The sequence below is a fragment of the Corvus kubaryi genome, unplaced genomic scaffold, assembly GCF_017639235.1.
Source record: "Corvus kubaryi isolate FWS band 111438036 unplaced genomic scaffold, C.kubaryi_AGA036_p1.0 37398, whole genome shotgun sequence".
NCBI classification, from domain to species: Eukaryota; Metazoa; Chordata; class Aves; order Passeriformes; family Corvidae; genus Corvus; species Corvus kubaryi.
Genome location: NW_024581137.1, coordinates 56,223,148 through 56,367,326, shown reverse-complemented (window position 1 = coordinate 56,367,326; position 144,179 = coordinate 56,223,148). Strand labels below are relative to the sequence as shown.

General features: G+C 45.8%; 1 protein-coding gene across 1 annotated transcript; it reads right to left on the bottom strand.

Annotated features, from left to right (window-relative positions):
- Positions 1 to 35,889: 35,889 nt before the first annotated feature.
- Positions 35,890 to 136,769, bottom strand: LOC121671641 (vasoactive intestinal polypeptide receptor). Its single transcript, XM_042043662.1, has 13 exons — positions 136,562 to 136,769; positions 100,353 to 100,449; positions 85,299 to 85,406; positions 77,513 to 77,616; positions 71,959 to 72,059; positions 69,836 to 69,968; positions 57,174 to 57,327; positions 54,780 to 54,840; positions 52,392 to 52,461; positions 49,430 to 49,521; positions 44,534 to 44,663; positions 43,840 to 43,881; positions 35,890 to 42,720 (listed from the first exon to the last, which is right to left on the bottom strand). Exons 1-13 carry the CDS (start codon positions 136,634 to 136,636, stop codon positions 42,529 to 42,531), a joined length of 1,359 nt encoding a protein of 452 aa, XP_041899596.1. The 5' UTR covers positions 136,637 to 136,769; the 3' UTR covers positions 35,890 to 42,528.
- Between the last annotated feature and the right edge of the window lie 7,410 nt (positions 136,770 to 144,179).

Here is a 144,179-nt window from a genome sequence, read left to right as displayed (position 1 = left end):
GTATTTTCAATATGTTTATGGGGCTGGCAGGATGTACAACCTGCTCAGCATCTACTGAAGTGGCAGCTGAGGATGCAGTGGAGTCCCATGGCTCTCAAATAACATTTGAAACCTGATTTTGGGCAAATAAATTATATCCCTGGGCTCTGATAATGGGTTTAGGGAAGAAGCTGGTACTTTTTGGGAGCAATATGTTTGACCTATTTATATGTCCTCTTAAAGATGAGGTGAATTGTCCCCTTGACCGATTTCATGTGGGCTGAGGAGCTCAGGGAGAGGCATCCAAACCCCCGGGAAAGCCTAAGGGAAGAGCTGGAATTAACCCCTGGATTTCAAGCCCATCTCCATTGCCTGTGTCGCAAGAGCAGCCAAAACAGAGCCACATTTTGCTTTTATCCTGCCTGAGAAGTCATGGTGACCTCGGTGCCTCAGCTCTGCCTCGGCCATTTGACACCTCCTGTGCAAACTGCCCCGACTCTGCAATCAGGGTAATTAGGGAAAGCAGTGTTTTGAGCTGCTGGCAACCCTCAGAATAAAACATTTCATTTGAATCAAAGTGTTCTGATCAAAGTTGGGGAATTAAGATAACAAAGGAGCAATTAGGGAAATTTTGCAAATGAACAATTTGTGTGGGTGGAAATAGATTCTTTTAAAAATGTCATCAAAACATCTGAACTCTTTAAGAATTCTCCTTTTCCTTTTGTTTGGAAATTGCTCATTTAGGAGAACAGCGCAGGAACACAGGTGTGTCATAGGCTGGTGTCACCTGTTCTTCTCCACTTTTCTTCTCCTGAGAAGGAGTGTCCCAAATCCCAGGGTGATGGGGACAGCTCTGTTTCCCAGCTGTGTGACCCAGATCAAGGCCTGACTGCTGAAATTTCCACAGAAATCCCCAGAGCACTTTTAGGGACAAAAGCAAACCAGCTGTTGTACAGCAAGGATTACTCTGTAGGCTCTCACTCCTTTCTGAAGATCAGGGGGTGCTGGAGATTGGGGGTGTCCATGGATGAGGAGCTAGACAAGCCCTGGCCGTGTGGATTTGCAGCCCTGGGCTGCACCAAAAACACGTGGGCAGAGTTTGAGAGGCAGAATTTGCCCCTTTGCTCTGCTCTGGTGAGATCCCACCTGCTCTGCTGTGTCCAGCTCTGGGGTCTCCAATATAGGACGGACCTGGAGTGAATCCAGAGGAGGCCATGGAGGTGTTCCAAGGGCTGCAGCCCTTCTGGAGCCAGGCTGGGAGAGCTGGGGGTGTTCACCTGGTGAAGAAAAGGCTCCAGGGAGACCTCAGAGCCCCTTCCAGGGCTTAAAGGGGCTCCAGGAGAGCTGGAGAGGGACTTGGGGCAGGGATGGAGGGACAGGACACAAGGAATGGCTCCCCACTGCCAGAGGGCAGGGATGGATGGGATATTGGGAAGGAATTGCTCCCTGTGAGCGTGGGGAGGCCCTGGCACAGGGTGTCCAGAGCAGCTGTGGCTGTCCCTGGATCCCTGGAAGTGTCCAAGGCCAGGTTGGATGGGGCTTGGAGCAGCCTGGGACAGTGGAAGGTGCCCCATGCTGCCCATGGCAGGGGGTGGCACTGGATGGGCTTTGCCGACCCTTCCAACCCAAACCATTCTGCGATTAAAAAATAAATAAATGTGGCCAGACTCCCAGGGGCTATAAAGTTCCCTGCTGGGCTCTGGCAGAGTGTGAACTGTCCCACTTTGCAGCTCTGCTTTGTGAAAAAAGAACCTGAGGGTGGAAAAGAAAGGAAACCAAGCCTGGCAAAGAGTGCAGGCTGCACCTTGCTGCGGGCAGAGGGGTTTGTCTGTGAGACACCCTGTCTCAGGCTGATCAAAAGCCTCTGTCTCACTGACAAGTGAAGTGATTTTCCTGGAACAGGGAAAAGAGATGAACTTTCAGTGAATGCCTCTGAGCACAAACGAGTGCGGAGTGCGGGAGTCGCTCTGACTTTAACGAGTCCAGCTCAGGCTGAAATCTTCCCCTGAAAGGAGAGGGACCCAGAGCTGCCGCTGCTGGGATGGTGCAGCAGGAAACAGCTCTTTGGATGGAATGTGATTCAGCCAAGATCATCTCCTTATGCAGCTGAGGTGATCTTACAAACCTGTTCCCAAGGTCAGGAAGGAAAAGCACACCTGAGGTCTGCAGGAAACACTGGATGACATCCTCTGTTCTGGAAGTGAGGGCTGTGGAGTGGCCGTGGGAAGCCCCAGTTGCTTCAGTGGGGTGATCAGGCTCAGATTTCCCAGGAAAATCATTTTCTCCTCCTTAACCTTCAATTTATGCTTTTCTTGCTGTAGCTGAGCACCCGTCCTCAGCACACAGATGTTGGTTTCTCCCTCAGCCCCAGGCAGTGGGAAAGGGCCTGATATTCCCTTTGGAGATGAAAAAGGAGGGCTCCTTTCCCCTCATCCCAGTCCTGCGGTGTGGGGACACAGCGATGTGGAAGAGGAGGGCCTGGTCCCTTCACGGGATGTGGTTGGGAGGGACAGGGACCTGGTTCAGAGTGAGGGTTTTATCTTCATTTTATGCATCTGAAAGTCAGGTGAGTTCCTGCACCTGGATTGCTCCTCCTGGGATCCCTTTCTAACCAACAGCTCTGACTAAGCTCTTCCAAAGGGTCTTGGTCAGACTGACCTGAGTTTCTTATTTTAGGGTGAGGTGAATTCCCCTCTGGACATGACCATTTCTCTCTCTTGACTACAGAAGGAGACCGTGGGGGGAGAATCTCAGGCTTAAATATCTGCATTTTGGGAAGGAGGTTCCCACGCTCACCTTCCCTGCTGCCATCAGAGCTGCACTTCCCCCAGGCTTTCAGGAGAGCAATAATTGCAGGGAATTTGGTCCACAGCACATTGCAGGATCCAAAATAGCCACTGCATCTTTAATCTTTTGTATGCTAATACACGTCTAGACAAACTGGGACAGCCTGTGCTGAGCTCAGCTCCCTGCTGCTCCTCTGGGATACTGAAAATTACATGAGCAGCAGTGAAGAGGATTTTATCTTATTTTATTTTATTTCGTGGTGGAAAGGTTCCTGAATTTTCAACACCAGGCTTTCAGCTTGGCAAATTAAAATATAGAATAGATGGAATAGGTGAGGGACTCCTCTGAGAGAGTCTGTCATGATTGACTATGTACAAACACATTCTACATCCACAAAAACGAAAAGTTAAGTAGCCCAAACCTAATGAATGCAGCAATGAAGGTTGCTCACCCATCCTGGGATGGAGGTACAAGGTTCATATTCTTTCTGCTCTGTCCTCCTTTTATCCTTGTTTTCCCATTAGTGGAAATAAAATGGGAAAAGGAAAAAGTGAGAGGAAACTAAACACCCAAACTGTTGAATAAGCTCCAAGCAGCTCCCCCCTGAGACCTGTAATCAGAAAAGGGCTTTAATGGTTCCCATCCAGTCCTTCCCTGCCTGCTGTTCAAAGTGCATTTGGAAATTGTGATTATACCTCGGCTCACAGTGATGCATATCAATCCCAAAATGCCCTCCTCTGCTGGGAATACAGGATGGGCTTCTCCATCTTAATCAAAATAAATCAAGAGCCTTTGGAAAGGAGATTTCCAGCCATAGGTCACAACGTCACCTGGAAGCTGCAATTTAGGAAGAAAAATGAGATTTAACTTCTCTCAGTTTCTGATCTGGGGGTATGAGGCAGAGTGTTTAAAGCTGTGGAGTTACACACGACCTCAGCATGCCTTGAGGGAATTTCGTGTGTTCCCAGAGGAGAGGCAATACAGCCAATTCAGTTACTCCCTGTTAATTGTGTTAGGATTCGGTGAATTTCGCTGAGCCAACGTCACTAACAGTGATCAGAGACTCCTCAGCAGTGGTACCCAGGAGCTGGGACAGCTGGGAAAGCCTCCTGGGCTGCTCCTTTGATTGCATCAGGATGAGATGTCAGGGCAAAAAGGGAGCTGGAGGGATGGAGACGTCACAGCTCTGATGCATTATTGAGATGTTACGATATTGGAGCTGAAATTACACAGAGGAAAGGAGACTTCCTTGCAGTAGGGCAGCTCTCTGGAGCTCTCTGGAGCTCCCTGGAGCTGCCTGGAGCAGCTGCTTGAGCACCACTAAGAGAAAAGTACCAAGCTCCTGTAGGGTACCGTGGAGGCTGAGACCCAGCAGGGAAAAGCTGTGATGTTCCTGCCAGGAAAAGGAGCATGAGTCTGGCTGCCAGCTCCTCACCCAGGAAACACCTGGCTCACACCAACCTGGTTGATTCCTAGAGGTATCCAGTGACGGAGAGATGCTGAAAAACTGATGGTTCTGGGGAGATTTCAGGAAGATTTTGGGGCTGAAGTTGAAAAGCACAAGGAACCAGGAAGGTTTGGGGGCGGGTGGGGAGAGGGGAGGACACCGGTGTTCAGTCAAAGAGGGAGGAAGAAGAGGAGCCACCCCTTTGGTGAGCATGAGACTACCTGGAAGGGGAAACTGTGACAGCAGGGCCTGGAGTTGCATAGGAATTATTTCAAAAACTGTTCAAAATTTTGGGGCCTTAGTGCTGAGGACTCTGGGTGCAATTCCAGAGCATCCTCTGGCAGGTGATTCCTGCCTTCCACTCATCTTCATGGCTGGAGAGCTCTGCTTCAGGCCTGTTTACACTTGGTAACACTCTAAAACCTTGTCCATCAGGGCTGGCTCAAGTCATTGTGCCAAACTTAAACAGGCAGTGGTACTCATCTTCTTCTTCCCAGCTTATCCCTGGGGAGCCAGGGGATGAATTCTCCTCCTCAGCTTGCTCAGAGTGGGAAAGAAAACCCAAACACCCCCTTCTCCAATAGCTCATCTAAACCTCCCCTCTTTTCATTTAAAACAATTCCTTGTCCTATCACTATCTGCACATCTAAGTTGCTCTCTCTCTCTTTTATAATCTCCCTTTGCATTTGGGATGGGTTCAACACATTTTATTGCTGATAGGAGTCAGATCAGCATCCTTTTGGCACAGCATTCACAGGGAGTTACGTGGTAGCTTCAGGAGGTGTCCATGTGTGTGTCCCCATGGCCAGGGATGAACTCCTTGCTGTGAGTGAAGCTGGTGGTGTCATCAGGAAAAGGACAAAGACCCTCTGAGGAGCATCCCATGGTGGAGAAAGGAGTGGTGCTGTTCTTCAGGGCATCACTTCTCCCTCCTGCTCATGGGCCTAGCACAGCAAGGTGCAGATGGATGATCTTCACCCTCTTGGACCAAAGCATTTGCATCTGTTTTAATGCAGGCCTGACCTGCTGTTTGCAGAGCTGTGTCCTGCCTCCCTCGCTGCCCAGCACTGCAGCTCCTTTTGAACAGGGCCTTTATCTCTGTTTCTCACCCAGGGGGTCGAGGGGAATGTGTAGACAGCAGGCTGAGCAGTGTTCTGCAGATTCTGGGGACAGTTACTGTGACAAATGCACGAAGTTTGTTCAGAGGGAAAGTGGTTCCTGTAGAGACGCTGTCACAACGATGGACGAGTGCATTGCCTTATCCTCTTTCCCACTTGTTTTGGAGTGCTAGGATGGTCAGCCTTCTAATCTCATGGTTTGGGCTTTTTTTCCATATCAGCCATCCCTTTTTGTTTAGGTTAGCAGCTCTGGAATTCCTCTGAATTTCCCCACATTTCCAGTAGTCGCTGAAATCAAAATCTCAGTGCAAGTTTTGGGATTTTGGGAGCACTGAAGAATGAAAGTAGTGATGAAAACTGAATGTGTGAAGTGGCACCAGAGAGCCAACATGGTGTCTTTTCCTCCTCCGTGGAAATTTGCTGTAGGGTAGATTTAGGTGGGATTTTGGGAAGGAATTGTTCCCTGTGAGGGTGCTGGGGCCCTAGCACAGGTTTCCCCATCCCTGGAAGTGTCCAAGGCTGGGTTGGATGGGGCTTGGAGCAGCCTGGGATAGTGGGAGGTGTCCCTGCCCATGGCAGGGCGTGGCACTGGATGATCTCTAAGGGGCCTTCCATCCCAAACTGTTTGATGGCTCTATGATTTCCCTGAATGGATCTGTGTGCAGACTGCACTGAAATGTGCTTGAAAACATTTTAAATTTGCAGGCCAAGTTCAGCTATTGCTGTGGAAAACACCAGGGAAGCAGCAGATGCAGCAGTGGATTTTTCAGGCTTCTGGGTCTTGCTGCACTCCCCAGACTTGATACAGCACCACAGAGAGTTCAAGCAATCCCCCAGAGAAAAAGAGTCTCTCAAACAAACAGGAAAGAAATGAATGTTTGCTTAAAATGCTAGACATACCCTACTTAGTAAATAAAGTGTAATTCAAATAAGGCTCAAGAATTCCTGCCTGACATCGTTATGCCACTGGTGATATTTCTGTGTATAGCAGGAGAGATGAAAAAACCCCACAAAATAGAGGGAAATCAATGCCAAAAGAAATAAAACTTTAGATTAAAAATGGAGATTCAGATTCAACTCTTTCTTTGAAGATCCTTTGGAATCAGCAGAAAATAAATCTCCCCAAACTTAATCAAATTCAGTTTCCCAAGAGCAGGGATTTTTACAGGTAGGAGCTTAAGCATGGACACAGCCACAACAAGAGCCCCTCTTTTATTATCCCAAATAGAAAATGGCATGAATCTATTGAAGACAATTGTAGGAGCACCACACAACCTTCACCTCTGGGCAGCAGATCCCCATAACTCTTTACAGCACCGAGTTATCTCGGTTTGTACAAGCCAGGCTGTTAATCATTTATTTGATTCTTTTTTCTGCTCTGTGACCGAGGAAAGCCTGTGGCTTCAGTTTTCACTCCTGAACCTTTTACCCCTTGCTGACCCTTTTCTGCTGACATTACTGAAGTCAGGTGGGGTGTTTATTTTCTCTTATTTATGCTCCACTCTCTGTGTTGCTCTCTGAAGCTCTGGTGCATTAATATATATGCTGCCAATCTTAATATACCCCATGGTGGTCATGGGGCAGAGCATGGCCTTGGTGAGAGCTTCTCCACAGACAACATGAAGTCAATGTATATTTCTCTAGGTAAATTTTTGCCCTTCATTGCTGGGAGGAAAATCAGAATCCTAATGGAGAAAAGGAGACTCAGGGGTGACCTTATCACTCTCTACAGCTCCCTGAAGGGTGGTTGTAGTCAGGTGGGCTTGGTCTCTTTCTCCAGGCAGCAACTGACAGAACAAGAGGACACAGTCCTAAACTGCAGCAGGGGAAATATAAGTTGGGTATTAGGAAAAAGTTTTTCGTGGAAAGAGTGGTGAAATACTGGAATTGTCTGCCCGGGGAGGTGGTGGAATCACCATCCCTGGATGTGTTTAAACAAGATTGGACGTGGCACTTGGTGCCATGGTTTAGTTGAGGTGTTAGGGCATGGGCTGGACTCAATGATCTTAGAGGTCTCTTCCAACCTGGTGATTCTGTGATTCTGTGGTTATTGGAAAGGGGCCATGCTGTGGTCTGGGACAGAGATTGGGTATGAACTGAAAGAGGGGAAATTTAGGTTAAATATTAGGAGGAAATTCTTCCCTGTGAGGGTGGTGAGACCCTGGACAGGTTGCCCAGAGAAGTTATGGCTGCTCCATCCCTGGAAGTGTCCAAGGCCAGGTTGGACGGGGCTCAGAGCAACCTGGGATAGTGGAAGGTGTCCCTGCAGGTTGGAACTGTATTATCTTTAAGGTCTCTTCCAACCCAAACTCTTCTATTCTGTAATTTTATGACTGAAGACCCCCAAGGGCTATGCAGTGCTCTTATCCATGGATTCCCAGGCGTGGAGGAGACTCCTGAAGGTTTCTCCCACACCTGCACTTTCCAGTCTGTGTACAACAAATCGCTCTGACACCACTCTAACCGTGTGGCATTTGTTCTGTGACACCACATGAGCCTGCACGGCCTCAGGGGGATATCTCAGGCTGTGCAAGACATCCACACCTGGCATTGTGTGGGTGTCATTTGGGCCATGTCTCCTTCCCCAGGGGTTCCTGCTGTCTCAGGTGATGCTTTGTGCTGCAGTGGGAAGGAAAGCGCTGAACGAACCACAGGGGCTCCTAAATTAACTTCTCCCACATCATTTTCAAGGGTTTTTCTCCTCCTGTTTCAGTCCACGTTGGACTCCACATCTTAGGATTTTTATTATTTATGAGTCTCTATCAGCTGAAGGGAAGCAGATCATGTTTTATTGATGTCCTTTCAGATTGAACACAGGCTGGATGGCTCTTGGAGCATTTCCAGTCCCACCACTTCATCAGGGATTGCAAGGCTTGTACCAGCCCTCTCCAGTGCAGAAAATCCTGCAGATTTCCAGAGTTTTAGCTGGAAGTTACTATGAAGACATTTTCTTTTTAAGAAAAAAAAAAAAAACCAAAGCCATTTTTCCCTCTTTTTTTTTTTTGTTTTTGATAGAAACTGATAAATGCACACACAAAAACAAAGGAAGATTAAAAAAAGACAAAAATAAGTGAACTCAATTTGCCACAGATCCCTTTTACTTCCCAGTTGTCATGGGTTAGCAAAGCATAGTCCCGGAAGTGATGTTCTTGCAAAGGGGTTCTTACAGCTCCTCTATGACCTGACAGAACCTATCAGCTGGCCAGTTTGAATATGGACAATTTTTTAAGCCACTTAAAATTGTGACCGCCTCTGTGGTCCACATTTAAGAATAGACAACCCCCCCCCCCCCAGCTCTGTCTCGTTTCCGGCGCTGGTACAGGTGGCTGCGGGCTCCGTGTGGGGGCCAGCGGGCCCGGCCCCTGCTCGGGCCAGGCCGGGCCGGCCACGGCCATCCTGGAGCCGATGGGCCCTGTTCCACCTGCGGAACCCCCCCACAGCCCGGCTATGTGCAGCCGGCTCCACTGCGGCCAAGATTCAGCCGAAAGCTGCCCACCGATGCCCAGCAAAGATCATGTGACCAACAGAGATAAGCGACATTCCAGCTGCAAGGCTTGGGTGAGATTAACCCTTTTAGTGCTGTGAAGAGCTGAAAACCTGAGGGAGGAGAAAGAGGAGATGCTTAAAGCTGAAATTCTGTTGTGAAGCTATGATATATCAGAGTACCGGCTGTAATTTCATGAAGGCATGGGGGGTGGAGCGTTCAACTTGTACTTGTGAGCAAAAGCACCTGCACTGAGATAGGCAAATGCTGAAGCAGCTGTAATTTCATGAGAAGTTTGGACAGGGAGAGATGGAAGAGATGAGGACTCTTACTCCACATGGAAAGGGGAAGACCTCAGTTCCTAGAGATGCTCCCAGAGATAGTCTTAGAGATGAAGATGAGGAGGACCCTTTGCTCCCAGAGAAGGAGGAGGGCCTCTGTTCTTAGAGATGAAATGCTCCCAGAGATGGGTGAAGAGAACTTTTGCTTCTGAACGGCTCAACCTTAAAATTGTACTCCAGTAATTCAAGAGTGGACCCTCAAAGCAGTTGTGGGAAAAGCTGCAAGTTGGGGGAAGGGACTCACATGATGCGAGCAGAGAACCAACCCGGGCGGCTGGCTCGTTGTGATAATGTTTTCATAGCATGGACAAGAGAGACTCCTCTTCCTAAATGGACTGAACAAGGTTATTATGGAAGTGATAAACAGACTGAACATCTCAAGGGTTGTCTTTTTACATTGTCAGTGGGAGAAGGGAGAAAGGTGGGGGGAGGAGAAATGTTCTGAAGGTGTGGTATAATTTTATTTTTTTTCTTTTCCCTCTTTTAGGTCTGTTAATAAACTTCTTTATATTCTTTCAAGTTTGGTGCCTGCTTTGCTTTTCTCCTAATTCTTATCTCACAGAAGGTAAACAGTAATGAGTATTAGACCAAACCACTACACTAAATTGGTATTTCTGCCTGGTTACAAACCGAACCCGCAACACCAATTTTTCTGTGTGTGCTGTTATACCACACCTGACCTTTGATTTTGCATATCTGATGGGTTATTCCCCTACCTTTAATCAAGGGAACAATTGACAAATCAGGGGGAAATGGCCCTGGGAGATGCTCTGGGGCATTTTGGGCTTTAAGAACATTTTGTAAAAGCAATTGTAAACTCAGGGACTTGCCTTGTACCTTGTCCTTATGAAAGTGGGGCTGCTGCTCTGGCAGTGTTAAGCAATAAATGGTGACGTGTGTAAGAAAACAGCTCCAAACCATTCCAAATGCTCCAGTTTGTTCGAGGCTGCTGCATGTCTGATACACAGAATTACGGGCATATGTTTTGTGCTCATTAACATGCAGAAAGCAGCAGCTTCTGCTCTTTTCCCTGGAGTCATGTTCTCCAAACCCAGCAAACTGCACATGACTGCAGTGGGAAGCTCCAGGCACCCGGATTTCACGGGCAGGAGCAGCAGGATCTGGTGGCACACCGGGAATTCCTGTGCTGCAGATGCTGCCGGGTACAGGCACTGCCTTCAAACCCAGAGTGGTAAGGGGGGGGGGGGGGGGTGATAATTCCATCTCCTTTTCCTGGGAAATTTGCAGCATCGGGAGCTGCCTTCCTGATATTTTTTGTGCAGACTGACAGCAGGAGTGATACATGCAGATGATGTGCCTGTCGTTGCCCTAGTTTTTGGCAGCTTCAGGAAAATCTGGACCAGAGAGGAGCAATGGTTTTGCTGTGCCTCATCCCAACCCTGCTTTCTATGGAGTCGAGGGTGGGATTGCTCAGCATCAGTTCAGCTCCGGGGAGGGTCCTCGCAGTCTTTGCAGGTGTGTGAATAAAAGGATAAGAGGTTTGGATAGCAGGTTTTTCTCAAGGTGACTCCCTGGGGAAGGTGCCAAATTCCTGGCAGGTCCCATCAGACTTGAGCAGCTGGAGGTCAGTGCTGGAAGGGGAGTGGAGAGGTGGTGGGAGCTGCAGTGGGTACAGCCAGACATCAGACCTTCCTCCTGAGGCTCTGCCTGACCCGATAGTATCAGCTCTGTGGGGCAAAGCAGATAGAAGAGGCGTCCATCCAGAGCCTGGCCTCATCCTGGGCACAGCTCCAGCAGGAGGAAGCTGGGAATGTCACTCAGAAGGGCTGGTGTATTCAATCCAAGCTTCCCCTCTTTTCTCCTGCAAGGACAAAGCTTTCTGGTCACTTCTGCTCTCAGGTCTGTCCAGTCTCACATGTGGAATGAGAACTGGCTCGACCCTGACCCTCAGGGAGGGTGGCACCTCAGCCTGGTCCCTGGGCCCTGAGAGCCACAGCTGAGCTGCCCCTGGTGCCAGCAGTGCTGGGAAGGGCACAGAGGAGCTTGAGAAAGTGGGACTAAATCATAGAATCATTGAATGATTTGGGATGGAAGGGGTCTTAAAGCTCATCCTGCCATGGCAGGGATACCTCCCACTATCCCAGGCTGCTCCAAGCCCCGTCCAACCTGGCCTTGAACACTTCTAGGAATCCAGGGGCAACCCCAGCTTCTCTGGGCACCCTGTGCCAGGGCCTCACCGCCCTCCCACAGAACAATTTCTCCCCCATATCCAATCTAAATCTACTTTCTTCAGCTTAAATTCGTTATGGTTAACACTGTGCACGGTACTTACAGCTCCAAGCTCTCTCTATGGCCACCTGTGCTTCATCCCAAAAACACCCCTTGAAAGACTCATCCTGTTAGAGCTGTGCTGTGGGGATCTTCTAATCTCAGGTCAGAAGGAACTGGGAGGAGTCAGGAGGGTTTCACACTCACTGCTGAGAAACCAGCTCTGTCTGAGCTCTTGTTGCTCTGGGATTAGAAAAATAACCGACCTGAGCAACTCCCAGACTCTTTCTGTGGTTCTTTAAGCTTTTTGTGCCTCTAGGAGGCCCCCTCTCAGAAGAACTTTGCAGTTCTAACCCAAGGCTCCTTTCCACTCTCCAGTGCAGGGAAGGTTTTGTCCTGGAGGGGAGCCTGCCTTTGTGCTGAGCTGTGGATAAAATCCCCCCGAATCCCCTGCTTTGTTAAAAGCTGGAGTTCGTATGAAGTGAGCCCAGCTCTGGGATTTTCCCAAACACACCCAGCACTCGCTCTGACTTTGATCAGCAAAGAGAAGTCATCTCAGCAGGGTGTTTATTTATCTTGGGTTAGGGCTTGAATGCCTTTGGTGGGCATCTTCAAAAGCTGCCCTGGCCCGAGCTGCTGTGCAGGTAACAACAAGCTGCTCTTTGAAGCTGGGATCTGTGTGCCTGGTGTGTCAGGCCTTTGTAGCACTGAGGATCCTTGCTTTGGGATCAATGAGCTCTCTGCCTCTGTTAAGTTACATGCCAGACACAAAGCTGTATCCCTCTGACTGGAAACAAGAGACACTGAAGAGGTTGGACAAGGAAAGTCCACAAAAATCAAGGGTAAAGTGGGGCTTGTTATTTTGTGTCCTGACTTTGGCTGGGGCAGAGTTAATTTTCTCCCTAGCAGCTGGTACAGTGCCGTGTTTTGGATTTAGAATGAGGATGATGTTGATACCACACTATTTCCTGGTTGTTGCTAAACTGTGCTCACCATAAGTCAAGGAGTTTTCAGCGTCTGCCAGTGAGGACAAGAAGCCATTAGAATGCATTTGTTATGAATATTCATTATATTAGTTTAAAAATTGCTGGTCCCAAAGTTTATTTATCCAGTCTCAAGAGGTGCTGTGCTGGATCTTAGAGCTGTGTTGTGTGACACCTGCAGGATTTGTTCCTCATTGTGCTGTTTGTCACCCATGGGATCTGGGGTGAGGTTATCCCGTTGTTGACTCTTTAACCCTGACGGGATGGAATTGCTGGTTGTGGAACTAATCTGGTGTCTGTACTCATTGTTCCCATCACCTCCAGACTTTGGAAGCCATCTATTGGAAATTATTAATAGTTATATCTTTTTCCTTTTCCCTTCAGAGACTCAATCCTTTGTACTCCCCTTCTCCTCCAGGCTACCTACAAGAGCTCTTGAGAATTCCGAATATTCTTGGGATGTTCAAACCATCACGTTCCCATTGCTGGAACTTCTCCATGGGATCCAGGCCTTCAGCTTGAACAACTGTTTCAGAACTCCATGCAGAGATCTGCCCCAGGGCTGGATAATTCCGAGTGGCAGGATGTATGGGATGGTTTAGGCCTAGGACAGCGGGCACCTCCAGTGTTATGGAATTTTGCCTCTGGACAAGTGCAGAATCTGACCAAAATTATTATCCTGGAAGAGTAAAAGGGGGAACCCCATTACTGGGCTTTTACATGAGGTATTTTGGTGTCTCCCTGGGGTGGGATAAATGGCCAAGCTTCCTGTTTGAGTAATTTTAAGGTTCTGCAGAGGTGTTACCAGGAATAGATGCCACCTGCTTCTCCACATCTCCTTTCAAACGATGTCTGGTTCTCTGGAGCCCTTTGTAGACTTGTTCTTGCTCCACGGATAGAGCTGGATTAGGAAAAAGCATCTCCTGGATGCCCTTTGCTCATTCCTGATGGTGCAGACCATCCCCTTCTCCTCCCAGAACTCATCCAGCCCATCCTGTAGGAGTTCTGTGGTACCAATGCCACCCCCGTAGTTGTGGGGCAGCACCATGTAGGATTTTTGATCCTTTGCATCTGGAAAGAAGGAGAAGCGTGAGCTTTGTGTGAAGAGCCACACGTTCAAGCATGGCCAACAGAAATGTCCATCATACCAATCTGAAAATGCTTCAGTTCTGAAAATCCAGGCCTAAACCCCTGAAGGCATCAACTAGCACAGCTCTGCAGCCTGTGAGGTTCCTAATGATGCCACCATATTTTCACTGAAGGAGATGCTCCAGTTTCAGTTTTGGAGAAGATGAAGGGTGTGAAGAGTGGACACCAGTGGCAGAGGAACATCACAGAATCATGGAATTGCAGGATGGTTTGGGTTGGAAGGGGCCTTTAAGATAATCTTGTTCCAAATCCCTGCAGAGACACCTTCCACTGTCCCAGAGTGCTCCAAGCCCTGTCCAACCTGGCCTTGGACACTTCCAGGATCCAGGGGCAGCCACAGCTTCTCTGGGCACCCTGTCCAGGGCCTCAGGGAAGAATTTCTTCCTAATATCTAATCCAAACCTGCCTTCCTTCAGCTTTAAGCCATTTCCCTTGTCCTGTCACTCCACGCCCTTGTGAAAAGTCCTTCTCGAACAGTGCTACCTTTATGAAGTTAATAACTTATATGTGATCCTTCAGCCTTGGAAAAAGGGCAAAATTATTTTTCTACCAGCCAGATATTGGAAGATTTTGTACAAATCCTCATAAATCTTTAATGCTGGTAAAGAGCTCTAGTCAAGCACCCTTAAAGCTGCGAGGAGCTGTGTTCGGTCCTCCTTTTCTGAGAGATTCCCTGCTCTTCCTCTGCCAGAGCTGCAGGCAAAGCACAATGCATTGGTTATTCTGAGCACCTGTGAGTGTGACCCAATTTCTGCACAGGATCTGTCAGTGGAGAGCAGCACAGAGCACAGACATGGCTGGTGCTGGAGCTAATTAGTATCTCCTTTGTAACTTCCTAAGGAGGGGTGAGAAGGAGGTGGGGAGAGGGGGATATATTGAAGAACATATTGAAGAAAGTATTTCAGGGACTTGCAGTAGTTTTAATTTCAAGCCTGGCCAGGGTCATTTCTGCCTGCGGTTTGGTGCTGAACTTGTAAAACCCAAAACATATCTGTCTCTATAACTATCCACACACGTGTGTGTGCATATGGAAAGACACAAATATATCTGGAAAATCTGTCAAGCTTGGATTGCCAGGATATAATTAACAAAACAATCAATCTGTAGCATATTAGACTGAGCTGCTTTTACTGTCAGTGAAGAGAGCTGTTTAACCTTTTCTGGGCCAGAAAAGTGACAGTGGTGGAAATACTCACTGTCAAGCTGATTTGTACTAAGGAGGGAATGAATTTTGACCCCAGGCTTGAGAAACCAGTTCTGGGAAGAGCCAACAGCTGTGAATTCCCATAATGTTGATGTCAATGCTGTGCCAGTAGGGCCAGGGCAGGGATTGTCCCTTTGTACTCGGCACTGGTGGGGCTTGGAGCTGGGATAGTGGAAGGTGTCCCTGCCCATGGCAGGAGGTGGGAATGAGGTGATTTTTAAGGTCCCTTCCCACCCAAACCATTCTGGGATTCTGTGATTAATCCAGGATTTCTGTCCAGCTTGGGTGACCCACAGTGGAGGAACTGGAAGTTCTGCATTTGCAGGGGTTGTGGTAGTTACTAGTGGCCTCCCTGGAGAGATCAAAAAAGACAGGCACAGAGCACAGAGCATAGACCAGCAGAAATTCTTCCTCTCAGAGCAGACACCACTACACATCTTTGATTTCTAACAGCCATTGCCACCAAAAAGCCACTTCTCAGAAGGAAAATGAACATTTGACTGAGTTCTCCCTCAAAAAAATTACACTAAGGACCACGAGAGCCTTGACACAGACTGGTGGCTGCTGCAACATTTGCTGCAGTTTGGAAATTCTCACTGCTAAATAGAGATAATAGTGAAAACACTTGTTCGTGGAAATGTCAAGATTTTGGTGATTTATTTCTGTGGAGTGCATTTGTGCTCTGTTTCCAGTTCTGAATCATCCAGTTTGCTCAGAAAAACTCTTCTCCTTCAGCTCTGGATGCTGGGTGCTTAGCAAAATGTGTCTGAGCAAATATTCCTAGGCAGTGAAGAGTGTAATGAAAAACTGGGCAACATTTTACAGCTAAAACTTCTTTTCTCCATGGGAGACATTCAGATTTAGAGGCCAGAAGGTTTATTCTTCTGGTTTAGTAAAAAACCAGAATGTTTATTACTGGTATTGTCAATTCATTTGTGTAGAAATGAGACAAACAAGCAATTTTGAAAAGCGCTTGTATTGCCCCTTTTCCTGCTTTTCAGAATTAAATCTTTCACCTCATGGATTTGAATGGAATTTTGAATTTCAATGGTGCCATTTGAGCAAAAAGCCCTTTACTAAAGAATCCCTTAAAGAAAACATTTGAAGCCAAGACTGAGAGTATTATTTACCTCCAAATGATGCTTTGCACCATCTATTACTTTGTGGTTTGTTTTTTTGTTAAAGAATGGGATTTGTTTTATCCTGAAATTATTTTTTTCTGTCTGAATTATGCACAAGCTGAGAAAGCAAAACTCTTGGAGCTCTATTAATAAGTGTTGTGAGAGGCCGTGGGCTGCAGCTGATGAAAAGCTACTGCATAAGTAGAACTCCAGATTATTCTATATATTTATTAAATGAAAGGGGTGTTTCTTCCCCTCCTTTCACATGTGCTGCTGCGTTTCTATGGGAAAGTGGCGTATCTTTCTTTAGGTGCTAGAAACTTCTATTTGAAGATGCAACTATAAACTTGCTTTTCCTTACTGAAAACTGAATTTCCTCCTGCTGAAATTAGGAGGAAAAACAAGTCTGGCAGGGGTTTTGCCTGCCAGAGATAGATGCAAACCTTTTTTAAGGCTCTGCATTCCCTGGAGTTTCCAGGGTGAAGGGACTTTAGACCTTAAAATGGAATTTTGCTGGTATCAGTGTGTTTTTAATTGGGTCTGGAATGTTGTTTGTTTTTTTTTTTAGCCATGATGCCAACATGGAGATAACCCTAATTTGGGCAGCTGGGGGTCTTAATTTTCCAGATGGGCAAAAGCGACATCCTTTAAGGGAACAGGAAATGGTCCCTGACCCATGGTGGCTTCTAAAGACACCTGGACAAGGACTGAGAAGATGCTGGTGGCAGATTGCTCTGGGCCAAAGCTGTAACAAAAGCCCTTCTGAGGGTTTAAAGAGTTTGGGTGAGCCTGTGACAATGTTTGGTTGCTGGTGAAGATGTTTCTGGAGAGTTTCCCCTGTTTTTTCTCAGGTCAGACTTCTCCAGTGCACCAACATGCTCTGGAGGGCTTTGTAGCTTGGAAGAGAAGGATTTGCTTCTAGTGACAGCACAGAACCCGTTTTGGAGACATCTGGTGTTGACCCCTTTTTCAGGGTGTACAGTTATTGTAATTACCAAATTAAATAACTAATCATTTCTTCTGTAAATTAAATATAATCAAACAAGAAGTTTTGTTTTCCCATCTTCTTTGAGACCTTCAGAACAATTATTTGGAGGCATCCAAAACACCCAAGAGAGGATGGAAGTTATGATGAAGATTCAGTGAGAGCCTGTGGGCTTCTGGAGCAATATTTGGAGCCTGGTGAGGCACCTGGGAGTCTCAAAGGACAACAGACACCTTCTGTGTGGTCACCTGAAATCAGTTGTTCCTCAAAAGTCTCTCCTTGTGGGGAACAAGGGACAGAGCAAGACAAAATGGCCTCAAGGTGTGCCTGGGAAGGTTTAGATTGGATATTAAAGAAAAATTCTTCATTGAAAGGGTTGCCAGGCTTTAGAAGAGGTTGCCCAGGGAACTCGTGGAGTCACCATCCCTGGAGGGATTTTGAAGATTCATAAATGTGGAACTTGGGGATGTGATTTAGGGGTGAACACGGTGATGGTTCTGGGCTGATTGTTGGACTTGATAAGGTCTTTTCCAGCCTTAAGGATTCCATGATTCTGAAGTGGTGGCCATGCCCATGAGGATGCTGCCTGCAGGCGAGAATCAGGCGTGAATTAAAATGCTTCCAGTTTTTCCAAGGCTTGGAAGGCTGGGCTGTCAAACCGTCAGTGGATTAGCTCAGAGGATTATTTCCAATTGCGCTGATTCCCTGAATCCAAGGAGCAAGAGTTTGTTCTACACCTTTTTCCCTAACAAAAAATCACTTGCAAAATTCAGCTCAATTCCAGAGCAGCTGGATTGGTTATTTCATCACAAAAGAGTCATGACAATGCATAATCATGGACAGCAGGATATTTACAAAGGCAAAAAAGATGAGACCTTTTCCAGGGAATAATAGAGGGCAGGGATACATTGGAAATTATTCTGCCTTTCTTTAGACATGTACTTAAAAGAATCAGCTTTGTCCCAGCTCCTTCAGCATTCTTTTTTTTTTTTTTTTTTTTTCTGGGGATAATCAGGGTTTTGCTCAGGTTTCTTGAATACAGAACCGTTCCTAGCACTTGCATATTGGTGCCTGCAGCATTGCAAATGTAATAGATGCACCTCATTTGCATAAATCATTTAAGAGCACAGCTCCACAGGGGAACAGAGGGAAATTAGCCTCTATATTTGATCCAAATCCTAATGAGGCAAATGGAGAGACTCATCAGGTCCTTCCCAGACCATTCCTGCCTTACAACTGGGAAGCCCAGTGGCTGCTGTGGTTGGACCAGGGTGGCAAAGGTGCAGATTTTATTCCCACCTTTGACATCTGCATAACCTTTAACTACTTGTGCTGTTTCTTTATGGCTCCAATTCCTCTGTCTGATAAAAAACTGCTGAGAGATTCTTGGGAAATGATTTGGGGTTGGTCCCCAACACACCAGATTTGTTAATTTATCCTGAAACAGGGGTCTTCAAAATTAATGCTTAACCCCTGCTGGCTACAGTCAGGTGCTGATCAAACCCCAGACTATTCCAGGCAGAGGTGGTTTAGCTGCCTCATTCCAAATTTACTTTGATGCCTGCAGGGCTCAGTAATTTGCCATAGAAACTTGCTCCAAATTGCATGGAGAAGGTCTTTGTAAAGTAATTTGTTCTGCTGATGGCAATGTGTTCAACCTACAAGACAAACACGGATCTTCTGGATTTGATCCTTGAGGTCTTTTCCGAAACTTTGTGATTCTATGAAGATTTCCAATTAGCTCCCATCCTTGCCCAGCCTGGTAAGTTTGCCATGCTGGGAAACTGTCTGCAGGCTTGGGGTTCTTGTGAAAATACAGCCAGGAAGGAATCTGGAAAGTGTTTCTGTGGGAAAAACCCTCATGAGGTTAAAATCTTGATCCCAGTCTAAAGCCTTGATCCCAGTTTAAAACATGCAGGCAGCAACCTGAAAGCCCTGGTGTGACTTAACTACCAGGCTTGGAGCTTGACAGTCCGATGGGAGTTGATTAATTATTATAAATATTGGAGAAAAAAAATATCAGGGGAGGTTTTAGACTTTGTTTTTTTTTTGAGCGAGCACTTTTCTGGGGTATCTCCTGCTGAGAACTCACTCAAAGAAAAGTGAATGTCCTTAATTCAATGAATGAAACCATGAATAGAGCAAGAAATGTCACTGCTAAATTTGATATCTGTATTATCTTCCAGAGAATGACAGCAAAAAGGAGAAAATTTTCTCCAGTGACTTTGGACTAGATCCTCACGCCTGAGAAGGAAAAGCTTCTTGTGCCTTAGAAATCATCCCCTTGGGACAGGCTGAAGGTCACTGTTAGAGAAGAGTCCAGAGCTGTGACTAGCACTGGTTTAGTGGGTTTTGGTTAAATCCATGGATTTCTGAAGTGCTCTGTCAGAGTAACAGGGGATTTTCCAGCACGGAAGGAACAGAGAGAGAGTTCATGAAGACCCTTCTCATTTCCTGTGCCACTGGTGTGAGTGTTGTCTCCATTTGTGCCAGGCTTCACCTCATCCAGCTTTCCCCACCTCCTCCTGAGCTCAAAACGAGTCTTTCCATTTATTTTCCTGACTGCTGGGTGAAGCCTTTGCTGTGCTGACACAACTTTTCGGGTGTATACAAGAGGGAAGTGTGGTTTCATGAAAACCACTTGCTGGAGTTACAAGTAACTGGATGAGGCTTCGTTATGGATTAATGCTGCTTCATTATTGATTAGCACTTAATCCACCTGAAAAATCTCATTTATAGATCCATTCACAGAACACAGAGGATTTATCTGGAGTAAAGACACTCAACTGACTGGTTTTAAAGCACAGGAGAAAATAAACCTTCCCAGTCTCTTTCCCCAAGCACCCAGTATTCCACTTTCACCATCACAGTGAAAATCCCATTTCTTCCCCTCTGCCAAAAATTGTTTTGGCCATGAAAGGCTGAGAACAGAAAAGGGGCAGTACCAGGAAGTGCTGTGGAAATCCCAAGTTATTCCTGTTCTGAACCACTGCCTGGGCATGGATCACTTTTTCTCCCCTGAGTGGAGGTAAGAAACTGGCCCCACAAAGCTGCCTTAAATGTAAGCCTACAAATATGCCCCAAATATTTTAATAAATATAAAAAAATATTGCTACTTACACTAGGCTCACCTCATTTTCCTGTTTTCCACACAAACTGAACAATTTGGGCTAGACATGCCTTACCATCCTATTTTTCCTCTTGGGACTGTTTTTATAGGGAATGCGTTTCTGGAATGGTTGAACAAATTCCAATGGCAGGGGCAGTTTTCCTTTCCTTAATCCTGCAATCTGTTTCTCGGAGGGATTCCAGCCCTGCTGCAGAAGAGGGATAAGAGCCTGAGGGGTGATTGATGCCACGGGATGGTATTTCTGCTTTTTCCATCCCCTCTTTACGGGATATTACCTACAGAAGCTGCATTTCAAAAGCACGTTTGAAAAACCACAAAGCCAAACCTGCAAAAGTTGGGCAGCACCAATGGGACTTGGGCAATCCTAAAGAGAAGGATAAGGGAAAAATACTCTCACATCTGCCTGCTCACGCTGCCCCCGAGGTGAAATCCCAATAAACAAGTTACAAACCAGACCAATTCATTTATGTGCCTTGCCTGCCTTGAGGAGAGGCTCACAGAAAAGAGGAATTACAGAGGACTGGAATGAGTCACTGCACTGCCTGCAAGGCTGAATGGAGCTGGGATCACTGGGCCTGTGAAATATTTGCTGCTAAAAGTAGATAATAGGAATATAAATATCTAAGCATCCATTTAAATATAAATATAAAATAAGCATAAATATAGATATATTTCTTATAAATAAAACATAGAAATAGAAATATCCTATAAATTCAAAGCTGTACCAGGAGGAGAACATCCATGGTCACCTCATCAATCCTACATGGAACAATGAATGCATTTTAATGCCCATTTCTGAAAAATTTGGGGAGAGGAAAAAGAATCATAATCCGTGGAGAGCAGGGGTTGCCCTGAGGTCAGGTTTCTTCCTCATGACTGATTTTGGTGGCACTGCAGGCACCCTAAAGCCAGCTCAGGGATGCTGTTCATGCCATCCCACTGCCCAAGCAATGTCCTTATGACCTGCAAGATCTGACACTGCAAAGGGACCCAGAAAAAATTTGGATTAAACACTAAGGATACAGCTATTGCAGTAGGTGAAATAGGTTTGGGATCCTTCTCTGGTACTGAGGCCTGCTGGAAAGGTCCACTGCTATTTGATTAAACTCTGAGTTTCAAAATATGATGTTCCATCCAAAATGTTCATCAGGAATGACCCACACTAAGTCGCCCCGGAGTCACTCCCAGAAATTCTTTGGGAAGGTGCTATTTATCCCTGGCACAAGGCACACCAAGGGGTATTGGAGCAATATCACTACAGGGATTATCAATTTGAGTGTCTGGAATTGTTCCTGGCATTTGTGGACATAATTTTAATTGTTAACAGGACTGTCTAGGGGGTTAAATCCAATCTGCAAACCTGAGTTTATGGTAGCAGGGTCATAGGGCAATGCACCAATGTCATTGGGGTCTTTCATGGAGTCACAGAATGGTTTGGGTTGGAAAAGATCTCAAAGATCATCCCATTCCACGCCTACCATGGGCAGGGACAACTTCCACTATCCCAGGTGGCTCCAAGCCCCATCCAACCTGGCCTTGGACACTTCCAGGGATCCAGGGACAGCCACAGCTGCTCTGGGCACCCTGTGCCAGGGCCTCCCCACCCTCACAGGGAGGAATTTCTTCCAAATATCTCATCTAAACCTGACCCCCTCAAATTAAAGCCATTTCCCCTTGTAAATGTGACAAAAGTCCAGAAAATTATCCTTGAACAAAAAGAGAATCTTTGCCAGAATAGCAGAAGACGTTTTGGAGAATGAGCTGCAGGACTTGGGTGAAAACCCTTGTTTTTCTATTTATTTCTTCTCTAGCAATGCTCAGCTGCTCCTCAGGTTTAGTGCAGGGGTGCAGCAGAGCTTCCAGACCAGAAATCACACAGGGAGGGCAGGAATGCAGCCCCTCCTCTTACACAGAGGGAAACAGGCTGGTGCAGAGACATGGAAAAAGTCATCTGAGCCACATCCAAACCTGCTCCTCGTACTGTGTGTCCATCATGGCAAAGCACAGAGAGAAAGAGCAACTCATAGAATTACAGAGTGGTTTGTCTTGGAAGGAACCTTAAGGATCATTCCTGCAGTGAGGAACAGCTGCTTGAGGTGTAGTTCACAGGGAAGAAAAAGAAAGTCTTTTCTTCGTGCTGTGGAAATAGGGAATGGGAGAAGGACAATGAGTTAATGTGCTTTGATCTCTTTTTCAAGGGCCTCCAACAGCTGCCAGGCCCTCCTCCCTCCTCCTCTTGGGCTCCCTGCCAGTGCACTGCACCTCTTGAGCAAGGAGAGAGCAGCTCCTCTGCATATTAATGTCTTACAGCTCCTACACGGCCAGGCTGGGCAAGGAGACACCTCTCACAGTGTGGTTTTAACTCCTAGGATGCAGAAAGGGCAACGTGCTGTGCAACCCCCAGGACATCCCCGTGGTGCATCCCCCGAGCACAAAGGCTCCAACACAGCCTGCAGGAGGGTGCAAAGCTGCAGCACACACAGCACACACCAGAGGATGTGTTTGCTGCTTCTCCCTGGCAAGAAAATCCTCCAGGTGCCACGTCTGCAGTGGAAAAATGGTCTATGAGGGGAATGAAAGCAGCTGGTTCTTACCTCTGTCTCACCAGTCATGGCTTCATCACAGATGTGGCACCTGAGCTGTCACTGCAGGAGTTCAGCTCATGCTGTTTGGTAAACAAGTACTTTTGGTAAAAGGCAAAAGTTGTCTGAGGTTATATATTAAATCAGAGGGAGATCTAGGGACTCCTGGCTTGATCCCACCACTTGGGATTTTGCTCCTTCTCTGATTCCGACTGAGGAGCTCACTCTGGAAAAGCCATGGGCAATTTGGCTGTGCAGCCTGTCCTTGTGCTAAGCAGGATTAAGATGAGCTTAACCAAGAAGCAAATAATCTGCTGTACCAGGGAATTTCATTTAGGAGAGGACAGAATTCTTCAGTCCCAAGGCACACACACAGAAGGACTGTGTTCAGTTATTCCAGCATCCCAAAATCCCACCTGACCATCCTAGAATCATAGATTCCTAGAATGGTTTGGGTTGGAAAAGACCTTAAGGGTCATTTAGTTCCAACCTCCTGCCCATGGAGGGGTTGGAATTAGTTGATCTTTATGGTCTTTTCCAAACTGAAACCATTCTGTGACTCTATGAAAAACCACAATGACTTTGGTGCACTGCCCTGTGACCCTGCTACCATATAATCAGGTTTGCAGATTGGATTTAACCCCGTACACAGCCCTGTGAAAGACTGAAATTATGTCCACAAAGTGCCAGGGAGCATTTCCAGACACTCAACTGATCACCTGTGTAGTGAAATTGTTGTAACTGGTGTTTCTTGGGTTTGTTTTTCTGCCGCTGCTGCTGCTGCCTGTATAAAAATGTGGTTACAAAAGTAAAATAAATGAGCCACAAACCTATCATCAGTTTAATGAATTTCTCTCACAGCTATGCCAAGTAAAACAAAGCTGTTTTAGGACAAGAAAAGTTCAGAAGGAGCAAGTTTGAGAGTCCTCACTCCTGAGGCCTTGCAAATTCCGGGCAAAACTTAAGGCCTTTTAGTAGCAGTGGCAGTACTGTCTTGCATGGTATGGACCAAGTATCTTTTTTCTTTAATTTCCCTGCTGGAAGCCTTCCAAATGGCTTATCATTGATGATTTTTAATCAAAACAGACAGTTCACTGAGGTCAGCTGCAGGGGTGGCACTAACTGGAGCTCTGGCTGAACTTGGCAGTGATGGCACTGGCAGCTCAAAGGAACATTTTGGCCAAGTGGAAGCTTGAAAGCTCTCAGCAGGCTCCTCATGCTTGGTTTTGATCCAAGAATGGTCACGACAGGGAAGCTTGTCACAAAGTATTAACCACAGACCTGTCTGGATGGAGAGGTGACAGCAGGCAGAGAGGTCTCCCTGGTGTGACCCACACAAGGAAATGTGGAGCTCTCAACCCAAGGCCAAATTCCTCCTCTCAAACATGCTGTTTTAACAGAGAACTTCCCATCCCTGGAAGTGTTCAAGGCCAGGCAGGGTTTGGAACAACCTGGGATAGTGGAAGGTGTCCTGCCCATGGCAGGGGGTGGAATAGATGATTTTTAAGGTCTCTTCCAACCCAAACCATTCTGGGATTCTGGGATTCTGAGAACGAGTCTGTGTGGCCAGCAGTGTAATTCAGCGCATTTTGGTCAGTCTTTGTGGTGCTGCAAAGTCCTCCTTGGGCATTTTGTCTTGGATGCACCCCTAATTCCAACTCTCATCTTGCTCAATTAGCACAAGTCATTCTCTGGAGGATAATTCTGTGATTCTATGGCAGGATTTCTTCAATACAGATCCTCCTCTGCTTGTCAAGCTCTTCTTTCTCCACCTTAATTCACCTTCTAGGCAGAGGAAAAGTTCACTATTGAATGCTTTTATTTCAACAAAACGTGTCAATTAAGCTCATTTCAGTGAACTGAAAAAGTGTGGCATTGCCTGTTTCCACGTGCTGAGATCATCCCAGTGTCCATGGATCAGAAGGCTTCATTATTAATAGATGTAAATTAATTCATAAAGAAGCCTTCAAATGCACCTTTGCGGCTGTTCCAGGGCTAAGAGCGCTGTGTTTCTCAGAGTAAACCAGCTATTCCCCAGACCTCAGGAAAACTAAAAAAAAAACATTCACAAAATCAAAGCCTGCCCAATAAAAAGCTGTCTGATATGTTTGCACATGAGATCATATTAACCAAGCTGCCATGACTTAGACAAATGGTCTCATTTGTTCAGATTTTACACAGAAAACTGGTCTGGCCAGCCAGCAGAAATGTTCCTCTATGATGGTGTCTGGAACAGGACAAATAAAAATAGCTTTTTGCCTCAAACACAGACCCACTCGTGGTTGTTTCAGGGGTGAATGGAGATCTGTGAATGCCTCTTCAACATCCTTGTTTTTCTGTGGTTTTAGCTTGGTAGACAAATATCAAACATTCCCAAAAGATGTTGTGAGAGGGTGCCCTGGGATAAAGGAGATAATTGCAGCAAGAGCCCAGAACAAGGTCAGGGAGATGAGTGAGAACAGGGACAAAAAGAGGTGAGACATGTTTGTCCTTTTTTAACTTTGATTGCAAATTTGCTCTGTACTTGGAATGCCCTGTAATTATTTTTTACACTGGATTTCCGGCTTAGCTCTACCAGCAGCCGTGAGTCAGCCACCGCTTCCTACCACTGGGTCAAGCCTTTGCCAACTCTCCTCGAATTTCCATGTGATCTAGAAGTTGCTCTAAATCCCACCAGTGACTGGGAAACTAAATCTCAGTTGTCTGACTTCCAGTTGGCTTTTTGGGAGGAAGTGTTTGTGGAAACGCTTTTGGAAGCCAATATGGAAAATTAACTTTTTCCTCCAGAACCAGAAAGTTTATCTGTAAGGACACAAGCTGTCCTAGGCCATTCCTATTAGGGGCAGAGAGAATGAGTCTTTCACCCTTCTATTTAGGGCACTGGTGAGGTTGCACAGTCAGCTTCTTCCACAGCAAGACCACCTTTCTGTGGTGGCCAGTTAGCCTGTGGTACAAGGGAGAAAGAGTTCTCTGGTAAGACAGTCCTTGGTACCAGACATTTATGCCTCGGTCACGGTGAGAAAAGAAGCCTCTTCCAGAATGCTTTGTTCTGTTATGGTAATTACCCCAGTTCTGTGTTCATGGCTGGCTGTTGGCTGCTCAGCCCCCTTGCTACCTTACATGTTTCATGTACTAGAAAGTTCTCCACTCCAGGTTGCCCCCATTGGCCTTTGCCCCTCGCCGCTCCCCCAGAGCTTCCCATTGGCTCCCATCCTCTGGTCCCGCCTGTGCACCGCCCCCGTGCCCTCAGATCGTTGCTCTCTGGCGCTCCTTCTGCTCCCGTACTTAAACCTGAACTCTCCATTGTTCTTGGTCTTCACCCCAGTCTCCTTCATGGTGTAGCTGCATTAAAGAGCTCCCGTGGAACTCCACGCTGTCAGAGACTGAAATATTGTAATTTATGACAAACATTTTCTTGAAGGACTTTTAAAACTGTATTACAAAAGCTGAAATAAAAGACTACCGCACCCTGAATGGGGCCCCGACTGAGGCCTTACACCGCTCGATGATGAAGATAAGATAAAGTAACAACTCAGGGCTGGGGACATTCACAAAGCACAGGCTTAACACCTCCAAGGTGGAGACCACATCCCCAGGCCTATCAGCTGCCAGGCTCGAACAGACCCTGGAACCAAAGGGCGGGGGGAGGAGAGGCTTTGGGTATCTTGGGAAGCCTCTGGTCAGAGGGGCAGTGACCGCCCATCCTCCACTGTGCAGAGGAGCCCAGCTGAGGGATCCTCACCAGGGGAGGGGAAAGCTTATCCACAGCAGGAGGGGGTGACATGGCCCATCGCAGGAGGGGGTGACATGGCCCATCACAGGGGCCCCCCTCAAAGGGGTCCCCAGACCCTGCACCAGAGCACCAGAGGTGATGCAGCAGACCCTCAGTGTTGCAAGGGACAGTGTCAAGCCAGCCCCTGCAAAGGAGGCACGTGGGCGTTCCCACCTGGCCCACACCGTATATTAATCCACGGGATTCTGTACTCTTTGGCGTGTGGCAGCGTGTGGTGGCGTGTGGCAGCACAGCCACAGCGGTGATGGGGGACCCTCACCACGAGCAGAGCAGATGGAGGGGAGCAACGAGACATCGTTGGGTCATCGGATGGGTGATGTGCTTCCACCTAACCCCTGTCACCTCTCCCTGTTTCCCCACACCCCCCCCCCACACTTCTATTTCTATTTCTTTCTTTCTTTTCTCTTTTCTTCTCTTTGCCTCTCTACTATTAAATAAAATACATCCATTTTTTGGCAACAATATTTAATCTCGTTTGGTTTTAATCTCGTTTCTGGGAATATTTAGAACCTTCTAAGTTCTTTCCAGTTTATGCTCAGAGACTTAGCTTGATTTGCTTTTCTGAGTTTAAACCGGATCGTAACACATGCGGGGACCCTTCCTGCCTCTTTGCCGTCGACCCCAATTACTGAAGCCATCCGTGTGTTTGTGCGAGCACACGTGTGTGACTGTGTGTGGCTGATCCTGCTGAGCGGCTTCGCTTTGGAGACGCTCTTGGAAGATCACAGCACCTCACACTCTGGCAGTGAGCACGGGTTAGCGATACCTTCCCCCATTTTTGCTTCCCTCTTTGACATCCTACAACTCTGTGGACAACTTGCAGTTACTGTGATGTATTTTTGGAGCCAATTTGGAGAAGCATCATCAGCACCAACACAGGCCGCTGTGAGGAGGAGGAGGAGCAGGGAAACGCAAAGGAGGATTCTGGCCATTTTTTTAAATCCAAAGACATTGGGGTGGATGACCTTTTTGCATACCATATTCCTAGACTGTGTGAGGAACTGAGCCAGGAGAAAAACTCCCAGGAACAAACCCTTCTTCTTGCATGAAGTTCTTGGTGTTTTATGACTCGTGTTTGCAAGGTCACCCTGTCTGGGACCAGTCGCTTCCATCCCCCTCGTACCGTCTCTCGCGGTCGTAGGCAGTGACATAACTGCACAAGTGTTTACATCCTCCTGGAGAGCAAGGAACTGGAAATAAAACATGGGAAAAATGTAATTCTTGCTCAGTCACTGAAGTGCTTTGGTAAAAATAAGCAAAGATATCAAATAAATACATTCCTAAGTTACCAGGGAGGGATGAGGCACTCTGAAAACCACATTGAAAATGCAATAACTTTAATAAACTTTCCCTGTGACAGTGGTTATCCATTCCATTGCTAGCAGTTGACTTTTCTGGACATTTAGAAAGGACAGGAAAATGGTTTTGAACCTTCTTGAGGAAGATGATAGCAGAACCTTCATTTCCAGGAATATGGAGGCAGTGGAGGAAAGCAGAAGCTGTGTGAACATCCTGAAAGCCACAGATCTTGGCTCTGTGTTCAGCTACATCCCTGTTTCTCTCACTTTATCCAGAGTTTGATATAAGTTTTTTTCTGTTTGGGATCTTGGAAACCATAGTGTTGCCCTTGGACTGTACTGGTTTGTCCAAAACTGTCCCAAACAATAAATTAAAATTCAGATCAATCTATTTTGTACCCTAAGAAAGAAACACTCCTTGTTTTGTAGCACTTACAGTCAAAATAAATCACAATATGCAACAGTGGGTGAATTGTCCTGGCTAGGCATCAGACACTGCCACTGCTGACATCTCCAGCTGAGACTGTCCCAGGGAGTCCTTTATGCAAGGAAAGAAATGGGTATTTTGGGTGAGGTTTTCAACTGCCTAAACTCAGGATTTAAGAGTCAAAGCAGATGCTGTGGGGCTTGAAAAGCCAGTAGGTTTAGATTGGATATCATGAAGAAATCCTGCCCTGTGAGGGTGGGCAGGCCCTGGCACAGGGTGCCCAGAGAAGCTGTGGCTGCCCCTGGATCCCTGGAAGTGTCCAAGGCCAAGTTGGACGGGACTTGGAGCAACCTGGGATAGTGGGAGGTGTCCCTGCCCATGGCAGGGGGTGGAATGAGATGAGCTTTGAGGTCCCTTCCAACTCAGACCATTCTATGATTCCATGGTACTGGCAAAGTCTTCTGTGATTATAAAGAGATTCACTATGAAAGTGCAACCCAGGAAATGAAAACATTATTTCAGCTTCAATAGACTCATGGCAAAGCTGAAAATTTGGCCTGACAAGTTTGTCTGAGCCGGTTTTGTGGACGCTGAGCTGCGTTTTTCCTGGCCACAAAATGAATCTGTGAAAAAACGCCCTGATATAATCGCGCATTTGAGAACAGCCAGAGTCAGCAGAGAGCAACACACACATCTCTTGTCACACGTGCAGCAGAATAAATGGAACAAGCAAAGGTCTGATTTGTTATTGCTCCCATCTGGAGGGTAAACCTGACATTTCTATCTGCCAATAGCAATTTATTGTGAAGCAGAGCCGCAGGGAAGGTTTCCTCATGCTAAATCAACCAGCAGAAGAAATGAACCTTGTGGTACAACCAAATAAGAAGCTTAATCACAGCCTACATGTCTGGCTGCATAAATAATTCAAATACATGCAGCTGCAATTTCAATATATTAAACCAAAACCTCCCAAACAGCCCCGTGAAAAACAAAAATTAATATTCCATTAGTAAAGAAATGGAATAAATTGAAGTTCAGGTTTGTTCTCATTTTGTCTTTGGGGAAGAAAGAACTTTTTACGACCCACAAGGAAAATACCTGTATTAATGATCATCTGGGGGTTATTCTATCCCAGTTAATCTCTCTTCGCTGGAGCCATGGCCAAATTCACTCTCTGCTGAACCCACACTTCCCCAAAAAATTATTACTGTCACTAAGCCAAGGTCATGAGTTTTAGGTGTATTACTGGAGGTAGAAAATGTTTTCTCTATTTTTCTTAAAAGCTCTGAATTTATATTTTTCTTACAAATGGGGACATTCACTAAGTGCTAATGTAGTAAAGATAATTATGTTCTTAACAACAGCAGTGTCCTTTTTGGTGACAAGTATTTTTTAATACTGTAATATTCAAGGTTTCCACGTGTGTTGCTCACAAAAAAACTCTTATGGTAAGAATTTGTATTTAATATTAACATAGGGAAGAAGCAAAACTCAATTAATTGTATAAGGAGAGAGTACTGGATGTCGAGGTGTGCAGATGTGTATTTCAAGCAAAACTATAATTGTTGCCACTTTCCTCCCCCAGCTTTGAATTGAAATGGGTTTGTGTAACATCTTCTTCATCACACCTTTTTAACTGGTTGTGTTTCCCATGATACACATCTTTCTTCACAAGAACTTGTCAATTTTTGTATTCACTAATCTGACAGGAACCAGAGTAGCTGTGTCTCAGAAGGCTGAGGACAGCTGTCGATGCTGGTGATCCATCCATATCCAGGTTCTCCTTGGCAGAACCTCTGTAGTCACCACCTTAGACCTTTGCAGAGGAGTTCACATCCATCAGAAATCTCTAAATCCCTCCTTTACAGTTTCCACATAATACATTCAGTGAGAGGAGGTCTTTGTGTGGTGCACATTTTGCCCCTTTCAAAGGGGAAAAATTGGGAATTTCAGTGTCTCTTCTGTCTTTTAGTTTCCAAAGTCCTAAGTCAGACAACCCGGGGTTGAGTACATTTGAATTGAGCCTCAGTTAATCTGCTGCTCCTGGACAGATGAATTTCCCCCTAAACTGAATTAACTACGTTGACAAGAACTCTCTAGAAGGGAGTTCCAATGAGTGGCTCTGGCATTAACAGCTGCTTAACAGACACCTCAAACCAGGTGAGAGGATTTTCCCCCAGAAAGTCAATACTACAATAACAATTCTCTTTGCTGTGTGTTTACAAAGCTGACAATAGTTTTTCACACCCTGTCCCACTCAGCAGAGGGAAACCAGCATTGCTCTAAGTGCCATGAAATGCAGTTTCTCAGCTTCTCTCTGTAGAGACACATTGTTTTTCTGGAGAGAAACATTGGGTAGAAGGTTTGCTCATGTTCTGTGTCTGAATTCAGCCTGAGGTTGAATGGGATCTATCAGCAATATGAGGAATTTGTACTCACTCTGTTAAGATTGTGTGAGGAAAGCAAACCTATTTAACTGAAGTGCTCACACCTGAGAAGATCAGAACAGCTTTAAATCGGGGTTCAGAATTAACAGGAATTCAGAAAAAAAGGAAATTTTCATTGTCCGCCTCACCAAGCTACACTGTTTTAATTTGTTTTTCTTTTGGTTCCTGAAAAGTAAAAACTTTCTTAATGAGCTTCTGCAGCCAGAAGACAACAGTGAGGGCTCGCATTTATCTTCATCGCTGAAGTGCTTCAAACCCGTGTGGCAGCCTGCACTTCTCCAACACTTTACCAGCCCTTGGCTTCTCAAGGACTTGTTTACCTCCTGACAAGAGATGTGTTGTAGCTGTGTGTGTGGGATCCCATCTCAAAAGCTCCCTGGAAGTTTCTCCCTTGTTGCTTTACACTTTGCCTTAATAACACCTAAAATGCTTTTTCCCTGTGAATAGACCACAGCACTTGATGTTGAATCTGAAGAATTTCGCTCTTGTTCAAGGCTTGGGCAACTTCCAGAGCTGGAATATTACTATGGATATGAGCAGCTCTTAAAATAATGTTGAGTTAATTTACATTTTGCACTGTAATTAGATTGGATTTGAGTGATGCGAGTTGCTGAATTCTGTATATCTTTTGTTGATGTTAGAAAAGGTGCTCATTGATTCTTGCCACTCCTTAGCTCCACAGGTGCAACCCTTGGGTTTCCAATCTGCCACGAGAATGATGTGTATTATAACTACAGACAAACAAATCATCATGGACATAGAAGTTGGTACATGATGCAGTTGGATACTAAATCCCAGAATCCCAGAATAGTTCGGGTTGGAAGGGGCCTTAAAGCCCACCTTGTTCCACCCCCCTGTCGTGGGCAGGGACACCTTCCACTAGAGCAGGTTGTCCAAAGCAAGGACTTAGTCTTGAAGATCTGAATTGTCACTCTCACTTTATTTAGTTATTCTGACTTAGATGAGTCAGTGGAAGGGAGGCAGTGCCGTCCTTTTTTGCAAGTCCTTTTGAGTTTACATTGACTTTTTCTCTTTTCTTTTATTTCCTTTTATTTTTAAGTATTTTCAAATTGCTGAAGTTAAATGTTCCATTTCATAGCACAACAAAATTCCTTTTCAAATGATAATTTTATGTTTCTCTTTTCAGGGGAAAAAAAACCCCCCATATTTTAACATTTTGTTCAAAATAAAGCACAGTTGGTTTTGTTTGGTTTTTTCCTTCCTTTTCCTTCCCTTTTTCCTTTTTTCTCCATTTTCTCCTTTTTCCCTTTTCCCTTCCTTTTCCCCTTCCCCTTCCCCTTCCCCTTCCCAGCAGCCAAACAAATGCATTCAGTTGTTCACACAAACCCTAATCACTGATCCAGCTGATGAATTCCAAAGCTTTCCTCAGAGGTGGGGGAGCTGGTGAGAGCCCAGAATTGAGTTGTACTCTATAATTTTGATTTCAAGCTTTATCCTTGCCCAGTTCTGGCCAAAATTACAGTAATTGTCTCAGAAACTGCTGGTTCCTGGCCAGTAATGGAAGCAGGGGTGGATAAAACCATCCAGTCTTCTTTTCCAGGTCAGGTAATTTGCAAAGAAATCCATGGAAATATGACCATCACAAACTGGGAAAGGGCTGAGTTCAGACTCAGCCAAGAGCGACCCTCTCCCATTGTGGACCAACATGTTTGGAATTTTCTCAAAAGCCAGAGACTTCCTGGAACCCTCTGTTTAGACTCATATCTGTGAACTAAACAGGGCTCAAAGAAGGATGGAATTTAGTGGCAAACTAGATTCCACTTGATGGGAAATACTTGATGGGATGGAGTGAAAACCTGCACGCATTCCGACCCAAAAATCACATTACACGCATAAATTTATGACACGTAATGAATCCATTCATCACTGCCAACTGAGGTCATATTTCTATCACATCCCCGTATTTTTTTAGCTGGGAGCAGATAGGACATAATGAAATATTATGGATTCTAGCGGCTTTATGCCAAAGAGCTCAGAGTTGAGTGGCTGATAAGAAACAGACATTGATTAGGTACCCCAGAGCAGTAAATCTGTAAGAGCTGGGGGAGGCAGATTCTTGGCAGCAGTGCCCAACTCAGTGTTGGGGTGTTGCTGCTGGTATTTTACTTCCTTTGTAAAATAAGTTTCACAAGTGGATTCAGGTAAAAAGTGGTGATAGGGTGCAGCCATTTTTCACAAGAGAAAAATATGTGGGTGCTGGTTCAACCCTACTTTATTCCACATCAAATATTGGCACCCCTGTGCTTTAAAAGCCACTTCCTTGATTTGGAGCTGATATTAAGGGACAGGACTCCTGTTTGTCACCCAGGACACTTAATTGTCAGTGCATTGAAGTTCTGAGTTGAATTAATTGTCCCATCCCTGCAAATGTTCAAGACCAGGTTGGATGGGGCTTGGAGCAACTTGGTCTATGGAAGGTGTCCCTGCCCATTGCAGGGGGTGGAACAAAATGAACTTTGGGGTCTCTTCCAACCCAAACCATTCTGTGATTTTATGATTCCTCTTAGTGCTTGGACAACAAAATGTGCTTTAGAGTGTCCTGTCTTCCCCAACAAGCACATCAAATCACAGGCTTACAAGTCAGGTGTTTTCCTTTCTTTTCCTCCCTCTGTCCCAGTCATAGTCCGATAATCATGTAGATTTGCTCTGAAAACCAAGGGCAGGGGTGATGTTGACTGGTTTCAGCATTCCAGGTTACCTCTGGTACCCTCAGACTGTGTGTGGGAAGGATTCGAGGTATTGATCTAGACTGGGAGGAGCGGAGAGGTTTCCAAGGAGAGAGGTTTGATCAGCAGTGATGGGTGGGGATGGACTCTCAGAGAAAGTTCCTCACTGAGCACCATGAAAAGGGATCTACTGCCATGTACATGAAACTTTTGTACCTCTGGTCTTTGGATGCAAGGCCAGTTTAGTTCTGAGCTTTCCACACCTGTACCAGTGCCTGACAGGAATATTGCTGTGGAGGTGGTGGAGTCCACACCCCTGGAGGTGTCCAAGGAAGGGCTGCGTGTGGCACTCAGTGCTCTGGGCTGGTGACAAGGTGGGGATCAATCACAGATTGGGCTCAATGGTCTTGGAGGGCTTTCCCAACCTCAGGGATTCTGTGACTCTGTCAGCTGGGAAATGGCTACTTTGAGATGATGTTGCCACTCACCTGCCTTTTTTCTTATGATCCAACAAAGGAGTAAATGCATAAGGAGTTCTACAGTAGGAATGATTTCTCTGTGAGCACTGTCAGTGTCAGAAGAGGTTTTTAGGCTTTCAGAAAGTATGGTGTTACAGCTGTGACGCCGTGCCTAGGCTCTTTGTGCCACACTTCCTTGGGATCCTTGGACAATCCAGCATCTTTCTGAGCTGAGGACAGCCACATTCCCTCTGTGGATTGTACTGAGTCACAGACTTGATATCCCCAGTGTGAGGGTGTAGATGCAAATGGTTTCTTGTGGAGTGAAGATGATTTAACCACTGGGATTGATTCATTACATGGGAAATTGCTTTAATGTCATGGAGATCACAAAATTCCTCATCCTGGAATTTCACCATGGAAACCACAGGGGACCAAAGGAAGGGGATGTTATTTGCCATCTTTGAGCATGACTTTTTCTAATAGAGGAAGATGCTTTTGCAGTCATGAAAACTGCACTTATACAGAGAAGTCCTAAAAGCCAAGCTCAAAACCTTCCAGAGATATGTGATGGCATGTTCCATCAAATTCAGAATAGTGGTGTGTGCCTAAGGAAAGCCATGCTCTGTTCTTTGCCAGTCAGGAAGGACACACAGCTGGGATCAAAGAGGGTTGGGCTGATTTTTCTTCCAGACTTCTCAGGCAATCCTCATCAAACCCACTTACATTCATTTCTGGGCAGTGATTGGAGTTCCTCATGTGGAAGGCGTTTTTTGGCACGATGGGATTATCCTTGCCTCTACAGACACAGAACAAATGTAATTGGCTGCTTCTCCCTTTCCCCAGCCCTCACAACCTGTTTTTCTGATTTCTGGTTTAACCCACAGAGAGATCCAGTGAAGTCAGTACAAACAGCTTTGCTTCTCAGAGTGGCCCAGAGCATCAGACCCTTTGCTTTTAAATGAAAACAGGTAATCCATGCAGAAAGAGGGACAAATATAGCCAAGACTCATCATTTCAAGTTGTAGATGTGACCTTTATCAGCAGTGTGAACACTGGGTGTAAATCAGTTTAAGGAGCGGGTGAGTGGCCAAACTGGCCCTATGGACATGGAAAAGCTCACTGTCTGTGGCGGCTGATTGACCAGTGGAACAAGAGACAGAGAGGGCTCTTGGTAAGACAGTCTTTGGTGCCAAAGGCCTATTGGTTATGGTGAGGGAAAGGAGCCTCTCCCAGGCTGCTGTGCTCGGTTATGGCAATGTTCCCCAGTTCTGATTCCCCAGTTGGCTCCTGGTGTTGGCCACACCCCTGTACTTAAGCACGAGCTGTCACTGTTTGGGGTCCTTTGCCTCTGGAAACCTTCACAAGTTGTAGCAATAAACTGCTTTCTGTGGAACTCTATGCAAGGACCCTTCTCAACTCCTTGCCATTGGCTAGATATTACTGGAGCCATCCTGTGTCTGTGTGCTCAGGCACGAGAGCCACGGAGCCGCTGAGGACTCAGTAATAACTGACCTCTTGTCGAGATCTATTTTCACTGCCTGATATTTGTGTGCATCAAATAATGTGTCTTTTATATGAACAATTCTTGTTCACTTGTGGTTGCCTGCCAGGCTTTTCTCCAGCACAGAGGAAGGCTCGTGCTTTGTTATGAGCAATAAAGACCTCTGTTGGAGGATATTCCAGCACCCAATCCTCCACTTGCAACACATCTGTATTTGTGTGGGGAGTTGTACCTTCCTATAAATGCAGGAATCATTTCAGACCTGTTGATTGTGCCAAGGCAATGGAATTTTTTGTAATTTGGAATTGTTTGTAATTTCATGGTTATCACCTCCATGCACAGTCCTGCCCCCAAAGGACCGTCCATGCACCCAGCTCGTGCAGTGGTGGAGGTTTTTGGGGTCATTCATGTTGGACTTGGTACTGGTTCTTCAGCTGGCACAGATATTCTGAAAGAAGGTCTCCTCAGAACCCCCGTCTGCTTGAAGATGTCCCTGCTCACTGCAAGGATTAAATGGCCTTTAAAGGTCACTTCCAAGCCAAATATTTCTATGATTCTCTGACTTTAAGAGTGATTTGGTCTATCTGGTTAACCTTTCAAAGTATGAGGTCATTATGTTGAGCTCTAAGCAAGAGCCTCCCCAGCTCACAACTTCCTTCTTAGTTTTCCTTCTCTGTGTCTCCTCCAGGTCTGTGAGGAATAAATTAAAATATCAGGTGGAACACCTCAGACACAATGTCTTCACGATGGTTTTATTGCTTGTTTTCAGCAGTGTCAACCACAGAGAAGAACCCCCTCTGAAGCAAGGAGGTGAACCAAATACAAAGGAAAAAAAAAGAAAAATAGCCACTTCATTGCATATGTACAGAGTCAGACCAAAAATAAATAACATCAGGCAAAAGGCCATGGAACAAGGCAGAGATTTCACCTGTGCTGAGCAAGCAGGCCCGTTCTCGCTGGCATGAAGGAGACATCACAAGCACCTGGTGCAGAAAAGTCCACAGAGACAGAGATTCTCTGCTCACAGCCAGTGTCCATCACCCTCTGCTGTCAAAGCCTATTTACAGGAGGGCAGAGCAGAGGTGTTTACAGCTTGAGTGCAAAGGGTCAGTTGGCACCAGCTGCTGACCCACAGCTGGAGGTGTTTGAAACACGCTCTGAAAAATGCACTTTTGAGTTCAAAAATGCAATTTCGAACTTGATTTATCATCATCATCATCATCTGAGTATCAAAAATGTGGGGGGGTATAGTGGTTTTTTGTAATTTTTATTTTTCATGTGCTCTTCAGATTTCCTCTGCGTACAAATGTACAATATCCACAAAACTTGGGTATAAAACACTGGTGCTCTGGTGCTGCCGACATGTGTGTCCTCAGGGTGTGGCCCTCAGAACACAAGTGGGCATTACTTTCCTTACAGACCCGTCGTCTCCAGTCCCAAAGTTTGTTTTCTCCCCTGGGATTTCACAGTATTCTAGAAATAACCGGAGTTTCGAACCCAGCGCTCTTCAGGATGTAGCACAACATCATGCAAGTTAGGACACTCAGGAAGAGGTGGAAAAGATTGTCTGTGGTCCCAAAAACCTCCTGATTAAAAGCCGTGGTTTACGGCTGCACAAGTCTCCAGGGGCAATAAGAAGGTCAGTCACTGCAACGCTACCTCATCAGACTGCTCTGCAAATACTGGGTTTGGAGAGAGGGTGAAAAGTTGACTGACTGAAAGGAAATGAGTTGAAATCCACGTTTTGGGACATCTGACTCCATGTGCCAATCTGGGACTTGAATCTTTCCCTTATTACAGCAGTTTAGTGCCTGAGTGATGCCAGCAGAGTCATTCTGGATGGATGTGGGTGTGTGTGACCCCTGCTCTTTGAAGTTCATCGCCAATGAAGCAGCTTTATGGTGCTGGCTCCTTCAGCATTGGGGTGGGAAAAGTGCAAAGTTGCATTGTGAGCCAAGGAATTCAGGATTGCAATCCCTGTCCCCAAGAGTTTGGCACATTCATGGGTGCAGAGATGCTGTGGAGGGAAGAACAAGGCTGTGAGGGAACCTGGGCTGTGCCAACACCCCAGACAAATACCCAACCCGAAAGCAGGAGCTGGGACACAGCAGGAATGTTTTATGTTTTCCTGTTACAGCTGGATTCACCTTCCAGGGAAGGGACATTGCTTCTGCTCCACCTGTATTTCCACGGGCTGTTTACCAAATCAAGAGATACCAGTGTGGTCAGAATAAAATAAGCTTCATGAAGACACACATTGGCATTTCCCAGTTTGAGAGATTCCCTTTTAGTCTGAAAAGATTTCATATTTCCTTTCCCCATATTTCCTTTCCCCTTGTTTAAACCCTGGGGTGAAGCTGGAAGGAACGAAGACAATCCCACCAAACCCCTTTAATCCCTGCTGTGGAGCCAAGTGATGCTCGTTCACTCCTGAGCTTTCTTTGGAACTTCATTTTGCTTTTGAAAAATTACTGACAATCCTTCATTAATCAGCAGGTGCATCTCTCTCTGAAAGCTTTTGCATCAGATTGGAGCAGAGAATTGGGTTTAATCCCTCAGCCCTGTGGCACAGACATGACCCTCACTGCTTTTGAGATGAGTGGGAACCCAGTGGGATATTGAGAAAGAAGGAAATCTGATGATTCGTTCATGTACAAAGCATCTTTTCTCCAGTGATACCTTCCTTGAGAAAAATATAACTTGTTTCCTAGCAAAAAACCCCAAACAAACCAAAAATAAAACAAAATGCTCAGGTGCTTCATCTCCTGGGCTTTTCCCTTTTTCATTCCACAACTGCAGCAATGCTGCTGCTGCTGCACACACAACTCTGATTTTAAAAACTTGGTTCATTTTAGTGCCCCTAAAATTCTGCAACTGAATTTCTTTTCTAAACCCTAAACCATGTCATATTCTCATTTCTTGCTGCTTGTGAGAGGGTCACTAAGCAACACAGGTCCCAGCTGAACAGAAATATCTACAGTCTAATGTTAGCATTGAACCTTGTGTCTTAGGCCTTGAGACAATAATTTGTTGTTTATAATGTAGTTGTTCCATATTTATTAATAATTTTTAATAATAAAATTACTGAAGCATTAAACAGGAGGGGCTTGCTCTCTCACTGATAGAAAAAGGGAGTAAACAGCTCCAGAATGAAGGAAAAGGAATTATTTTGAAGGCATATCCCAAATAAATGCTGGTGTAATTCAGGAGTCACTGCAGTGAACTGATTGGTGCAAGCAGGATCAGAATTTGGCTCTATTTCTATGCAGAGTCCAAATTCATGATCCTCAAACACATCTGTGCCTTTCAATAGAGGCAGAAGAAGTTTTAATACCTCCTAAGAGGTACACCTCGTATCTTATTTTGCAGCAAATGGATGCAGTTGCCCTACTGGAGTCAGTCTTGTGTTATGCTGGGGTCAGGGGGGTCAGGCTGGTGCTGGGGGAGCAGCAAAAGTGCTGAGCTCTGTTGTGTGCTCTGTGTGGGGCCAGGACATGGGGCCAGGCCACGGGGCCAGGACAGCTTGCTCCACGTTGTCATCTGCAGTGAAGTCATTGAACTCCATTTCATTGATGAGTTGGATGAAAAACAGAGTAGACAAGGCCAAGTTATGGAGCCAAGTTCCTGCACTAAGCCAGTTAAATAGGGCCTGATCCCAGGGTCATCATTCACTCAGTTGCTCACGCCCCCAGAGTGAAAAGCTCTGATTTCACCCCCCAGCTCCTCTGTTTTCCTGGAACATGAGGCCAAGGCAGCTGGGCTGGCAGCTCTGCATCACTGACATTGCCATGCCTGTCACAGCAGGTATATCCAGCACACTCATTTAATCTCTCAACCACCTCTGACAGCAGAAAGGGGACGTGGCTGGATGTTCAGTAATGAAATAATTGTGAGTGGGATGCCTGGGGGCACAGTTCTGGCATGCTGATGTACTCCACACTTCTTGAAGGATCCCCTCAGCTTAGGAAACATCCCATCTTCAGGCTTCCATGCAGAATAGCCTGGTGGTGAATCTGCCAGGCTGCAGAGGAGCCTGTGGTGAGGGTAAATAACCAGCTGGGGTTTTCCCTGTCACGTCTCCAAAAAGCAAACCTTTCCTGGCTGTCCTTGGCATATGGCTGGTGCTGGCACGGGTTAGCACAGGGCTGGAACACGAGAGAAGCTGCAAACACACAGCAGAGAGTCCTGCACGTGGGGAGGAAAAGGGAGTGCAGGGAGAGGGGAAGGAAGGTGAAGACCAGAGGGAAAATGCACAGTGTGACTCAGTGCTGATGGCTCGTGGGCCTTCCCCCAGCAAGGCTGCCCGGAACAGATGGGAAGGGATTCCCTCACATCCCACAAAGGAGGCTGCTGGCAGTGGTGCTTCACTTCTGCTCTACAGCTCTGTGCTCCAGCTTCTCTGCTGCTTGTCTGGGACCTGAAATTCCAGTTCACACCTGAGGCACCTCAGTGGATGCATTCCCAAGACTGGGCAGGTCTCCTCTGCAGCCCATCAGTTTTGCTGGGCATAAATAGTTACCCGATGAAGAGAGGGAGTGGCTTTGCAGCCTGATGAATCCAATCTTTCCCAGACTGACACTGCTTCAAACTCTGAACCAGTGAGACAAAGCATTTTACACCAAGTGGAACAACTTAGAAGCTGAGACAGAGTTTTCCCTTGCTGCTTCTGGGCTTCCTTGAAGTCAGCCATTCAGCTGGAAAAATCCAGGTCAAATCCTTGCTTTGAACCAGGCACAGGAGAAGAACTGGTGGTACTGGTGGGATTTCTCCAGTATTTCCTGGGTGAATCCCAATCCAGGTCTGAAAATTCTCAGCAGAGCAACACAAGCACCAAAGACAATCACAGAATATCTGGAGTTAGAAGGGACCCACAATGATCATTGAGTCCAACTCCTGGCCCAACACAGGACAACCCCAAAAATCACACCAAGTGCCTGAGAGCATTGTCCAAACTCTTCTTGGAACTCTGGCCATGACCACTTGAAAAAAAGGGTTTTTGCCTCTGAGAACCTCATGGATTTCAGTGGGATATTGTTTCAGGGGTGCCAAGGCATAAGGGATTCAATGCAAGGAAAGTAGGGAAATTTCAAACACCCTCTTGCTTTCTCTGCATTTTGGGCATCAGTGGGCCGCATTTTGATGATCTAATGGAATGTCAGAGTTGGATCCTCACTGCTGTTATGGGCTCAGTGTAAAGTAGCCATAACAAAGCTGGCTCACACCTGGCCAGCCTGGGGTCACCAGCACTGTAATTCCAAGAATTTTCACATCTTCCTATCCTCTTAGGGCCTACAGGCTGGGTAGCCACAGCTACACTGTGACAGGACCTGAGCAAGCTCCCTAAAAACTCACAACAGCAAGTTTGCCCTTGATGTATCACAGTTTCTCATGCCCCTTTCTGACTCCAGCCCCCCGCACTGTTCTCAGTCCCACACCCAGAGAAATCCTTTGGAAGCATCCAGCTCAACTGCTAACAGGCTCTGGGAATGGCTATGGCATGGAATACTGCCCTGTCAGGACTCAAAGGAACTGGATGTCCTGATCTGCAAGTCTCCTCCTGGGCTCAACGTGGTTTGTTGGCATCACAGGTGCTTAAGGCAAGCAAAGAAGTGAGAAAAACAACCCCCAGAATCCCACCAGGCTGCAGATGCTCCCCTCCAATGAGCTGCATTTCATTGTGGAGAAATAAAAGTGGGTAAGCTGAGATCTCTGAACTCTAAAAGTGGAGCCCACCTTCCTCTCCAGGTGCTGGTGCTGGTGACCCAGACCTCCTCCACAAGGACATGTTTTAGTAGGATGGCAGCAGCCCAGTTACTGAGGGTACATATGAGCTGGGCTGGGATTTCCCACCCTCAGCATTAAATGTTTTCAACCCCACTTGATGCAGTTGGGTGGGACACAAACATGAGCGTCTGTATCTGTGTGTTTTCTGTCTTCTGACTGAGTTTGGGACTGTGGGGTTGCCTCTAATGAGCAGGACTGGACTTAACATCTCTTCTTTGCCTCTCCACCATGAAAACAAGAATTAAAAAAACCCCTACTTCCTTGTTTTTAATGGGATCCATGTGCGTTCTTCAAGTAGGCTCCTAGAAGGAAACTAGCAGGCCTTCAGAAAAGAGGTAAAATGCACACATGTCCTAAAGATCTAACAATGCCTTCATGTAGGATGAAAGCTCCCCACAAAACCTGAAGGAGAAACCAATTTAATAGCTCCTTCACTCCTTCCTCCCTCCTGGAGTGCCAGTTGTGTGCTGAGACAACCTTGTTCCGATGAAAGAAATTTTACCCGCTGCTGTGACGCTAATTTTTTCATCTGGAGAGTAGCTCCTTATGGCAGCTCTGATTCAATTAGGGATTACAGGGCCCTATATCTCCCTTTCCTGGCAGTGTGTGCTAAGCGAGTGCAAATGAATTACAGCCCAATTATTTCCCCCTGGTCCCTGACGATCCTGGGTGCATCCATGCACTGAGATCTAAGGGAGAACTTAGGGAGAGAATGAAAAAACACAGCCGTGCTCCGCTTTTGGCATCTGGCCCTGGTTTTTATACATGCAAATCGAGTTTCCTGTTCATGGAACACAACCAAGCAAAACACCATGTCACAAACACAGTGCAGAGAAGGGCGTCCTCACGCCGGTCCTTCTCAGGGATCTGCTCTTCCTGAGGGCCCCCAAGGGTGTCTGGAAAGCTTCTGCTCCCCCAGGGATGGAGGGGAATTAGCAGAACACACCGGGGCATCCTCTGAGGGGCTTTCCTGGTCCTGCAGCTTCATCTCCACCTGTGTAAAATGCAGGGGCCATGCACTGGCCTCTCCCTTTGTGCTCACGTTCCTCCTGTCCCTTCTGCCCGTGTCCCCAACACCGTCTTTGGTGCTGTATCATCACCTCTTATCCACAGGAATTTTGGCACATCCATACGTTTGGCATTTTTTTTTTTCCCTGCTTCCTGTCTCTCCTTTACTGGCTCATTTTTGTTTTTTTTAAAAGTGCAATTTATCTTCTTCAGAGATGCCAGTTCTGGTAAAGCCACTGAGGACTGAGGCTCTCCCTCCCTTACCCCCTGTACTTCATTATTTATGACACATCAGCATCTCCCAGGCTGTCCTCAAGGAACTGGGACCATTCCTCAGAGTTATCAACCCCCAAGGGCTTGAAACTGAAGAGTGAAAGGCCTGAAAAGAGGCAGAGCAAAAGTGTTCCTCTGCCTCTTGGCTTGTCCGATCTTGTTCTGGATGCCAGCGGCTTTTCCAGTTGTGTGTCCTCTGTTGGCTCATGTGGAGCAGGTCATTTCACAGGGATTTGTCATGGGATCACTGATTCCCGGGGATCCTTGTGTCTCAGTTTTGGATGCTCAGTGCCTGGGGAGCCTCTCCCCATCACACCAGAGAGAACTCGGCCTGGAACCCAGAGCAGCGGCGCGTCTTTGGCGAGCACTTGGTCAGCATGGAGATCTGAGTGCTGAAGTTGGTGCCGTTGCTGCCCAGGGAAGGGTGGTGGTACTTCATGTCCGAGCCCAGGAACCGCTCCAGGTGCCACCTCCGCCACTTCCTCTTGAGCTCAGCCTGGACCTGGGCACGGGAAAGACACAAAAGGCAGCACAGAACATCACTTGGTGGTGTTTTGACCTGATGATGTGAGCAGCTGTGGGCAACCCACCCACCACGGGGCCAAGAATTACTTTATAAAGGCCACTAAACTCAGCCTGGCCAGAACTTTTAACCACATAGGACAAAAGGGGACACTTCAGTCAGTAAATTATTAGAGCAGAAATCCCTGAGCTTCATCAGAAAGGAATTTCTTATTGATACAGTCAAGGTGCCAGACTACTTAACTTCAATGACAACACTTTGTGAGTGTAATTAAGATGCTTTTTTTTTCACTGCCCTGTTTTTGGTCCAAATAGAAATGATTTACCTACAGCTTGTTTGTGAAGTTGTCAATACAGCTGTGCTTTTTTTGTTGGTTTTTTTGGACAGAAACTGCTTGTTCCTGCTGAAAGAGTTCACAGAAATAACCTGGTTTACGCTGTCCCAGTTCAAATCCTGAACAAACTTGGCTGCTGTCCTTGTCCCCTCCTGCAGCCCTCTTGTCCAAATTTTTAGATAACAGCATGAATTAGATAAAACAGCTGTGTCCGAGGGGCTCTGGGATGAGAAAGGGCACAATCCCAGGATGAGAATCCCAGGACTAGAAATGTGGGAAAGGCAAGATTAATGCCTTCCAGAAATACATTCACCTGCTGCTCTGTGCCTAACAAGTCACACCAATGCCTGTGCTGGTTTTGGCAGTGGGTGTGATCCTGGGGAGGATTCCTGGAGGCACTAAGTGTGAAACTAAGGGATTTATCCTGCCCTGCTGAAGGTGATCCTTTGGGATCAGGGTTTGTGCAAGTTCCCACAGGAGTTCTGCTGATGGTGTCTCGTGAGGAAAGGATGGGATTGGCAGCAATGCTACAGTGCACACACGAGTCCTGACGTGTTTAATAATTGTTTTTATTAACTGTGCTGAAAAGTGTCAGGTAAACAGTTGAATTGTTTTCCTGGAGTGAGAGATTTGATTTGGACGCTTCCCCCCAGTATTGTAACAACAGGATCAGGATCAGAACACTTCTCAATCCACTCTCCACACACACTCATTTTGTCCTAGCTGCAAACAGGACCCAAATGATACTGGTGGTGTGGTCTTACCTCTCCATTGAGAAAGCAGTACAGAACAGCCACCACAAATCCCTGGGGAAAGGAGAGAATAGGCTTTTAGCACTACAGAGAAGGAGAGAGTGTAGATCCATTCAGCTCTCAATGGAGAGCTCACACAATCACAGAATTGTTCAGGTTGGAAAGGACCTCTAAGATCATCAAGCCCAACCGTTCCCCCAGCACAGCCAGGCCCACCCCTAACCCATGTCCCCAAGTGCCACATCTGCACATTTTTTGAACACTTCCAGATGCCAGATGTGCAGTGATGATGATGTAGGCAGGGATGTTAATCATTCACCACTGAATGAAACTTGCTGCTCAAAACCCCATCCACCCTAGCCTTGGACATGCCAATAATATATAAACTCAACTGAGGTGCTCATTTTTCTCTCTTAAGTATGAAAAAACCAGAGAGACCAATGTACAGAGGAACATTTTCTTTTCATTTCCTAGAATGAGGAGAGAGAATCTCCTTCTGGGACTCCAGAGGGCAAAATATAAATTTATCTTCCATCCTGGCCAGGCTGGAGTGAGTGGCTTTTCCACAAAGGTACAGGAGCAGTATGAGGCATGTCCAGGAAAAACCGGCTCATTACCATGTTTGCTGATTGCCATGTCAAACTCATTGTGCTTCTCCCTCCTGACTGACCTGGTGACAGACCTGGTGGCCCAAAGGGTGGCTTACCTGGAACGACCCAACCACAAGCTCAAAGACCAGCTTCACTTCTGCTTTGAAATTGTCAGGGAAGAAAGCAAACATGATGTAGTGAATGCCAAAGAGAGGGATCAGCAGCAGAGTGGACTTGGCCAGCCTCCTGTAGGAAAGACAAACATGAGCCACGAGGGGAGAGGGAAGAGGGTAAGATGCTGAGGAATCTTGCAGCTGAGCCCTGTGCAACCCCAAACATTTATTATTTCTCCTTGTCCCACAGACTGCAGATAGCTGGTGATTTCAGATGTGGTGGCACCATAAAATATGATGTCTTTATTCCCAGTAGTTCCGCTGGAGGTATTTCTCTCTCCCTCCTCTCTTCTTCCCCTCCCACCAGAGATCTTTTTTTCATCTCCACAAGCTAAATCATCATCTAGCAATGTCTTTGTTTGCCTGGGATTTCTGAAAATTACAGCTTCTGGGAGAGAAATGGTATGTTTAGCTCAGAATAATGACAGGCTACTGTACAATGAATGTCTCCAAAGGAGGGGGATGAACGGTATTAGTGCTTAATGGCATCACGCTGGGTAATCAGGGGTCTAATTAGGAAGAGATGATAATGTATTAAATATAATCATTATTAAAAAATAGCTGGCAGAAAGAAAATGAAATCAAGGGTCTAAGGATGCTTGTGGGGGTTTTGTCTCCCTTGGTCACTCACATCCTGTGGCATCTCCCCCTCTCTCAGAGGCTTCTGGAGAAAATTAAGCTAAGGCTGGGATATTGGAAATATTCATTCTTCCACCTGCCATCCCTTCACCTCCAAAGCCTCATCAGGCTCAGTCCTCTCAGACCACCTTCATTTATTTGCCACCTGCACAAGCCCACGGGGGAGGCTGATGTTGCAGCTTTGTGCAGAGGCACATCCCTGTGTCTCCCAGCAGAGCTCTTCCAGCTTTTCCTGGGCCTGGCCCAAAGGCAGCTCGACATTAAAGCTGTGATTGGAGGCTGTGGCTCATCCTGGGCAAAATGAGAGCCTGCAGGAAGCTGAGGGACTTTACAGGAATTTGCCTTTCCCACATGCTTCACTAGCAGGCACATCCCTGCTCATGGGGATCCAAAATCTGAGTTCTCTTGGATGCCTTGCTCTGCCACGGGACTGTCACCGTCTCTGGTGATCATCCAAGTTCCCTGTTCCTCACTCTCAGAAGCAGCTCTGGCCAGTGGGAGCCACACTGGTGTGACCAAGCCCTAATTCCCCCAGCTCCTGACATATGAGAAAGTCACTCATTTTCCAAGCAGTTCAGTGAATATCAACGATGGCTTTGCTGAGATCTCTCCTCTCTCCCCAGTCTCTGAGGAACATCAGCCTAGAGGAGAAGATGTGATGCCACCTTTGTGTACCACGTTCACAGAAATGCTGTTTGCAACCTCCAATGGATTAGAAAAATTTTATCTTATCATTGCAGACAGCATTGGGGCCTTAATTACAATATTTTCCCTCCTGTGGTAATGAAAAGGACAAAAATGACAAACCTTGAGCCCTGTTCTCTGATTTGCACAGCTCCTCACACCAGTCCTTGGCTCCCAACACTGAGCTTAACCAGGTGTTGAGTTTTAGATTTTATTTTGGCATCAAGGCAAGGGCTCTGTGATATTTAAAGGACTCCACCCCACTGCAATCCTGCTAAAGGAAAATCATTTTCCCCAGTCACAGCGTAATTTCTTCCAGGAAGCTCAACCCTGGCTATGCAGGAGGCAGAACTGCCTGGGAGATTGTCTAAAGCTGGTTAAATCTGCTGGAAGCCATGGACTCTCAAAAACCCTCGTTACTCTCATTCCCAGCACATCCTAGACCTCCCCTCTCTGACAGATACACGTGGTGACAGGTAACTTAGGGAAAACACATGTCCAGTAACCTGCATGGAACCTGCTCCTGTCCTTGGGAAGGGGCAAGAGTGAACCAACATTTCCATCACTCTCCTTGAAATCATAGTGGGAAAATTACTCAGAGAACTTTGATGACAATACTGATCCACGGACAGGAACAGAATGGAGAGAGATGAATTTTTCTCAAGTTTTCTGTTGCAGAAGACAAATTCTATTTGCCTGGAATATTGGTGTCCTATTCTTGCACGTCCCCATCATTTCCAGAAAACTGTTTTGGGAGACTAATTTTTGCAGTTTCCAGTACTTGAAAGCCCAGTTCCCTGTGTGCAGCATTAATGAGGGAGTCAGCAGTGCACCTGAACTTCCAGCCTGCAGCTAAACTCAAACCTTTTGGAACTGAACAACGCTGTCAGCATGTCAGCAGGCCGTGTTTGTGGAAAATAAACAGTACAAAATACACATGAGAAACAGGGAGAAATGCAAGTGAGATATCCAGGATGCTGTTTGTTTAAAACAGCTTTGACTAAGATTTGGCAGGTGGAATCCACACAGAATCACAGAGTCATTTGGGTTGGGAAAGACCTCCAAGACCATCGAGTCCAAGCTGTGCCCGATCCCCACCTTGTCACCAGCCCAGAGCACCAAGTGCCACCTTCAGGCCTTCCTTGGACACCTCCATGGATGGAGGCTCCAAACCCCCGTGGACAGCCCATTCCAATGCTTCACAATCCTTTTAGTAAAGAAATTCCTCCCAAAGTCCAACCCGAACCTCTCCCATCACAACTTGAGGCCATTTCCTCTCATCCTGTCACTCGTTGCCTGGGAGTAGAGCCTGACCCCCACCTGGTTCCAACCTCCTTTCAGGGAGTTGTGGAGAGCAATAGAGTCACCCTGAGCCTCCTCTTCTCCAGGCTAAACACCCCCTGCTCCCTCAACATTTCATAAGCAGCAGTTTTTTGCTGAGAACGGTTGGGTCCTGCTGGCAAACCCCAGGCTCTGGACCCCAGAAGTCTCCACAGATTGCTGTCTAAAAGTAAAAATCTTAGGACCACACTGAGAACTCACCTTGGTGGGATTCAGCCTTCAGTTTCAGGCAATTGATATGTGTTTCCATAGGAAAGTGTGGTGTCTTGTACCTACTACAGTCAACGCAGTCAACAGAGATTTCCAGCCGCCCCAGGGAATATGGCTGGTGGCCAGGTGCCACTGTACAAGGGGACAAATCTCCCACAGGTCCTGGGTCCTCTGTGCCAGGTCCAAGCAAGTATTGGAGGTGTCCTAAAGCACCTCGTATGGCTTGGAAACCTAAAACTTTAAGGTCAGTTTGGAAGGAGCTCTGAGCAACCTGGGATAGTGGAAGGTGTCCCTGCCCACGGCAGGGGGTTGGAACCGGATGAGCTTTAAGGTCCCTCCCAACCCAAAACCTTGTGGGATTCCATGATTTCTGTGAAGTGAGCAACTGATTCATTCCCTAATGGAACTGAGCTGCCTTTCCAGGTGGTGAAGGAAGGTGAGGAGCTGTAGATGTGAGGATCAGTTGTCCTTCAGCAGAACCCCCTGTTGGGCAGGTCAGTGAGGGGAACTGTGTTTTACCAACTGCTGCACTACATTTGTTTACAAGGCAAAAAGAGCTTTCCTGGCAGCTCCCACCTCACAAGAAAATGTGTCCTGAACCCAAAGCCCAGCATGACCTCCAAGATAATCTGGGCATAACTCTTCTGATGCATGTTGGCAGCACTTTTGCTGAGGTGAACAGGAGCCAGCAGTGCCAGGACACTGCCCAATCTTAGAACATATCTAAATATGCTGATTTAATCTATGTACCTGCTGCAAACCTGGGGTCCAAAGATAAAATTCCCAGCTGGAAATCCAGAAGGGGAGGTGACAGAAAGCACAGGGTCTGGTAATGTTGGTGTGTTGTAATGACAGAAAAAGAGGTAAATTGGCTTTGGCTGCTGCCAGGAAAATTAAGGTCAAAAACTGGCATTTCCTTTCATAAATCTGAGAATCTTTTGAGGCAGATGAAATGAATAATTCACCATCACTAGAGAGAAAGGCTCAGTGCTGCAGCTGGGCAGGACTTAAGGAACATATTGTTACTGTTTTCCATCCTGCAGGAAGATGAACTGAGCTCAGATTTTTCAGGATACCCAAAAGCGCAACTCCCTCCGAAGACAAAGATTTGTGAACAGTGACCATGCAGACACTGGACTTTTGCACTCAATTATTTTCTAGGAAACATTTAATAACTATCCAGGATAGCTGAAAAGCGGAGCCAGAACAGTGGGAAGAGTCAAAAATAATCTGGTCTGGACTTTTATTTCATTTGCATTGGAGCCAGAATAAATCCTTTCACACAGACATTTCTTTCACTCTTAAAATACTGCAGCTGAGACCAGCCTAGGCCACTGAGAGAGATGTTGATCTCTCTTGCATGTTGTTCATTATATAAAGCCCCATTAAGGTCAACCTCACATCCCTGGAATAAAAGCATTAAGTCAAGCAAAACTTCTGAGACAGTGATCCTTCTCAACAAGGAAAAGAAATGTATTGAATTAATCCAATCTAGTTTAGAGATCTGCTTTAGGATAAGGAAAACTTGTCATAGATTCTATTGAGTGTGCTAATTTTCTAGATCTCTTCTTCTTTAAAACTGAGGGTCATGAAAGAAAAAGTCCATACACTGTGGACAGCAACTTTTTGTTTTCTATCAGGGTCCCTCTGCCTTCAGAACCCAATAAATATTAAATATTCAAAGAAAAAAGTATATTTTGCTTCATGATCATTATCGTTAGTCTTATTTCTTCATCGTTAATCCCAGGAGAAATCTTTCTCACCTGCCACAAACTGACATAAAACCTGCTCAGCTGTTCTAGCAAATGCTCCATTTCCTAAATTCTAATCTGTTTTAAGCAATTAAAATTAACTGATCCTGATCAGTGCAGACAGACATGAACTAAGAAGCAATAACGAACTATCAAGCAGCCAAGCAGGTTTGTCAAAAACCACAGGATAGGGCTGCAAAAGTCTGGGACTTACGAATATTGGCTGGTTTCATTGTGCCCAACATCTGGGGAATGCAGCTTCTGGACCAAGATACGGATGATGCAGATGAAGAGGATGAAGTTCACCTGTCGGGATGGGAAGAGAGGAGTAAACCATCAGCATTTTTCCCCAGGAAGAAGAGCCCGTCACTAGAGGGGAATTCCTTTCACTGGAATGTTTTGGCCATGGAACGAGCTGCAGTTTAACAAGCCATGAGCAGAGAGCCCCGCTCGGGGGGAGCACATAGAAAACCGACACAGGATGGCATCTTGGGCCTGACATCAGCCTGCTTGGGACTTCGTGTCATACATCCCAAGTATGATGATGTCAAGCCCATAGAGCACAGCTCCGCACGATGTCCTGCTGCGCGCGGGAGTGCCGACGGCGGGGCGGGGAAAGAGCCTTGGGACGCGGCGGGGCGGCGGAGGCAAAGTTGTAGGATATCCCAGGACATGGGACCGGCTGCTGAGCGTGGCAAACGCTGAGGTGCTGAGCCAGGGAAAGCAAACCAAAACACGAAGCAGAATCCACTCCAGCAGGCCTCTACTCAATCCTACTGGCCATGTCCTGTCTGGAGACCTTGTGCAGCAAGGGATAGACCTCACCAAGGTAGTGGGAAACATTCCCTCCTGGAGCAGTCTGGCTGATACCCAGATTTTAGGCGGTTCTTTTCAACCCTGAAATCTCACAGTGCTCCGCCAAAGTACTCAAGCAATTTAATAGCAAAGGTGTAGAGCTAGGAATGGGAATGTCCTGGTGGCATGAATTGAATGCAAATCTACTTCTTTCAAGGTCCTATCCATTGAGTCACCCTGTTACTCATGCAACACAGACAGCAGAAAAGCAGTGACATTTCTGGGGACTTAGTTCAGTTTTAGTTTGGCACACAACCCCTTTCTTTATCCTTTCATGGTCAGTGAATGTGCAAATGATTCTGATTTTTAGAGGCTCAGTGGCTGGAAGGGATTGTGTTAAACCAGCCAATCTGATTCCCTGAAAAAATAGATTTAAGATTTCTTCCAGCAATTCCTACATTTATCTCAACAAAAGGTGAATAAAACAGACTGAAGCCCATCTCTCAAATAGACACTCTTTTTTCAAAGCCTATGAGTGATTGGATATTAATTGCATTTCTTGATTGTGATGCATTGCTTAATCACTTTTTACCTATCCTGAGCCATTTATCACAGTTTCTGTTTGTACTTATTTCCTCATAAAAATGGTTTGTGTGTCTGATTTGGTGGCAAGTGAAATTTATTAGTTCAAACCAGTATTATCTAGATCAATTACACTAATGAGCATTGATAACACACAAGCTGCTGCAATGAAGGCAAGAATGGAGCAATTAAATACTGACTGTGTTGGCTTGGAGTGGTCAAGAGCAAACACGGAGTGGAATGTGACACATGGGCATAGTATAACCTTGGCATTCCATGGTAGAAGATACAGCAATCAGGATATTGGAGAAGTTGTTTAGATTATTTTTTCAACCCAGAGTATAATCAAAGGTACTCGATGTGTCCCAGTGCTTAACACCTTGAATGTACAATATATCTTGTGTATCTTAAAGATCTTACAGATCTTGTAGATGTATTTCTTCCTTACACTGAGATATCAGCTGTATCTCCGCAGATTTGGAGGAAATGCTGCATTACCCCCCAGAGAAACCTGCTGTTCATCAGCTGGTGGTTATCATGCCCTTCCTTTAGGACAGATTTATAGGGTATCTGCTGAAGGAAAATCAGGAACTGCTGGGTAAATTCTGCTGGGCAATGAGGAAAAGATTTATTGGTCAAAAGAAAATACAGACTCATTGATCTGAGGAGAATAATGGGGTGTATTTTTGACTGAAAGCTTATCTCAGGAAAGGGAAAGTACTATCTATAGCTTTCCAGGATGACATAAATATTTGGAGATATGTCATCTAAGTACTGTATTTCTTATCAGTGAAGTAAACAGAGCAAGATGTCATTATTAAAACTTTCAGTTTGGAATCCCTGCATGACAAATGCTACAGGAAAAAAAAAAAACAACTCTTCTTTTAAAGGTCACAATGTACAAGGAATAAGAAGAATGTCTAAGGAAAGATTTCTTTTAAAAATAGATATATTTGATTTGATTTCTGTTGCATTTTTTTTGCTTCCCTTCCCACATCCTTTCCTTCATTTAAGAAAAGTCAAAGCTAAGTTTAACTCCAGTTCATTTGGTTTTAAGGTTTGAATCCATGCCCAACAGAGCAATGTTTAACAAGGATGGAAGGACCCAGAGTTCCTCAGAAGTGTCCTGGTTTCTATGGTCAGGACTGATCATATCCAGAGAATTAAAATCAAACACTTACATTGATTTTTCTGGAAATTGGCCAAGCTCCTCTAGAATTTACACTAAAAATACACAGCTGGAATGCAGCTCTGTACTGGATGCAAGAAGCAGATTCCTGAGGGAATTCATCCACTCCCTTTTTATCTAAGCAGAAATTGGTGGTAGACTCATCTCATGTTACTTTGTAGTATTGACATCTACAACAGGACAAGTCTTCCTGGTCAGCTCAGAGAAACAAAACCACTCCTGGCACTGGTCACTGGATGGAATTCAGACATCCACTGATTCCTTAGGCAAAACAAGCCTTTCCTGGATCTCTCAGGAACATTCCTCAACCTCATCTGGCTGCACACTCCCATGGCCACTCCACCAAAGAGATGGAGGTGGCCAAAGCTACCTCAAAGGGAGCTCCACCTTGGTGGCCTGGTCACTCAAACTCCCATGGTGCTACAGGTGAAGGTGTTTTTCTGGAGGAGGAACTTCCTCATCCTAAGGCAAGTGTTCAGTATACAGTGGGATTTTACCTGGCAGTGCATTTTCCATAGACATTTACAGGACACTTCTCAACACCCCTTCACCCCTCCCCACTTAGGACTAAAGGTGGCTTTGCAGCCAGCAGAATGTGCTGATACTTTACCAAAATAGACACCAAAATAGGGGTTTTAATGATCCACCAGAATGGGGATTCCACTACTTCCTCCCAGCACCTGAAAAGAAACAAAGCCAGACTTAAAACATCAAGCACAGCAAGCAAGCAGGTCTGTAACCTTCTCAGCTCTCCCTAAAAGCTAAGTTTTGCTAGGCTGGGTTGTGCAAAGAGGACTAAACCTCGTGTGTATGGACTGGGAATGGCCAAAACTTGCTTTGCAGTGGCTGTGAGCGCTGGTAGGTACCAGATATCCCAGACGTAATGCCAAGATTATCCCCTTGGCCATGGAATGGGCTGGAGGATGTTAGGCAGCATGAATGTGGGCGAGGTGGTGATTTTCTTAATTTCTCCTACACTGAGCTCTGCTGCAGGGAAATTCTGTCAAAACCATGAAAATCAATCAAAATCTATGAAAAGATTCATCAGGGCTCCAGCACTCTCCACCATCCTGGGTGGAGGAGGTTTGGTAAGCACAGAGAAATTGGCACCATCAGAAAAAAAACAACCCATCGTGTCCTTCTGAAAAAGATAACAGCCTGTGGTGGGATTGGCCTCACTAAATCCAGAGAGCTGCACCTGAGCTATGGATTGAATTAGAAAAGTCCACAGGGTCCAGGGTGGGATTTATTTCCTCCTGAAGCCAGAACTGTCTGCACACACCACCACTCACCTGGGACTGCATTTTAAAGCCAACGAGGAAATGAGAGGAAAGGACTGATGTGGAAATGACTGATACTGCTCGGGACATGTTTATCTGCAGAGTCAGGTGAGAGAAGGTGCATTTTTAGGAAAACATTCATGGAAATTGGGCAGCTTTCATGTTAGGAATAGATTAGGGGAGCCTGCTGTAGACAATTTCACATGGATTCAGCTCCTCTAATTCCAAGTGTTGGCAGTGCAGGCAGCAGGAGATGAAGAGAGGCACTTTTAGGGCACAGGTCCTGAGACCTATTTTAAGCACCAACTTTAGGGTGATAAAAATTGCACTCCGTGGACTACACTGACTAAATCTCCACTAACTCTAAAGGGAGATGGAGCAAATTGCTCACATCCAGATGCTTCCAGTTAGGTGTATGCAGCCCTTTCATTTAGAATTAAAGTGGCCCTCATTATGTCTAGTGCACTTCATTTTTGAAATAAATTGAGACAGTCTGAATGAAGGTCACTTTCATTTGGAGTTAGAATGTTTAAATAGAGGCTTAGTGTTGTTTAACCAATCTTCCATAATTAGGGTTTATTTAATCTGGATTAATTTCCTGCTATTTTTTTCTCTGCAGGTAATGAAAAAAAAAAATCTATGTTAGGTATTAATATATTCTGTAAATTCAGGCTCTGTTTTACTCAGCACAAAAATGTAGGGCTTTAAAGCCCCCAGAAAATGCAAAGAAGTCTGTATTTTTATTAAGAATTGTTGGAGCTGAGTGGGAATATATAGTAAGGAATGCTGGTGTCCAGAATGGTTAAATCCTCCTGTCTCTGTCTCATTGTAGAGGCTATTTATTAACAGAGTAAATAAGGTCAGTTTTATGCAGATAGAGTGAAACCATAAAGGAAGTGAGTAGCCCTCAGGAAATGTGCAGGCGTGACTATAAATCAAAAATGCAATGAGAAATCTGAGCTGCTTCTTGTACTGAAAAAAGGGCAACTCAGGACACATTTGGAGAGGAAGAGCACACGGGAGAAAATGGAGTTAACTCCAGGATGCAAATGCAAGAAGTAAGGGAATGCACACTGAGGAGAGAATAAACACTTGATTCTGCATCTCTTTGGGGTGTTTTCTTTTAAAACCCATTCCAATTACTGCAGTCTGACTGCTTGAATAAAAGCAAGAATGAGGATTTCAGGATCAAATCCTCTTTGCTTGCACATATCCTTGGATAACTTTGGTATCTGCCTGATTTCTTAGCTGCATTCTGTCTGCTTCTCATACAAAATATCAAAGGCTGCTGCTAGGTTAAAGAGGATGAAGAATAGAGACTATAATCTGCCTGAGGAAAAAAAAACCCACAGAATTTTTAGCCTTTTTCTGTGAGAGAGAATTGGGTGTGTTTATCAATTCCTTGCTGCATGAGCATGTTTAGTGTAAATTCTGCAGGGTGCAAAGCTCTGCTCTGAGCAGGGGGTCAACTGCAACCATCAAGGTCTGCTCACAAATTCCCTGCAAATATCCTGACCAAGGCATTGGGAAGAAAACAGGGAAAGTGTCGCTGGCCTAAAGTGACATTTCAGGGAGATCTTGGAGCATTTCCTGGTTCCTGGTGACAGGGGAGAGGTTCCACTGCTGCTGGGTTGTGGGTTCCTAAGGCTGCAGGGCTTTCCTTGACCATAAAGGCGAGCAGAATTATAAAGGAAAGATAATTGAGGGCACAGGCTTACCCAACATCGAAAAAGTAAATCCTGACAATAGTCCAGGCAGTGATGAAAACGGAGGGGGCACCTGAGCAGAGAAGAGATGGTGTTGCTGTCAGAAATCATGATCAAACGGTTATCTGATTTCATTACCAGATTATTTAAATTCTGCCTAATTTCTCAGGGCTGTTCTCCCTCGCTCTCCATCTCTCCTGAGTGACTGAGGGGATGCCTTCCCTCAGGAGTGGGAAAATGCTTCACGTTGTCAACCCAAAGAGGTAACATTGCCTTTCCCTCCCTCTGGCCATGCAAGATCAGCTCCCTGTAACTGATCCCAGCACGTTGATATTCCTGTTGCAGTGCCTAGAAAAAACTTCCAGTGGTGAAATTCAGGGAATAGGGACCACTTGAGAGTCCTACAGTGCGGACACCTGTACCTGAGGAGGTCACCACAGGCTCTCTTTAGCATCAAGGGGCAGAATTATGTGCTTCTCACACACAGGTCATGCAGCTATGTTAAATGTTTGATTTAGGACAATAAATATGAAATATCCCTGGACTCTTTTGCCCTGTAAGGGAGCCTGGAGTGCCAAGTTCACACGCAGCTGTCTGTAGTTGGCCAGGTGAAGCTGCTTCTGCTCCTCACTCCATGATCTGCCAGACTAAGGTGGTCTTGTTCCATCCTTGCGCTGGCTCTTTTCTCTGTCTCTTGTCTTTGACTGGATTTAGGTTGGAAATACTCCAGGAAGGACACGTCTCTTTGCTCTGTGTTACTCACAGATTGTCTATAGTTTATTACCAGTCATTTCCAAGTGCAACCCTACTAAAGTCAGTAAGAACTGTAATTAGCACATCCAAATTATTAATTCATGCATAATCCATTCCAGATCCATCCCTGATGCCCTTGCAAATGATGGATGACTGGAAGGCCAAAAATTCCCTCAACCACCTGCCGTGTTCTGGAATTGCCCTTCTGCTCCCAAGCAACCTCAGGACATGTTAGGAGTGCAAGAAATTTCCTGTGATTTAAATTGTTACCTTCGTGCCTTTTTCTTTAAAACCTTCCAGCTCTCCAGTGCTGAAATAAAGAATATCTAGAGCACAAGGTGAGTTTAACGAAGGTCTGACCTGATTAACTGAACAAGACCTGCTCCCATCATCCCTCCTTCTGCTCAGAGCACGGAGAATCATCTCCCTTTTGCGGTGTGAACCCGAGTGCAGCTCCTGTCAGTTTTGATGGAAGTTACTCCATGGGTAACTGATCAAATCCCGAGCCCAGGTGGATCCCTGGACAAGGCACAATTTTATTTTATCTTTTCTTCTCAAGATTCTTCCCCACTCTAATTATTTCTCAGTTTCTGCTATCAGGAGCAGGCAGTAGAAAATTATCTTCTTAGTTAAATATTAATCTTCAACTAAATGGCATAAAAGGGAAAAAGATCTCTGTTCCCTTTTTGGAGAAATAAAAGAAGTTGATCTGGTAGGATTAATTTGCATAAGTCAGCAATTCAGTTGTGAGTTACTTTGTGAAGGGCTTAATTCTTTCTTCCTTGCCATTTTTCTTATTTTATTTTGTTCTGCACATTTTATATTATTTTATTTTATTTTATTTATGATTTTGTTTCTATTTTATTGGATGTGTTTGAGACCAGATTTGTGTTAAAGCTGGAAAAATCATCAAAGCAGTGAGCAGAAGGTTATCAGCATTAGCACACAGGTGATGGGATCTCAAGGCAGCTTGCTGGCCTGAATTCAGTGTCTGGTTCAGTCCAGGAGTTCTGCCTTGCTGGGATCCATCCTTACAATTAAAGGCCAATGCATGATATCAACTTCGGGATCCCAGTCAGGATCGAAGAATTCCTCCCCAATATCTAATCTAAATCTACTCGCTTTCAGTTCAAAGCCATTCCCTGTGTCCAGTCCTTCCATCCCTCGTCCTAAGTCCCTCTCCAGCTCTCCTGGAGCCCCTTTAGGCCCTGGAAGGGTCTCTGAGGCCCCCTGGAGCCTTCTCTTCTCCAGGTGAACACCCCCAGTTCTCCCAGCCTGGCTCCAGAGCAGAGGGGCTCCAGCCCTTGGAACAGCTCCGTGACCTCCTCTGGAGTTGCTCCAACAGCTCCACCTCCTTCCAATTTTGGGCACCCCAGAGCTGGATGCATCTCTCCAGGTGGGGTCTCAGATGAGGAGAGTAGAGGGACAGAATCACCTCCCTCAACCTGCTGGTCACATTTCTTTTGATGCAGCCCAGGACACAGCTGCCTCTCATCCAGCAACAACCCTCAAATCCTTCTCAGGATTTAGGGGGGCTGGGTGCTGTATTCTACATCTCTGCCCCACCTGAGCCTTCAGGTATCTGTGCTAAATTCCTGCTAAAAATGCCACTCAGGATCCCCTCCTGGCATCCGTCGGGGAGGAGATGCGTACCCCAGCCGATTAAGATGTACCACCAGAAGTACTTCCTCTCCGAGAAGAAAGAGATGACCAGCAGGGTGTGAAGGTACAACCCCTCCACCAGCAGCCAGAAGAAGTTGGCCATGACACAGTACTGGAAGAAAACCATCATGGCCTTGCAGCCTACCTGGAAGAGAAGAAATGAACAGTGGTGAAGTGCAGGAAAGACCAAATTACCAGGAAACCTTGCTCTGGGTGTATCTTTGGGATTGCTTTGTGCAGCACCTGAACTCCTTATGGAATCAACTCCATGGTGAAAAGCCAAGTCTAAAAAAAAGTTGCTCCTCTTTAGGAAAAGAAGGACTGGGATACGTATTTTTAAAATAAAGGATAGGCAGGAGAAGCAGGGTAAGCACACAAAAGCATGCACAGCTTTTATTGCACTGGAAGGGCAGAGATTTGAAAAGGGAAGGTGAATTGTTTACCTTCAGGGAATGAGTAATTAAACACAGTGACTTGCTGTGTGGAGATTTCACTGCAGCACAGGTAATGGCAACAGTTCCCTTAGCAAAGAAATAAATAAAAAATGGAAATTTCTGACACTTTGCACCCAGTGTGTCATTGCACATCCTTGAGATGTTGACTCAGAAACTGCCCTGTTGCCTTCAGTGAGTTTGCCTGGCTGATACCCTGCACGTTCTGGGGCAAGTGTTTGCTCTCACTCCCTGGTTAGTGGCCCTTCCCTGGTGTCCTGCACATGTAGAATGCTGAATTTAGAGCCATAATTTGCACCAGTGACAAGACCCCATTTCCCTCCATGCTCCTGCTGAAAACAGTTGCTATGAAACACTGGTTAAAAGAAGAAGTGTGGAAAGTGTTTTTTCAATGCCACATGTTTTGGGAGTGTCTTTCCCCACCCTCAGCCCTCCCCTAAACCCATCAGTGTGTGACACTGGGGATGCTCACGGACTCCTGACAAACAACTTCCATGCACCTCAGCTCCCTCCTGTGAGGCAGAGCATAAACACGGACTTGCTGAGGGGTGGTGATGGGGGAAAGTGGAGGCAGAGCAGGCAGTGAACTCCTTCCAACTCAGAATATTCTGTTTGTGACTTCAGGGACCGCTGGGGAGGGAAGGTGGCACAGGGCTGAGCTGGCAAAGGCTGGGGATGCAGCAGCCTCATCCCGATGGCATCATCACACATTTGGTCTCTCCCTGATTTTGTGTGCACATGGCTCTGTGACATTGCCACCGCTCCTTCCTTCCCCCCAAAGCCTGCGTGCCTGCTTGGTGTGTCTGCAGCCAGCTGGGATCTGTGTGTGTGTCCTCAGCCCTACTGGGGCTACTGAATTCTTTTATGGTTTCACTCTTGGCCCTAATTCAGCAGCTCCCAGGTGAGACACGAGGTTTAAGGGGGAAGATTTGATGCATCTCAACCACCTGCCTGTAAAACAAGGATTTCCTTGGAGATTGTACATCAGGGGATCCCTTCTGGGTGGCTGCACTGAACTTAGGGCAGAGGCAGGAGGCTGGAGCACAGCACAAGGGACTGCAAGGCTTCACAGGACAAGGGAAGGCTGCTCACAAACAGGGCACGTGCTTTCTGCCCAGCAGAGACTCTCAGGAAGGGACTTCCAGCCCGACTTTGCAGACTATTGCTGTACAGAGAGAAAGCTGTGCTGAACCCAGGCTGCGGCAGCAGAAACTGCAGATGCAAATCCATCCCTTCTTCTCCCAGTGCTGGCAAACATTGCTTTTGTGGCAGCCTCTGGCCCTAATTCCTCCCTTAAGGTGGTGGTGGCTTGTCACAAAGCTGAGGTGGATCAGGTTAGCAGTTGGATCCGATCATTTCTGAGGTCTTTCCAACATTAATGATTCTATAGTTTTATTACTCCACGCACATGGGCAGCAGCTGGGATTTGGCAACTTCTTCTCTGAGGGACCTGTAACAGATCAATTCTTTTCTCCCTGCTGAGGGATATTTGCTTATTTGAGCAGTTCCCCACCCCTGGAATTTTCGGTTTTACCTGGAGAAAGGACATTTTTGTGCACCATTTTGAGCACATGGCAGTAACATCTTGCTGCCAGGGATCTCCTGTGGCATGGGGATGTTCTGCACTGGAACAGAGTTGGATGCACTGTCCTGTCCTTAAAATTAAATAATGGCATTTTCCCACTGCCTGGGCTTGCTGCTATTGCCTAAGTGGGTAAGTTTAAAGCAGATATTTCTATGAGAGGTGCAGTTTGATTGTTGAGGATTCCACTGAATCCTCTTCAAAGACCAACTCAGCGGCACATTTGGAAAACAGCCCTTCCTGCCTTTTGGGATACCTTATTCCGTGCAGGACTTGGTAATGGGTCTCCACCTTCCTGATTGATTAAATTCAGCCTCAGAGTGGCTGTTACAATGCTGGGGAACAAAATCCTCATGTATGTAAGATATCTTATCCTTTAGATGACAGACACGGGGCAGAGATGAGCCATTGCATCTCTAGAATTTATTTTTTTCATAAAGAGCAGACCTCACAGTGTGTCACTGTTGAAAGACTAACACAGGCTATTTTTAGGACAGACATTTTAACCAGGAGAAGATGAATTACATCACTGCTTTTTCTACTCTCTCTTCTTCCACAGGCTCATTTACAGCTTATTTCCCTGTCTTTCCTCAGTGGTCTTGCCCTGCTCATGTCCACATGAGATGTGGCATGAGATGGTTTTTCCCTTGGCTTTGTGGATGGCACATCTACCCGAGGGGCTCCTCTCTTTGGAGCTGCATCAGACATTGGCCTTTTGCTTTTCCCACAAGGATCCCCTCTCTTTCCACATGTGCTTCCAATGGCTGAACACTGGGAAGGACTCTGCCTCCAGCCAACGAGGCATTGAACTCTTGACCCCTCTTGACAAACTCTTTGACCCAAGACATTTGTGCTTCTCTTTGAATTCCTCGTAGTCAATAAGAAAATTTAATCTTGATTATTGGAGAAGTTTGCTTGAGGATGGGGCATTCCTTAGCTCAAGGGCTTTCAAGAGAAAGAGGCAAAGAGAAGGGACACAAGGGTGGGAACAAGAGGACTGAGAAATAACCCTGCCAGGCTTTCTCCTTGTGCCCAGTAGCAGTTTGTACTTTCAAGTAACGTTAGCCCTGAGAAAAACATCTTCCTCTTCATTTTTTAGGTGGATCAGCTGGTTACTACATCAATTTTTTAACCCACCTAGAAAAACACAGTTCAGATGCTGGAGGCAGTAATTAGCTCAGAGCTGAACTGCACTAAATATAATTTATCATTCTCCTCCGTGGCAAGAACTCTGCTCATTCATAACTCCTAAAGTTTGGCAGTCTGGACCAGCTGATGAATTTCTTGAGCTCAGTATGAGCGGCTTAGTTGGACAGGAATTGGTCTGAGTTTTTGAGGTTTACACACACCCAACCATGATTTATTCCTGTGAATGGAATAAAACTCCACAAAAAAAGTCAGTCAGCTCCACAGAAATGCCAACACAAGTCTCCCTTGCCTTCTTTAGTAGGGATATGGTGTGTTACAGGTTTAGGACTTGGGTTCAGGAAGGATTTAGACAAAAGAAGTACAAAGGGGCCCTTGAGTGATTGATATCCCACCTGTCACAGCTGGACTGGGAATACTGGAGTCACAACAATCCCTACCACAAGACTTGGCCTATCCCTCCCCCTGTATAGAATCATGGAATAATTTGAGCTGGAAGGGACCTTTTAAAGGTCCTACCCCTGTATGACCTGTCCTGTGCATGGACATAACTCCTGTGCAGACCCCGTGTTCCTCCCTCGTACCCATGAGTTCTGCAGCTTCCTGTGGGGTGGAAGGTTTGGGGCAGGGCACCAAGACACACTTAAGTCAGCTTAAAGATATATTTAAGACATCCCATGCAATCCTGGGCAGTGATGCAGCTCCTGGCATTATTTATGAAGTTGGGACAGTGCCTCCAGCAAAAACGTGGGCTCAGATTTACCTCAATCAACCAGGCAGGAAACCTGGAGACCTCAAAATCCCCTTTAAGGTGGTGCTGTTACCTGGGCTACCACCAGCACTGCAGGAGGAAGAGATTTACACTGAGATTCCTGCAGAAGACTGATGGAAACTCATTTTCCCAGTGACAGATTTATCTGGCACTTTTGTTTTATGTTGCCCAGAAGACACGAGCTGTGGGAAGGGCTGCTGGCTGACTCGTGCTGCATTTGCCCACAGCAATAGCTGATCTTCTCCCAGGCCTGGTCAAAGAGGCTTCCTTGATCTTATTTAAAAGCTTTTCGTAGCTCCCACTCAGGACCTGGAGAATGGGATAGCACGGGGCAGGCATCCCCTACTGTGGAGATGCTGAAATTAAGGACTTCCAGCACAGGGACTGCCCCAACCCTACATCTCCATAACTATAGTTCCACTTTAGACACTCATAATCATAATTAAATTCAGGAATCCATCAGTTTTGAGCTGTTCCCCCCTCAGCCCTTCTGTTGAGACATCCACTTTAACCAAAGTATAATGAAATCTGTAATGATGATCCAATAACCTAGTAATTTCTCTGCTTGTAAGGTTACACAACATAATTATTTCCCCATCTCGCTATCATGGCACTGGAATTCAGGTAAGTGTCAAATTCCCAATAATTTTGTAATCTAACTGCTCTGGCCATGGCTAAACAAGGCCCGTTAATTTCTGTGCATGTGGCATGGAGATGTCAGGATGGACTCGGTTTCTAAACAGGTGTTTTCAGTTTTCACCAGGTGTTTCTCTCTGCTTTTAACTTTTATTTCACAGAATCACAGAATCATTTGGTTTGGAAAAGACTTTTATTGTCATTGAGTCCAACTGTAAATCCAGCACTGTCAAGGCCACCACTAAACCACATCCCCAAGTGCCACATCTGCATCTCTTTCAAATCCCTCCAGGGATGGGGACTCCACCATCTCTCTGGGCAGCCTGTTCCAATGCTTGAGAACCCTTTTGGAGAAGAGCTTTTTTCCTTATATCCAATCTAAACCTCTTCTGGTGCAACTTGAGGCCGTTCCCTCTCCTCCTGTCCCTGTTCCCTGGCAGCAGAGCCCGACCCCCCCCGGCTGCCCCCTCCTGTCAGGGACTTGTGCAGAGCCACAAGGTTCCCCCTGAGCCTCCTTTGCTCCAGGCTGAGCCCCTTTCCCAGCTCCCTCAGCCACTCCTGGGGCTCCAGTCCCTTCCTCAGCTCCGTTCCCTTTCCTGGACACGCTCCAGCCCCTCAATGTCCTTCTTGTCCTCTCAAGTAGGGATTTTTATTGTCCTGAGCAAACTTTCACCCTACACAAGCCGAGGACAAAGCCCCTGCTGACTTCAAGTTTCATTCTGGAGGCTGAATTTGTAGTAATTTGCCATGATAGCAAAGGAAATTGTTGGCAGAAATAGAAGAGTTCCCTAGTGGGTGACTCTGTTCCTCCCAAAATGAGCTCTTGGGTCAAACCAACTTGCTGAGCCAGGAAAAAAAAGAAAGGAGAAAAGACAGTAGGAAGGGAAAGAATAAAAAAATAATTTAAAAAAGGGAAAAAAAAGAAAAAAGAAGGGGAAAAAAGAAGAAAAAGAAGAAAAGACAGAGAGGGAAAAGGGAAAAAAAGAAAAAAAAAAGAAAAAGGAAAAAGAAAAAGAAAGGGAAAAAGAGAAAGAGAAAGAGAAAGAGAAAGAGAAAGAGAAAGAGAAAGAGAAAAAGAAAGAGAAAGAGAAAAAAGAAAAAGAAAAAAGAAAAAGAAATAAAAGGAAAAAGAAAAGAAAAAGTGCTACCTTAGGCTTAGCACACTCAACCTTTTCTGTAACAACAGCAAAAAAGCAAATTAAAAACAAACAAGCCAGACTGCCTGGCAAAAAGCCATGGCTTTCCTTTCTTCTCTCAGTTTAATTGCAGTTGCACAGATTCAAACAGGTGGGCAATAAAAAAGCCCCACAAAGTTTATGTGCTATCATGAAAATGAATTGTCTTCAAATACTCAAACGAGACAACTCCTCCTAAACCACTTGGGTGCCTTTGACTCCTTTCCTCCCTCCCTCCCTATTGTGGAGTGTGAGAAGCAGGAAATTTCAAACAATAAATTGCTGCACTAGTGGGTGGCTCTGCTGGTTTTCCTGGAAGATGCACAGAAATTTAGGATGTTAAGGACTTAACAATATCTATGAATATTCAAGAAATTCTTAAAAGGCCATCCTGACAGAAGCGAAGTGGCTCATGATGGAAGCACGTAGACTTCAGTTTGAAAGTCTCTGTTAAAGCAATTTCTCATCTATCAGGACTTAGGACAAATAAAACCTTCATGGGAATAATAATTTTATGTCTTGATGATGGACCCTTCAGAGGCTTCAGCTCTAAGAATATACTTTTAAAAGTACAGACAGATCAGTTTAACTGGATTTATGGCCATTGTCTGTCTCAGGCACAGGGAGAAGAGGTCCCAAACCCACATTTTCCCTGTTAACTTCCTGCTCTGCACCAATAGCAGCCCAGAAACATTATGCAAGTGCATTCTTAACCCTTGGCAGTGGCAAATTAATTCAATTTATCTTAACCTGCTTTCCTCCAGGTCCCAATCCATTACATTTTCATGCACCCCTCATTGCCCCAAGAGCATGCCCTGGAATACTTGCTCCATGCTAGCTGTCACTGGGCAGTTTATGAAGCCACTATAACCTGGATTTGTGTCTGGGCTCGTGGATTTGTTACCACTTCATAAAACAGAAATGCCATTCCCAGATGGATGAGCTGGGCTGTGCAGCCTGACCCAGGTACACACACTGTGCCTCAGCCAGGTAAGGCTTTCCTGCTGCCATCAATACTGTGGAACAATGGACACATCAGGAAGAAGCTTTTGGATCAATTTCTATCTCTTTCCTGTGCCTCTTCCACCTGCAACAAGGCTGGGCCATTAACAAACCTGGATGGAATATTATTTCCCTGGTTAGAGAATTATTTCTGCAGAAACAGCTCAATCCATATGAAATCCAAAGTCCCAAGAGATAAACTTGGCTTTTCTCTGTGCTTTCACCTCCTCAGCGCCAGCTGAAAGCCAGCTGAAAATGACAAGGCACTTATTGAAACAGAATCCCAGAATGGTTTGGGTTGGAAAGGACCTTAGAGCTCACCCAGTTCCACCCCCTGCCATGGGCAGGGACACCTGCCACTATCCCAGGTAGCTCCAAGCCCCATCCAACCTGGCCTTGGACACTTCCAGGGATGAGGTGAGGATTTGCAAGGAGGTTATATGAGACAGCCTCTATTTCATGTGCAAAGCACGGCAGGGGCAGATCCTGCACTAATTAAAATAAATGGAGTTGCAGCAGTGAATTTGGTATGAAAATAAATGGAGCTGCACCATTAAATTCTGCATTAAAATAAATGGAGCTGCACCAATTTACACCAACAAAAAATGGGGTGCACATAACTGCACTTCATGCCTTGCCCACTTCCCATGCAGGCTTCCTCAAATCCAGCACTGTCCTGTTGGATTCAGGAAGAAACTCTTAGGTCTGCTTTCCCTCACTCGAGAAGCAACTTTAAGCCCCATGACTGTGATCCTCAAGGCTATTTAAGAATTTCTCTTTGCTGGTTTTAACAGGGGTTATGTACGTGTCAGTCTTTGAAGGACTCAGCCTTTCTATTTTGTCTCTTAGGAATTCTTGTTTGACTTTTGGGACCCATCCTGTGAGTATTTCTGAGGTGCTGATTAGCTCTGGCTGGTCTAACCTGGGTGTCAGATGACTCAGAGTTGAGTTTAGACTTAAAAATAGAATTATCTTGGTAAATGGGTTAAACTGTGCCTATTTTGTGCTCATCAATCACAGGATAATGGCACTTCTGAGCACATCTTCAGTGATAAGCCAAGCCAACCACAAGGCAGAAACTAAAAAGAGAAGGTGATTGGAGTTTTAATAAAGCCCATCCTCACACTTTTCCCATTTTCCCTCTTTTTTGGCAACTGCTGTGTGTTAAGGTGCCAGCCCATGATGGTGGCACTGCTCTGTCCAGGATTCTGGAGTCACTCAAGTAAAGAAAATTCCTGCTCCAGAGCTCTGCCAGAGTCTGACTTTCTGCCTTCATTCCTGGGTTATTTCCAGGATGCCTCCATTCCTTCCCCCTGCTTTCTTCCTGTTGTTTTGTGTGATTTACAGGAGCTTTCTCTAGGGCTTGTTTTGTGGTTTTTTTCCCTTTTTTTTTCCTTTGCTTTTTTCCCTTTCCTTCTGTTTTGCTGTAAACTTTAGATTGTAGCAGTGATCATCAGATATCACCCAAGGAAACAACTGACTCCCTAATATTTGTTTTGCTTTAACACAAGTGCATAAAAAGGCTTCTACTCTTTCATTTCTCCATCATCCTGTGTATCGTGGTGCTCCCACACGGATCTGAGCAGCCTCACTGCTGGAAATGAAAATGTATCTGTCATTAACTTCCATAAATAAAGTTTTTTAGGGGGCTGTCGCCTGTTATCAGTTTGTCCTGAGGGAATTAATGTGAAAAAACCATAATTTTCCACTCTGAAAATATGAGGTATGTGTGTAAATTCTCAACTGCTGAACTCCCACTCTCCTTTGGAAAGAATAAATTTTTTGTTGGAATTTTTTGTCTTACTGGAATAATACAAAAGGAAAAAGATAAATGTGATCTCCCTTGGCTGAATCTTCAGCAAGGGCAAATTTGAAGAGCTCAGAAAAAAAGCCAGCCTGAATTTAATCTGTAGAACCTGATCTTTGTTTACAGCAAACTGTTGGCTTTGTCTTCAGCGAGGCTGGAAATGTAAGTGGTTCATCATTATTATGCCATCCAGATATGGCAGTAATGAAACTATATCAAAACCTATCCATAAACCCACAAAAAATTAATTGAAATGACAACTGAAGTGTTCAGTTCAATCCTTCTACCACATTTGTTGTTTTGACTTGTTGTTTTTTACAGGGTGTTCCCCAGGGAGAGAAGGAAAGGGGAAGAAAAAATTGTGGGAATGCCAAGAGGGAAGGGCACTAAATCTATGGAAACCAGTGTGAAAAACTAAAACTCCTACGGAGGCCTCTTGAGTCTGGAAGTGAAAAAAAACCAAAAACAAACCAGGAAAAATGAAGGCAAATCCAGGCTGGAAAATGGTGCGATTTTTCACACACCACGAACAATTTGCAGAGGTAACAAAGGCACGTGCAGAGAGTTTTCTGTCAGAAGTGATCGATTACTGAGGCAGAACACAACCTGAATGAGTCAAACCCAATAGATATTGAAGGAGTCTGAGTGGGTGGTTCCACAGAGCCCTCTGAGCCTGATCATCTCGACACCCAAGTGCTTAAAGCCCCGACTGACAAACACACTCGAGCAGGTGCCTGTTTTTAATCAATATAAGCCAATAGGATGATTCAGTTACACATAATTACAACAAAAAAGCTACATAAATACTTTATGAGAGAGAGGGAGAAAGTGGATTTGGCCTACTCATGGTACCTTGAGCAATAGGCTGCGTCTGTGCGTGGCCATCCCACCCTCTGCTGTTCGTATCCCTCTAGAAAATTCAAGGTCCCTGCGGTGTTTTGTTTCTTTACTGGAAAATCCCACCAAAAATCCACTTTTGGAAGAGGTCAGTCTAAGGATTGTCCATGAGCCAAGTGACCAACATTGTGCCCAGAAACCAGTCTGATAGATTTGGACACCTGGGAAGAGGAGAGGGAGTGAGGGACATTTGCAAAGCCACCGGTGCTGAGTTTCCTTGGTGTGGGACAAGGGGCCTTGTGCAGGTCCTGGGTTTAAAGATCATTTAAACCTGGTGCATTTAGCCATAAAAACAAGCCCTGCTTGTCAGCTCGGGGTTTCTGCCCAATGAAAACAGGCTGATTTTTTCCCCCAAGCAACAAGACTTTTCTTTTCCCCCAGGAATGAGTTTATCCATAAAGTAGGACCAAGGAACTCAAGGAGGCTACGGATGTCACACATCACTCTGCAAACATCCCCAGTGCTGGCTCACACCATGACTCAGCGATGCTCATCACATATATTTTAGCTGCACTGGCCCTGAAATGCTTACAGCCACATTCTCAGGCACTGTGGCCCATAGAAATAATCAATAAATTAATTTTTCTGGGTGTTTGTTCAAGTTGAACTCAATGGCAATCCAAAACTATAAAATGCTGCAGAGTTAACACCACACCTGAAGTGTCCCAAACTAGGTAAAATGAAGTAAAAATGCAGTAAAGCGCATTAAAAAGTGTTTTTTTTTTTTTTTTTTTAATTACATATACATCTTCATGTCTTGGAGTTCCTACTTGATTGAAGCATTGACACATTTGTTGGTGGAGAGCTTAACGTATTTTTGTGTGGCTGGAGCACAAAACATAACTTAAAGTCTTCTTACTGCAGCAGGTAATATCAAATTGGGGAGTTTGGTGCCTTCATCAGAAATGCTGGGAGAGGTTTCTATTCATTTGGATTTTACAGCCCTAAATGTGTTCTGGAAGGGGGGTGTCTTTATCCTTTCATTCCCTAAAGGAACTAAGTGTGGTACTTTTTCTTCTAATGAAACACTTTTATTGCTTTGGGTTTGCCCTGATCTAAACCAGCCCAGCAGTGAGAGCATTGAACAAATTGTTTGTTCAAATCTCTCCTCAGACGGAATGAGCTCAAGGCCACATCCAGCCATTACACACAGAACCCTCAGTGAATTGTGTATAAAATCCTCAGTATATGAATTAGTACCAGGTCTCCCAAGTCAAGCTTTATCCTGCAAGTTCAAAGCACAATCTTAACTTAAGCCAAGCTCACCCAACCCAATCAATGCCACAGGAACACAACGGATTTTACAACAATTTCTCCTAATGGATGAATGTTAGGAGAGGCATTTCTGTCATTATTTATAGACTGTGACCTGAAAGGTTGTCCAAAATGCTGGCTCAAAACTGGTGCAGATTTTGCAAAGGGTATGCTCAGTGTAATGTGCTGGAGACAGATTTGTTCCACATAATTTTATAGCCATTATGTATCATCCAGCCATTCACCCTCAGCTGGCAATTAACTCAAAAATCTTCTGATGGGGAGAAGCTGTTTTAAATGTTTCAGCCATGTAGCGTGATGGCTTCTGGGAGCTGTGGCTTCTGCAGGAAAACTCCTGTATTTACACCCAGAAGTGTTTCTGGATGGATGAGAAGCAAACACTTCTCACTCAGCTCTCTGCAACTGTGCCTCAGTCCTGACCCACTGCAAACTCCCACAGGGATGAGAGGCTGGTTCAAACTCCACAGCCTGTCCTGTCGTGGCTCATCTGCCAACTGGCATTGACAATTATCGCTGGCAATTTTTCATTCCAGTTTCCATGGCTTTCTACCCATTCATGGACCTTCACAAGAAAATCCCATTCCAAGAATACCGATCCTGGTAAATCAGGGAGAGGAAGAAACACACAGGGACATTCCAAAGGGAACGGATCATGCTGCACACAGTTCTTGGGAAAAGCTGAGAGTAGGCTGCTCTGTGTTTCAACTGGGAAATGCTCAAGCAGAAAGGTCCTTTTAACAGCAGGGACAGAACTCAGGATACAAGAAAGCCAGCAAGCAAGGAAGAAATTGGGTGGATGGAAAAGGGAATCTTTTTTCTGGTGCTGTATGACATAAAAAACAGGTCCAGAGGGATCTGCTGGAGTGCTGTGCCCAGTCCCCTGCTATTATCAACAAGCAGCTCATCTGATGTTCTGAATTTACTATGGAGGGTTCCTGTTTTTCTTTTTTTTTTCCTGGATAACTTCTGATCACATCTCTTCATTCTGGTGATTTCAATTTCCTGCCTAAATTTATTAATGACTGGTGTCCTCTTACGTCAATGTGGCCTTTAGATAAACAGCCCTTCTCCCTCCTTAATGTTTGCTCCAGCTGATAACACTGAGTTTGAAAGGGAAAAAAATAACCCAACTCCTTTATTCCCTTTATTTATCATCCCAGTAGGGAAATCTCACAGTTGCAGACAGTGAGCGTGGGATACTGATTCAGATGAAAAATGGATGATGATGTCTGCACATGGCTTTGCTGCCTGAACTCCTGCAGGGATCTGGTCACTGGAGCCCAGAGAGTCACCCACATGCAGGTGCCTTCTCCCAAAGGATTGAACAGCCCTCCAGACTCCAGGGAACAGATTCATCAGAGCCCCACTGACTATGGACACACTTTACACACATAACTCTTGGGGGTATTCACCCCATAGATAATGAAAATTAGTTATGTGAATTTGGGTCTGACTCCCGTCCTCACTGAAGGAAAAGGTTTTATTGAATCCCTAAACACAAGTCTCCTTTGACCAGGATATCCAAGAAACTAGCACATGGCTGGGAGATGGACACGGGACTGAGAGGAACCCCAAAATCATGTAGAATTGTGAGTTTCACCTGATAAAACCCTTAAGGTTTAAAAAGACCTGTATGACCATCAAGTCCAACCCCAGAAGGGACCAGATATAAAATATAACTATAAATATAAATATAAATATACACATTTTGTACTCTGATAATCAAATTATTCCTTCTCCATATAAATCAAATGGCAGCAATCATGGATTTTTTTTCCTTCCAAACTAGAAAAAGATTTGAAATCCTCCCAAAGTACTGCCTCACATGCACTTGCAAGGTAATTTTTGGTGCATTGCTTAAGAGGTGCCACAAAATGAGGTGGAAATTTCAGTGTGCAAGGCTACTTACTGAACTCACAAAGCAGTGCTCGGACTCCCCACTTTCAAACAGGATGACATCCTTTATGAAGACTGCGATGGCTCTCATGATGAAGGACATGAAGAGATGCATGTGAATGTAATTTCGAGTACAGTGTAGTTTTCTGTTGGGAAGAAATGAAACACTTCTGAATAGAAAATCTTCTCAAAAGCATTTTTATATTTACGCGTTTCTTCTGCCACGATATAGAGTAACAATTAAACATTAGAACTCCTGAGACAGGCTCTGGTCCGGTGAACATCGCCACAAATCCACTTAAGCCTCTTTAAATCCACATAACGTGGCAATCCACATATCTGCAGCAGTGCTGCTGCTTTTTCAATCCTCAGAAAAACAGGGCAAAATACAGAATGACAGAAAACAAGTCCATCCTGCTGCTCTCCACTGGAAAAGAAAGGTTTTTGACTGAGCAGACTGTGCTCGTGATAAAGGGCTGTTTTCTACAGAATGTTTCTGCTGCAATAATTCTTTTCAAAGTGAAACGTCTCTTCAAGGAGGCAAAAAAATTCTTAGCACCTGTTGCCAGAATTAACACATATTACAGGATTTCTGGAGCAATATGAACTATATTTTCACTTAAAAATTACTGGTTGTTAATGATACTGAGAACTACCACCAGGGTTTTTCTATCCCTTGCCTGCTCATATTTTAAAGACGAGTTCTCATCAAGTAGGAGATTTTTTTTCCAAGTGAAACTTTACATCAGCTAAAGTGAAAGGCTTAATAGTCTGGAAATGGGTACTTTGTACAGACACCAGAACCACGCCAGACCTCACTCAGCAACGTAATCAAATTACCACCTCTTAACGAGCCAGTGTGCACTGGCAGAGGTTGCGCTCCTAATCTCCGATGATGGCAAGATAATGGGGCTGAGCCGAGTCCTCTGTGCTTGCAGGCAAAGGCAAGTCAAGTTAAGCTGTTTCCCATGAAGGAAGAGCAGGATCCTCAAGGGTTTCACCAGCTTGGCTGGCACCTTGTACCTTGTGGACGTCACTTGCATGTGTGTCTGATTGATTCCTCCCTTGTGAGAGGAGTGGAGAGAGCACGTGGGAGGAGAAGTGCAAAGTTCCTGAAGGGTGAGGCCAGTCTTGGTGTGAGAGTTACCCTAGAAAATGTGCTCTGTCCCTACACGAGGAGATGGAACCACATCCAAAGGATTTTTCCGTCTCACAGAGGTCTGCTTTTTGCTGTTCTCCCTTTACATATATGAATTTATAATACGAGATTGCACATATGCAGACTTCTTCATGGGAGGCACCCAAATTTAGATGCCTGAATCTATTACAAACAATAGAGAGCAAAAATTAATCCATTTGCTGCAATCTGGGATTCTAATGCCATTTGATGAGCTGTAGAGCATCTGCCCACCCATCCATGAGGGCCTAGGTCTCCTGAAGGCTCTGCATCATATCTGCCACCCTTGTGCTCATCTCAAGGACACCAGCAAGTCTCAAATGGCTCTGGGTGTCTCTGTCTTGCCATAGAGCAGCAGCAGGAAGTGTTTTTGGAAAGGACTTTGGGAGGAAACAGGTTGCCCAGAGAAACTGGGGATGTCCCATCCCTGGAAGTGTCCAAATCCAGGTTGGATGGGTTTTGGAGCAACCTGGGATAGCGGAAGGTGTCCCTGCCCAAGGCAAGGGGTGGAACTGGATGGACTTTAAGGTCCCTTCCAAACCAAACCATTCTGGGATTTTGTGATCCTGGATATTTTTGGATGCAATTTTGGGTACCATTTTGAATGCCTACTTTAAGTAGAAGTTCCATGGCATCCATACACACCAATCTGACTAGGACTGTCTGGACTGTAACAGGTTTATGGGGTAAATGGCCTTTAACAGAGATCCATCATGCAACAATCTACCTTTAGTGAGATGAATCCACCTAAATAATTGCATTTGGGTTACAATTCTCACACAAAGGCCACAAATCACACACCAAAGCACAGTGAGACTGAAAGATGGAGGAACTTCCCTATCCAACGCAGATTGACAGAAATCTTGGGCACTCATGGCCTGTAACACTCATGGCCTGTACAGGCTGTAAGTTACCAGCCTTTGAGTCATCCCTGTGCCTTTTTCTGCTTGTGGTCTTACCTGAAGAGACACAGAATGATCATGGCAGCCGTGAGGGCAATGAGGGATAAGGTGTGTCCGATGGTGTAGCCGGTCTTGACTGTTCCGTAGAACGCCGTTTGCTGGTGTGAAAGAAAGAAAACAGGGCTTTCAAAGAGGTCTAAAATGCACTCCTAAACACAGCATCACTGACTGCTGGCACAAGGAAATCATCCTTCTCTGTTCTCTTAAAACACCTCCAACTCCTTCACCCTTTAAAATCCCATCCAGTAGCGCACGTGACTCAGACACCGCCGGTGTGAGTGAGGAGGACGCGTCTGGATGCAGCAGAGCTTGGACCACTCCAGACCCAGGTTAGAGCTACTCGGGGGAAAGAGTCCTGCTGGAAGGAGGCTGATTTGACACCTGCAGAGACAGCTACAGCCCAAAGCCTCGTGGAACAGGAGTGACTGGTGTTCAGCTTAAGAGGGCATGACACTGCGTCTGACGTGGTGAATACTGTGAGACTCATTTTATTGAGGAGGTGTGAGGGCAGAACTGTCTGGGAAATTGTTTTGCTTTTGTGGAATTTACACTGTGTTTAGGCATGTAAAAACTTGAGACCTTCTCACTGTTAACTCAGAAATATGTGTTGAGTTGGATATCGGTTCATGGTTTTTCTCTTTGACAGCACACAGAGGGAATCTGAGCGTGGGGCACCACAGGGCTTGGATTCAACTTGGAATCCTAGTCTAAATAAAACAGGCAAAGAAGCTCTCCAAGGCTCTCTAGCAACACTCTAAATCTATAGATTTTGATTTTCAGCTTTAAAAAAAAAGGACAAAAAAACCAAAAGGTAAAAGTATTTAGAAATTTATCTAATCAATTAAAAAAACCCTAAGTTTTTATGAGAATCTAACTCAGTTTATGGAATTTTTTTTTTCCAGCTCTTGATTGGCCCTCCTCTGCCCTCCTTGTCACCATCTTCTATAAACAACCCAAACAACCAAAACCACAAAGAGCAGGCTAGACAGAAAATCTAAACCAAACCTTGTTTGGAGAAATACTTTTCCATAACATTGAGAGTTGACATTTTAATGTGCTATTTTCACAGGCTTTGGCAAGTATTTGGTGCTTTACAGAACAAGTGAGGCTGGGATGAGCTGCAATCCTTTAGCATTTGCACAAGGCAGGTTGGAGGGGTGTTAAAACAAGAGAGTTTTCAGAGATAACACTGATCATATCTTCAACCACACATCTCAGAGGTGTTTAAAGCACCATATCTTTAAAGCCCCACTCAGTGAACCCACATGACTGAGAGCTTTGGGTCACTCTGAATAGATAATTCAAGGGTTTCAGGACATTTTATCTGCCTGGTCTTGCCCAGATAAAGCCAGGAGGCTGCTGTGGTGATGAACTCACCCTGTTTGATGTGGTCACAGCTGAGCCTTGCTCACCTGCACGGCAGGGAGGGACTTGCACTGCAGTAGGGAACAGGAGAGGTTGCTCCTTTCCACCCCACCGGCTTGCAGATTCCACCCAAAACTACCAAATATAGAATCCTAGAATGGTTTGGGTTGGAAGGGACCCTCTGCCATGGACAGGGACACCTGCCACTATCCCAGGCTGCTCCAAGTCCCATCCAACCTGGCCTTGGACACTTCCAGGGATCCAGGGGCAGCCACAGCTTCTCTGGGCACTCTGTGCCAGGGCCTCCCCATCCTCACAGCAAAAAACTTCCTCCTAATATCCCATCTAAATCTACTCTCTGTCAGTTTGAAGCTATTTCCCCTTGTCCTGTCAACTCCAGACCCTTGTAAAAAGCCCCTCCCTGTCTCCCTTGTCAGCTCCCTTCAGGTCCTGCAAGGCCACAATGAGGTCACCCCTAAGCCTTCTCTTCTTCAAGCTGAACATTCCCAGCTCTCTCAGCCTTTCCTCCCAGCAGAGCTGCTCCATCTCTCAGATCATCCTGATGCCTCCTCTGGGCTCTCTCCAGCAGCTCCAGGTCCTCCCATGCTGGGCCCCAGGGCTGGGGCAGCTCTGCAGGTGGGGCCTCACCTGAGGGGTGCAGAGGGGCAGAATCCCCCCTTTCCCTGCTGCTCAGGCCATGGGATCAGCCCAAGATACAATTGGATTTCTGGGCTGCACGTGCACATGGTCAGTGCATGTCCAGCCTCTAATCCACCAGCACCCCCAAGATGAAGTCTTCTTTCCGGCTTTCCTGGAGTTTGGGATCCCAAAGGCAGCTCTGACTTTTCTAACAAGAGCAGTCAACCTCGCTCATGTTGATTTCATCTTTCTCTATTATCTCTATTTTTGATGGCACCAGAGCAGGAATGTTCCAGGAAAGACCTGGCCAGCAGAAGGAGGGAGCTCGTGATAGGGGACTGTGGGAGGAAGAGGTTGTCCCACACTTTATTTAGGAGAGCAGAGAAAAGCAGGTCTTCTGCTTCTTTGAGTTATTCCCAGGAGCAAGTTATGCACAGAAAGTTCCTGGTGTTATTCAACAACCAATTCCCCCCATATTTTGTGGTGACTAATCCTTCTTGTGTAGACAGAGAGAGGGTTCTGCATTCAGCTTTAATGCAGGATGTGGGGTCACCTCTGTTCTGGAAACAGCACATAATGACTTCTCACTCTTCATTGCACTTGCTAATGACAATTGGTTCCTATTTTAGAGATATCAAAGCAGAGAATTTGACCCAAGATCATAAATGGAATTGAAATTTCACTCAGGGTCCAGATTATAAAATATTCTTATTAGAAAAGAGAGGGGTGTAGATAAGTGAAGGCAATGCATGCCAGCATGCCTGGACTCTAACTGCAGACCCTGACTGATTTACAGGATGAAATCAGGCAACTTCATCATTGTCTCTCTGACTTCTTAAAGCTTCTGCTTAATTTCACAGGAGTGTGATAATAACAATTATTTGAGGTAGGTGCTAAACCAAGATTAACTGAGTTTTATTTTCCCTGGTTTCTCTTCAGTAACCTCAGCATTTGTCCCTTGGTGTCTTGGTTGACAGTGGGAAACATTTACATTTTTGAGAGAAAAAGAAGAGAAATACTGATATAAAGTCTTTCAGAAACCAAATGTGTTTGGGGTTCATGTCATCCAGCCCAAAGTCATTGGGGTTCGCTCGAGAGTAAATGAAAAGAGATCCCTTTGGAGAGAAGACTGGGCTGAACTGACCTCTGGAGGTGTCTCTTTATTTCACCATTTCAGGCAGAACCTACAGAGACACTGGGGTGGCTCCTCTGAGCAGGTGGAAGCACACCAGGGAGAAGAGCGTCACATCTGATGGGGGACCAGCAAAATAACCCCACTCCCCATTTGCTGATGCACCACTTGTAAAGGTCAGCTTGGAGAAGGGATCATTATCACTGCATGGATCCCAAGAGCAGCACTTTGGTGCCTGCATCATCAGCTGCTTAGGGACTGCCAGAATTCACAGCTAAAACCTTACACACTGCCTTTATTTATTTTTCATATTTTTCTTCTTGTTCCTGACTTGAGACCAAAAGTTCATGAAGTGTTTTGCTCCTGGAAGCTTATCAGTCTTTCCTGGACCTCATGTCCTCTACAGCCAGCTGGTTTTTTTCTATTCCCTTTACTTCTTGCTCCCCAAACTCACAGCCAATTCAACAACAAAAAACCAAAAATCTTTTCTTTTTCACGGGCGACTACTGCATGTTCACCCCCCTCAGCCACCTTTCACACAAATTGGACTTTAACAGCAGGACAAAACTGTGGAAATCAGGGGAAAATAATTAAGAAAGAATTAAAAGAACACAATACAGGTTCTCCTGGTAACGCGGCACTCTGGCAACGCTGCAATCCATTGGGTGGCCAGAACAAGTCCCAGGAATTCCCAAATCCCCTGTGCAGCAGGAACACAAACCAGAGCTCTGGATGGGGGTACTTCCATAGCAGAGCTGGAACAATGGCTTTTGCAACCCCACAGCTCAGCCTGAGGAATGGACACTTGAGGATGTGAAGTGCTGGCTGACCTTGAAGGCAGACTAGAGCTCTCTTCAGCAGAGCCCTGAAATTCTTTGTGCCCCTCTCCCTTTGCTATTTTCTGTTTTCTTTCACACTTAGAGCTGGCTCAGTTCTGCTCTGATCCCCTGTTAACTCTCTGAGTGCCTTGGCAGTGCGTGACCATGCACAGAAACCTCTCAGCATACAAGTCACAGAATCCCAGAATGGATTGAGTTGGAAGGGACCCAAAAGATCACCTCATTCCAACCCCTGCCATGGGCAGGGACACCTTCCACCCAGGTTGCTCCAAGCCCCATCCAGCCTGGCCTGGACACTGCCAGGGATCCAGGGCAGCCACAGCTTCTCTGGGCACCCTGTGCCAGGGCTTCCCCATCCTCACAGGAGGAATTTCTTTCCAATATCCCATCTAACCCTGCCCTTCTTCAGCTTAACACCATTCCCTTGTCCCATCACTCCATGCCCATGTGAAAAATCCCTCTCCAGCCTTTTTGTAAGCCCCCTCTAAATACTGGAAATAAATATTGATTCATTATTTAGATTCCAATGTCCAACTTTCAGTAACACTGATGTATGTCTTAAACAACAGCAACAACAAAAAGCACGGGCAGAGGTTTAATATAAACACAGTAACCTATTATATAAAAATATAAGCACTGCAACATGTGACTGTAGTGAAATAAAATTCTTTTCTAGCATAAGCTTTTTCTTGTTGACTGTGGGACTGCTGCAGGTGATTAGTTTAGATTAGATGCTGAACTTTGACTTACGTGAGGTGAATCTTGCTTTTAACATTTGTCATCCTCTTTAGACTTTACCCTTCATATCTCAGCATGCAGCAAACCAGTAACAGATTCCTTCCTGTGTAATGACAACACTCTGTAAAGCTAATTAGCTAATTATACATTGCTCAGCGATTGCTAATTTATACACAAACAAAATCCCAGAGAGCTTGCGGATTTCCTTCCAAAATTTAGCAAAATTTCACGAAAATGTGTGTTCCCTACAGTGGTCTAGATATTTAGCTGGTTGGGATCTGCAGAGCAGCACTGATGGCAAGTAGGTCATATAATTTTTATGCCTTTAGAGCTTTTGATGCTTATGTTGCCATAGAAAGACTGGAATCACCATATCTACTTAAGGACAAATATAAATCTGGAGGGCTTGTTTCAAAGTGTACTGTGGAAAATCAAACACCTGAAGTTATGTGTGGGCATCACACAGGCAATGGTCTGATCTTCTCAGTTCCTGACATCCTGGAAATTTTGCATGTCCCATCCCTGGAAGTGTTCAAGGCCAGGTTTGGAACAACCTGGTCTAGTGGAAGGTGTCCCTGCCCATGGCAGGAGGTGGAATGAGATGATCCTTAAGGTCCCCTCCATCCCAAGTCATTCCATAATTCTATGATCTGTGACACCAAAGGGAAGATTGTTTCCTTGACCAAACATTTGAACTCTGCTTCCAAGGATCCCCAGGAGGACTTTTCCCTCTTGAGGAATCAGAGTGGAAATGGAAAAAATTGGGCATGGGGAGATGCTATGATTCTGGTGTTGATCCCTGTTAAATCTTGATGTTCACCCATGCAGGTTTACAAACCTCCTCCCCTGGAGTGCTGTTGGAATCGTATCCACAAGCTACGGTGTAGGGTGCAGGGTACACATCCGACCAGCCCTGGCTTGTACAATTCCTGGTCACATTCCCTGCAGGAAAAGAGAAAACAATGACTTAAAAAGAAACCTGCAGCTTGCTGTTAAACCAACTTCTGCCTTTTGGGGTACAAATGCCAGAGCACAATTCTTGTAACATTTAGAATAAAACTCTCAGACTTTTCCCCTGTTATTAATTTTTCATATTACACGCAACTCATAAATGGGAGGCACCCATTGTGTTTTAAAGTCCAGGCTTCAATAAAAAAGTACATTTTAATACAGAGGTGCACACAAAACATCTCTTCTAGTGGTACCATAACACCAGTTGCATGCAGACTTTTGGTTGCTAGCACTGCACCAATATAGTTTGAGTGTTTTGTTGCCACATTGCCTTTGGTTCTGGAAAATTTTTGCCTGACCAGAGCAGTGAAGTATTTATGCTTTTCACTCTGCCTGTGAGCAGCCAGGACAGGGATAGATAAAATGCTCCTTTCACAGTATGCAGATAAGGTTGGAGGTCTGGGAACTAAATCCAGTTCTCCACACCCAGACCTTGCCCACAACTGAGCCCTGATCAGATGTGATTCCTGGGAAATGTACTGCTCTTGTTTGAGAATAAAGCACTTCAACATTTGGCTGTGAAGGGAGAAAAACCACACACTGACAACCGGTATTGCCTGTTTTAACTTGTATACTCCAGGGCAAGAAGATTTCCTGGACTGTCCAGCTTGCTGAGTGCCTGGGGCCTCTGACCAGCTAAAAAGAGCTTTAATTAACCCAAGGACATCTCCCTCCTTCAGCCAAAGCTGTCAAAACTGAAGTGCATGTGGCTCTTTGGTACTCAGAACTGCCTGATCCATCCAGGATTGTAAGTGCAAAGCACTTCTCACTTGGTAAAATACCTCTGCTTCCTGTCCCAGCTGGACCTCAAACCCACATTGGCTTAATCCAACAAAAGGAGGAGACACCAGCACTCAGGATAAGCCTTACCCCAAGAGGTTTGTGGCCTAAAAGACCAAGAAATGGGTTTTTCAAGGCATAACGAAGCAGAAATACACCCAACAGCACACTGTGAATTCCCCCAGCACCTTCTGTGACCACAAATCCCTGCCATGCCCACCTCACACAGATCCCATTACTGGGGCATTCCACTGGTGCCATTCATTGCACGAAACTGGAAAACTGCTCAATACACCTGAATGAACAAACAGCAGCCAAACCTCGCTTCTTATGGTGAAAAATGACACCAGTGAAACTCAAAGAGCTTTGCAAACCGTTCCAACAATGGAGTTCTTTGCACACAAGAGCACGAAAACTCTGGCAAACCGGAGCAAATCAGTTACGCAGCTGTGAGTCACGAAAATATTCGAGTATCACCTCCAGCAATTTCTGACACCTGAGTCACCTGAACGCCTTCCCAGCCACGGGCCTGCTCTGCACTGGAATCAGCAGCACACAATCCCCTGCCTGAAGGCACTTCTTGAATCCCTGTGACAGATGGCTTTCGACCCTAAAGCTTGCTCCTTTAATCTGTCTTTGCAACAGATCTGAATCCGGGAGGGCTCTCGAAGGTGCCTTTGTTCAGCACAGCTCCGTGGGCTGCTGCTCCCAGGCTTTCCCTGCATGGCCACTGTTTGCAGTTCTGTTCACCAGGGTTCATATTGGGATCATAAGGGGTCTTGTGCAAACAAATCAAGGACATGACTGCTCAGCGCTTTCAGGTTTTTGGAGGTGTTATGCAATTTCTGTTAGTTCTTCTTCGTTACAATGGATCCCATTATCTGGACTTCATTGCTTCCCATTTCCTGCTCAAAACTCCTCCTCTCTCTTTGGGCCTGGCTTTAGATTTCATTGCGGTTTTGATTCTTTGTTTCTTATTCTCAGTGAGCTAAGGCGTGCTTCTTGCAGCTTAATTTTCTCCTATTTCTTCTTTTTAATTGCACTTCCTCCCAATTTTATGATTATTTTATAATTCTCACCACTCTCAATACTTTCAAAAATTTTCCCAATGCTTTAGCAGATGTGGGGACCAAGGTAGAGGGAAGAACAATGACAAAGCATCAGTGGGATTAAAAAATAATAATGAAAATTACTCTGATTTTAGGGAAACTCTCTTCCCAGAGAAGTTTTTCTACGGTTCTTTGCTCCTCGTGTCCAAATTCACACACATGGTGTAATACAAGACATTTTTCTAACAACTCACATATTCACCTGATGTCTAAGAGGTACAAAAAGTGCAAGGTTAGACAACAAAGATTTTATCACACCACAATTTTGACTCGAGCGATGGATGATGTCTCTCCTGAGACCATACAACATTTCTATTTTCTACTATTTAAAATATTAATTTCTGTACTGAAAATGAGCATAAAATTTGGGAAAGTGCCCCACAAGCTTAGTTCTTCCTCTGAGGTTTACGGGCTCAGGTTAGACCGAAGCATTACACAGATTTTTATGTTCCAAGGTCAAATCCCAGCTCTGCCACAAGCCCGTGTGAAAATGAGCCAAGCCCGTGGTCTTCCTGACTCTCAGTTTTTCCACAGACTTTGGTAATAAAGTCTGATCATTTGTCAATGGAAAGGCAAATTTTTCAAAGCACCAGAAGTTGCATTTGCCATTTCCCAGAGCTGTTTCTCACTTTTTTGTGTAACACAAGTTTTCCCTAAAATGAGCACCAATGGAGTACATTGAAAATCTAAGTGACAGTATCAGAAAACACAAAATTTCTGCACTTGGAAATTGTCTCCAGCCTTTCAAAGTTCACTAGGTTTCCCAAACTTTCCCATTTCCTATCAGACTGGAGCTAAAACTTTTCAAGCTGTACTCCTGGAGATTTAATGAGATAGGAGACCAGGAGTTTATTACTCAGTTACACGTAATTAGCAATGTAGAGTGGAGGAGATTCACTGAGAGGTGGAAGCATCCCAGTGCCAGTAGGTTTGTGCTCCAGGCTCTCCTCTATGTTGTGGAAGAAGCTGAGGTGAGGACAGAGTGCCCTCCTTCACATGGTATTAGTTAGAGCCAGGAATTAATCTAGGTTTTTTTTGTGGGGTTTGTATTTAATTTTGATCGATGTTACCACTGTCAAACTGGTGTGCCTGTTCCTGAAAGCAACGAGATGAGGTTTCCCTTAAAAAAAAACCCAAATATTTTCACTTGAAAAAGCCACAACTAACTCTCATTTATTATAACAATAACCTCATAATGTCTTGCAAGAGCTCAGTGTTCTGCTTTCACAGAGTCCCAGAATGGTTCAGGTTGGAAGGGACCTCTGGAGGTCATCGGGACCAAAACCCCTGCTCAGGTAGGGTCACCTAAAATGGAAACATGACCAGATGCCTTTTGGGTATTCTTGGAATCCTTCAAGGATGGAGACTGAGCACGCAAAACTTGTCTCAGAATTTAGAATCACAGAATCATCATAGAATGGTTTGGGTTGGAAGGGACTTTAAATTCCAGTTCTAACCTCCCTGCCATGGGCAGGGAACTTTCCACGAGACCTCCTTGTTGTCACTGAGAGGAATTTCCTTCCCTTTGACATGATTTATTCATGACACAGCAGAAGAGGAGGGAGGAGTTTGTGGAACAAAGATAAAACCAGAACATTTTCTTTATCAGAGGTGTTTCATCTGGGTAGGAGTTGAACACTGAACAAATGAACTGAATAAATGCACAAAGCTGTTGTCTATGCCTCGTTCTTCAGGTTTTTTTCTCTTAATTTCTTTCTGCCTCTCATCGGTTTCAAACACACCCTTCAAACTCAGAGACATGTCTGAAAGTTCCTGTTACAGGTAGGGTTTTACATCTTTGATCTTCTTGGAAAAAACCCTCTTCCTGGCTTTTAATGGGAGTTTGAATTCATACGAAGAGATTTGAGGTCAACCATGGCTCAGGGGTGTCGGCTTTTGCCCCCTCTTGCTTCCCTTGCCCTTTTCTGCAATAGCTTCTAAAGCAGAGGGAAGGTGTGCTCTGCCCAGCAATCAGTCCTGCTTCTCTAGCATCATATTCCACAGACATAAATCGATTTTTTCAAACAGAAGTTATTAAAACAGTAGCACTTCTATTATTTACCCTTCTTGAGATGCTGCTGAGCCCACTGGCACCTCTCTACTTTCATTTTTATTATTGATCTGCCCCACTGTTCCTGGGAAACACCTGAAACTTGCAGACAGCTTGCACTAGGCTGGGCGCTGAAGTGCTTAGGCCTGGGAAAAACTTGTGGGCAAGATATTTTCCCAATTTGCTTTCTCTGCCTCAGTCATGATCTCACAAGAGTGCAACTTCTGCTCAGAGTTTCATGTTGTTTCACAGTTTTGTATCTCATAACTTCGTGTCATAGTAGAACCTGTGGCATTGGGTCAGCACCTCAAGCAAGACGCACTTAATTTTCCTCCTTTCTTGTTTTTCACATCACTTGGCCTGCAGTTATTACTGCCATGTGTCCAGTGCCCTGAAACTTCCTGCACCCCATTTGTGGGGCAATACTCAATTTTCCCTTATTTTCCTTTTCCCTTCCTGCACATTTCATTTCTAAGTGTGAAGATCCTGATCCTTAATAAATACAGATAATTCCCCCCTTCTTAACAACTACAGTGTTCCCCTTGATTAAGCACCTTTTGTAAACCGCTTGTTTTCTCATCCTAAAAGCAGAGCTGTCAAACTTTAGGATAAATTTCTCACTAGATCTTTTGATCCTGCAATCATAGGATTCCAGGCAACATTTACAAGAAAAAGATGCACATTTCTGGGTAGAGGTGGAGGTGTAACTCCAGTCCTTCAGAGGAGTGGGGCACAAGCATTGTGACACCTCAGGTGCAAATAAATCACGGAATCATAGAATGGTTTGGGTTGGAAAAACCCTCTAAGATCATCGAGTTCAACCATTAACCCTGCACTGCCAAGGCCACCATCAAACCATGACCCCAAGTGCCACATCCACATGTTTTTGAGCACTTCCAGGGATGGTGATGCCCTCTATGAGCCTCCTTTTTTCCAGGTAATTCTGCCTTTTTGATGTGAAGGTTACACTTGGACAACAGAGCACCTGAGCAGGTCAAGGGCTCTCAGTGAAGAGACCTCCATAAAAAACACACCCAACTTCTTGGGATTTTTTAATGACCATTGTAGAAAAAACCAATGGGTATGGTTCATTTTGGGGTTCTTTAGAGAAGTGGTGATACCTTCTCCTTATCTGCTGCTGTCTGCTCATCCCTATCCTCGTTTTATTCAGTTTTTGTTCCAGTTTCAGAAGCAATGAAGAATAAAAAGTGTTCATCAAGGAGGGGAAAGGAGAGGGGAAATAAATTTAGAGCAGCTGAGGAAAAAAAGGAGTTTGGCAAGCCCAAAACTCACATGGATCTCAAATCACTGAGTGGGATTCCAGAGCTTGGTTATGCCCACCCCCTTAGGTCAATTAATCTCACAGCTGAAGTTTAAAAACTGTCAGTGCTAATTTAACTTGTGCATGGTGGACAATTTGCTTTTAGAGAAACTGTGAGACATAAATCCCTATTACAAATGTCATCCTCCACGTATCGAAAGAGAGCTGGAACACTGGTCAAGGGGTGGAAAGCAATGCACTTTCATAATGAAAGGTGCCAAAAATATTTTCATCCATCTCCCTCACATGGCACTGACGAACATCATGAAATAATGAAAATTTTCTGGATCTGTGAATGCCATAAAAATTAATGTCAAATGACATCAGGACGGTGTTAGGCATTTTAAGGTTTTTAAATGCCATGAGATATTTTATCCGTTATTAACCATGAGATGGGATATTAGTCATTTGAAGAGCTTATTCTCCATGAGGCATAGAAATCACATTAACTCTTTTTCTCCTGGTACTTCACCCTTTTCCTGCTGTAAATACATAAAAAGATTTTCTCTGGCTGACAACTTGATAAAAACTTTCATGCTCCTGCAAAGGGATCAAAGATTACGACACAAACATTAACCAGATGATTGAGTTCCTTGAAAGCTGTTCAATGACACTCACTGCTACAAAGGAGGAGCTGCTTCACAACCTCAATTTTGCAACAAATCCTATAAAACAGGAGGCAATTTTCCCCTGCCTTAATTTAAGACCATCTCTGCTTTCCCTGCTTGGTAATGGTGGTACGAAGTGGCTGTCTCAGAGAAAATCAAAGCTGCAGCTTCTGCTTTGGGAATGGCATCAGTTGTTCTGTTTGTGCTCTGCTGGGGTGGGATTCACCCCTATTGGAAGACATTCCTGTCTGCCAGTGCCACTCCACAATCTTTTGATTGCAAATGGGGAGAAATATGTGATTTATAGATGCTATTAAACTCATCCTGGAGTGGGAATCTAAAAACCAGCTGAACTGAACCTCTAAGGAACCTGCTTCTCATCTCTGACTGTAAAACCAACTCAGAGAGAGATTTACTTAGGGAAAACTCTAAAATCAGTTGATACAAATGCCATTTCAGATTGGAAATTTGGTTTCCTGAATACAGGTATCTTAACACCAGCTGAGGAATCCTCAGGGATTTCAGATCGCCCAGAATTTATCAAATCCTACCAGATGTTTATGGTTAAAAATATGAATGGAGCTCTCAGTGTCTGTGCTGTGGGCGCCTTGCTGTGAGCTCAGCTCTGGTGGGATGATGCATTAGAACGAGTTTTTGAGAGATTTTTCCTGCCTGTTTCACTAACTCTGCTGGTATATAAACCCCAGTGAGCGAATGCTGTGCTGGGGAGAGGGCACAGAGCAGGAACAGCAGGTAATTATTCCACATGGCTGATCCAATGCACAGGGGTCTTGTCCTGCAAGATGTGATATCACAGCAGCTTCTGCCTCTTTTCCCTGGGTGTTGACACAGGAGTGATGAGCTACCAGGGAATTTTGGAAATGGGGAAGTCAGCACTAGGATGGGACTCCAGGGATTTTGAATTTCCCTTCTGTGTCTGCAAAGAATTTTGGTGTGGCCTTGGCCAAGTTGTGTAATCAGCGTGTGCTAGTTAATGAGTGCAGTGCTCTGGCCTGTTGAACCGGGATGATATTGTGTCCCTACCCCCTCATTCCTAATCTGTTCTGTGTGTTTGCACTGCAAGGCTCTAACAATGGGGGATCAGCTCGATGCAAGATCTGCAGTGCAAAAAACCTTAATTCTCTGTGAAGGCCTGCAGGGCTTCTATAATAAAAATGGTGAAAAATGACTACAAACTACCAGGAGACACCATCAGCCCTGTTGCTGCATGGCCCCTTGAGACCTGAGTTTTAAACTAAAGCTTCTCAAAACACCCCGACCAGTGAGTTAAGCTACTTCCTCCATTAACCTCTCCTGCCCATTCTTTGTCAGGTTAATTCTTTAGCCCGTGGCCAAATTTGTCATTCCAGCAGAAAAAAAAATTACTTTATTACGTACAGTTCCAGCTTGTTTCTTTTCTGTCAGAGACTTAATTAATGATTGTGCTAAGCTGCTCGTTTTGCACAACAAACACAACTATTGCACAGGTTGATTCAATTTTCACTGCGCAACATCCATATTATTGGATTTCCCCAGGAGCTATTTTTGCATCCCTGTGATCCACAGTAGTGGTGCTGCAAGTGCAGGGAGGATGTTTTAATGTTTGGGAATTAATAGATGGCTTGGAAACCTCCTTTACCTTGGGCTAAGAGCTGGTTTCTCCCTCTTTATTGAGATGTTCCCCCTGTGGAATGATGAGAAACCCCTGGGAGTGAAGCCATGGAGCTGTTTTGGGATTTGCTTACCCAGGAAGGAGGTCAGGAACCTGAAGTACTTGGGACATGGCCGTACCACGACTTCTCCCACCTCTGCTTCAGGCCAGCACGTGATGTTGTCCCACTGCCTCCTGCAGCCTGGGGAAGAGAGAAAAGCAGATAGTGGAACCCTCATGAGTGGGACCTGCTAGGTGCAGCAGAGCAGCTCTGCAAAGGTTTGTGGAGCCCCTCACCCCGGCCCAGGCACGTTTTGGAATGAAACCCACAGAAATATTCTCTTTAAACATGCAGTTTTCAGCTCCACCAGTCCCTGAAATTCAGCACTGTAATTTTCCAGAAATCAGTATGGAAAGAATGGCAGATAAGTGCAAGAACCAGGCAAATCAGGCTTGATAAAGAACAGTGCCTTCTCCTGGATTAAAAAGGCAGAAATGCCTAATTAAATATCTCTCTTGCTTGCCCTTGTCACTCACTGTTGCACTAAAACACCTGATCTGAACCTGTGAGACACTCTCCCCTTCCTCCTCTGCTTCCCTCAAATGTCATCACCTTTTTCTTCCCATTGCAATGGTTGTGCAGCTCTCACAGCAGGAAGGGGACATGGATGACAATCAAGGGATCAGGGCCCAAATCCCTTCACCGGAAGCTGACTTTGCTTCTTAAAAAGGGAGAAGTCACAAAACACTGCCGGAGGCTGAGCAGGGACAGTGCTGTGGCCAGGATCCCCATGGAAGGGTGGGGAAAGGTGGCACATCCTCAGCTATCCAAGCTAGGAATGAAGGAATAACCAACACAGGCAGAAAACACAAGGTTTTGTCAAAATGAGACGTTGCTGGAGTTTTTCTGGGTAGAATTAAGGCTTTCTTGGAAAGAAAAAGTGGCACGTCCTTTCCACAGAGTTGTAATGTTCTGATTTTGCCCTTTTATTTCTCAAAAGGCATTAATAATACCCCTGCATGCTGCACTGTTGGATCATGTAACATTAACCCTGAAGCCAGAAGGAGTTGGCGGATCTGAATTTAAAAAAAAAAAAAAAAAAAAAAAAAAACAACAAAAAAAAAAACCAAACACATTTCTACATCGATGTGTTACAATTTTAGAGTTCTGAGAAGAATTTTGACAACCTTTCCCCCCCTGCTTTATATTTCCAACAGACAGGCATTTCAGTTGCTGCCTGGGTGAGATGGATGGGTTGTCAGCTGAGCTCCCTTTTCCCAGCACCTGTGCTCTCCGTTATTTTTCACACCCCATTAGATGGCAACACTCCCCCAAATGTGACTCACGCGCTGTTAAGGTCAACAGCCCCACACGAGAGAGACTGGGATGTGAAGAACAGAGTGGTGAGGAAATGTGGAGGAAATATTTCTCACGTGCCAGCAAAGGGAGCTGTGAAACCCCTGTCAGGCTGCACTTGTTGGTAATCACACCCTGCTCTGAAATTCCTCCTTTAAATCATCTTTTACTACTTGAGCTAAGGAGAGGGCTGGTGCCATCACCAGCCCGTGCAGAGCGAGGCAGAGCTGTCTCAGATCAATAGAGAGCACGCAGAAAGGCTTTGAAGCTGAGAAAGAACCCTTAGCTCGCTTTCAAAGTGATTGTACAGGCTTTTTCCCCCCTCTCCTTTCATGAACAAACTCAAATGAAGTCCTGAGCTGAGTTTATCGGAGCCTGCAAAATGGAATAACTGATGGTATCTCCTTCGTGCATCTCTCCTGCAGAGTTCATTAACATTCAGGTTTCAGGGTCCTTATATCAGGTGCCCAGCTCAGTTCCCACAGCCTCTTACTTATCTCCCAGCAAACAGCCAGCAGCTCCAAAAGTATCAGGATATTAAAGATTCCATGGAAAATGATTCCATGGTGGGATTTTTCACGTCCTACAATCATTTCCTCCACTGACTGCAATAATTTAGAGTGCACCCACTACCTCAGGATAGGTTATAATGGAAACTAAAATACAAGGTGATAGCAGCAGATGGCTTTTTAAATGCCCTGAATTATGCACTCGGAGAGTTTTGGTGATCTGTATCTTTGTTGATATTTTTCAGCACCAGCTGTGATGCATATAGAAAGCTTTTAGGTGTTCACTTTTGAAAGTAAAAGCTTTTTTTTCCGATTAAAAGAAAGTGAAACTGGCTTTGCAAGACACATAAAGTGTATTTTTACAAATTATTGCCTCTGTAAACACACCTTGTACTTGCCCATTAGTTCTTATGACAACAATCTTCCTCATTGCTTCCCCAGACATGCTGAAAATATTTCTGCAATAAATAAAGAAGGCAATGGAAAGCAGAACTCTGGATGGTAGTGCCTGTCACCACAGGATCAGAGAATCTTGGAATGGTTTGGGTTGGGATGGTCCCTAAAGATCCTCTCATTCCATCTCCCTGCCACTATCCCAGGTTGCTCCAAGCCCCGTCCAACCTGGCCTTGGACAATTCCAGGGATGGGGCAGCCACAGCTCCTCTAACAGGTCTGTGTCTTTCTTGTGCTAATTATCTACAGTTCCGGAAAATGAATAATTTTAGTGGAGAGAATAACTGGAGTTTAAAGAATTGGAACAACTGAAGATTGATACCTGCAGGGTGCTGCACATGCACAGTCCAATGCTGCAGTCATCCCATCACAACATCAGGTAAAAATCTGTGCCCTTTCATCTGACCCAGCACACAGACAATCTTTATCAAGGAACCTTCCAGAAAATGCTTTTTTTTTCTCCCAAGCTGATAGACTTTACCCTGGAAAACTGCTGGGATCAGGGGGCTGGCAGGCAAAAAACTATTTGAGGGCAGGAACAGCTGCAATGTGCCTTGGAAGAAGGAAATCGGTCTCTTCCCTGTGGTGTCACTTGGATATAGCAAAGATGACAATTTTGGCCTGATCACGTCATGTTTGGGAATTGATAAGTGCTTCTTCATTAATTAATTATAAATGTTGTCTTCCACCTTGCCCTCAGTCTCTGCAGGAAGGATGCAAAGGTATTTATCAACCCTCACCCAGTGCAGCAAACGAGTCAAAAATACACCTACTCTTCGTTTCCATCAAAAGAACTGCTCTGCTCGTGTGCTTGTCACCAAAACGCCACGGGATGCACACTGCCAGGGGCGGTGCTTTGCCTTGGCAAGGATCACAGGTGAATCTGGAGAAGCTGTATAAAAGTAAGTGTGAGGCCTTTCCTAGTCAGCAGCACTTACCACATCTCTGGGTATCCAGATACACTCTTTAAACTCTGATCATTATAAATAATAAATAAATAAATAGAATTCTTTTTTAAAAAAGAGAAGGTTTTTTTTCCATTTTAATTGTTTTAACTGTGACTTCCACACACTCAGCTTTGCCCTGCCCTTCCTTGCCAGACCATGAAGTGCTCTCTGGAGCTGAATATCTTCTTCCAGAGGGCTGCAGGGAGAAATCCTTCATGCCTCTAAAGAAGCTGGAGCTCAGATCCCGATATCCAGCAGCTCAGCCTTCCTCTTTGCAAGTCAAATGCCCCACAAACAAGCCAAGGGCTGCATCAGCCTCACTTAGAGCCCTCCTCTAAGAGGTTCTGGCTCAGAAGAAGCTGAAGACCAGTGACACAGTGCTGGCTGCAGGGAGTTAGGAGGCCCCAGCACAGCTGCAGGATGTTCACCTTTCCCACTGCCTCTGCTGAAAGTTCACCAGAGCTCAGGCCCTCATTTCCTCTCCCTTTAAAAGGTTAATAAACAGAAAACAGGTCAATTCTCATGAGGCACAGTGGTTTGCAGAACTGGCAGACTGGAGTGTAAAAACCCATTTATTGGAGTCATATCTACACTTACAGCAAATCACGGTCAAAGCTTATCTAGGAAGCAGCAGAGAATAACTTTCTCTCATGAATAAACATGAATTCCAGGGCTTTGGCACAGCCCTGAGATGGGACTCAGTTTGGCTGAGGAAAGAAATGAATGGCAGCAGGCTGGTGTCAGGCACTCTCTGACCACAGGTGAACTCCCACTTCAGGAAAAAAAAACCCTTTCAGCACATCAGTCTTTCACTGAATCATGGAATTATTAAGGTTGGAAAAGATCTCCAAGAACATCAAGTCCAACCTTTGACCGCACACCACCCACCAAACCCTCACACCAAATTCTCCCTCAGGCATGGGGTGACTCCAGGTCTCTTCTGAATGACATTCCCACACATTTTGCTCTTGGAATCCCTGTTCAGATGCAGAGATGCCCATTTGATGCCTGGGGTGTCTCGGGAGCTCTCAGTACCCACAGGGATAACAGCGAGGCAAAGGCGCAGCTTAGTTAAGCCGGGCTGAGCTATCCCAGGGCACCATCACAGCCTGGTGTGCTGCAATAAAATCTCATTTTCTCTCCCATTCCATATCAGCGGTCAGTTTGCAAGCTCCCAGGAGTCAGGACTGTAAACAGCCATGGGGTGACATTTATTGTCCCCCTGAGGAGCCCAACCTTGGTGCTCACCCGTGGCTTGCCCGGCTTGGTCTTGTTACAACCATCTCATTACAGCCAATTATCACTGCATCAATCTCCCTGTCCCAGCTGAGCACTGATCTCCGGCCTGACTGAAGGAAACAGGCTCCAAAAGTTGGTGCCTGCAACTCTCCATAACTCAGTTCCACCCAGGCAGCTTGGATTTAATCACAGTGGAGGAAAACCCATCTTCAGCCTTGGGTCACTACTGCCAGCACAGACTCTGATGAGCAGAGACCTCCCAAACGAGGGACAATTTTCTATTTAAAAGTTGTATGAAATAATAAAAAGTTCCATATGTAGATTCTTTTTCTCCCATAAATCTCTTAAATGCAATTTGATTTTGCTTCTGAACCCAGGGAAAATTTTTAGAACTCACAACCTCCTGCACCAAGGCATTGCACGGTTTAAGTGCCCACTGACAGAAAAATTATATCCCTTTCTGAACTCACTTTGAACCTGCTCATTGCTGGTTTCACTAGGAATTGCTCAGTTCTTTTACAAAGAAGAAATATTCACAGCCTAACCACAATATCCCTTTTCCTGGTGAGAAAAACCATAAAATCCTCTTTAATGTCCCTTCTTGGGCATCTCTTTTTCAAGCTGAAGTGTCCCAGCCTATTTAGTAGCTCCCAGGATGGAAACAGCTCCCTATCATTTCTCCCTTGTATCTTTGGTGGGTTTAATTCTACCCCATCGTGCCCTGGGCTTGCAGAATAGGGGTTTGTCTTGGGGGTGACTTTATGATTTGTATTCCCTATCATTGCTCTATGCACAGAAATTAATTTTGTGCCTGTTTTTCCACAACAGATTGGATTTGGCTGGGGTTAGCTTGGCTCTGAGGTTTCACTAAATGCATCCTCCCTCTCTTCCCTGAAAGAGTCACTTCTGTGCCCTCCTGTCCTCAGTGCCACTCACACTCCAGCATCCCTTGGGCATCTCTCCTCCTCCAGCTCCATCTCCATTTGTATCACCACTGACAGCCTGCTCTGCAGCAAACCCATCCCCTCAGAGCTCCCCTTTCAGCTTCCCACAGCTTTGTGCTGAATTTGGATATTTTTTGCCCGTTGTGCTGCCTGCTCTCCCTGCAGCACTGCAGGCAGGATGTGACAGAGGAACCAGCCAGCTGAAGGAAAGCCACAATCCTGCCAGGGCATGTGACCCCTGACACGGTGGCATTTCCTTCCCACCACTGATGAGCTCTGCTGGTGCTCTGGTGCTCCTTTGCTCATCGCTCACTGAGGGACTTGCAGCTCCAGTTCAGCAGAGAAGGGACCTGGGCCATCACAGAAAGCCAAAAGGATCCCAAAATTCAGGATAAGTGAAAAGAGTTTGTTTTGGACTTTGCCTCAATAACTGTGTCAAGAGAGAGACTGTGATTTCATTTTTCCCACTCAGTCCAAGCTGGACTTGATGATCTTAAAGGTCTTTTCCAACCTTAACAGCTCCATGATTCTATCACAAGAGCACCATTAGTTACTGTAAAACCTGGTTTGCACTTCTGCAGTGACTGCCAGTAGAAGCTGTTCAAGCACTCAATGGGAATATATTAAAAAATAACTTTCTTCCTAAATATTTGCAGGAATTCGACTCAAAGATGTATGAAGGAAATCTCACCTTAAAACCCCCAAACTGAGTCATTCTAATCAGTGTGAAAAAATATCACCAGTGTCTGCTGCTGGAGGATGATTTTTAAGCATGAAAATCCTACAATATTTTCCACCATCAACATCTATTAGGAAACAATTTTTTAAAAACAAAAGTTTGTAGTCTTTCAGCCTTTTTTAACCAACAAACTAAACAAACGCTTGACCTTTTTCTTCCCTCCAGAACACCCTTTTCATAAATCAAACCAGTGAGCTGAGCTCTTCTGCCTAACTACAGAACATGTGAACTGAAAGATCCAAGATTTAAGACAAAGATTTACAAAGGCCGTTGCCAAAAACATGACTTATCTCCTGAGCAGCCTCTAAACAAGATCTCCAGTGCTCTGACACTGAGCATGCTTAAAGGATTATTCCAGGGTTTCCTCATTCAAATCAACTCTCTTCCAGGAGATGTAGACAACTGGATTTACAGAGAATCAGACTTTGAATTTAGGTACCTTCTTAGATGGTTTTTCCCATACTGGCATCTCCAGAAAGAAATTCATAGTGGCTTGATCTCTAGGACCGCTCTTCCCAACATAACTTACAGTGTATGCAATATTCCCCAGAGTACTTATCCCAGGTAAAAAGGGTGGATACCATCATGAGGGTGCCCTGATACAGTCAATAACAACAGAAAAACAAAAAGAAAAGATGAGGAAGGAGAGATTTTTTAACCAGAAATCTCACGGGATGTGAGAGGGACAAACACAAGCTGCTGTCAGAAGCAAAACCTTTGCATAGATGGATTTAATCTGAGATGTTATCCAGAGCTTTCAAAATACTTTGAATTTATTTTCGACTGCATCAATGTCACTTTTCCCTTATTTCTGTAACCTTTGCACATCTAAGGCTGTGTGCATTTATCTATTATCTCATGTTTAAAAAAAAAGGAACCAAAACTCCTGCTGGCATTTAAAAGTGTGACACATTCTCCAAACTAAAATGCCTTTTCCAACACAAATTTGTGTTCACTAAGTGGCTGCTAATCCCGACAAGCCCCAGGACAGCTGTTCCTGAGTCAAACAAACACTGCTGCTTGTTAGAGAGCTTCCAGCCAGGACGAGTCAGCAACGGGCAAAACCAAAGCAAAGCCTCCACCCCTGTTGTGTTTTAAGGCAGAAAACAGATGTTGGAATGTCTAAATGTCTGCGGAGAGGTGAGGTCAAGGCACAGATCAGCTCTCAGCTCCACAGGGAGGAGTGCTGAGGTGCTGTGTGGGCCTGTGTTGGAATTTCATCCTGTTGCTGGTCGGTGTCTGCACTTCAGGGGGTTGGATGGGCTCAGACAAGCAACTGAGGGACCACTGTTAGAAACATGGAATTGGTAAGGTTGGAAAAACATTTTAAGGCCATTGAGGCCAAGAGTTAACCCAGCATCACCATGTTCTTGGCTAAACCGTGTCCCCGAAACCCAAATGGGAATCAGCAGTGCTCACTGGAGAGGTGGGCAGTGGGTCACAGGGCAAGGATGGACAGAAAAGAACCATCTTTAGGGAAAACTTTGCTGATTATTGTGTCCTCAGAAAGAGACTCCTGGTCTGGAAGAACAGCATCAACTTCAGGCTGGATCAAAGCAGCCAACACCAAAGCCTGGGGGTGGTTCTCAGGGTTCAGGTTGGGTTTACCACTGTGACAAGACTGTTCCCTCTTCCTCTTTCAGGGGCCAGATTTTGTGGCAGAGTCCACAAAGGTTCTCCTCTGAGAAATTCATGGCAGATTTCTTCATTTTGAACTTCCAGCAAGTGGGTTCCACCTCTGTAAGAGCTGCAGCGTGGAAGTGTTTGGGAAGAGTCCCAGAGGGATGAGGGAAAGGTGAAGGAAGACCATTTGGAAGTACCTGTCCTACTGTGTATCGTGGCCATTGCCAAAGAACTGGGAGAAAAATTTCTGTTAAATAAAAGGAAGCTTGAATTTGGTACTGATCCTAAAAGAGAGTCTGGGGTTTAAGGTCCTAATGTCCCATGGCTGAACCTTCTGCTGTTGTAGGAGAGACCACCCTGTCAAGGAATGGCAGGGACTGATGTCATATGTGGGAGTTCCCCAGTGCTGCTGCTCAGAGCAAGAATGAAATTAAGGGGCTCTTTGTATCACCTGGGTCAGAGTAATAGGAAAAAAGTAAATTAAAAATTAATAAAAGAGAACATGGCAAAAAGTCCAGCAGGTCCTTTTGCCTTTAGAGAGACCATCAAGATCAAACATATTTTAGACTGAGCTAAACTGTTCTCCAGGTTTCTTTGAGTGTGTTTTCTGGATCCTCAGGGTTTGATTTAGCTGGACAGGAGTTGTCATTTAATGCCATTCTTGATGCCCCAGGATTTTTTAAGAGGTTGATGAAGGTGGTAGAAGACCTCTGAGAGTTCTACACTGCTCTGAAATAACAGAATCACAGAATCTTTGGTGACCCCTAAGGTCACCAAATCCAACCACCAACCCAACACCACCACGTTCCCCACTGATCCACATCCTCAGGTGCCACATCCACAGTTTTTCCCTGCCCTACTTTGGGCACTCTCTTGACCTTATCACTCTCTACAGCTCCCTGAAGGGTGGTTGTAGTCAGGTGGGCTTGGTCTCTTTCTCCAGGCAGCAACTGACAGAACAAGAGGACACAGTCCTAAACTGCAGCAGGGGAAATATAGGTTGGGTATCAGGAGAAATTTTTTCGTGGAAAGAGTGGTGAAATACTGGAATTGTCTGCCCGGGGAGGTGGTGGAATCACCATTCCTGGATGTGTTTAAACAAGATTGGACGTGGCACTCGGTGCCATGGTTTAGTTGAGGTGTTAGGGCATGGGTTGGACTTGATGATCTTGGAGGTCTCGTCCAACCTGGTGATTCTGTGATTCTGTGAGTTCTTGAGCTGGATCAGCTATGTGGTGCCTGCTCCAGCACCTGGAGAGCTGCTGATAACAGGATTGTCCCACAGATCCCACTGACACCTCGTCTGCCCCAGCAGGGCTTATGCAACTGGGAGGTGAGAATTCACTTGAACTTTCCCAAGCAAGGAGCTATTAATTATTTCTTATCTTGCTGCACTATAAACAGATGGTGATGAATAAACAGGCTCCTAATTTAAACTTCATCAATGTTTTTTTCCAGCTTGATTTTTAATTTCCATATGTTCACTGCTTCTCCTCCCACCAAACTTGTTTTGACTTCTTCAGGGGGGACTGATAGAGACCCCCCCAGGCTCCAAATTTGGCTTTTCAAGCCAGCCTCCACTCTAAGCCTATGGAACAGAAAAATATTCAGAGTTTAAACAGCATGAGCCATTTCCCACCTGGATTTTTTTCCATGGTGATGATGAGGTTGTAAGACTCACCTCTATTGCCCACAACAAGTGTGAGGCATGTGCAAGTTAAGCAGATGTGGACAGGCAGTGGGAGAGGGAATGACACTATTTTTTTCCATGTTTTCCACTTTTCAGACTTTGTAATTGGGTTTTATTCTGCTTCCAAGACAGACAGGGCTAGAGAGCAAATAAAAAGTGCAGTGCTGAAGGACTGGATGTATCAGGACAGGTTGGACAGGGCTTGAAGCAGCCTGGGATAGTAGAAGGTATCCCTGCCCATGGCAGGGACTGGAATGAGATGACCTTTAAGGTCTCTTCCAACCCAAACCATTCCATGACTCACCCCACCCAGACACGAGTCACAGCTCCTTATTCAGCTACCATCCCTAAATGACTCTCCTGCTTCTGAAAGAGTATCTGATTGCAGAGCAAATTAATTAGCAATAATAGTATAAACAGATAATGAGCTGAGCCAGCCAACCTAGACCTGATTGATTTTCCTGCCTTTTAAACAAAGAGAGGGCTACTTTTTAAATTTATTATAATTTTATTTCTGTGCTTCAGTTTAAGCTGAAGTGTTTGTAAATTACAGCCATGGAGAAGAGAAGCTTTCCTGAAAACAAACCCAAAAATACTCCTCTGTGCTCTGGGACCATTACATAAAAGATGCAAGAGGAAATCAGCAGGAAGCAGTGCAGTGGTGATTCCTGCCTTGCAGCCTTCAGGAGCTCAGTCACACTTCATAGAGAGGGATTTGCCTCCATCTGTGAGTCTGGGAAGCAAAACCCCCATATCCCAACCCTTGGGAGAGCTTCCCTACTGCTGCTCCGTGTGTTATCAGCTGAGCAGCCACCATGTTGCATACAGATGTCCTGACTGGAAAAGCATCTGGAGCTAAATCCTGATTTTTGGTGGGGCTGGGATTGCATTCCTCACTTCTGAAATACAGAATCATGGAATAGTCTGGTTGAAAGGGACCTTTAATGATCATCTTGTCCAACCCCCCTGCCATGATTTCACCTCATCTGGCCAAGTCCCCTCTGGCTAGTGAACACCAGGACAGAGATCATCTGTGAAATGTGGTTTTTCCTACGCACCTGAGCTGCTCACTAAGATTCCCCTAATTTTAAGTATTTTGACATCAGGTAAGACAATCTGAACGGGATTCATCATATCCTGAAAGAGATGCCTACACCTGGCCAGAACACACCAGAGATACCCAAAACCAAGTGAAAATCCCTCACCAAAAGTCATTCCCATGCCATGGCTATTTGCTCATGTAAAACTGGTCTCAGCCTACCTATCCTTGATTTTAATGGCAAAGAATCCACTCCTGTGTTGAATCACATATGTCATTTAATGTCTTTGCAAGTTATTCCAGCATGGAGTTAAAAAACACCAGGGCAGAGGAGTGCAAGGTGTGAGAAATGAGGCAACTCTTAAAAAGATTAATTTATTGAAAACAGAAAAAGTGAAAAATTACAGAAATCAGAAAAATATAAAAATTTGGGATCCTATGGCTCGGTAGATGGTATGCCCAAGGAGCGCAGGGATTTGAGATCTTCTGGCTGAGACAGCACTAGACCTCAGGTAGAGAAAAAGAACTTGCAGTGCTGGGCTGACTTTAAAAAATTACTAAAAGCCCCTTAAAAGGGGTAAGGCCTTTAATGCCCAGCACCGATGTCTCCCACAGCTAGTCTGGAGGGAGCAAGAGGGGAAAAGAGAAGAGGGCCGGCCTCTCGGCTTCATTCTTTTTATAGTTTTTGCTCCGCCCCCAGTCCGCCCACAGCCCGCCCACAGCCCGCCCCTTCGGTCCAAAGCGATTGGTGCTTTCCCTTTGATGGATCATCTCCGTCCACCAATGGCTCATCGTTGTCAAGGGGGGGTGGTATCAGTTTGAGATAAGGGGAATACAATGCCTTCCTTAAAATTCAGGTATTCAGGTTGCCATGGAACTTGCCTGCAGAGTAATGGTCGTGGCTAAAAATAGCTGCTGGCTATTAAGACTGGGTGGGGGTTTTGGCCTTGGAATCAAAATGCAAGTGAAACACCTACAAAAAGTATTAAAATACTTCCAACACACCTCAAAACACTTGGAAAAGTACACAGTAAACACAGGAAAGGTAACTCTTATGGTGTACCAGTGGTTTGAAGTTTGAGAAGGGGCAAGTTTGTGATTTTTAACTGGAAAAATTTTAACTGGGAAGGGTGCAACTCTATTAATAAACTTTAAACAAATGGAAACACTGATAATGGAACTGGATTTTTGTACCTGGGCTGATGGGTTAATTGTAACATTCAATTTAAAAATAATTAACTCAAAATTAATTAATTAAAGCACTTAATATGCAAAGACCAAGCACAAATAGGGATTTCATGTATGACAAAGGCCAGTCCTGCTCATGAAATCCAGCCCTGTGCTGCAACACACCTGCATCCCACACACCCTTCCAGAAACTGGGCAAGCTCTGACACGAAGTCCATAAAATTCCCCTTCCTGCAGACCTGCAGAGAGGCTGTTGGGTGTCCTCTGATGGTTATAAACTTCCTGAAAAGCCCAGACTTTGCTCTCACAGCTGTTTGGTTCTCCTCTGTACACACTGCCAGCTTAAACGGCTTTCCTTGTGGGTTTCTCCCTCACTGCATCCTCTGCAGTATTTCCTGTGCTGGAAAACGAACTTCTCCTCATCAGAGGTCGGCAATATTTAGTGACCCCTTGGCTGTAGAATCACAGAATCACCAGGGTTGGAAGAAACCTTTAAAATTGTCAAATCCCACTGTCAAATTTCCTCAAATATGCGTAACTCCACAGGTACTGAATCACACTCCTAACAGGGAATAGAGGGATTCACATGGATCATCTCCTTCAAACCCCCTGCCATGGGCAAGGACACCTCCCACTATCCCAGGTTGCTCCATGCTGTGCCCAACCTGGCCTTGGACACTTCCAGGGATGGAAGATCTGAAAAGAAAACTTGGATTTCATGCATGTACAGCCCCTGTGAGGAAGGGGGGGTGTTTGAGGACAAAAGAGGATTAAGAAGGACTTCATTGTTTATCAGTGCAAATCTACGGGCTTATCCTGAGCCAGTGATCAACCTCAGCACCACCAAGTGCTCTTAACAAGTGACTAATCTGTCTGACACATCAAATTACAGCTGTGATGAAGCCCCTATGATCAATACAATTGATAATGGCTCCCAAACAAAAGCTTTCTTTCCAGAATGTACCGAAACACTGTGTTTATTTCCACTCATTTAATAAGAAAGGATAATGAATCACTCGTTAAACCTCAAGTGATTTTCTTTTTGCTGAAAAGGCGTGGAAAGTGCAGAAGGCAGCACAAGTACCTGGCCATAAATCAAAGTTTTACACTGCAGATCTCAAGGAGACTCAATTTCTTTTCACCCTCCTGTTGGGGGGATGGAACTGGGTTAAGATTACATTTTTCCTAAGAGTTTTACTAGGCTTTTTCTTTCCAGCAACACTCAGATGAAACGGTCATCACCTTCATATCATCACCTTCATGAGATTTCTCCACAAACTTCCCCCTCACCCCCAACCGTCAAAGTTCAAAGTTTGTTTTTACAGCTCAGCTTTATTTACTGAATTACGGAGCCCCACTCCAGAAAAACATCTTCTTTGACCTCCTTGTGCTCACATGCTGTGAACACTCCCCTAAATGGGAAGCACACTCTGTGTAGGCACTTGGAAATTACCTGTCCACACCAATTTCAAAACAGAGTTCTCCATACACTGATCCACCCACAGCCACCCATTTAAGAGATTCACAGATTTGGGTTTTTTATGTTGGTTCCGGGGGGGGGGCAGTGAGTGTCTGGATAATAAAATCAGGTATTGAGCTCCTAAAAACCTGCTGATGTTTTGGGGTAAATGGATGCCAACTGCTTTCCACAAAGGAAGGGACCTTAAAATCATCTCCTTCCAACTCCTGCCATAGGCAGGGACACCTTCCACTATCCCAGGTTTCTCCAAGCCCCATCCAACCTGGCCTTGGACACTTCCAGGGATCCAGGGGCAGCCACAGCTTCTCTGGGCACCCTGTGCCAGGGCCTCACCACCCTCACAGGGAAGGATTTCTTCCCCATATCCAATCTAAACCACTCTCTTTCAGTTCGAAGCCATTCCCCCTTGTCCTATCACTCCAGTTCCTCTACTGTCTCCATGGACAAAACCATTTTCCTGTGCTCAAAACTACAATTTCTGAATCAGTCCAATTTGTGAGTAGTGACTGGTGAAAATGTAGATTTATCCCAGCCCAATATTTCAGCATTCCATCAGGGAAAAAACCCTCCGAAGGATTTCTATATACTTGCTAATGCTTGGGTGTTAATGACTTGCAACATGGCTGCGTGTCTTTATTTCAGAATTGGGAAAAATACTTTCATTGGTTTAATTCTGCTGTTAGAGAGAAGAAAAAGCTGTTCTCAATTAAACTTCCCAATGAGAAAAATAATTTTGGAAAAGCAGGAAAACTATTTTCGCTTCAACTATTTCTTCTTCTCCTTGTAATGTACTGTATTTAATTGAATTTCTTTAAATATCCATGAAAACAAAATGAAGCATTTAGCTGGCTTTCAGATGAATGTTTTTATCAACCCTGAGTTCTCCCCTTGCTGGATTGCAGAAGAACATTTCTTCAAACGTCTCCATTTAACTGTACAGGGGCACTTGAAACAGCATCCAAATCAAGGAAAACCATCCCTTAGTAGATAAAAGCAGGGGCCAAAAGCCTTCCTGGCATCCAGTGAAGCTCCTCCTGGGATCAGCTTGTCCCAGGATTCTGTTCCAATATTGCCAATGGAGACTTTTCTCTTCCACTTCTCCCTCTTTAAGGAGGAGGGGTGCAAATCTCAAGCAGGATATGCATTTTCCCATCCCTTTCCTCAGCAAAATGGTCCCTTCTTTTTGGGTCCTGGCAGTCTAACGTGGGTCCCTACACACCTTTTACTTTCAGAGATGGGACTGGTAACTGGAGAGAGGCATTTGGAGGGCGAGAGATCCAACTGGATGCTTTTACTTGGGGTTTTGCAGCTCTGCTGCAGGACAGGGTGAGATGGGATGGGATGGGATGGGGCAGCACCAAAATCTTATTCCTTTCCTGATTATTGAAGGAGGGAGTGGCTTAAGGCCACTTCCTTCCAGGGGGATTTCTCAGTGTGGTGAGCGCTCCATGAACAAGGAGAGGATCTCGGCTGCCTGTCCCAGCTCCAGAGATACTTCACAGCCTTGGAGCACCCTCTGCTTCACCACCAGGACAGGAGCAATTTTGGCATAGGGAAGGGAGGGCAGTTCAGTCAAAGGAGATGGTCACAATGACTTCCCTTGGAGCGATCCAAGCCCTGGGAGAACTTCAGGCTTTGAGTTCCCAGGGAAAAATTGGAAAAATGCCACTTCAGAGAGGTGGACAACTGAGTTTAAACCCACTGAGACACCTCAGTTAGGCTTTCCCAGCTGGGAGGCTGCAAGGGAACCCCGGAGAGCTGCTGGAACTCTTGGTTGACTGGACTGTACTCTGGAAGCACCTATTCCTCTCCCTTGTGAAGAGCGTCAGCTGGAGGAGGCCCTGGCCAGCAGCAGAAGGGCTGGGAAATGGCCAGGACAAGGCAGATGTGGCTGGGAGTTGTGGGTTTGCTGGCCAGGGAGGGACTGAGAGTTGCCATACCTGAGGTCTGGTTGTCCCAGGTCAGCTCTGCCAAGCACTGGCTGCGCTCCTCCTCGATCTCCTGCATGATGCTGCACTCCGGCCGGGTGCTGGATGCCTGCAGGGAGGGCACAGAAGGAGACAGTGAGCAAAGGCCACCCTCAGAGAGGCATTCCTGTGGCTTCATGGCCTCGTGGAGTGAGATGGAGCTCTCCAGGACCGCTGCACAGATGTGCACTCAGCCTTGTTTTATGTTCCCTCAAGAGAAAGGAGAGAAACCCAGAGCCTGCTGAAAAATCAGCATTTCCCTCCATTTCCTTAGGAAAAAAACCCCACAACCTATTTTTTTTTCTGATGATCAGGAGCGATTCTGCTGCTTGATGCTCCTGAAACCCTGCCTGGCTAACCAACAGCACCAGCTATGTAGGGCAGGAAGACGGCAGCTTTAATATTCATGCCAGGAGCTGTGGGATCTGTGCTTCATGGTTTATTCCCCATCTCCTGGCTCTCATGCTAATTTAAAGCACAACAAAACCCCAAATCAAATAAGAACAGAATCTCTGATGAAGATTAGGAGATCAAGGAGCTAAAAAGCAGGAAATTCCCAGTGACAAGACTTTCTCCTCAAGTGGCTTCTCCTCAGTCAGCCCTAATCGAATTGTGTTTGTAATACAACAGTGGCCACAAAATGTTCAGGTAATTAATCATGGACTCCTCATAATGTGGAATTCATGAATTGCATCAATCATAAAATGTGCAAATAGTGATTTTTACTCCAAAAAAAGGAACTGGGAGCTCACAGTTATCTCAGTGTCCCCTTGTCACCAACATGCTCTCAGCTTGGAGGTGACACCTTGACCATTGCTATGACCAGAAACTGAGGCTGCTCCAAGCCCCATCTCTTTTAAAGGGTTTGGAAAGGGCATTCAACAGGGAGAAAACTTCTCAGAAACCCAACATCAAAGAGGTGGAGAGAGGAGAAAGAGAGCAGAAGTCTTTGGCTTGAGTTTATACTGTCACTGTCAAATGTGATGAGGGAGAGAACATCGGCAGGGTGAACTTCAGGAACAGATCATGAGCACACAGGAGAAACCTCTGCCTGTAAGAAGGGACTGATTCACTGTTCGCTCCTGAGTTTTGGGATAGTCATCTACATTCATCAGAAATAGGCAGAGAAAATAATTTTTTTAAAAAAAAGATCATTTCCTGTCTCGTTTCAAAATGTGTGAGTTATTGCTCTGTTCATATATTTGCCAGTCAAGGTTTTAAGACAAAAAATCCAGAAATCCTCTGAAGGAACAATTGTTTGACGTAAATTTGGGTTAAAATTATAAAATAACTTAGCACACTAAATTTATCTCATCATTTCCTATTAACCTACCCTGCTCTCTTCCCTGTTTCATGCCATGCCTGGTTCAGATTTTAATTTCCTTTAGGTTGGGAATGGGCCTTGACTAGCAGTGTATAAACAATTAATTGTGTGGTTTTCTTGTCAAATTAAAAATAAATAAAAAAACAAACACAAGAAGAAGGGGATTCATTTGGAGTTGTCTTCGTTCTCAAATATTTCTTTTTCCCAAAGGGAAACAGATCTTTGGAAATTTCATCTTGGCTCATCTGAAATACCACAGATTCATTTTGTTTTGATTTACAGTGCTTCTTGCCATTTTATTTTAACCTTAAAAAAGCATGAGGGGAAGCATGAGAGATTTGCAGAACACTTGCTGGAAAAATAAAGACTGAAATGTTTTCAAAACATTCTGACTTTTTCAAAGGGGAGTTTTAACTCTCTGGACTTAAACCATTGCCAAATTCATCTCACATCTATAAATACCCCTGGTTTTCACTTTATAAATTAATTCCTATGACTTTAACTTTGATCAGGGCTGGCAAAGTACTCTGTATTCTACAATATTAATTTATTTTTTTTTTACTATTAATCTTAATTTTTTTTAGGCAGCAGATTTTATACCAAGCCCATTAGGAAGTACTTCACTGCCACTTCTTCCCTTCACTAATATCTCATGCCTCAATTGGTTGATTGCATATTCACCTCAATGGCCCAATATTTACTTTTGAGTAACTGGTTTTCTCATCTTAACAAAACAAATGAGGCTCTGTTTCGAAAAGTGGGCTTGTGACAGGCTCAGGTAAACTTGATTATACATATAATTTTTTAAAATCTCATCTTTTTTTTTCCCCCATACAGTCTAGGGGGAAATATATCTATGTTAGGCAGAACACTGAAAAAAGAGTGTCCAGTCGCTAAAATAACAAAATCCAGGTGATCTTGGATTTTGTAGTGCTGGTGCTGACTTCTTGTGAGCTTTTAGGGTAGGTGGGTGCTCACAACAACCCCAAGCAGGGTTCCAGGCTGGGGGCACAGAGGTTGGAAAAGGACTTGAGGGTGCTGGTGAGGGAAGCTGAACATGAGCCCAGATATGCCCAGGTGGGCAGGAACCTGGACCAGGAACAGCGTGTCCAGCAGGACCAGGGTGGGGATTGTCCCCTGTGCTGGGCACTGGTGAAGCCACACCTCGAATCCTGGTGTCAGTTTTGGGGTCCTCACTACAAGAAGGACATTGAGGAGCTGGAGTGTGTCCAGAGAAGGGAACGGAGCTGGGAAGGGTCTGGAGCCCCAGGAGCAGCTGAGGGAGCTGGGAAAGGGGCTGAGCCTGGAGCAAAGGAGGCTCAGGGGGGACCTTGTGGCTCTGCACAAGTCCCTGACAGGAGGGGGCCACCAGGTGTGGCTCTGCTCCCAGGGAACAGGGACAGGAGGAGAGGAAATTGCCTCAAGGTGCACCGATGAAGGTTTAGTTTGGATATTAAGGAAAGGGTTAACACTGGCACAGGCTGCCCAGGGCCGTGGTTGAGTCACCTTCCTCTGGAGGCTCTTAGCAGCCATGTAGATGTGGCACTTGGGGACATGGGTTAGTGGTGGCCTTGGCAGTGCTGGATTAATGACTCCTCTTGATGACCTTGGAGATCTTTTCCAACCTTAATGATTTTATGATTCCATAAACAAGGAGTGGGATGTATCTCAGCTCCTCTGTCAGTGGGACACATCATCCTCAATTTTAGCTGAGTCAGAGCTCTGTGTTTAGTCTGACCTGATTTTTTGCCATTCCTGCCAGTCCACAGGGAGCAAGCAAACACCAGCTCTGAAGGTTTTCATCCCACTTCACTGCCTGTAGTTGGATGGGTTCAAACCTGAATATCCAGCATTTAGCTGGAGAAGGTCAGTGATGTATGGATTTAACATCCACAGACCTTTCACTCAATCAAGGTCAACAAACAAATTCACACTGAAGGACTTTGAGTTTGTGGCTCATTTTGCACATTAACTAAAGAAGTAAATAAACAACTCGATGACAGCAGCCCTCCTTCAGCCTCCTCAGTGATAACAGCAATAATCCTCACATGTCGCAGCTGTCACTGATACAGGTTAAACAAGGCAGGTGGAATGCAAATAATCCAAAAATACCACAGTTTTGGGCATCACCAGGAAACAGAAAGTGTGTCTTTCTTGTGTTGGGGGCTCAACAGGGTATCTGGTGAGCAAGGGAACAAGTTCAGCTGCCTTAATTCACCTCCCAGGTGACAAAATGTTCATGGCTGGAAAGAGCCCTCAAGAGCTGCAAGTCCTGCCTGCCAAAGGGGAGATTCCCTGGATGAGGGGCTAAATAATTATCTTTCCTTGGTCTATTCCTGCTAGAAAAGTTGAATGAGATTTTATTGACAGCTGTGTACAAACTCACTTTATTGCTTCTCCATTCTAGGGGTTTTTTTGCTATGTTCTGTTGTTTTGGTCGGGTTTTTTTCGATGGAAAAGGCAGAGATTTGGGGCTTTGGCCTCTTCCACTGCAGTGGGCAACTGGCCACGCAGACAAAGGGCTGAGGAGCACTTGAATTCCCATTTCCCATCCAAAAAGTAAATATAAAGCAAAAAGCATGACAAGCTCTGGTTAGCTCATGGTAACATCAGACAACAAACTATAACCCAATTTCTTAGGAATATCCATTATGGGTGAAGCTGAAACGTGATAACCACCCCTCACTAATCCCTCCTGGCATGCCCAAAACACCATGTAGAGGTGTGGTGAGTTTGTCACGGGTTTTCCCGCTCACACTCTGATCCCTGAGCAGAAAGATGAAGGGAATGTTTTGCTGGATGTGATTTCTTGCAGCTCTGAGTTCTGCAGCTACTCTCACATAACAAGGAGTTGTAACCAAAGTCTTTGTTAACGAGACTTTTCCTTCCTGACTGATCCCAGGAATTGTTAGGGGATTACTGTGCAGTCTGCTGCTGCAAATAAAGCCTTTGTGTACACTCTTTAATTAAATACAATTCCAAGAGTTGTCACGGACTGAAGGAGCTGCAGAAATGTTTAGTCTCATCTCTGCTGTCTGCCATCAGCAGGGCCAGAATATCCATGGGACACGTGGCAGCTCATCAGAGACAGGTGGGATTCACAGCAGGGCACAAAAGGAGGGATGTGAGCCTCGAAACATCCCTTTGTCCTGATCCCAGAGTGTTCCTGCCTCACCTGGAGCTCACTGCATGGAGACTCCAGAGATGGGGACAGGGGTGACTACAGTGATAACAGGATTTGGAGTCAAAGGAGGAGTAGAACTGCAAAGTCTTCAGATGATGAAATCCCATCCCTCACCCATTTCTGGTCAGCTCAGTGCAAGTGGACATGGGTTCACTTGTGGTTCTCTGAGTGACCATTTCTCACCATCCCCACCTTCGCACAGCTTCTGTGAAAATAGGGATGCAATAAGACAAGAGCAAGGTGCCTTCCTAGAGCTTCTGTAACTTGACTTTAGCCACTGCTCAAGGTGGAGATGAAGTTTCTCAACCCTTTCTTACGTGAACCACAGAGGAAATGAAAGGTTTTAGCAGTCAGGTCTTATTTCAAGCATCAGAAATACGACATCCCTCTGGCTCTCAGTAATATTTATTATTTGTAGGAACACAGGACTGAAGGAACTTCTCGCACAACAACCCTGGCTTTGATTTCTTCCACAACTTCATTCAGCTCTGTCTTAAAACTAGATTTTCAGATTCTTTTCTGTTTCTTCCTTTTAAACATCCTCAGGAAAATACAACTTTTTTCCTAAAAACCTTCTTGAGTGGGCCAAAAAATACTGTGTAAAAAGACAAGAATCAGCAAAAGAAGACACCAGCTCAGGTTTTATATCTGTTGTGATGGGTGACGCAATTTCCAACAATAAGGCTGTCAAAAGCTGCATAAGCTCTTGTGATCTGGGGGGAAAAAATAATAAAAAAGGGAGTATTTATGAAGTATTATAATTATTTGCTCTTCTGAAGGACCTTTGTGTAAGATTCCGAAACTATGTTACAGATGTTGTGACAATGAGGGGATGTAAATTTTAAATACCAATAATATGGACATAGAATGGAAGATAAATCAGAGTTTAAAACTCCCCAGACCTCCTGTGTGCCCTCTGTAGGATCAATACAGGAGGATTTGCAAACCCAGTGATTTTTAAACAGAGAAAAGTTATATTCTCCAGTGACTTCTCTCATGATGTGAATAAATTCTCTGCGACCAACCACCAGTGAGGGACTCTGGGATCACTTGTAGCAGCATGTGTCCTTGGGAGACTTTTCCAAATAAAAGAGGTCCAGGCAAATGCCCAACTCTCCTGACTCCCACTTAGCTGTTCCAACCACTCCACTTTCTGCTCCTGCCAAACAGAATCCTGCCAATGACAGATCCATCATTTGACAAGGAAAGCAGATGTCTTTTCCCAGCTCATCCAAGCAAGCCCTGTCAAACAAAGGCAACTTGGCCAAATCAATCCAGCAGCTTGGAGGCTCGGAGCCCCCTTTTAGTCTGATTGTCCCATTTCTGTGGGAGCTGTTGGGAGATCAAGGAAAAAAGAGTGTTTTGCAAAGGGCTTGGAGAGCCGGAGGGAAAGGGAAGCTGAGCAGCTGTTGAGCTGCTCCTTAACTCCTTAGGGACAAGCTTGAAAACGTCTCTGCTGCAAAACAGAGCTGAATTAGGGTTTTAAGGAAGAAGCGACACCCTGGAATTGGAGTCATGACACACAACAATTAAAAGAGGCAGCACCTAAGTAAATTCTCACAAGTGAGTAGGAGACTGCTCTGATGGCTGGGTAAGCACGTTCTGATCCTTGCTCTAAATTATCAACTGGAGTAGCCAGGGGTGAATTTCCTCTCCAGGAAGCTCAGACCGAGGATCTGAATCCAGGCTGTTGCAGGAATGGAGGCATGCTGCAACACTGAGATCAGCGGTGCTTAGATCTGCAATTACAGGATACAGAGCAAAGTGCCACAATATCCCTCATATGGCTGAGGCAAAACAAGAGAGGAACAACGGTGATTGTCCCAAAAGGAATGGGGACAGGGACAGGAAAGGAGGGAAAGAAGTGGACCCCTCTACCTGACTTCTCTAGAAATTGGAGGGCAGCAAAGTACCTTGCAGTTTTCCCTGAGCTGCTGATCATTGACTGCTTTTAATTTCCCTTTCCCTCGGGTCTAAGAAACCTGGTTGAGGGAAGTCTGTTCTTTTTAATAAAGACTGTTCCAAAATTTACCTACTTAACTATTTAAACCTTCTGAATGAAATTCAACTGCAAAGCATCTGCTCAGTCAATGAGAGGAACAGCAGAAATACAAAGGAAGTGCAGATCCCGACCTGCCTGACCCCCAGGGCTCAGGAACAGGATTTGGGGATCCATGGGCAAAAACTATGAGTCTGTAATGTAGACATCTACATCTGTCTTCACATTGATTGTCCCTCCTCACCTGAAGAGAGAAGCAGGAACTTTCAGGGCACGAGCCACTCCAAACTGAAGGAACTGTCTAAAAGAGGCAAAAGGGAACTTGCCCTCTTCTGCTCCATCCAGGGACCCTGAGGCAGCTGGCTGAGGGGTGGATGCCTACTCTGCCAATATCTAAAGTTAAGTGAGCCAGACCCCCACCTCCTGGGATTTGTGTACACACCTCACAAACACAAAACCTTCTCAAAGCAGGACCCCGCAGGCCTCCTGCAAGGCTGGATATTGGGTGTTATTTATACCCAGGGAGCTGGAAAGAGCAAACTGGGTGTTCTCCAGTTCTCAGAAAAGCTGTGGTGCTTTGGTTTGAGGAACAACAGTTTTGGTTACCAGCATGGGCAGCTCCTGTTAACTTTTAGGGGAACTGAAAGGCCTGAGAGTGTTTAGAAATCCAGTGTGAGCCCAGGGTTACCAGGAGAGGAAGGGCTGGAGTGACAGACACCAGGCTCACCCTGCATTCCTGCTGGAAACCCTCAGAGCTGGAATAAGCACCAGCTTCACCTGGAGCTCTGGGGCTGTTCGGAGAGGAGGCAATTCCTGTCCACAGCTTCTCACTGCTTTTTTTTCCATGCGCTCAGGGAAGAGCAGCAAAGAGAAATATTACACAACAGCTTTAAACTGAAAGAGAGCAGGTTCAGATTGGATATTAGGAAGGAAATTATTCACTGGTGAGGCCCTGGCACAGGTTGCCCAGGGAATTTGTGGCTGCCCCTGGATCCCTGGAAGTGTTCAAGGCCAGGTTGGATGGGGCTTGGAGCAACCTGGGATAGTGGGAGGTTTAGTGTTGGTATCACATCCCAAAGAGCAACCAGGAGAAGGTAAAGAAACAAGAAAGAGAAAATAAGAAAAAAGGAATGCATAAAATAATCCTTCCTTTGGGATTATGTTATCCAGCAGCCACCACAGTGCCCTTCTATAACACAGTTTGGGATAAAGTTTTAACCTTCTTGGCTATCAATTCCTTCCACATCTTTTATCAAACCAACCTAAGTGAAATTCCAGGATGATTTCACTATTCATACATCACTTCCATTCTAAGAAAGTGGCCCTAACAGGGCTTGTTTGTGCCACTATTCAGAGCTTTCCGTGAAAATCCAGGTATATTCCTGGAACAATCCATAAACATGTCTCATTTCAAAGAATTCACTCTCCAAGGGCTGCTTCCCTGCAAAGGGGAGCACAAAAATACAAAGATGCTGGCACAAGATGAGTTTGGTTCATTCAGACAGCGGGAAAAAAACGGATGTTCCCTCTCTCAAATGGAGCAGAAGTGGTTCAGTCAAGGCTCTGGATGAGTATATTACTCATGGGCTTGTAAAGCATTTTTATCAGAGCCATCTAGTGAATGGTTCTTCACAGATGGTTTGAAGCATCCAGGTGTGCCTTCCAGGAAGAAGGACATGCTGGGATGAGCTCCCAACCTCGGGACAAAGGAAAAAGTCATTGTTCCTAAAAATGAGGGAGTCAAGAGTGCCCCAGTAGCTTGGAGCCACTCCAAGCTCAAGAGCTTCTCTGACGAAAATCAGAACAGGGCCACCTCTCCTCCTCTGGCTGAGGGAGGAAGGAAACAAAAGGACAAGTCATTTGTAAAATGTGTGAAGCAGCAAGGTTAGGACAACCACAGGGAGCATTGCTGCCATGGAGAAAAGGGATTCACAAAAATGGGGAAAACCACGCAGAGAGCAAGTGAAGAGATCCTGACCTGAGGCAGCACGGGATGGACACATGGATAACGCTGGTTTAGAGGAACAGAACATGCTGGAGAACACGGATTGTCCAGGGATCTCCCAGAGGAAAGCTTCTCATGACATTTAAGTTTGCCAGCTCTGGGTTAAGACATTTTTGATAACCTTCCTGTGCCCAATGGCCAGTGGACATAGAGGACATTGTACATCTGAGCAGCTGCTGAAGAGGGACATTCTCATCAGGACCTAACAGCCTGACTTTAGGAGGAATTTAACAGTCCTGGAGGAGCAAACATTCCTGGACTCAGTAAACAGAACTACCAGCATTCCCCCTGCACAGTCCTGCGTGAAGGGTCAGTGTGAAGACACGGGAATAGTTCAAAACGTGGTTCTGATCCTGGTGGCTGAAGAGGGAGTTAAAGCCCCAGGTTGAACAAGCTGTAACATGAGCTTAAGAGCCTTAAACACAGAGGAAAAGGTAACAAATAGGACATGACATGCACTCGCCCACGCTGTCTAAACCAGGCATGCACGCAGCACTTCCACCTGAGGAGAGCACTGACGTCTCCCCAGGAGCCTGAGGGCCACATCTAATTCTTGTGTCAGCTCCCACCACCCTCCTCATCATGATGCTCACGGAGGGATGCTGTGACAGGGCTGCATCCCAGCCATTGACACTTCTGAGCATGCAGCTGAGTGCCAGGTGGAACTGATGATCCCAGTGAGGTGTCAGATGATAGAAAAGTCCACATTCCAAACTCAAACAACCCATTTTCCATGTTTTAAACACATAACCATGGAATATTTGGGTTGGTTTGGGTTGGAAGGGACCTTAAAGACCATCTCATTCCAACTCCCTGCCAGGGGCAGGGACACTTTCCACTATTCCAGGTTGCTCCATGTCTCATCCAGCCTGGCCTTGGGCACTTCCAGGGATGGGCCATAGTGAGGCTTGACCAGGGAAGTGTTTTCCAATGGCTTTAAGGAAGCAAGGATCAAACCCTCTTGCTTCCTGCAGGGATTCACCACCCCAGCTTGCCTGTTGGGTGAGAGCTTTGCTTCCCATCCATCCCTGAATAAAGTCAGCTTCCAGCATCCTCAAACTGGGCACCAGCTTGTGGTGAACCAGATGTTCAGGCAGATAATTAATTCTACTTCATTCCCCCGGGCATTTCCTTTTGTCATTCCTTACCTGCTAACAGCACACATGGGGGGGAAAAAGATTAGAGGGAAGATGTTTCTGCTTTGTCTGGCTAAAAGGGAAAATATAAAAGAGCACAAATGACACAGAAACTGAGTGGTTTGATGGCAAAACCAAATCTTAGTGGTACAGGACCACCAGACCTCTCTCAGGTGATGCCACTGGCTGTAGATCTCAGAATGATTTACAAAGGTAGTATCTCTAATGTCTTTTGACAGATGGAGAAATGAAGGCAGAAAGCCCAAGATAAAAATAAACCCTGCATAAAACCAACCACAACACCCCCCAACCTCAAAAAAACTTAAGAAAAGCCCAACCCACAAAAACCCCACAAAAAATCCACAACAAAACTGTCAAGTAGGTCTCTTTGCCTCCAGAAACTCCTTCCTTATAGAAAAAAATAGACAAAGTAGTAACAACCCCCCTCTAGATACTTCACACTCTCTGTTGCCAGCATTTGAATGTCTCTAAAAGACCTTTCCATGTGCCAGTGTACGCTGATGTCCACGTCAGTCAGAGATATGAAATATTGAAATGCTCTCCTCAAAATACCCTGGTCTGCCAGCAAAGAGCCAGCAGAAAAAGGGAGAATTTGTGTGGAAAAATGAGTGGAAAAGAAAGGAGTTTGGCTCTTGTTCCATGAGAGCAAGAGAAGGACTTCAAATCTCGCTTTAGGAATATTGGGTATGAGGAAAACAACAGATTAAGCAATCAGGAAGGTAAAGCCTGAGATGGACATCACTGATCAGGACACCTGGGAAGAGGATCTTTGAAAGAAAACAATGTTTAGAGCAGCAGAAGGAGCAGAAAATCTCTGAGCATTGCTAGAAGTCTCAGCCTGGCTGTCAGGATCAGCTCAGCTGAGCAGAAAATGCCTTTGAGCAACAGGACTAAAAAGAGAACAACAGGAAAAGAAACCAAGTGAGATTACTATGCAAAGAGCTGAAATTCAAGAGAAAGCTAAAGATAGCACCCAAAAAAGGAGAACTCACATGTAGCCCCACCCCAGCTTCTGTTCACTGGCTTCTCCAAAGAACTGGAGGTGAAAATATAATTTTACTAATGCAGACTGGAATAGTTGCACATGAAAATGATTTAGCTTGAATAACTGAGAACAACAGGACTGGGTGTGAAGGCGCTCAGGGGTATGGAAAGTGATGGGAGGTGGAAGCCACTCAGATGGGAAAATGGGCTCGGATGGGATGGTGGGACTGGCACCATCTGGCTGAAAGTCAACAAAAGTAAAGCTTTTTTATATGTAGGAAGGAGGGGGGAAAAAAATCCAGACAGCTCTCAGCAGGTTAATCTGAATTAAATACTCAAGACTTTTGAACACCACTTGAAGGAAAGAGTGATGGGAAGTGGCAGCAAATGGAGGTGGGGACAAAATAGGAAATGTGGATTATTAAAGTAAATAATGGCATTATGTAACCTATATATAAATTATGTAACCTATAGGGGTTTTTTTTAAGGTAATTGGTTGGTTTGGGGTTTTTAGGGGGGAGGAGATGAAAGTCAGTGGATCTAAACTTTCCTAACCTCAGTAAATAATCTGGTTCTATGCTGAAAGGAATGACTTCCATAACAATGGATACAAGGATTAATAAAACTGAAAGCAAACTAAAGGAGATTGCCCAGAGAAGCTGTGGATTCCTCATCCCTGGAAGTGTTCCAGGCCAGGTTGGATGGGGCTTGGAGCAACCTGGGATAGTGGAAGGTGTCCCTGCCCATGGCAGGGGGTGGAACGTGCTTTTTTTTAATCACTTGTGTGAACAGACATCTGAAAGTGGCTAATCCAGATCTACCCACAACTAAAGATGGGGCAAACGGCCTTAAAAAGAGACAGAGAGGGATAATTTAAAGGATGCTGATGGTGCCTTTGGAGTAATCAGCCCTTTACAGCCACCTCCTGCCTGGCACCTTTCCATCAAGAGTTGGATCTTTCCTGGCTCTACCCCAGCATCCCTTGGTTGCATCAAATCAAGACAGCAATAACAGTTGAGAGCTCCCCCAGAAACTGCAGTCCTGTAACATGGCTACAATTTCCTGACTGGAAAGAGAAGGGGGAAAAAAAAAAGAAAATTAAAAAAGCAAAAAAAATAGCAACTAAATTCAACTTTGGTTTTGGGGAAGAAAGCATGAAACTTAGGCAAAATTTTTTGCTGACTCTCCAAAACTCCTTCAAGTGTGCAAAATCAATTAGGTGAGAGACAGGGAGCAGCATGCTGAGCAGCAAGAATATCAGTGAGGAGCACAGGGAACATCTCGTTCCACAGCAGTCACCTCCAGAAGGGTGAGAGAGGGGAGGAAAGCAAAACCGCTGGGGAGAAATCAGCCCTACCTATTCATGCCTCTTCTTGTGAGCCTTTCAAACCCTGACTGTGACATGGGATAACAGAGGAGGAGGCTCCCAGGTGTCCCTGTGAGATCACCAGGATTTCAGCACCCAAATGCCTTTCTGAGGTGGGGTGGTTTCACACTGACACTGAGTGCCTCTGTGCACGCGTGAAAAAATCACAGCCCCGCCCAAAATCTATAACAAGACTGGTCATCTTTGCTGATATGGCTAGGAAACTCCTGACACTCTCTCAGTGGTCTTGAGCAATGATCTGTGGCTCTGACAACACAGTTGTGAGGCAGCCAGGTGCTCTGGGCAGCTGAACACAAGAGGCTGAGCTCAGAGAATGCTCAAAATGTATTGGTGACGCTGCCATTGTCCCTCCATAAACACAACCATGGCCTGATTAACCAATTCTCCCCATGGAGAGCTGGAAGTTCATCCAACATAACAGCAAAGTCTCTCAGGCGTGAGTTATCCCTTCTCATTATTGTTTTAACAACCTTTCCTGCGGTAAATCTGGCCAAGGGATTACCCCCATTACTCCCAAGGAAAGGATGCCACAGAGGCATCGTGGTGACCCCAGCACAGGCAGTACCTGGTGCTATCTAATCACTGAATAACAGGAAAGTTGGCTGGAAGGGGTCTCTGGAAGGCTGGTCCAGCCTTCAGCTTGAAGGTGGACTCACACCAATGTTACTCTTGCTCAGCCACAGATTTCTCTACCCATAAAACCTCCAAGCATGGAGATTGTACAATCTTTCTGGGTGATTTTTGTTTCACAACCCTTGTAGTGCAGAAAACTGCATTATTTGTACCTGCTCTTCAAGCACCTTCTGACTACACCCTTGTGTAGAACCTTGAGGTCAAAGAGGAGCCACATCTCCCCCTTTCACACAGTGAATGTTCATCTACACCTTCACAAATAATAACCACGAAGATTTGCATTGGCAGCCTTCTTGCAAGGTAAATTGGAAGACAAAATTAAGTCACAGAGATTTCCAGTGGCTTGGAAATAGGCAGGATTGCACCTCATTTCCAGGTGGCTGGCACAATGCACAGCCTGCCTCACCGCAGAGAATGGCAATGTGGGAATGATTAAAGGTCTGGATAACCCACTAGGATAAAAAATAATTGTAAAAAAGCCAATTTTAAAAAAGCCCAGCTAAACTTAGGGATAGAGAAAGCAAATGTGTAATCAATCACAAACAGCAAGAGCCTAAACAGTAAGATTTCTTCCCAAGGACATCTATTTAATGTGGGGAAAAAAGGCCTAAATTCCACAGACTGAACTCTCTGATGAGACAAATGAGGATTAGAAGCAAAGCTCTGCTTGGGGATGGTTTAACTCTGCCTGGCAGGACTGGCCAGAAGAGCCTTTCAGGAGCGTCTCTTCCAAATCATTCGGGTCTGTTTGTACTGCAGGTCCAAGGAAGGAACTGATGGTTGGAGCTATGCAGATGGTGAAATTAAACTTCATGGAGTCAAACAGGTGAGCTCCAGAGGTACTTTCCAAATTCAGCTGACCCAATTCTGCATGAAAATGATGTTGAGCTTGCCAAGAGTAAAGGGAGAAGGTGCAATTTTGGGGATTATTCTTTTAGCTATCAGAAAAAACCCAACAAAAATTAGAACAGTCCATATGAGTCTGACATCTTATCCCTGTTTAATAAGTAAGAAGTTCCAGTAATGGTTTCTATAACCTTTTGTCCCATCCTTTATCAGTATCCCCAGCGATGAGACTCAACAGTGTCCTTATAGATCCTAACCCACTCCTGGGCTTCTCTCTGCTGACCATCAAAAAGATTTGATCTATGTTTTGAAACACTAAATTACAGTGACTGCAAATTAAGGCTCAGATGTGTAGTTCTACCCTACCAAATTTGTGGTTCTACCCAGACTGGTTATGGAGATTTTTTTTCTCCTGCTTTTTGTTTGCGGAAGTTTTATCAAATACTTAAAGACAAGTTGTGATTCGTCCCTCAATGTTTCATTTTCTAGAATAAACATCCCCAGTTCTTTCAATTTTTTTTTTCACAGCATTTTTCAGACCTTTTATCATTTTTCTAGCCCTGCCTGGACCCCAGCTTCTTCAAGTGTTTTTAGCCCACAACAGAAACACGTGCTCCAGTTAAAAGTCTGCCAGGGATTATTTGCTTCTTTTCCTTTGACCAAAACAAAAGTTTGGTTCCAGTTTATTGTTTATCTTACTTGCAGCCTAATATAGTCAGCAGCCAAATGTAAAAGGGGTTGTCTATGAGCTCAGCCCAATGTCTGTGGAAAATGAACTAAAACAGGCAAAAAAACCTCTGAGAAATTCTGATTTTGCAGATGGAGAAGTGCATAAATTTGGGGAGGACAAAACCTTCTGTCAGGAGCAGAAATCCAGGGTAATTTTCCAGGTCCTTTATCTTAGTGACATAATCACCTTTCAGCAGTTAAAATATCAGTGCACCAGATGAACTTTTTGCTGCAGAGCCACAGCTGACCAGGGAAGATGAACTGCAAGGAACAACATCATCCCTAAGGAAAAGCAGGAAAACTCCCAGAAAAGGGCATCCCCCTCCATCGCCTCCAGCCCCTGAAGTGACGTCACACATTCCAATAGATTTGCATATGTATTCATGTTGAAGCAGAAGGGTGAAAATACAGCCTTGCCCTGCAAAATCAACACCAAATGATAAAAAAAGGATTTCTTAAAAAAAACCACCAACATTTCCTCATTTTACTTCCTCTCCACGCAGCCCAGCAGCTCACACGCACATGGGTGAACCTCACTGAGGACCACCCAGTTTCACAGCATTCCTGGGAATTCCCTTGTTAATCACAAGGATTGTATTGTCTTCAAACATCAGGAAGTCTGGGCATTGAAGGAATGGAGGTAATCAGGGAGATTCTTCTGCAGGGAAATCCTTCCCTGTCCACTGTGGCTTTACTTTTTCCCCAGGGTTTGTACAGCTGACAGGGCCAGTCAAACAAGAGACCTTGACATCACAGAATCCTAAAATCAGGGAAAAGACCTGGAAAAGACCTCTGAGATCTCTGAGTCCAATCATTAACCCAGCACTGTGAAATCCACCACTAAACCATGTCCCCATGGTACTTGAAGAGCAACCAGTGTCAGATCTTCTCCTGCAATCCCCAGCCAGTGGCTGTTGGGATTTTAATTCAGGATGCAACTGGAAATAAGATGACACCTGCTAAGCCACACAATGGATGGCTGACAATGAGTCCAGCTGAGTTTACCCATCCAAGAAGGATAAATCTCATGGCTTCAAGATGCTCTGGACTGGGACATGGTTGAGGGGTGGAGTTGGCAGTGCTGGGTTAAGGGTTGGACTCCATGATCTTTGAGGTCTTCTCCAATCTAAACATTTCTATGATTCTGTGGATGTAGGGGTGAAATTGCACTAGCAGATTAAAACCTGCTTTTAAACTCCTTCTGCAACAGCTTGAGCTGCCATCAAATTTCTAGTTACAAAATGTCTTAGAGGAAATAACCACAAAACCCATCCTAAAGGATTAAGGTGCTTCATTAAAGAATAAAAATAATAACAAATTAAAAATCCAGTCCCTCTTCCCTCCAGAGTTTTACCTTGAGCAGAGTTTCCTCAGCCACATCACACATTCCTGGAAATCTCAGATTTCCCACAGAAAGCATCCACTGCAGGAACATTTCAAGCATGGACACGCAACAAACATAGCCCAAGAATCCTCTAAAAACATTAACTGACAAAACCCAGCCAAGTTCCTAAGCTGCCATCCACACCCCATGAAGAGGAATATGTTCTATAAACACAGAGATATCTCCACAAACACTGATACCAAACAGGAGATCCCCCTTTGCCTGTGTTCTACTGACTGAAAGCTGAGTTTAATATACAGCACTTTCCTTTTTCCTCTCTGGTTTTATTACTTGTACCAAGTGTAAATCTGTTAATCAACCAGCACTTAAATTGTTCATAATAACATTAAAACCATGCCCCTGTGAAATCAATGAGGTTCCCCTCTCAGGTCCTCTCTGTGGACTGTAGGAAATTTCCCTGCGCTGATTAGAGTGTTTATTAAAGTTGGGTTTTGAGTAAACAACTGTTGTAGGGAATTGATCACTGCTCTTCTGTGCTCTGCTCTGCTGATGCTCTGCACCTTTCCAGGGAACACGACCAGAACGATGCCATTAGGATGACATTATCCTATTCCCACTGCCAAATTGCCATCCCTGTCTTCCAGAAAGCAACACCAGCATGTTGTAGGAGACTATTAAAATATCCTTATTGTCCTCCAAATGATGCTTCTGTAATAAAACCCATCTTCCTCCTGTGATCTCTGCATCCTGACAAAAAACTTCCTCCTCCTGATGACCAGCACCAGCTTGAGCATGGGGGACCTCCTTCACCATCCACCCCTGGCTGTCCTGTTTATAAAATCATGGAATCATGGGATGGTTATGGTTGGAAGGGACCTTAAAATCATCTCATTGCAGCCCCTGCCATGGGCAGGGACACCTTCCACCAGACAAGGTTGCTCAGATCTCAGGTTGTTTTCTGCACACTGGTCATGGTTCTCCTGGAAGGAAGGGCCAGGCCACCAAAGACACGATGGTGATCCAAGCCAGGCACGGTTTCCCAAAGGAAATGTTTAACTTGGAGTAAAAGCTTCTTCCCAGTTTAACCATGAATCTAAAAGGGGGGAATCGGAAGTGAAAATAAATAAGTGAACCAACAACCCAGTGTTTACTAAACTAAGACAAATACACATGAAGAAATACAAATAAAGTATCATGAAGCTTAGAAGCATTATATGAGAACCTGAAAGCATCAGGAAAACTCCACAGCTGGTAAAAATAAGAGATTAATGAGAAATTAATATTTGTAGGGGTTTTTTTTATTATTTGATTAGTTTTCAGTTTGATTTCCTTGGAGATTTTTAGGTTTAGATTTTTTTTTTTAACAAAAACTTTACAACAAACAAAATTGTATAGACTGTACACACCAGTAGAGGAAAGTTCAACATGTAATAATTTTGATCTGTATTTGGAAAGCAGCAGGGCAACATGCATGGCTCTGGTGATGATGGAGAAGCTTTTTTCCAGCTCATTAGTAACAAAGGCAGATGTTAAACAGCATCCAGGAGAGATAAACATTTAAAATTAGCAGGCCTGGATAACTTGCACCTAAGAGCATTTGTGAAAGCTGGCTGAGAAGATCTGTTTGAACACAGCCAAATGCAAAACCTGGACTAGAGCAAGAACACTCAGCACAGACCTCCTGTATGGCAGCCCGGATTTTGGAAAAGAAGTGATGTGGCAGAGAATTTGGGGATTAAAAGAGGTAAATAAATCCACACGAGCTCCCTGTGAGCACCACTGGGAAAAGGCAAACACAAGTGTTTGCTGGATAAACTGAGCAGAGAGGAAGGACAAGAAGAAAAAACTCCTTTTTTTTCACAGCATTGGGAAGATCTGTCCCGTGACAACACGTCAAGAATTTTAAGAGGCCAATAAAAACCGAAGGAGGGTGTGGAAAGGAAGCACAAAAGGAAGTAGAGGAGCTCTGCATCCTTCTGGATGCCCTCAGGTTATCTCAGTAGCCCCTGGGTGCATGTTCAGGCAACTTAAGCAGGTGTTGAATGTGCTCAGAGGCCCTTTGCTGTCAGAAAATTCAACCTAGCAGAGTAAAGCACAATGGGATAGGAACTGAAAACCTATGAAAATCCATAACCCTCTCCAGATTATCTCCAATAATAGCAAGGGCCAGGGAAAAAGTGTTGGGCTGCCCATCTCAGCTCCTGAAAAAGGAAAGTTCAGCAGAGCATGAGTTACATTTTATCAGGAGCAGGTTGTTGGACTGGACTTACTGGAGGTAACTGGTGAAAATTATCTGCTTTTAATAACTTGCCAAATAAAATAATCCATCTTTCCCATCAGGGATTACTCTAATCTTAATATAGCTCTGACTGCACAGACTTCCTGGGTTTTGATGTCAGATTTTGGCCCAGGCACTGAGATGTTACATTTTCCTTGGATTTTCCCAAGTAGCTGCTGGCTTCTGCTCATGAAAGCCCACTTGCTCTTGTTTGGGAAAAAAACACATTTAAATAATGACATTTCAATGAAATTCTCAACTGCAAGAGGAGGAAATGCTGCACAGAAGCCCTTGACAACTCCACTTTAGGGGCAGTTCTGTTGGATTGACACCTTTGGGTTGGAAAAAACCTGGTCAAGGTCTAAACATCCATGTCATTAGGCAAGAAGAGGCAAAGAAAAGTCATATTGATCCTGCTGGAGCCACAGGTGCTGTCAGTTCCCAAGGTTTTATCAGGAACTTGCAGTATCTTCCTTTTTTCCATGGTCAGCACATCCTGGTCTGGTGGAAGGTGTCCCTGCTGAGAGCAGGGGGTTGGAATGGGATGAAATTTAAGATTCCTTCCCACCAAAGCCATTCCATGATTCTGTGATCCCAGCCAACAGAGGAGCAGCAGCAGCAGCCCTCAGGTCGCCTTGGTAGCACAGAGAAGAAAGATGCCAAGTACCTGTAATCCAGCTGATAAATAAATGAGAAATTCATTTTTTTTTTTTCTGAATAATTTCATGATATTTTGCTGCTGGTTTTGCTGGTTTTTGGGGTTGCTATTGGTATTTCACCAGTGCAGATCAGTGACATCGAGCTGGTCCCTGTGCATGCAGGAATAGACACAGATATTGCATCCTGAGGCAGAATTCCTTTGCCTGAAGTTTGGTGCCCAGTCCCAGGTGAAATTCTCGAGGGCTGGGAGAGCCCATGGTACAAGAAAAGGCGTCTGAGGCACCTGTGCCCTCTGCAGCCCTCGGCTTCCTGAACTGGCACCAGGCCCTACCTGGGGGCAAATAAATCCAACCTCAAAGCTCCAGTGACCACAAAAGCAAGAGTTTGACATCTTAATCTGCAATCCAGCCCCACCCTGGGCATGTTTTTACAGGACAAAAGGAGGACCTGATCCTATTCTTGCTAAAAATGAAGGATGCCTGGAGTCTCCCTGTCCCCTGTATAACATCTCCCTCTATTCCATGTGTGGAAGAAAGAAATCCATCTTGAGTGCAGGAGCTGTCCTGTAATTCCAGGGAAGAGACACCACTCCCACTCTTTTTTATTTTGCTGTCTGCTGGTCTTCAAAGCAAGAGCACCCATGCCATCAGTTCTGGGCTTGGTGGACCCCACGAGCCCTGCCTGGGGCTGGGGACATGGTGAACTCTGGCTGCATCTGCCCCTTAGGAACATTTGGGTGTTACAAAACCCAGTGGATTGTGCAATCCCTGTGCCTGCAGATGTGCTGTGGGATCCCACTCTAACCCACTTGCTGTTTTAGGTGCCCCATCACATAAAAGAGGATTGCACTGCACATGGTTTATCAGACTCATCTGGGTCTCAACCTGGGAACAGAGACCTAAAAAGCATCTTTGGGGCTGGGATTTCACAGCTCAGTTGTTTTACTCTTCTGGAAGAGTTCAACGTTTTCCCTGAGGATCCTCAGGGCTGAAAATGCCTCTCAGGGGCACAAGCTCACACTGCCATGGCAGAGGTTGCTCCAGCAAGGGAAGATCTTCCAGACAAGAAATTCAGGCTATTGCCAACAGAAAAATCCTGTTTGAGATCAGGAGTCCCCCAGAAATTCTCCCCAGCTCCACAGCCCACCAGCCAGCCCAGTGAAAAATGAGGATTTTCTGTTCCACAGCCTGTGCTTTGCCCACTGCAGTGAACATTGTGTTCACCATCATCTGCTTCCTGCCATTAACTTCCCTTAAATGGGTTTCCTGCCTCCAGGGGTTGCTTCCCGCCCAGAACATCCCATTCCCAGCCCGGCACACGTTATTGAGGACCAGTTTTTGTGGATGAGAATTTGTGGCACTTTTAAATCACAGCCAAACTGGCACCAGGATCCAGCTGTGCCTTGTGTACCCCTCATAGGTTTATCAGGCTGTGAGTATTTCTGGGAGAAAGTGGCTTCTCCAAGTGTGCAAATGCAGCTTTGCCTCTTAATTTCATTCCTAAATTCCCAGGCTCGAAGAATCACACAGAAGGCACAGCAGCAGCGGCACAGGGTGAGAAAAGAGAAACAACAAAGCCCAAAATCAAAAGCCTAAAATCATTAGTACCTTTTTACGAGGCGTGTATGCTGATGTAAAGCCTGTTATTGGTGTAATTACAGCTGTGCTTACTGTCACTGGTAATGGATGTGCTTTCCATGCTCACAGGGCTGCAGGCAGGCAAGGAACTTCCTCCTTCCACAGCGTTCCCAACCCAGTCATGGAGCCATCCATCCACGGCTCCCAGCACGGCCAGAACTGAGCCTGGCCAAGAGCTTGAGGAAAATCAGACTTGGTGATCCTACCCCACCGATTTGCAGCAACACTCCAGACCATAATTGTGATTATACAGCCTGGAAATGTTCTTGTGGGTGAATAAATGGAATAAAAATGAATTAAAAATTTTTAAAAATTAAATATGAGAGACCTTTGAAGGTTCTGGATGGAGTTTATAGCCATCATCTTGCTGTATTTCTGCTCTTTTTCATATATCAGCCTTTGGGGGAGATTTGTGTCATTCGTTTCCTCGGTGACACGAGTTGATATCAGGCAGTTGTTACTGGAGGTATTTGACAGCAGCATCTCATGCCACAGCTAAACCTGAGCAATATAAAGGGCAAAATAACATCTCATTTTCTCCTAGGTGAGCACACGTTTTCTACTAAGAATGGCCAGAAAACCCCCAAATTTAGCCCAGCACCAGCTGCAGGCTTTGCTCCACTAAATTAAATGCAGGATAGGAAACAGAGGGAAGTGCTTTCCTCAGCATCAGAGCACATCAAAATGTGCAGATCTTCTCTGAAAAGCCCTCATTTAAAAGCAAAAAAAATCAAGGTTGGCTCCCCAGAGCACAGCATCCCCCTGGGATGGCACAAAGAACTCCTTAACACGTGGAGTCAGAGCAGGGATAGCTTAAAGATGGGAGAGAAAAAAAATCACATTTCTTCCGAGAAGCAGGGAAATTATCCCTGACCTGGGACCCAAGCCACTGTGGATTAAAACTCTTTGGAACAAGAAGACAATCACACTTTTTTTCTCCTCATACACAAAGCAATTTGCCTCTTCAATGGCGTAAGAACTAAATCCAGCTGGAATGGCTTTTTAATTAAAATCATACTTTGCTTATCAGAGTGAGAGCACTTAACTGATTACAGAGGGAACGTGGCAGTCTCTGGCATCCCGTTCCCCATTCCCCAAGCCAGGCTGTGCCCCAAACTCCCTGTGCTAAACCCCTGGGTACCTCTTTGGAGACTGCCCCATCTGAGCTCTCCTCACCCCATTTATAGCTCAGAAAAAGTCATGTAGGACACACAGAGTCTCTATACAAGTACAGAGAAAAGATCATTCCCTGAATCTGCTGGAGTTCAATTTGCTGAATCCTGAGAATTTCCTAAGCAAAAACTCCATAAATTTAATTTAATCTCCTTGGCTGTGTTGTTACTCATATTTGTAGACAATGGAAAGGTTTCCCTCTGTCCTGGAAGGGCCCTGAGGTCAAAGGCTGAGCCCATTCCTGGCAGATTCACCCCACTCCAATGGTTAAGGAGCCCTTTCTTCCCAAGCACCATCACCCACCCTTGCTGCCAGAGCCCTCTTCCTTTGCCAGATGGGCACCACAAAATCCCCAGCTCAGGATATGGACAAGGTAACACCCCCGTCAAGGTGTTCCCTGAGGAACACCCCACATCCCTGGGGTCACTGGGTCGTGCTGCCTGTGCCTCATGCGGGTCTCAGCCTCCACTTTCAGGAGCATTAATCCCACAGTGGGACCCTCCGTGGCTCACGTCAGCCGAGCTAAGCTGATTTATCCTGGGGAGGGTGGTGGCTGCAGGGCAGGATTTTCCCAAGCACAGCCATGAGTTAAATTCCGAGGGCCCAATGAATATGTGACCGAATTCCTGAGGGCTTTTTTCTCCCTGTGTCCAGCGCCAGCTCCTGCAAGGGGAAGGGATGCTGAGGCAGATGCTGGAGCTGAGGTCTCGAACTTGTGCTGTTTGCAGTGATCCTTTGGAAATTCCCGGAGGAATAGCACTGCCACAAGAACTCAGCAGCACTTTCCTTACAGACAGAAAGGAGACCAGATGCTACTTCCATCGGGAAAGACATGATTTTTAGCTCCAGTAAAACTATTTCAGCCACAAGGTGCATATTTAGGCTGAAATAACCACCTCCCAGTCAAACCCAAAACCACACGTGTTGATCTCCATGTGTCTCCCACATAATGAAGAAAAAGCAGCTTTTCCCTTGCTCTCCTCCTTCCCTCTCCCTCCTGACACCCAGGAGTGCTGCTTTCCATCACACCACTGAAATGCCACCATAACCCACTGACAAACCCCTCAGGAGACACTTGGTATCAGTGGCCAGAACCTCTTAGATTCTTAAACACTTTTAAACTCCAGACTTAGTCCAATATTATATTTCTAATCTGCCACTGGTGAAGGGAGTTAGAGAACCTCAGACTCCAAGAATATGATTGAAACTGATAGTTGTGATAGAACAACTTCCAAAAGTGAAACTTTTCCACTGTCTGATCTGTGGCACAGGTCATGATCCCTTCTCTCAGTGGGTCAGACTGACAGCCCGTGAATCAGGAAAGTGGCATTTCCCTCCTTCCCAGAAACGGCTCTGCCATCAATTAAAGACGTGGCACATTCTGGCCATTTTCTGGCCTGCAAAGAAAGTTTAAAACCAAAGATTTTTTCTTTCTTTATTCACCCTTCTGTTAAGAAAAATAACTCAGGACTTCTGAACATTTCTAGCTCCTTGATGGGAAGAAAAGGGGGAAAGCTACTCTGTTTTCTCTTCCCTATCAACCAAGAATGAAAATCCCCGGGGATAAATAAATCCCTTCACCCCTTCTCAGCTTTACAAAATAACCCACCTTGCTGAGGTTATTCCTCAAGGGAAAGGTCAGGTTTTTTGCTAGGGAAAATACATTTGGAAGGCAAGGAGTCAGCAAGGTCTAATGTGAAGAGACCAGTCAGCAACCTTTATATCTTGGCCTTCAGATCAATTAGATCTCATTTCCCAGTACCCACACGCCCCAGCCTCAGAGGACAGCTCACTGGTGAGCTCTGGAGATGTTTGATGGTGTCCCCACTGCAGACCTCACTGTCCGGGTACGAACCCAATTTTAGATTTCTCTCCCTCTCGCCCCTTGTAAGCAGCTCATGTTCCTGTGCCCGTGGGGCTGGAGGTGGTCACTGCATCTTTCCTGGTGGGAAGCACAACTTTTAATTTTGCTATTGTTATTTTAGCACAGTGTGAAGAGCCTGGGTGGGAATCCCTATTGCTGGTATGAGGACAATCAAAAATATTAATTCTCCTCTCCCTCCCAATTTTCTTACGGGACACAGATCACATCTGCTGGGTGAAACACCGTGCTGGGTCTGTCACCCAACCCCTGTGTGAGCACTGAGCACACGGCCAGTGCCATCCTGATGGAAACCACTCCCTGGCTCTTCTCCCTAACAAAACGCTCCTTTCCCTTCATGGCCATGATCCCCAGGACACTTGGCTGGCACAGGAAGGCCTGAAGCCACTGTGGATGGATCCCTCAACACCTCAAGGTGTGACGTTGGCAGAGGGCAGTGAGCCCTGTCACGTGTTCAGCAAAGCTCTCCACGTGGCTTTGAGCTTCTGCCACACAGACACATCCCCAACGTGTCCACACACACTCACACAAACTCCAAAATAAAGAACCAAGAGGAAGATTGATGAAAGATGAATCATCAGTGGGACCTTTCCACCAGGGATCTGGAAAATCCACAGCACTGGAGGGACTGGACTCCAGGGACTCCCCATTGCAGACTCTCAGTGTTTAAGGAGGAGGGATAGCAATGGACAGATAAAGACAGGACAAGGGGGAATGGTTCTAAACTAAGAGGAGAGATTTTTTAGATGTCAGGAAGAAATTCTCCACTGTGAGAATGGTGAAACACTGGCACAGGCTGCCCAGAGCAGCTGTGGCTGCCCCTGGATCCCTGGAAGTGTCCCAGGCCAGGCTGGATGGGACTTGGAGCAGTCTGGGACAGCGGAAGCTGTCCCTGCCCATGGCAGGGGTTGGAACAAGATGGTTTTAAGGCCTCTTCCAACCCAAGCCCTCCCATGGCTCTGTGATAACCACACAAACCCCTTGAGAGATCCTGCCCATCCCTCAACAAACCACACTGGATTTCCACACTGGATTTTAATTTCTAAACCAGAAGAAATGTTCCTCTCTATGGGATGGCCTGTTCCCACCTCCTGCTCTCACCTGGTTGGAAGTCAAACACAGATATGGGTCCAAGCCCTACACAGCTCCCATTCCTGCACTGCTGGGTAGATCCATAACTGCACTAACATCTTGCTCCTGCTAAAGGTGGTTCTGCCTTCGGCAGCTTTTCCTGGCAGAAAAGCAGGAGGGTGAGCACAGCACTGGGAACAGGATCACATTTCCCTCCCTCACTGCTACAAACCTTCCCACACCCAGCTAAATCCAATCCCATCCAGTGTACAACACTCCTGCACCAGTCCTGGCCCTTTATTTCAGAATCATAAAATCCTTAAAGTTGGGAAAGACCTCTGAGATCATCCAGTCCAATCATAAACTCAACACTGCCACATCCACCACTAAACCATGTCCCCAAGCACCACATTTACACATTTTTTGAACACATTCAGGGAGGGTGATTCCACCACTTTCCTGAGCAGCCTGTTCCAAAGCTTGACAACACCTTCAGAGAAGAAATTTTTCCTAACACTTCCTTTAAGAAAAAGACGTTTCCATTCCCTGATGTTATCACGACTCCACGTGTGTAGGGGGTAACCACATCAGCCCCATGACATAAACTAGCAATGCTAATCTAGCCAAATACTAATTACAAGATCTTTAGAAAAAAAGTGAAAAGAAACAAGGCAAAATTAAGTTTAAACATTTCCAGGTTGGGTTTTATGCATTCAGCCACAAGACCACCCCCAGCAGAAAGTTCATTTTCAGAGTCTGGAAGTGAGCTGAGCTTCCAAGCTTTATCCTGAACTCTCCATCTGTAGCTGAATTTTTTGGTTCATCTCCTCCTCCTGCTGGTTGCCCCAGTGGATGCTGTTCCTTGCCTGCACTTTTCCCCAGGCTACTCTGCAAGGGAAATCAGCATTTATTTTTAGGTCCATTGCTCTCTGACTGCTTGGGCTCTCCTCCCAGGGCTGCAATATATATTTAATACTTGTTTTCAGAGCTGACAGCCCAGGAAGTTTGAGTGGTGAACTGGCACACACAAGAAATCTTTATAAAGGAGATGGGCATCAAGCTGCCAAGCATTTTAACTCCCCTTCTGGAAAGGGAGACTTGACTCCTCAGCAGTGCCATAGTGGGGGAGAAAGCAGGAATCAAAGCCACAGTTGCTGTTTGATGAGGAGGAGGATGATGATGATGATGATGATGATGGCTTCATTGTGCAGTAACAAATCCTGTCAGATCTGCAGCAGAGAGCAAGAGGAGGGGGATACACGATTACAGCAATTTGCAGAGAAAAAATCTCCACTGGAAAAAGGCAGTACGGGGGAGAGAGAAGTGCACCTGGGCTCCTCAGCATTCCCAGCACAGGGAATGTCCCTGGGAGTGCCACAGCTCTGGGAGGATTCTGAACAGCAGTGATCCAAGTGGGATCAGCAGAGCCAGGGGTCATCCCACACGAGGGATTCAGCTCAGATTTGTGGTCATTCTGCAGTGGATCTCCCCAAAGGCTGTGCTTCCCAACCCCTCTGCTGCTGGAGTTCAGGGCTCTTGCCCATGGTTCACCACAGCCTCCATCCTGTTCCTCATCCCCATATCCCCAGGCAATCCTGTGCTGGGATCACAGGTCCTGGCCAGAGCCTGAGCTCTCCACCGCAGCCTGCAGAAGTCCCACGGATTCTTTTCCCTTGCCATCTCTCTTTCCTAAGAGTATGGACAGTGCTGTTGAGGGCATGAGGGGTCTTCCCTTCAGAAAAACACAGCCTTTCCTCAGCCCTTTACTTTCCTCTTCTTCCACAACTGAATTTAATGTTTTTGGAAGATGTCCCCTCAATAAATCCTGCCTTTGTTTTACCTCCCTGTAACAACAACACACAGCAAACAAATTTGCACAGACAACCAAAGTATCAGCTTTATAGCTGGCTTTAAAAATATTTCCAGATATTTTCTTGGTCCCTTAAGGCATTTCTGAGGCTTAGGTCAAGTAGACCCAAGGCAGCGAGCTCCAACTCCTAATTTCTGTCTACAAAACCATCAGGGCTTGGCTAAGAGAGTTTAACCACCAGAGGTGTCTGGCTCTGGGAACAGCTTTCCAGTGAAACCAGCATAGCAAAGAGGTGGATTTTAAGAAAAGGAAGGTAAATAACTGTATGGTGACAATAGGAGCCCTGTGTTGGCAGACACCTCAAGGAGACAGAAAAGTTGTTCCTGCCTTAAATCCCCAAGTTTGTAAGATCCAAATGAAAACAGCAGACGTGGTGGAAGGCACAAATATGCACACCAACATCAGGAGTCCCTTCCTCACAGTGTGTAAATTTAATTCTTTAAATAACGTAGATCACACACTTCCAGAGCACCTTCAGCCACTGGCAGACACCAATGAACCATCTCCAAAAGGAGGGATCAAGGTGGATAGATCTGTAAAAGCAAAATCTCGAACCAGAGTTTTATTGAGTGCCCTTAGAGCCGTGATTGACTGCTGATATATGAGACACGGTATTTTTTTATTAGGCTGACTAGCACAGCTAGAGGCAGAAAAAAAGCTTTTAAAGCTCTTTACCCCTGGAACACAGCGAGGACACTTCCAGCTTCGCATTTCATGGGTCTGAAAAAACTGTTCTGAGTTCTGTCAAGTTCGTTAATTACAGAAATAAAAAGAAAAAAAGAGCAATTAGCACCTGCAGAGAGAATAAATCACTCAGGCAGGGAGGAGCTGGTGGGACCATCAGCCCCTCGTGGGGCTGCGGGGATGTGAAGAGTTATCACCTCTGCAGCAGCACGGAGCGAGCAGATGGGAAGGAAACAGTGGCATGGCATAAAAATCCACGTCTCCACGGAGTTGGAGGGGTTTAATGCCCAGAAGAGCCATGAATGTTAATTTGGGAGCTCGGCTGCTGCAGACACACTGTGGGTCTGTGGCATGGAAGGATGGGAGCGATGGTTTTGCCACAGGACACTCTCCACAACCAGCACTCTTTGATATCATGTTATCCCAAACATTTTCCGGTTAAATCCACAGCAAAGGCTACCCAGCTTTTTTAGCTCTTTTATCCCTCAGGAAGTATTGCTATATCTGAAAGCACACATTTTTATAAGCATAAATATATATATATATCTATATATATGTAAATATATATTTCAGTCCTTCTGATATAAGCTTTATTTCTCTCGATAAAACCTTTCCTCATCTGCATGGTACACAAACAGCCTAAAGATAAGCCTTTGATACATCGTGTGCTGTGTGAATTCCCAGGAAAGGGAGGAGAGAGAGGGGCAAGGAGGAACAAAGTTTAATTTTGCTGGAGATGCTGCTGAAAATGGAAACTGGACAACAATTCCTGCGCCCCAACCACAAAGCATCACCTCCGGCAGGTGGAAAAAAAGCTTTGCACAGGGAAACTCTGTGAAAAAAACCCAAACTGTACAAGGAGAGTCAGGGAGTAGAGAAGAGCAGAAAGGGTGGAAAATTTCCTTGAGAGGAATCACTGGAATTGAGTGCGTGGCTGAGACCCACATGGCTCTGCAGCCATGTTTAATGTCATATTCCCCCCAAAAAAATGCACTCAGCCTTGCAGTCGACACTTGAGCACATCAGGAATTCCTCACGTAGTGCTTGGCCTACTCTTGGTGCCTTGGAAAGCTGGGAACTGTCTCAGCAGCAGCGTTTTTCTCTGCTTCTGAGGATGTCAAGCAAAAAGACAACCTGTTCCTATTGTGAAAACGGGCTGGAAAAGCCTAAATATTCTCAAGAACCAGGATGGAAGTGGAAAACAGCCAAATATGGATGGATGCAGACATGGAAGGAAACAAGGGGCTTGACTCAGTGTTGGCTCTTTTGCACTTTTATCTTATTTTGGAATGACCCTGGGGCAACAGGAAAACCCCATGAATTCTCAGGAAAGCTCAGCCACCCCTCCATGGAGCTCCCAGCACACGGCAGGGCTCAGCAAGGGGAGCAAAGCAGCCACACCATTGCTGAATTTTCCCAAATTACATGGGAAAAAAGCAGCCAAGAAACACCAGGTACAGCTCAGGACTGGGCCCAGCCACTGAGGGTGAGGAGGATGAAGTGGCTTTAGCCACTTTAAACCAGGCACAGGTTTAATCTCCACTCAGGAAACTCCTGAGGGCTCTGAAAGGTGATTAAAAAGTAAAAAAAAATAATTTAGGAAAGCAAGTAAACATGCCCTGCATATCCATGAACGGGACGAACGAGTTCCCCTCTCCCCTGACAAATGGATGGGGAAGAAATTATAAAAATAATCACCACATTAATTTAAAATGAGCTGTGGATGTGGCAATGGCAAAATAAAGGTGGCAGAGGTCTAATTCCCAGAAGGATTTGGATCCTGGCCGTTTCCAAGCTGAGTGCACAAAATTGCTGAGGGTCGGCTTTGGAGCTGCTTTTCGTTTTGGTGCAAATGTGCAGAGTTTTTATGGATTTTTTTTTTGCGGGGGGGCTGGTGGTCATCACAACCAGTACTTGTAATTTGATTTCGTTTCCTTCCTGCCTGGCAAGGGGATGTGTTCCTCAAAGTCTGAGCTGCCACTTGGGAGTGATGAAACAGAACCTGCTTTGGGTAAGGAATAAAGCAGGCTGCAGGGAAAAGCTCAGCAGGTGGCAAATTTCCTTCATTTTATTTCACTCTTACACTACACAAGAAACCAGTTTGAGGCTTGAGGTCTCTAAAGAGAGGTGTCTGCCTAAGGACTGAAGCATCACTGTATCTGTGAGGGCTCAGGAAGGTGCAGAATGAGGGAACTTTGCTGTTGGTGTCCACAGTCACAGAGTCCCAGAATCCTACAATGGTTTGGGTTCAGAGGGACCTTAAAGATCATCTCCTTCCAACACCTCTGCCGCAGAGCACCTGCAGGGCCTTCACTCTCTGCAAAGGGATCATGTGGGGATATTTTCCTACCCCTCCAGTGGCCTGAGTGGTCAGCAGCACTGACCCTGCCTTCACTGCTGACCCCACGGGAACTCAGACCAACTGGTCACTCAGACACCCAGAGAGAAATGCCAAAACCGGGGTGTCCTGATCTGCCAGGAGAATCCCACAAACAAGGAGCTCCCAGGCTGAGCACCTGTGGCAGACAGTGACATTTGTGGGGACCCTGGAGACGCTGCTCAGATGTTGGTTGGGATGTTCCAGATCACCAGCTACTAATTGAAACATCTGTTAAACACAGAATCCAGGCTGGAGCCTCAAAGAAACGTCTTTTCAAAAGACACACAATAGATTTCAGCTTTGAAAAGGAGACACTAAGTATTGATATTTTGCCATCCAGACAAGAATTATATTTAAATAGGGGTTTTTATCGCCATCTCTCTTGAGGGGATTACAGGCATGAGGATGAAAAAAAAGCTGTGGAGCTCATACAGGAGTAGGAACACCCCTGATAAAAAAAGAACAGGACCATGGGGGTGGTCACTCAGGAAACAAGAGTTGGGATCTCTGCATTCAATTCCTTTGGCCTCTTCTCCACTTTAAATTGATGCAAATCAATGGAGCCAAGCCACGCCAGCCAGCAGAGTTTATCAAAACCACATCATCCACCCTGTTTGTCCAGCTCGTTTGTGAAATGTATCAGAAAATAATCCCAGTTTGGTTCTGAATTAGAAAATAATCACAATTCCGTGCTAACACTGGAATTTAAATGCCAAGCGGATTTACAGAAGTGTAAATCTCCACCTCCCAGCAATGCAAACAGTGAAACGGAGAGGTAGGGACTGCCCTGGGGGGGAAAAATCCACCTAATGTGACCAAAGGAGGAGTTTAAGGCTGGTAATATCCACTGTTGTAGCTGACTGAAAAAGTGTTAATTTAAAATACATCAGGGTCTCTAAAATTCCTGTACAGGGACAAGCCTTTACATCCTGGATACTCTCTATAAAATCCTATACATCTATAACAGTCAGTGCTGGAGATAAGATCTGCCCCAGTAAAGTGCCAGGAAAGCAGCACTAATGCGAGCTCTGCAGCCTTAAGCAGCCCACAGCGCACATCCCCGCGCACAAAAACGTCCCTAAATTCACTTCTCAAGCCAATCAGCTCGAAATTACCCAGCTGAGGGCTGATGTCACCCACTCCAGCCTCCAACCAGGGCCGCACTGACCTCAGGGCACCGCGTCTGCCTGGCACCCACAGCGCCGGGGGCAAAAAATTGCAGAGGCAAGGGCTGGAAGAGCAAGGAAATCTCACATCTGCTCCCTCCTCTTCACCTCACCTGCTTGCTTCCAGCGGGTCAGGCCTCGTTCACGGGGGTTATTTAGGTTTGTGCAGATTGGCAATTATTAAACATGACTGCTTGGCTATTATAACTCTTCCCTCGTTAGGGTTTATGCCTGAGGCTGAGCTGGTTCGAAGTGATTTGTGGCAAAGCCGCAGCCAAGGGGATTCTCCTGATAAAGCTGAAGTTTTGGGCTGGAAAATATTAGAGCTGTATTAACCACACCCTCATGAGAAGGAAAGTTTGCACCTTTTTTTTACGTGTCCGGAAGATTTAAGGTTTTCTAGCAGTGCTGAAGTAGCACCGCTATTAGTAACTGGAAGTCAGCCTGGTGTTGCCCCTTTTAACAAATAAATGGGTTTTATAACGACGCGGGGAACATCCGATGGCTCCGGGCGGCTCATCCTCCCCTCCAAACCCTCCTCCTCGAAATCTTCCCGCAGGCACTTCCTGAGCGCTAATGAACGAACTCTCCCCGCATCCCGGGGAAGCTGAAGGCTGTGCCCAGAGAGGTGAATCATCCCCGAGAATCCCCTGGTGCTCAGGCACCGAGGCCAAGCGTGCTGTGGGTTGCTCCAAAAGGGGATGGTGACAAGAAAGGCTGCTCAGCTGGTGAACAGCCTTCTCCAGCCGTGCAGAGGACCTCCCTGCCATGGCAGGAGCTGAGGGAGTTCTGGGTGGATGCCAGTCTGTGGGTTGGCATCACATGCCCGGTCCTCTCATATCCTAACCATAAAGGTTTGGGTTGTCTTCCACTGCAGCCCTGTGAGATCTCATTTTTGAAGGCAAAAGCACCTCCCCTCTTGGCTCAGGTCCCACCCAGCTGAAGCTGTGGGAGCTTGTGAATTCTGGAAAACGTCTGGGAGCTTGGAAGGGAGGGAGCAGTGGAATAGCTGCACTCAGCACTCCCAGAGGGAAACAGGACAGGAGGACAAATCCGTGCCACGGCACAGGCAAGGCTGTGTGTCTGTCCATCCTGCTGGGTCAGAACTCCAGCCCCCCCTGCTCTGAGCTCTCCAGTCATCTCCAGCCCATTTTGTCCATGGTTTTGGCCCCTGACTTGGGATTTTTTCTTGGCTGAATTTCCTAGATTTTCTTGCAAAGGACTTTCCTCTTCTTTCCAACACAGAAGAGGGGAACTTGATGAGAACAGGGATTATTTAATCCCACAGCCTTTCCCAGGCACTGGAAAACCACATATCCATGTCCCCTGAGGCAGGGTGATGCAGCAGGGACCCCATCTGAGCAGTGAAGTGACACTGCCACGCTGGTGCTGACCTGGTCTGAGGACAGGGCGTGATCTCCTGCGTTCCTAAAACCCAGCTGAGTCCTGCTGCCCACAAATCCTGACTTACGGTTTTTTATCCTGCACAGATAATCTGACCCCTTTCCCGAATTTGAGCAACGCAGGGCGTGACAAACATCCTCCAAGTGCACTCAGGTCTGACTTTAAAAAAGGTCATCAAATCTCGGGTCTCATTGATCTCCACAGTGTCTGGTGCCCTTCCCCAGGCTGCCAATAAATGGGACACTCGATGCTGAACAGGGAGAGCTCCCTCCTGTCCCTCTTCCCTCTGTTCCAACAGAAATTTGGGCTAGAATGTAGACAAAAACACCAGAAAATTCCCAGTCCTCCCAGACTATCAACATACCATGTGGAAGATTGATTCTGACAAGTCACCGGTCTCTCCAGTTGTTTCTGCTGGAGACCATCTGGTAAAGGCAAAAAGTGCTCTATTTTTTTTTTTTTTTCTTTTTCCCCCCTGAAAATAAATATAAACTCTGCATGTTTGCCATTTCCGAGGCAGCCTCGCAGCCAGTGCCTCTGGGGAGCTGAAACACCTCTCTCCTGACACAGTCCCACCACTCACTCACGCTCCAGTTGCTCATCTGCCAAACGTGCAGAGCATCCCCCGACCGCCCTGATCCCTCCCTGGAAAGCCAAATGTGAGGAGATCAAAAACCCCTCAGCAAAGTCACTGTGAAACGCTGAGAACGACAACAAAATGTTTTGTCAGCCTCACGAGGCACCGCAGGACAGACCCAGCACAAAACGCAGCTCACCTGAGTTTGCGTTTCTATGTGGAGTAGCCCCGTGGCTCTCACACCTCTCACTGCTGACACAACAGGGAACGCTTGGAACCGGAATGTTTCTAAAGTGCTGTGAAATGCACTTCCACACCCAAAATTCACAACCCAGGCGGCTTTCCCTGTCCATGGTCCCACCTGCCTCCTGACGCTGAATGTCTGGTAAAAATCCCTCTTTTTAAATAACACCCTGGTGGACTCGTCTGCTCTCACAGCCCATCACGATTCCCATCCTGGCTGGTTGTCCGGAGCTGCCCTGCTGGAGACAAACCTTTGGGCTGCGGGAGGATGTGATAATGATGGTGTGAATGCTCCTGCTGACATGCTGGTGAGCTGGAGTAAAAACCAGCTTGAAACAGCTTTAAATATTCCACCTAGCACGGTTTTTCCCCCCTCAGATACTGTTTTTGCCCCCCTGTTTTTAAACTCTGCCTTTTTATGCCATAAATAAGAGCTTCCACAATATTATTATTGCTGATTATGTGTCCTCTGAAAACTTTCAGCTTTAGAGAGAGGCAGAGAGACTTTCAGAGCTACCCAGACACAGGGTTGGGCAACTGGTTCTCCTGAATAAAATCAGTCATGCATTTATACAAGCTTAAATGGAATAAATCATACACCCAGTGCTACACTGAGGGTTTGTGGCAAGGCCTTTGTTAAACACAGGTTGTTATTACTGAAGGATCTTTGTGCTGGATGCAGGAACTAGGCTGGAGGATTCCAGTACCTTGTCTTTTGGCCAAAACCAGTGATTGTTTGGTTAAAAGATATTTATCTCACTTCACAGCTTCTCAATCAATGACAGTAGGAAAGAGGTACAGACACAGCTGAAGCAGTTGTCCCGTGAGCTCAGATTTCACTGATTTTCCACACTGATCACATTTCCAGCATTTGCACTCATACTGACGAAGAATCAGATCTGAGGGTTTTTATTCTTTTCCATCACAAACCTACTTCAAGGCTGGAATAGAGCAAAGCTCTGAAGAAAAGCACAAATTACACCAGCTGGGCAGATCTGGCTAATTCAAGGAGCTTGTAGTCTGAAGGCACGTGGAATCCACCAACTGCTTCAAATCATCCGCATCTCATGTTCTAGACACACACTGGGGGAAAAAAAAGTGTCTAATTTGTAGCTCTTCAGGCCAAATTATCTTAATTACACCCCTAAAACCAACACAGAAGGACCTAAAAGGGATTATTGTGCATTTACACCATGTCCCCAGCGCCGACTTCAACACTTCTCTTCCAGCTTTTCAAAGCTGCCCCTGGCAGGAGGGCAGGACTTTGGTGAGCGTGGCCTGACGAACTGCAGCAAATGAGATCTGCCCAATTCCCTTTTCTCCAGAGCGTGGATGATGAGAGGTGAAAGTTTATAACAGCAATTAGAAACCACATGGCTGCAACAGTTTTATGGCACTGAACTTGTTGATCAGCCACTTGTTCAGAATTTTTTTTCCCAAGGACGTACCCGTAAAAACTATCACAATAAATTATATGAAAGAAACACAAACTAACCAAACTCTGCTGATCCATCACAGGTCCCAGAGCCAGGTTATGGTTGCAGAGCTACTTTTACTTCAAAAATCAGCACCAAATCCCAGGTTTGAGCTGAGAAACAAACCAGGGATTTTCTCCAGCACTGAGCCACTTCAGTATTAGTCACCTTGCAGATCAGTGCTGATAAGGAGCATGTGAATCTTTTTAACCCAGCAGCGTGATCCAGATCCCAGGAATATGAACAACAACAGAATAATAAAAGGCTTGGAAAGGAAGCAGTCACAGGATTGCACCCAGTCTGTGCCTTGTGCTGCCCCAAAATTTTAGGGGTTGGTGCTTATTGATGGCAACCCAAGAGCATCACCCATGGCCCGATCCTGGCACCCCTTTGCAGGGTGGCAGCTGTGTGACCTCACCCTCTGCAGGATCTGGCCTCAGAGGAACTCTTCATGCCAACAATCTTTAAAGACATGGGAATTTTGCCACGGGCTTCAGTGGAAGCAAGAGTTGGAACAGCTCCAGCAGCTGATGAAAACGCTGTCCCCCTCTCCTTTCCTCTGCTCCAGCCCTGGACACACGGGCTATTTTGGATCTTCCCTAAAGCAAACTCTGTAGAATTCCAAGTACAGATTGCCTGCGCAATTTTAAAAAAATATTTTAATCCATTTTCCCAACCTGTTCATCCTCACAGAAAGACTTTGGCAATGCAGGTGGGTGGGCGGCTCATGGTGACAGCCAAAAAAATTGCAATTAAATCCATTTGTCTCATTTCTTGAGGGACAAGGAGAGAAGAAAGGGGAGAAGAATACAGCAGTGACACATCTGGGTTAACTTCCACTCTCTGAGGCTCAGCTTGGTTGCTCTGACTTTGCTTTAAAACCAGGCTGGATGATGCTCTGAGCAACTGGTCTAGTGAAAGCTGTCCTGTCCATAGGGCTTTGGAATCAGATGATATTTAAGGTCCTTTCCAACCGTTCTACAATTCTGTGATGATTCTGTGACCACAGCCACTGTCACCAGCCCAGCAGAGCAAACACAAGTGACTTGCAACCAAGAACCGATGGCACAACCCAGTTCAGGTGGGCAACCTCACCCAGCCTTACAGGATGCTGGGGAGGCAGCCTCACCTTCCAGAGAGAAAACAGCTGGGGGACAAGGTTACAAGTGAGAGGGAAACTCAGCCCCAGCCCCAGCCTGCTAAATTAAACCCAGTCTCGTTATAAATCAAACACTGCAAGGAAACAAGCTGCAAGAACAAAGCTTCAGCAAAACCGGAGAACCGCAGACTCCCAGAATGGTCTGGGTTGGAAGGAACCTTAAAGATCATCCAGTTCCAACCCCTGCCATGGGCAGGGACACCTTCCCCTGGAGCAGGGAGCTCAGATAAAAGTGCAGAAGCCCTGCCCTGTGCCTGCGCTGTGGGCACGGAGGATCAGCTCTGCTCGCACGTGTGACTCTGTGTGTGTGTGCACAGGCTGACACAGCGCCAGGAGACACAAAGCCCCTTCGCTCAGCCTGCCCCGAGCCACCCGCGGCGGGGAGGACGCGGCACTGCCCCGATCGCGGACCCGACCGCGGGGAAATCACACCCGGGAGGGACACGGCACCCAGACACATCCCCTGCTCCCGGCTCCTGCTCTGCAGTGTTGCAAAGCAGCGCTTCGTCCAACTTCTCGTGGGCAGCTGCAGGGAGACCCCATCCCAGAGCCCCCTGCCCAGCCGCTGAGTGAAACCTCATCCCGTTGTACCCAGGTTTGGGGGGAGCATTGCAAGGACCCATCAAGCTCCTGAACAGAAACCAAAGCAAACCGAAAGCCAGCAAACGTGAATGACACCGAAACCCGGAGCCGGTTGCGAAATAAAAGATTAAAATCCCGAAGGGAATTCCTCCAGCTCAAAGGGATCCTCTCACTCGCGAAGGGAACGCACACCTGAATCAAAACGCAAACCAAGCGATCGCTGCTTCCCAGATTATCACGGGACAGGGAAAAGAGCAGATCCACCTGCCTTCACCCGCCAGCGCTCCCAAAGTTGCCCAAAGTTTGCCCGAGGCGGAGCGCGTCCCGCGGTCCCCGGCGGTCACTCACCGCGGCCAGGAGGCAGCCGAGCAGCGGCACCGCGACGCGCAGGACCGAGCCCCGCATCCTGCCCGAGCCCCGCATCCTCCCCGAGAGCGTCCCCCGCGCCGCTCCGGCCGCGCCGAGCCGCGGGCAGCGCTCGGCTCCCGGCGCATCCAGCGGCTGCGGGCACGGCAGCGGCAGCAGCAGGAGGAGGAGGAGGAGGCAGCAGCTCCAAGCCCGCTCCGCTCCGCCGAGCGCCCGCACCGCCCCCGCCGCCTCCTGCGCGGGGCGGCCCCGGCACCGCCCCCGCCCGCCCCAGGTACGGCCGGGCCCGCGGGGAGCAGCGCTGCCCGGGAGCCCCGGCTCCTTCCCCCTCCTTCTCCCGTACTGCACCATTTCCTTCCTCCCCCTTCCTTTTCTCCTCGGCTTCTTTTGACCTTTATTCATTTTCCTTTCCCCCTTTTTTTCCCGTCTCTTTTTTCTCCTGTTTTCCCTTCTTTACCCTTCCTTTCTCCTTTATTTCCTTTCTCGTTCCCCTCTTCCCCCCTTTTCATTTTCCCCTTTGTCTTTTTCCGTTCTCTCCTTTCTTTTTATCTATTTCTTCTTTTTCCCCTCTTCCTCCTCTCTTCCCCCTTTCTCTCCTATTTCCTACATTTCATTTTCACGATTTTCCCCTTTGCTCTCCCTTTTTTACTTCGTTTCCCTTTTCATCTTTTTCTTTCCCCCCTTCTGTCCCCTTTTTTCTTTTTTTTCCCCCCATTTCCCCCTTGTTCTCTATTTTCCCTACTTACCCCTTTCCCACTATTTATACTTCCTTTTCCTTTTCTCCTTTCCTTTCCTCTTTCCTCCTTCCTCCTTCCTTCTTTAATTTCTCCCTTTTCCACTTTTGGGAATGTGACCCAGCACTACTGGGAAAGGAAAGGAATGATTGATTTAGGCATTTGGCTTCCTCTGCAACAACTGCTTGGTAAGAAGTGGTTAAATGGACCAAAAATCCCAACCCAATTCAGTGATCTCTATGCCCTCTCTCTACCCTCTTCCACAGAAAAAGGCTGAACAACTCCATGCTGTAGGTCACTGACATGGATTTTCTGGATTTCCCAGTTTGAAAGAGCAGCTCAAGATCAGGCTGACCTTCATTTTTAATAAAAATGTGAAAATCTTTCCCCTTTCCAGCACAACGTGCAACATTTAATTCACTATTAAAGGCAGTGCTCCTTTCAACTCCAGACAAACCCCAGGTCTAAGCTTGCTTTAGTGTAGAAAGCCAAACAAGCTCTATAGATAAAGGTAAAAATAAGAAAAACAATACCCTCTTTGCTGTTCTTTTCTCCCCAGTCCCGCTAGATTTTCAAGCTCCAACAGATGGACAGATTTGTTGTCTTATAAACCACCTGCCAAAGAAAGAAAACAAAATCCTCAAGGAAAGAAAACAAAATCCTCGTATTTGGGAGGCCCTGGAGACAGCTCCCTAATTGCAGGCTGGTCAGTTTACTCACACAATCAAGAAATCTGCCATTTTTAGGGAAAGGGCTTAATGGTTAAAAATCTAAAGTTATATCCAATCTTTAGCTCTTGTTAGCAAATCACTAAACAATCCACTTTTTGAAGACAACCTGCAAAGAGCGAGAAAAAAAAGTTTAATGTCTTTTTCTGCCATTTTTATGGAAAGACTTGAGATTTTGTTGGTATTGAAACTACTTTTTTCCCCCTTTTTTTTTTGCACTTGATATGAAAAATCCCAATCCTATCCGTTGTTTCTCATCCTAGGCCTGATGGTGGCCTCTAACTGCCAGCGTAAAAAGAGGGACAATGTTGCAGTGACCGCTACTGACCACGGCGTAGGCTAGCTCCAGCGGTGTGCGGCAGGAGTGGGGAGCAGCCAGAGGCACAGAACTTTGAAGCTGCTCCTCTGAAGCCTCTGCTCTACCCTGGGGAGCGCAGGCTCCAGACACTGTAGCAGTCAGCAGCCCCCGATGAAGGGAAAGATTAAAAGTAGCAGGGAGGCTTGCCACTGGATACAACCCAAGATTCATTGAAAAGGATCCATGGTGAACAAGCAACAGTTGCAGGGTGACCATACCTTATAAAGGGGGGTTGAACAGAGGGAGAAACTCGACCAGGGACCAATCGGAGGATTAGGAGGGAGGGGCACCAGAGGGGAGGACCTACACCTGGTCCAATGGTCTTGGTGGGAGGAGGGAGAGGGGTCACATGCCCCAATGGGACATCAAGGTTTAGGGAATTTCCAAGAGGGGAGGTATCCGAGGGGGATCGACAGGGACCATATAAGGGTAATTAGGGAGGGCTTTGGTGATAGGCACAGAACAATCCAGAACTCTGGGAGGGGTTTGGGCGATTGGCAGGGAAGGAGCCAGAACAAAGGGAGGGGATAACCATATTGGAAGCACCAGGGGAGCGGCCTGAATCTGGGGCAAACCAACTGGGAATCGAAGTGAGGGAGATAGGGATGAACCATTGGGGTACAAAGAACATACAAAAATACAATAAAACATTGCACCACCACATCTCCCTCTTTTTGTGTTTAAATTTTTTAAAAATTATTTTCTTGTTCACATAGCCAGTCTGGTAGAGACATATCAGCTTCTTTAGTTAGTTCTGTGTGGTTGACTTGGGGAAGTGCAGCAGTGGTAACAGAAAGGCAAAATTTTTTCAACAAACTGAACAGAAACAAAACTAATAGGATAATGAAAATACTCCAAAGAAAGTCTTTGATAAATGAGGAAGCCCAACCGGAAAGTCCCCACTGGTCCAACCAGCTCTCGAGCCATCCCTTGGACTCCTGCTTGATTTGCTGGACCATATCCTGCACCTTCCTCAGTGTCGCGTACACGTCTGGGGCTCACGATGACAAGTTCATGCAGCAAAGACCCTCAAATTCTGTGCATTCATGATGGTGTAGAAGCAACACATAGTCAATGGCAGCCTGATTTTGCAGTGTCACTTTTCTGGTGATTTCCTCATCTTCGAGGAGGTCACTGATGGTGGCTGAGGTTAAATTGGCTTGTTTAGCCACCCAACACTCTAGGGTGCCCAATTCCCCTAGAGCCTTCGCCGCGGCTACACAAGGTAAAAAAAGGGACATGGCGGATCTCTTTAGGTGAGACCAATGAAAAATTTTGGAGTCGCAACTTTCGTGAAATTTTCAAAGCTTCTCTTTTCGTGAGCCAATCCAGTTTTGTTTTGCCAATTCTTAATTTGAAACACGTTGGGGGTAAACAGCGACAGCCGCCCAAATGTGCATGGCACTCCAAGAAGGTGAGAGGGGATGCCTGCTCAAGCACAATCACCGCAAATAAGGAACACCCCCTTTGGTAACTGCCGGGGTGTTCCATCCAGGGTGGAGGCCATTTTGACATGGGCAATGCCTCTACACCACTGGGCGGCCTGATATTTCTTATCATGCTGGACAACTGAAACATAAGACTCTTTCTGAGTCTGGGGGTTAAACATAAATTGAACACAAAATGGGGCGGATGAAGAGCTAACGATGTCAAACCCAGCAGGCTCCTCGGGTAGCTTCAGAAGATCCCCAACCCAGTCCCGCCAGAGGACCAGGGGGTTCCTCACTGGGGTTTTCATGGTCCTGATGGTGAAGGACTGGGTTACCCGATGGGTCTGCTGGTTCCAATCCTCTTGGGTAGAAAGCAAACAGGGAGGGTACTCAGAAACATTTAGGGGGATCCTCACCAGGCAGGTTGACACAGGGTCATCCGCGGCTGCCATACTCAGGCAGATGTGATCTTGCCCGAGGGTCTTTGCTAAGAGCGCCCAGACGCTGGTCTTTGGTTGCAGGATGATCCATAGCGACGCTGGGAATTTTAGGGCGAGCAGGAAAAAGAGGTGGAGGACATCTTGCATGTTTTCCAGGTAGCGACTCTTTAACTGAAACAAGATCAAAAATCATTTGCAAAGAAATCAAGATATAAGCATGAGAACTCAGGAACAACAGGGATCTGGGGAAATGATGGTGGTGCCACTTCCTCCTCCCGGTGCATACATCTACCTGGGGGCCTGGGGGCTCTCACTGGATGTTTTGGGGTATATGGCTTCACCCACTTTTGTGGGATCCACCTTACTCCTAGGGGCGTGGATACACAGGGGTACCCAAGACCCCATGTGACCAATTTGTACGGCCCCTCAACCTTACCACTTTCCGGATCTCTTATGAGGACTGGTGGATGTTCATGCAGAGGGTAGTTGCTGCATGGTCCGAAGTGTTGTGCCACTGGCAGGTTCATGTTGTTGAAAGAGCAGTTTAAAAAATTGATCACAAAAAGAGCCTTGCTTAACCGATTTTGAGGGGAAAGCTCTCTACTGCTCGCCCATTGGTGCCTCAAGGTGATTTTGAGCATTTGGTGAGCCCGCTCAATCACCGCTTGGCCAGTCGGGGAGTAAGGGATGCCCTTTTTATGTCTTACTCCCCACTCGTCCAGGAACTCCTTGAAGGCCTCGGATCTATATGCGGGGCCATTATCAGTTTTGAGTTCCTTGGGGACCCCCAAGACTGCAAACGCCTGCAGAAGGTGTTTTCTGGTGTGTTCAGCCTTTTCTCCTGCATGGGCAGAGGCATAGACTGCTCCAGAAAATGTAGCTATACTTACACGGACATACTTTAGTCAGCCAAATTTGGGAAAGTGCGTGACATCAGTCTGCCACACCTCACAGCTAGCCAACCCGCTAGGGTTCACCCCAGTGCCTAATGAGGGGAGGGCTGACTGCTGGCAATGTGGGCACATATCCACAATGGCCTTTGCCTGGCTATGCGTCAGGTGGAACTGACGGACCAGCCCGGGTATGCTCTGGTGGAACATTTGATGGTTCAGTTTCGCCTGCTTGAAAACTTTTGGCATCTTGGCCATCTCTGCGGGGGCGGCGAGGACATCCACTCTCTCATTGCCCTCAGCTATCGGGCCTGGCAGGTCATGTGTGACCTCACATGCATTACAAAAAATGGGTGCTCTCGGTGGGAGACGAGATATACTAACTTCGAGAGCAACCAAAAGAGATGTTCGTTTGAAGCCTTCTTCAGAATAGCATTCTCTGCTCTTGCTACCACTCCTGCAACACAGGCCGAATCTGTTACCAGATCGAATGGCTCAGGGAACCTCTCAAAGGCTCTGATGACAGTGGCCAACTCAGCAATTTGAGGGGAACTCTCAGTGTACTAAATGTCTGTCTCCCACTGCTGAGTTTGAGGATCCTTCCAGGTGATCACTGAGCTATGGGATGCTCCAGACGCAAATTGACACAGCTTCTAGAGGTTGCCTGCTTCTGATGTCTTTTGGGAACAGAACAAACTGTTCTTGGAATAATTTGTGAGCAGGAGCGTGGACTGAAATCTGTCCTGTGTAGCTATCTAAAGCTATTTGAAGGGTCTCATTCTTAGTTAATAGCTGTTTGAACATCTCTTTGGTCAGTTTGGTGGAGGACAATTTGTCCTGCTCCAAACAGACCGGCAAGTGAATGCATGAGAAGTCACACCCAGCCAGTTCCCAAAGCCTCGCCCGAGCTTTCCGAATTAACTGGGCCATCAGTTCCTGGCCTTTAGTGATGGTTTTTGACCTCGTATTGCTCAGAAACACCCACTCAATGATTAGGAGAGGGTCTTTCTGGCCCCAGTCCCATTGGAATATGAGCCCATCAAGGTGGGGCAACTTTCCCATCACAGTGAATTTGAAGGGCAGTTCCAATTTGCAACAATGCGCCTGCCTCTCATGCATCTTAACTTCTACCTTTTCCAAGGCAGCCCTTGCCTCGGGGGTCAAGGTCCTAGGAGAACTCAGCTCCTTCTTCCCTTTCAACAAATTGAAAAGGGGGCCTAAGTCTTCGGTGGTAAGCCCTAGCCAGGGCCTGATCCATCCTAAAGTGCCACACAGTGAGTGGAGGTCCGCCAATGTTTGGGGATCACTTTTAATGGCCAATTTTTGAGGAACAATGGTCTTCTTCATGATCTCCAACCCCAGATATCTCCAAGGGGGCATCTTTTGAACTTTGTCTTCCTGGAGCGTGAATCCAGCGGATGTCAAAACATTGACGACTTGGTCAAGGGTGTCTTGAAGCACATGGTCATCGGGGGCGCACACTAGCACATCATCCATATAGTGTAGGATGATGGCTTCCCTCATGGTGGCACGGATCGGGGACAGTAATGAGGCGATATACCACTGGCAGATGGTAGGGGAGTTCTTCATGCCCTGGGGAAGAACTCGCCAGTGTAGCGCTTCATTGGGGCTTCTCGGTTGGTGGTGGGAACCGAGAAGGCAAACCGTGGAGCATCGGCAGGGTCAAGAGGAATTTTGAAAAACAGTCTTTGATGTCAATAACCACCAGATTCCAATTTTGGGGGAGCACTGCTGGGAAAGGCATCCCTGGTTGAAGGGGTCCCATGTCCACAATGGCTTTATTGATTTCCCAAAGCTCATGGGCCACTTGTCTTTCCCCGGGCTTTTTGATGACGAAAACTGGAGAATACCAAGGGCTGAATGTTGGCTCAATGTTTCCTAGTGCCAACTGCTCCTCAACGAATTCAGTGAGTGCCTTCAATTTCTTTTTTTTCTAGCAGCCACTGATCCACCTGAACAGGCGAATCAGTTGTCCAATCTAGTTCTTGAGTGGGGCGCTCCACAGTGGCCGCAACTAAAAATCCTGAGGGGTTTTTGGGATCTCAAGTCTTCCCCCCCATTGGGACATGGCGTCCCGTCCCCACAGGGGTGCCTGGTAATCTGTCACGAATGGGTGTAAAGTGGCCAATTTCCATCCAGACCCTCAATTTGTACAATGCTCTTGGAAATTTGAGCCAATTTTGTCCCTCCAATTCCCTGAATTCTTCCTGCCATGGGTTGCAATTCCCAATGCAACAGCCATTCCCCATGGAGAATGATCGTGACATCTGCCCCCATGTCCAGCAGGCCCTCCAAACAGATGGAATCATTGCCTTGCCAGACATTACAATATATAAATGGCTTACTTTCTCCCACTACTTCTGCCCAGTAGACATCTGGTGTCTTGCTGTCTACAGGGACTCCTGATGGTATAGGGATAGCCTGGGCGATAACTTGTCCCTTGGCCAGGTAGAAGGGTGGGTTGATGCACCGTGCCACCAGCAGAAGTCTTGCCAGGTCATTTGTGAGAATGGCTGGGCATACTTCTAGCTCTTGAGGTGTGTGCTTTGTGTCTCCGATGGCCATGTACTTACAGCTTTCCCCTGAAGGCACAATCCTCCTTCCAGTGGTTCCACTGCAACTACCGCCCATTGATCCGATTGCAGAATGTGGTCTGTCATGGTCTTCAGTGATAGTGGTGGTTGAGGGCGCCAGGTCTCCTTTGCTGTAGAAGGAAGCCCCATACAATAGGCATATTTGATATAAAGGTCACATCCAGTGAGTGTCACTTTGTTTGATTCCCCCCCATTCCCCGCAGGTCCTGCCTCATTTTTATCTTCACGTGAGGCAGGACCGCACTCTGCGCCTAGGTTTTTTTTGGTGCAGCCCCGGGCGCCGATGGCATTGGTGCTCTTCCCCACCTTTCCCTTGCTGCATCCGTCGCCCTTACGGGGCAGAACTTGGCAATGTGCCCCACCCCCTGACAATAAAAACAGGTAATTTCCCCTCTTGACTTTTGC

Excerpts from the sequence above, each read along its gene's own strand:
- LOC121671641 (XM_042043662.1), bottom strand. The coding sequence starts at position 136,636 with ATGCGGGGCTCGGGCAGGATGCGGGGCTCGGTCCTGCGCGTCGCGGTG. Across the intron at positions 100,450-136,561 it reads TCGGCTGCCTCCTGGCCGCG|GCATCCAGCACCCGGCCGGA; the intron begins GTGAGTGACCGC and ends CCCTCCCTGCAG. Across the intron at positions 57,328-69,835 it reads AGCACTGCTTTGTGAGTTCA|GTAGGCTGCAAGGCCATGAT; the intron begins GTAAGTAGCCTT and ends CTTCTCTTCCAG.